The 143,142-nt window shown below is 44.4% G+C and overlaps 6 protein-coding genes and 2 non-coding genes across 15 annotated transcripts in view; 6 read left to right on the top strand and 2 right to left on the bottom strand.

Annotated features, from left to right (window-relative positions):
• LOC114774699 (zona pellucida sperm-binding protein 3-like) overlaps window positions 1-10,487 on the top strand; it is a 19,406-nt gene extending 8,919 nt beyond the window's left edge. Inside the window, exons 4-6 of the mRNA XM_028966418.1 lie at window positions 9,944-10,118; window positions 10,196-10,313; window positions 10,398-10,487. Of these exons, the coding sequence (XP_028822251.1) occupies window positions 9,944-10,118; window positions 10,196-10,313; window positions 10,398-10,487 (383 nt within the window). The remainder of the gene's footprint in view (window positions 1-9,943; window positions 10,119-10,195; window positions 10,314-10,397) is intronic.
• Window positions 10,488-14,261: 3,774 nt separating this feature from the next.
• On the bottom strand, window positions 14,262-17,404 carry idi1 (isopentenyl-diphosphate delta isomerase 1). 2 transcript variants are annotated; one of them, XM_028969567.1, is made up of 5 exons: window positions 17,018-17,398; window positions 16,789-16,949; window positions 16,618-16,710; window positions 15,533-15,663; window positions 14,262-14,762 (listed from the first exon to the last, which is right to left on the bottom strand). In XM_028969567.1, exons 1-5 carry the CDS (start codon window positions 17,155-17,157, stop codon window positions 14,445-14,447), a joined length of 843 nt encoding a protein of 280 aa, XP_028825400.1. In that variant the 5' UTR covers window positions 17,158-17,398; the 3' UTR covers window positions 14,262-14,444. The 2 variants fall into 2 exon arrangements, with proteins under 2 accessions (XP_028825400.1, XP_028825398.1); XM_028969565.1 differs by having other exon boundaries at window positions 16,618-16,949; window positions 17,018-17,404.
• Window positions 17,405-18,835: 1,431 nt separating this feature from the next.
• Window positions 18,836-27,991, top strand: prpf4bb (pre-mRNA processing factor 4Bb). Its single transcript, XM_028969564.1, has 15 exons — window positions 18,836-18,971; window positions 20,629-21,918; window positions 22,037-22,195; window positions 22,702-22,860; window positions 22,940-23,021; window positions 23,475-23,685; window positions 23,772-23,845; window positions 23,939-24,029; window positions 24,575-24,722; window positions 24,822-24,959; window positions 25,146-25,299; window positions 25,387-25,501; window positions 26,270-26,421; window positions 26,515-26,601; window positions 26,700-27,991. Exons 1-15 carry the CDS (start codon window positions 18,925-18,927, stop codon window positions 26,901-26,903), a joined length of 3,111 nt encoding a protein of 1,036 aa, XP_028825397.1. The 5' UTR covers window positions 18,836-18,924; the 3' UTR covers window positions 26,904-27,991.
• A 5,267-nt stretch (window positions 27,992-33,258) lies between these two features.
• Window positions 33,259-40,281, top strand: pxdc1b (PX domain containing 1b). 2 transcript variants are annotated; one of them, XR_003747866.1, is made up of 7 exons: window positions 33,259-33,308; window positions 33,766-34,082; window positions 37,604-37,695; window positions 37,775-37,880; window positions 37,986-38,097; window positions 39,060-39,395; window positions 39,625-40,281. XR_003747866.1 is itself a non-coding variant. In XM_028968240.1 (6 exons), the coding sequence occupies exons 2-6, from the start codon at window positions 33,827-33,829 to the stop codon at window positions 39,181-39,183; spliced, it is 690 nt and encodes a 229-aa protein (XP_028824073.1). In that variant the 5' UTR covers window positions 33,259-33,308; window positions 33,766-33,826; the 3' UTR covers window positions 39,184-40,281. The 2 variants fall into 2 exon arrangements, 1 of the variants encoding a protein (XP_028824073.1); XM_028968240.1 differs by having other exon boundaries at window positions 39,060-40,281.
• Window positions 40,282-41,005: 724 nt separating this feature from the next.
• Window positions 41,006-41,077, bottom strand: trnaa-ugc (transfer RNA alanine (anticodon UGC)). The gene has a single exon. It is a non-coding gene; the product is annotated as a tRNA-Ala (tRNA).
• Window positions 41,078-41,275: 198 nt separating this feature from the next.
• trnaa-ugc (transfer RNA alanine (anticodon UGC)) lies at window positions 41,276-41,347 on the top strand. The gene has a single exon. It is a non-coding gene; the product is annotated as a tRNA-Ala (tRNA).
• Window positions 41,348-41,617: 270 nt separating this feature from the next.
• tmx3b (thioredoxin related transmembrane protein 3b) lies at window positions 41,618-72,260 on the top strand. Its single transcript, XM_028970508.1, has 16 exons — window positions 41,618-41,708; window positions 41,792-41,843; window positions 42,435-42,474; window positions 44,635-44,758; window positions 45,143-45,188; window positions 47,466-47,546; window positions 48,413-48,512; window positions 50,064-50,141; window positions 50,752-50,818; window positions 56,643-56,741; window positions 57,087-57,144; window positions 57,290-57,343; window positions 60,064-60,120; window positions 65,840-65,969; window positions 66,199-66,267; window positions 70,952-72,260. The coding sequence occupies exons 1-16, from the start codon at window positions 41,672-41,674 to the stop codon at window positions 71,225-71,227; spliced, it is 1,368 nt and encodes a 455-aa protein (XP_028826341.1). The 5' UTR covers window positions 41,618-41,671; the 3' UTR covers window positions 71,228-72,260.
• Window positions 72,261-91,532: 19,272 nt separating this feature from the next.
• Window positions 91,533-113,877, top strand: LOC114784848 (fibrillin-2-like). Of its 6 annotated transcripts, XM_028970604.1 has the most exons (41): window positions 91,533-91,616; window positions 92,239-92,312; window positions 92,559-92,613; window positions 92,757-92,903; window positions 93,003-93,161; window positions 93,724-93,873; window positions 93,987-94,133; window positions 94,417-94,563; window positions 94,842-94,988; window positions 95,265-95,414; window positions 95,692-95,841; window positions 96,130-96,276; window positions 96,557-96,706; window positions 96,987-97,136; window positions 97,616-97,762; window positions 98,040-98,189; window positions 98,475-98,621; window positions 98,902-99,051; window positions 99,534-99,680; window positions 99,960-100,109; window positions 100,396-100,542; window positions 100,823-100,972; window positions 101,453-101,599; window positions 101,879-102,028; window positions 102,314-102,463; window positions 104,007-104,153; window positions 104,419-104,568; window positions 105,524-105,681; window positions 106,801-106,865; window positions 107,743-107,876; window positions 108,068-108,250; window positions 108,394-108,585; window positions 109,370-109,528; window positions 109,597-109,775; window positions 110,255-110,425; window positions 110,582-111,931; window positions 112,016-112,057; window positions 112,156-112,215; window positions 112,514-112,580; window positions 112,665-112,729; window positions 113,079-113,877. In XM_028970604.1, the coding sequence occupies exons 2-40, from the start codon at window positions 92,241-92,243 to the stop codon at window positions 112,721-112,723; spliced, it is 6,522 nt and encodes a 2,173-aa protein (XP_028826437.1). In that variant the 5' UTR covers window positions 91,533-91,616; window positions 92,239-92,240; the 3' UTR covers window positions 112,724-112,729; window positions 113,079-113,877. The 6 variants fall into 6 exon arrangements, with proteins under 6 accessions (XP_028826437.1, XP_028826436.1, XP_028826439.1 ...); XM_028970603.1 differs by having other exon boundaries at window positions 91,534-91,616; window positions 112,665-113,877; XM_028970606.1 differs by lacking the exon at window positions 98,475-98,621 and having other exon boundaries at window positions 91,534-91,616; window positions 112,665-113,877.
• Window positions 113,878-143,142: the final 29,265 nt, after the last annotated feature.

Here is a 143,142-nt window from a genome sequence, read left to right on the forward strand (position 1 = left end):
TTAACCTACCACAGGCATCTGAAAATGTACAGACATCGCCCACAGAAGCAGCGACCGCTGATGACGACGCTACGGTTAAAGAGGTTTTACAAAATGTACCGCAGAGAAGTAAAAGGAATGTCCGGTATATATTAGAAAAAATGATGAAATCACAGGGGGTTGCTGCATGGGGTAGAGAGGGCGAATTTGTTTTCAACGGTACGATCATTCCAGGATCTCACATTTTCGATTTGGTTAAGAACGTTACCACCCCTCAAACTATGAATCCTCATAGGAGACCCAAGGGGTGGCGTAAATTCCTGAGTGCTATAGCAATGTTGAACATACCTCTTTCTACGGTTCCAAACAGACGTGTTAAAGATGAGGTCAATTCATTTAAAAACATTAACAAGACTTTTACCACCCGTGATGATGATGGTGATTCAGAACCACCCGTGTTTTCATCGCCACGTCTAGATACAAGCGCATGGTTACATTTTTAAAAAGTGTATACAGTCTTGTTTTAAAACGTGTTTGAACATGTGATGACAATAAACAAACTTGATGATACATATATTTGTTTTTCGACTCATTTATTTAGAATAAGATTTTTTCATAAACACCTCACCAGATTGTATACATTGAGAGTTTTTAAACATATCACAATTATAGACATGCGGGTGTAGTTTTTTCACAAATAGCGAGACCTTTTTATCATTTTTAGTCAAGTCGTTGGAATATTTAGATAAAACATCTTCATAGCTCAAACCCTTTGACATGTGGTAGAGAAAGAATACACAGTGTTCGCCGCACGTAACCGATGATAAATCCTGAACCTGTTTATTTGAAAATTGTACATTGTAACATGTAGTTTTTAGAAATTTATAAACGGTTGACGGAAACATCTTGCTGTCTGGCCTGTTTCCAAAACTGTCAAAAAAACAACCGACACGGTCTTCAGTTATGTACACAGCTAACCAGTGTTCACCCGGTTGGTCCGAACTGTGTGTGTTAATTATCACAGATGCTGGTAATTATCACAGATGCTGGTAATGTTGCCACAGGTCTTTTGGGTAATTGGTCGGACGGCAGTACGCCTAAAAAACACGTGTTTGTGGAGATTTTGTCCATAATATTTAATAGTTGTACGGTGTTCATTAATTCAGTAGTGGTCCACAAGAATCTGCCTGCGATTGGACACTTCAATTATGCTATCAAATATAGCGTAAACTATTAAATTGATAGTGTTTCGAAGCGGTTGTCTAAAACGCATTTCCAATCTGATGTTCCCTGATCTAATTAACGACATGTGTTGGCTGCATTCTTCGTCCGGCGTGAGGTTAAAAGCGTAGAGTGTGTAACCGTTCAAGAAATCCTCTCTGTCGATAGACAATGCCCGATTTTTTAGATGTCTGCCGGTTGATAACGCCAACTGATAAAACTCTCTTATAGCAGAACCTTCTATGTACTGTGGTTGAAACGGCTTGTAGGGAATTGCTGTCCGTCCACATACACTGCTAGGAATTCTAAATCATAATGTTTGAATGCAAAAGGGTTTTTAGCATAAGATCCTGAAAATGAGTCATTATCAACCATCCCAATCACAATGGCTTTTGGTAGTGTCCCCAAAAACAGGTTTTCCTGATTAGCGACGCGTGTTCCGGTGGGCACGGAGAAATTTTTTAAGTATACCCTGTCGATAGGATATTTAGCTGCTGCTGTGAGTAATGCCTGCGCGTGTCCCAACCTGACAGCTGGTGACACTGAAACCTTTTTAACAAACATGGACGCTGCCAGTATGTTTATTTTATAACCCAAATTGTCACTGCGCATTAAGCAAAATTCATCTTTAGCACGTGTTAATCGAATTTTTATATCAACGCCGTTCAACAAGAGTTTTTCTTGAAAAAAGATATCACTGTGTATGGGAGATAATAATTCAACAACGCTACTAGCATTAGTGAATGCGGCCCTCTTGTTCAACCCCCGGTTTGCTCCAGCCGGATCCGCAGTATCCATATGACCCGCAGTATCCTTGTAAAATAGGCCCGCTGAGAAAAGTGTTTCGAGCGCATGACGATCATAATTTATCAAACACTCAATAAGACTTCTGTACGGGTATGTATTTGAACTCTGTGAGATCAGCCGATCCCCCAGGGATACGTCGACCTGTGAAAATATTGTAGCTCCGGGGTAATTAACCAAGCCGACTGGTGCACCCTCATCTATATCGGTGCCATCCGGTTTAGTGATCTTGAGTCTTGTGTATAAAAGTGTATTGTTTAAATCAACATAGTCTTCACCGTTACCAGCTATGAAAAACTCCAGGGGTGCAGAGTCAGTCAGTGCCGAGATAGGCGGTACTTCGATGTATGTACTTTTTTCTATAGACAACTGCGTCATGGGGACTGTAAACAAATCCAACTCTGACTTTACGCATTCATCGGACATCCCGTGTATTAACGCCATGACTAAAAGATGTTTTTTAAATTTCTTTTAGTCCGATACTCATGCATGCGTTGTTTACCCCTCGAGTTTCTTTTAGACACTGTGTTTTGTTTCTTCTTTACTTTGCTTTTCTTGCCATGTGTGATTCGTTTTACACCCGGTGGTTTGTGTTCATATCGCCTGTTCATTACCATCATACCTGAACCATCTTGTCCAACATCATTTTGTCTAGGTCTCATAACATTCGTTACTACATCGGTAACAATGTTCTTTGCCACCGATTTTAGATGGGGTTTTGCTATAGCGAAACCTTTTTTCAATAGCGGTAGTGCCATTCGGAAAAGACCTCGGAAAATACCGCCAAGCCCTGCGCCGTACATGGAAGGGGCGCCATAAAAACCTGGAATCCCACCCCCCGCTTGGTTTTGATAATACGTCACATAACGATGAGGGTCTATCGTGTACGGATTAAAAGCCTTCATAGTTTCTCAAATTCTTTGAGATTGTTTCGTGGGTCTGAAGTGTAGTTTTGTAACCACCTTGCCGTACTTAAATGGTATGACACAATTCTGATCTGATTTCACTTCTACAGCTATATCGCTGATGTGTGATTTCGAAACACGTACGTAGTGCGCTCTGTCATACTTGACTGTGACAAACTCTTTGTTTTTCCCGGTTATATGTACACATCGTAGAAGGGGTACAAAATAGTCACCCACCGCCTGATATTCTATAAAGTCTGTATAGACAAAAAGGCTATATTCGCCACCATACAGGTCGGCCGGATATGATGCATATGATCGACTCAACGGATCCACAGTAATGCTTGCGTCAAAAAATTCGTTATTCTTAAATCCTAAAATAATCCTAAACTTGCCTGATATCGCTATGGTGACAGGTTTGTTCGAATAGACATAAACCTTATTAATAAGGTCATCATAACCAAATGTAACGCCGTGTACCCTGGTATAGCCGCTTATCTCTTTGACTATGTCTGAAATGCTTGTGTAATAACCTACGCGTATTGTAACATCCAATCTCTCCCCTGTTATATTATTGGTCAAAAAGATGATTTTGTCATCCTCTCCAAAAGTCGGCCATGATCGCGGGTACTGGAATTCAATCAGCGCTACTTCCCAATCGCCCTTTAAAATAATAGGTTTCGCGAGTTTGGTCCTATACTTTGATATGGTATTATCAGGATATACGCTCTGTGAGGCATTACACAGCAGGGTTACATAAAAGCCTTCGTCCCCCATGGTGTTGTTTTATCGTGAATGAAAGACTGATTCTGGAACAAACTATTTAAACATCTACTACGTCTTTTTCATCAACCCAAGAGTTAAATTTTTCAGGCCACCCCAACCACTTCACAAAGACCATACGTCTTTTCCCCATGTTCTTCCTTTCCAAAATTTTCTCAACTTTAAACGGTTTATTACTGATTAGTTTGATCTTTTGCAATTCTTCTTCATAAAAGGTACCGTCTATTATATCGCCGTCATAATCTACCAATTGGTAGACCGGTGGATTACGCGGGATACATGCTGATATAGTAAAGAATTCATCTGTGAAGTTTTGTTCATAGCCTTTTGTGAATGCACCTCTTGCTTTAGAAATTCTTACAATGTCACCTGTTTTGTAATTGAACGTAACATTTTTCTGCTTCGCATCGTTCACACCGTACAATGACTGAAACACTCGTGCTTCATTTGTAGAGCAGACCTGTGCAGGTTTCATTTTAATGCTACGATGGTAGCTGGCATTGTATGATTTTATTAAATCAGGAAGTACGTCTATATACCTTTTAGAATTGACCGATGTCAGATATCGCCACATTCTACCCTTAATAGTCCTGTTAAAACGTTCGATAACGCTTGCCTTTAATTCGCTACCTGTGGCAAAATGGGTGATGCTGTGTTTTCTCATTAGGTTTTGAAATCCTTTGTTGAAAAACTCCTTTCCTCGATCGGTCTGTAATTTTTGAGGTACTCGTCCTTCCTTTAGAATAGTTTCAAATGCTCTAGTCACCTCAGCTCCGGTCTTGTTTTTTAAAATACGAGCCCACGCATGTTTACTAAAAACATCTATACACGTTAACATGAATTTATAACCATCGTTTTCCTTTGAATACATAGACATGTCAACAAGATCTGCTTGGAATTGTTTGTCTATACCATACACCACGACTCTATTCCGCTTGTATTTTAAACGCGCTGGTTTGTGTAACGTGTATGCATCCTCCCCTGATAACCAGTCAGAAACCGTCTTATTAGACAACCTGACCCCTGTATTTTTAAACACGGCATCTTTTAACCTTGTTTTACCACCGAAGGAGCCCTCGCTGTCTGGCGTATAGTAGTATTTTTTTAAAAGGTCAGTCATGATGGGTTGCTTCGTGAAATAATGACACATTCTATTTTGGTTACACATTATTTATTTTCAAATTATGCGTTGTCGAGGTATTGTAAAAATTTCACACATATATCTAAATCTCTCTCAATAAGGTATGAAACCAGCGTCTCGACGATGGTATAAACATTCATCATGACTTTTTCACGCAGTTTAACAATACAAACATCGGTTACGTAAGCACACAACGTTATGATGTGGCCTATTTTAAAACTATGATTACACAACATGCTTTCTATGATCCTACATATAGATGCATGACAACATCCGTCACCATTTACACACATGTGTACATGATTACACCATACTATAGAATTTCTTCTGGCTAACGTCATGTGTTTTTTGAGATTGTCCAAACGTATGCTAGATGTCACATAAATACTGTTAATTCATCCGCAATAACATTACACAACAATGATGTTAGTTCAGATTTAACAAAATCTTTTGACAGACTGAAACCCATGTTTACAGAACAGCCTTCTCACCCCAGCTCTTTAGCGCTTCATAAATTACATCAGCACTTTGTGAGTCAGCAAGCCTCTCAGTCATCTGATCCAGCCTCTGGAAAAAGAAAGGTTCATCTTCTAATTCGTAGGCCAGCGCCCCCACAGCACCGTTGATTTTCTGAGGATGTACATAGAGGCCGCACGCTGTTAGAACGTTTGTGATGAGGTGGTGTGTCTCAGGCTGGAAAAGTCTCTGCTTTATCTTGTCCATGTTGGTAATGTAGAAATATCCCTCCGGCTCATAGAGACACGGGTGTTGGGTCTGACTCGGATGGTCCACCATGCAGCCGTAACAGGTCTCCCGTAGCAGTCGTCCGACGATGTTTTGGAGGATTCTGCACACGCAAAACTTTATGGTTTTAAAAGCTTTTAGTGTGGAACAAGTCAATTCGTCGCCATCCCACGGGTTTGAGACATCGCCCACATGTGTCGCCGCCGGTGGTGGCTCCTCATCAGAGGTTTGCAACGACGGGATGTCTACCAATGGTCCAGGCATGTATGTCAAATTCTGCAACCCCAGACTGTCACCCAGTTTGTCGATCCAACAACAGTCTTCAACAGCATCAGCTGCACCATTCAGTCTAACAGCCATGACTTAACAGAACCTGTGATCACCCAGATTGTGTTAGGGGTCTGAGGTCCTGTTCTGCTTTTTAATGGTTAGCCGGTGTGGGGGGGGTGGTTCAGGGTGTGACGTGGCATTGTCATGTAAAAAAGACCACACATGAAGACCATGTGGTGTAGGAGAAGAGAATAGAGTGTGTAGAAAAAACTCTTTCTCCCTCCACACAAAGCACTGTATTCAACCACTCCAATTTGATGTTACCTGGCAGAAAGAGGCATGGCACAACAGAGGTTAGAAATGAACAGTTTCTAATTTATTAACACCGGTAAATAATTATTGTAGTTACATGTGAATATTGAATGTAAAAAGGTACCAAGGTTACAGAGAAAGTAAACATGAGAAGAAAGAGTAAAGAGGGAGAAGAGAAAGAGAAGGGAAAGAGAGGGAAACCCCCCTGAGCAAGATAGCTCAGAGGTCCATTTTCCACATGTGCGCAGGCTTTTATACCCCTGGCCTACAGGAAGTTGTCACTGGCCTACAGGAAGTTGTCACTGACCAATCAGAACCTGTTGTTTCTGATGTCACGCCCCCGGTGCCTCCCATTTGGTGAAGACAAAGAGGGTGGGCGGTCCTGACGGCTGATACTTCGCACGTTGATGTCGGACAAAAGACATGTAAAAACCGGGGTGTCGAATCTTCACCCTCAACCATCGACACAGGAATGTCACACTTCCCCCTGCAGACATCTGTTATGCAATGCAAAAACAGGCTCCTGCGATGTCCATTCTTACAGACGGCCGGTTGATCCCCTGGGGCACTCGAGTATTCAGGGTCCATGGGGATCACAATTGGGTCATGATTGTGTATCTGCTTGCTTCCTGGTCAGTCGGGAATTCAAATGTAGCCGATAGTTGTGGTTCTGTGTCCTTTGTGATCCTCAGGCGTCTGAGGTCACCCTTGTAGGGAAACCTGTCTTCTTGGCATAGATCAAACACAGCAGCATACATAGAATATTCAACTTGATCCAGGGCTTTTCACACTTGGTTGGGTTCTTTGTCTGGAGTGTGATGAGGTTTGCATACAGATTGTGCATGTAGAAAAACAGTGTTCATCGTACATCAAAACCAAACCAGAAAAACAAATGGCAACAATGATCAGATAATGTAATGCAAAAAACATGTAAATATAGTGGGAGGCTTAAAATGATATCAGGGAATTCATAACTCCGCAGATTTGCACTGACTAACTGAGTCTAATCAACAACAGTGGCCGGAAAAATAAATACAAATAAATAAATAAAAAAGTCCCGCTTGTTGCCATGTGATTGGAGAATTACACCTTTATTAGGGAATTCATAACTCTGCGAATTTGCATCGGCTTAACGAAGTTCAATCAACAACAGTGGCCGGAAAAATAAACACAAATAAAATAAATAAAAAAAGTCCCGCTTGTTGCCATGTGATTGGAGAATTACACCTTTATTAGGGAATTCATAACTCTGCGAATTTGCATCGGCTTAACGAAGTTCAATCAACAACAGTGGCCGGAAAAATAAACACAAATAAAATCCCGCTTGTTGCCATGTGATTAGAGAATTACACCTTTATCACTAAAAGCTATTATTTGAGATTATGGCATTGTTGAGGTGTTCAGAGAGAGAAACAGTTTCACATAAATTTAAATTCTGATCCTAAACATGTTGATCATACTGAACATGAATTTAAAATAAAAACAATTAAGTTTAACAGTGCAATTTCCAATCCCTGATCAGTTATTATCAAATTGTTCACCGTGGGACATGGTTTATGATGTTCAATGTAATACCAGTAATCTAAAATGTCACAAATCCTGGTTATTACTGGTTACAGTTTGGTTTGTGGGTTCATCTATTGTGCCAGCCATATCTACATGCCACATTGTAAGTGATACAGTAATTAGTCAATGTTCATTTTATACCTTGTCGGACTGGATCTGGATTTAGAAATGCCTCGGTTTCTACGGTCCCGGGCTTTTAGGATATGTAGATCCTTTTTATTTAAATTAAAGCACATAGATTCTATTCTTCCCTATGCAGTAAAATTCAGATAAAAGAGACTTACGGTCACAGATCCACATCCGAGCAAAGGTATCACGTCGGGATCACCATTTGTAAAAAAGACCACACATGAAGACCATGTGGTGTAGGAGAAGAGAATAGAGTGTGTAGAAAAAACTCTTTCTCCCTCCACACAAAGCACTGTATTCAACCACTCCAATTTGATGTTACCTGGCAGAAAGAGGCATGGCACAACAGAGGTTAGAAATGAACAGTTTCTAATTTATTAACACCGGTAAATAATTATTGTAGTTACATGTGAATATTGAATGTAAAAAGGTACCAAGGTTACAGAGAAAGTAAACATGAGAAGAAAGAGTAAAGAGGGAGAAGAGAAAGAGAAGGGAAAGAGAGGGAAACCCCCCTGAGCAAGATAGCTCAGAGGTCCATTTTCCACATGTGCGCAGGCTTTTATACCCCTGGCCTACAGGAAGTTGTCACTGGCCTACAGGAAGTTGTCACTGGCCTACAGGAAGTTGTCACTGACCAATCAGAACCTGTTGTTTCTGATGTCACGCCCCCGGTGCCTCCCATTTGGTGAAGACAAAGAGGGTGGGCGGTCCTGACGGCTGATACTTCGCACGTTGATGTCGGACAAAAGACATGTAAAAACCGGGGTGTCGAATCTTCACCCTCAACCATCGACACAGGAATGTCACACTTCCCCCTGCAGACATCTGTTATGCAATGCAAAAACAGGCTCCTGCGATGTCCATTCTTACAGTCACACTCCACCTCCCCATGAAAAAGACACACCCTGATTTCGTTGTATCCGGCCAAAATATCGCTCCATTTAAACAATCTGTCAATCTTCTTGAAGACGTTGTGGAGTATGGCCACATCACACCACGGGTACATCACTTTCACATCCTTTGGCGATCCATACACACGGCGTTCACCGTCTGGCACCACACGACTGACATTCTTACCACTACACACGTAAATGTAAGACTCTGATTTCCGCTCTTGACATCCACCACACATGTAGTAGTGATTTTGATCCGTAGCACCGGTCCACGATATGTAGAAAGGCCCCGTATTTACATCTTCAATCTTTTTCCACCCGTTATTCTTGAACAAACACCAGTCTTCAGCATAAAACGACACACACAATTGGTCGTCCGGTGTAAACTCCTGGTCCGTGTCCACCGAGTACAGTCTCACATGACGCTCCTTCTTGTCAAAAATATAACCGCCGACACGTCCATCGGATAACATCCATTCGTATTCTTCACAGCCACCAGGGTTCTGAAGAAAATTCACCAAGGATCGTGGCCTTCTCCTTTTTGGCGCAAATGGTGTATCACAAACTATCCTGTTTGTAACAGGCGTAGGCGTAATACGTCTCTTCATAGCTGCACCAAGCGGGCTGCCCATTGTAACAGAATCTGTTGTACTCTGTTCAGAGACATCCTACGCCTCTTTTATTACCCTATGCCATCATGGTAAACACACACACACACACACACACACACACACCTTAGCCATAGGCATGGGTTGGGTTAGAGAAGGGTCAGGGAGAAGGGGAGGAGGTCATAAATTACGCGCTGGTGTCCGGTGGAGAAGGGGAGAAGGGGAGAAGGGAAGGAGGTCATAAATTACGCGCTGGGTGTCCGGTGGAGAGGGGAGAAGGGGAGAAGGGAAGGAGGTCATAAATTACGCGTACAGTGTCCGGTGGAGAAGGCTTGAATGTAGAAGGGTAGATGGTCATAAATCACGCGCTTTTTCCTCATGCAGATATGTCATCAATCATTTTTGACATAAAGTATATTTTAATTACTACTAGCAATGCCCTGCAGCCTGCCTGGATCCCATATGCTGCTACTAAAACTGCAGAGGAGCTGCTGGTCTTCTCTCTCAAGCTCATGACTGGTAGGTACAGTTGTGGTCCACTGTTCCACTGTGTTGGCTGTTCCTAACATTTGCTTTTGTCTTCAGATGATTGGAAGTTTGAGAGGCCTTCCAACGTCTATTACATGGGAGATCTGATCCATTTTGAGGCTTCTGTCAAGCAGTACAACCATGTCCCCCTCCGGGTGTTTGTTGTCTGTGTGGTCACCGCTGTCCCTGATGCAGCTGCTGCTCCCAGTTATCTCTTCATTCAGAACCATGGGTGAGGAGCAGCTTCATTTCTTTATGACTTTGTTTACGATGTGCTGTTGTCTCATTTTGCTCTCCTTTTTATTATAGGTGTCTGGTTGATTCCAAGCTCACTGGCTCATCTTCTCGCTTCCTGCCCCGTACACAGGATTTCAAGCTCCAGTTCCAGCTGGAGGCTTTCAGGTTTCAGCAGGGGGACACTGGCTCTGTACGTGTCTCAAGCTGGCCCTTCGCTCTCATGGTTCCACCACCTTGGTATGGTGGCTGACCGTCCGTATCTCTCTTGTTCCAGCTGTTCATCACTTGCTTGCTGAAGGCAACAGCGGCTGCTTCCCCGACTGATGCTGAGCACAAAGCCTGTTCTTTTGTAGGACACAAGTAGGTCTGGACTAGACTGCTGCATTACAAACATCCACATGCACTTTTTATTCAGGCCCTGATCTTTCTATGAAGGTGGGCTGGTGCGGGTGGAGAGGACCAACTGTGTAGCTGCTGTGATGGTTCTTGTGGGTCCAGGAAGGCAAGAGATCTGACTTCTGTCTCAGGTATGTGGACATGGCATCCATTTTTGTCTTTCTGTTTGTGCTGATTATACATTTTAATCCCGTTCCTCTTCCTTGCTTTCAGATTCTGGATGGGAGAAAGAAATATCTTTGGGACCGTTGTTCATCAGAGGTTGACCAGCCTGTCTCTTTATGATCGTTCTCTTTTAATAGCCAAATAAATGCTGAAATGGACTGTCGTGTATCAAGTAGTCCTGTCTCTTTTTAAGCATGCACCATTTACAACTACAGGTCCTCTTTACTAAATACACTTCAGATGAGGGTCTGAGGAATCGGCCATCTGTAAAGTGATATTTTGTCAAATTAATTTCTTGTCCAACAGCCAAAACATCACTAGGCCTTTTATATTTTACATACTGTTATCTTGTCATGAGGAAATTTAACAGTAGCGCTTTAGTTTCCATGAGATTGTATTTTGGATGGCACTAAACCAAGAATGTGGAAACGACCACAGATTAGTGGTGAATTGATAAGTGTGTACCAACTGGAAAGAAAGGGAATGGAGGTTTGTGATTTGTTTCTAAGACCATGAAAACTAATTGCAGTGTCTGGGTTTTAGTTTCACAAGTAAAGATTCTGTGTTTAGTTGAGACTGGGTCCCAAATTACCAGGTTTTCTGAGTGTCTGTGTTAGGAGCTGTTCCATTTGCAACAATTACAAGGTGCTGAAACCCATGGCTGACCTTGAGGGCTGTTAATGGGGTCGACATTGAGATTTGAACAAGCAGCCTTCCAATTAATTTCCTTACCCCTTTTATGCCACTACTGCCCCAGTGGGCAGCCATGACACATGTTTTGCTGAGTGGCACCTCGGCAGATCGGGATTCGAACTGGCAAGGGTCGCGTCCTTAACCTCTAGGTCACTACTGCCCTGTTTACTTGTTGGCTAAGTATTACAGTCTGTTTTCATTGCATGCAGGCTCTTAACGTCTAAAGGACTTAAGATATAATCGGTGTGGTGGAGCATTTTTTTTTTATCAGTATTATCCTGAACAATAAGATATGGACCACTACTACTTCATACACCTAGATGGCACTCTAGACCTTACAATTATAAGAGTACAAGATAATAACAGCAAAAAATAAATAGCAGTCTGCCAAATGCCATGAAGGTAAATGTAAAAAAACGAGTAATCTGACAGTATAATATAATGTTCGCTCTACAAATGAATAATCTGGATATAACTGTGGATGTGTATTAAAAATAAATATTTACATTTACCAGACGCCCTTATCCAGAGCGACTTACAACAAGTAGATACAGGGACAGTCCCCCCCCTGGAGACACTCAGGGTTAAGTGTCTTGCTCAGGGACACGATGGTAGTAAGCGGGGTTTGAACCTGGGTCTTCTGGTTCACAGGCGAGTGTGTTACCCACTAGGCTACTACCACCCTGAAATATGAATATAAATAAATATATATAATAGAGGTGTTACAAAATATCGATACGGCAATATATCGCAGTATTTTACGTGGTGATGTTGTATCAATACAGGAACGTCATATACCTCATCAATGATCAAAGTACCGTTGCCACACACTGCTCCCCGGCCTGTGCTGTGCTTCACAATGACAAGCACTTCACTTTCAAATATCAATATTTTTGAGTTTTCTTTAGTGAGGTCAGCGGAGATGAGAATCAGCGTGCGACCTACAACCTCCACTCCTGTAGATGGCGCTGTCCAGCCGGGTATTTTAAATTCGTAAAACGTAACAGACCGAGCGACTGCCATTGCAGCAACTCGTTCAACGTGTAAAACCAAACCAGGCAGTACGGATTTGGATAAAGGAAATGCAGTTCGCAAGATGTCACACTTCTGTGAAATATTCCGGCACCACAGCTCATTTACGAGTTCATTTCAGCAGGAACCCTCCAGATACAGCACAGCAACAACAGCGAAGTCTATAGACATGAAACGACAAAGAACTCTGGATACCGCCAACAAACTCCGATCCACCTTGCCTCCGTTCAGTCTCATGCATTTTATATTAACGTTTTGGTGTCCACTACGTCAGTGTGTAAAAATGCAAACAACCTGGCCGCTCTACAATTAGGTCTCTTGCTTTTAACTCATCAGGTATCCAACTGGATACCCCAACAGCATCGATATTGATGTGTGGATGCATAGAACCTTGCAGCTCCTCCTCGCTCGGCCCTGGTAGGAGCCTCCATGACTCCTCCATCTGGGAGGTAGTGGCCTAACACACTTGCCTATGAAGCAGAAGACCCGGGTTCGAATCCCACTTACTACCATTGTGTCCCTGAGCAAGACACTTAACCATAAGTTGCTCCAGGGGGACTGTCCCTGTAACTACTGATTGTAAGTCGCTCTGGATAAGGGCGTCTGATAAATTCCGTAAATGTAAATGTAAATCTGAGCGCAGACATGAGCATCCAGTCCAGGCTGTGGCCAAGGAAGGCTGGAAGGTCTGAGGTCACCACACAACCACCAGTGGTTGCTCTTCTAGCATATGGCCAACAAACCCATCAGAATTTTCTGCAATATCTATAAATATGAGTCAGGTTATTTACCTATTTCCCTGTTAATCCAACGCTGTATTTACATTTACATTGGTAGATTCTCACTGAAGTCTGTGAAGATTCAGGGGAATTTACCTGAAAGTTGAGTCATGGCAAATGGCTAAAGAAAGAAAGTCCAGTTGCCATGACTCAACTTTCAGACATTCTCACTGAAGGCATCAAAACTATGAATGAACACATGTGGAGTTATGTATTTAACAAAAAGTGGAGATCTGGCCTCCACAGTCACCGGACCTGAACCCAATCCAGATGGTTTGGGGTGAGCTGGACCAACAAGTGCTAAACACCTCTGGGAACTCCTTCAAGACTGTTGGAGAAGCATTTCAGGTGACGACCTCTTGAAGCTCATCGAGAGAATGCCAAGAGTGTGCAAAGCAGTAATCAGAGCAAAGAAACTAGAATATAAAACATGTTTTCACTTATTTCACCTTTTTTTGTTAAGTACAGAACTCCACATGTGTTCATTCATAGTTTTGATGCCTTCAGTGAGAATCTACTAATGTAAATTGTCAGAAAGAAGAAAGGTGTGTCCAAACTTACTGCTAACGGGAGCAGTAACAGAAAATAATTGACCACACCCCGGACTGTCCCTCCTGTGGAGACTCCGGTCAATGGCATAGACTAATTTTTTTTTTTTTATGAGATTTAATCGATGGCGCAATCTACTACCGAGGGGTGAGACCCATGGACGTTGACATCAGGGTCACAGTATACAAACTAAAGACATGGTCAGCTGTCATGAATGTCAGTCATTCAAATTCTTTTTTTTTTTTTTTATATAAATATATGCGGTAAATCTGGCACAGACATGCAGCAGCGGCCTGACAGCGTCAATATTATTTTACTGAAGAGCGACGTGGATGCATTTTTCTGAACAAACACTCTGCGTCCAGAGCTGAAACCAGGATTTTGGACATTTTTAGATGTTGCCATTTCAGAATCCCCAGTTACCGTGTGTTTAGGCGAATGACCGGATGAAAAGGCTGAACATGGCAGATGTTTTCATTCATTCTCCACTTAAATGGAACCCATTATGAGACATGGAACCCAACACCATGTAGAAACTTTTATTAGGCAAGTAAAACAGAAGCTAATTTAGCCGGTTATTAACGTTACGCCACTGTGCACTATACATCTGATCAGCATCGGCCGACTCAGTCCTCCAGTGGATAACTGGCACTTCAGCGTACATTGGTGTCCTAGCTGGAACGTCTCTAGAATTCCTCGGCAGGCGCTCACATGCGGTGGACCTGGTCGTGGTCCATGAACTGCTTGAGGTTGTGTAGGTTGTCCCACCACTTGAAGAGGAACGTGTCCGCGATGAGGCGGAACCAGGGCGTGAGCTCCAGCCCCGTCCTCTTGGCGTCCTCCAGCATGTCCTTCAGCTCCTCCTTGGAGACGTAGCGGTGGCTCTTTATCTCGTTGGGGTCGGGGTGCAGCTCCACGTCCTTCTGCATGAACAGGATGTAGTCGATCTCGTGCTCGCCCCACACCCCGTCTGACTGGGCCTTGTAGTGGATGCGGGTGAGGTAGGTCATCTCCTCCGGCGGAACCTTACAAATCAGAAGGAGAGCAAACATTTACGGCATTTGGCAGGCCACGGTTGAGGCGGATTGGTCACAGATATTGGTCACAGATATTGTAGGGCAGCGATCGTCTGACTTTGTGAACGTGATTTCTTATCGCCCTCACAGAAACCTATAAACCACAGTGCTCGTCCTTTCCAAGCCGGAGAATCCTTACATCTACCAAAGTCTGAGACACAGGCCCAAGCCAGGGAATTCTGACATCTGGAGCTACTGAATATTCCATGTTGGTGCGTGATTTTGTGGGATTATAATTTTTGTTCTCCTGCCTGGAAGATTGTTACTAGGGCTGCAACAATCGAATATTTTTGGAATCGAGTATTCTGTGGATTTTTTCATCGATTAATCGAGTATTTGGATAAATCAACTCTATCAATAGTGTGTTATGCAACATGAAAATTCTCTTAAAATGAGCAAGCAATTGGCTGTTATTCCTCACAAAGATAACGTGAATAAACATTCATGATGCGTAACTCCGCGGGAACGATACGATAATAGATGGACTTTGGTGACCAATTAAACTAAGCCTCGAGGCAAAGAATTTTCCTCGAATAATTATTCGAATAACCGTTTCAGCCCTAATTGTCGCCTATCACTATTCCAGAGAAAAGCACACACAGTAGTGATCTAGTTCTAACATCAGCCAATCATAATCGTCTTAATAATATAACATTGCCAGTAATGACCAAATAAATAAATAAAAAAAGTTTCGTGTCTTCCTCGCTGATTTTACGTACCTGGTCCATGGGGATGCCCAGTTCGGCCTGCAGCCGCCTCTGTGCGGCTCGCCGCACCCCGATGGCGTCCGGCTCCTCCAGCTCTGTAGGTGTGTGCAGGGGGTGGCTGCAACAGGTGTTCGTGAAACAGCCTTTTTCCACCAGAAAAGCCAAACGTTAGCAGACGTCGCAGCGAGCAGCACGACTTGCATTTCAACATCAAGGTGGAGTTTTTCATTGAAATAATGATTTAATTTTGGATTTATCACATGTTGGCCTCACATGATGCATAAATACATTTTTAAAGATAGTAGCCTAGTGTGTAACACACTCGCCTGTGAACCAGAAGACCCAGGTTCAAACCCCACTTACTACCATAGTGTCCCTGAGCAAGACTCCCTGAGTGTGTCCAGGTGGGCACTGTCCCTGTAACTGCTGATCGTAAGGCGCTCTGGATAAGGCCGTTTGAGAATTAGTGAGATTAAATCCCACGACTGGATTACTGTGACTCCCTTCTAGCAGGTCTACCTCTGAGTGCCATCCGGCCTCTACGATTAATACAGAATGCAGCAGCACCTTCCCAAAACCGCCCCACTGCTACACTCCATCCACTGGAGCTGATTACTTCATCGATAATGAAGTAATAAAGGCCTCTGCCAAATGCCGTAAATGTAAAAAGATGTAAATAACAATTGGAAGTGTGGTAGTAGCCTAGTGGGTAACACACTCGCCTATGAACCTGAAGAGCCAGGTTCATTTACAGCATTAATCAGACGCCCTTATCCAGAGCGACTTACAATGAGTAGTTATAGGGACGGTCCCCCCCCCCCTGGAGACACTCAGGGTTAAGTGTCTTGCTCAGGAACACAATGGTAGTAAGTGGGACTTGAACCTGGGACTTCTGGTTCATAGGCTAGGCTACTACCACCCTCTGTAGGTCGCTCTGAATAAGGGCGTCTGAAATGCTGTTAATGTAAATAAGTGTAAATATAAAACACCTGGATTGTAAATAACTGTAAATAAGAGTATAAATAAAACGGCCGGAGTTGTAAATAAGTGTGTATAGAAAAGTGACCGGCCCCGGACCATCCTGCAGACCCACCGACCTGGGAAGGTGATCTTGGCGTCTGAGCGCTGCTGCAGCAGCAGCTTCTCCTCGCTGTCGAACAGGAAGACGCTGAACGCGCGGTGCAGCATCCCTGCATGTGGGGACAACAGGACACGATGGAGGGACGGAGGACCCGCGGCGGCGCCGCCCGACCCTTCACCCCCGTTACCTCGCTCGATGTTGGCGTTCAGGTGGCAGTTCTTCTTGCTGTCGGCCCCCGTCCTGCGGTCGTCGTCGTCGACCAGGATGCACATCTCCGCCAGGAGCTGGACCTGCTTCTCGTCCAGGCCGTCCGTGTTTATTTCCGGCATGATGGAGCTGGAGGACGCGCTGCGGGCGACAGGAGAAGGTCGCGCCGTGACCCGCGACGGCGTAAGCTCGGCACCGGGTTCGCTTACCTACACAGCCCCGCTCCGAGACGAGTTCGCCGCGTCTGGCCGACGCAGAGTGCGCGTCCGCGGGATTCTAATAACGGGGATCCCGCGGCGGACGCCCTCCTAAGCCCCGCCCATATCCCCGCCCACAGCCGGCGCGCCATGGCCGTGCCGAAAGCGTTCGCCAATCAGAGGCCGAGCGCGTCCGAACACGCCACCGCGCCACCGCTCGCCGCGAACTCTCCTGCCGCAGCCCGGCGTAGATCCCGACGTCCGAGCAGAAAGGTCCCGTCTACTCAACGGGCGCCGCGGTACCGAGCAGGAGGCGCTAACACGAGGGTCCGTTCCCGGTCGCGTACGCCACACGCCGCGGAACCCGCCGTCGTCGTTTTAGTTCCGCCCAACGGTGACGTTATAGCTGCTGATTGGCTTGTTGAAAGGTCATCTGACCTGGAGAGGAACGTACCATCGTGCACAACGGGGTGGCATCAAAACGATCCCGCAACTCATTCAGTGTTTGTCGATTGTGGTGACGAGATCATAGAATTCACTTAAAAATAAGTTAAGGGTATAATAGTATTTTATTAATTCTGCTATGCGACACACGAGAAAAAGCTTGTCTGAAGTGCAGTCTGAAATTCCGATTCTTATGTTGTCTTTTGATAATCAATAGTACATAGTATATGTTGTATTAATATTGTTCAGGGTAAAACACTAGAGGTGTGAACCTTCACTGGTCTCACGATTCGATTACGATTATCAATGCCTCGACATTGATGCAAGGCAAAATTTTCACACATTGTCATGACATCTCGTTCACTTGTTTGGATGCTTTGATTTGCTACAATGAGCAGAAAAACTGTCAGTCTGCGCTCACCTTGTGACAGTCTTATATACTGATAGTTCTACTTTAAATGCACACGTCACTATGCTGTGAGCGCGGTTACCGGTCCTGACGCAGATCGAGTCCACCAATCAGAGGAACCGAGCAGATTGATTTTTTCAATTTGTATTACATAAAAGCAGTAACGTTTGGTATGTATAATGTCCCTGTCTCATGTACGAGCGGTGACCGCCATTTACCCGGGCGTGGCGGAACTGAGGTGCTGTAAGCATAATAAATAGAGAGCGAGATGGAAACCCCAGCAGCGGCGTGAGATTCTCTTTCTTCTCGACTGGCCTCCTTTCTCTGAGTGAAAGTGAAGTGATTGTCACACGTGATACACAGCAGCACATCACACAGTGCACACAGTGAAATTTGTCCTCTGCATTTAACCCATCACCCTGAGTGAGCAGTGGGCAGCCATGACAGGCGCCCAGGGAGCAGTGTGTGGGGACGGTGCTTTGCTCAGTGGCACCTCAGTGGTACCTTGGCAGATCGGGATTCGAACCAGCAACCTTCTGATTACAGGCCGCTTCCTTAACCACTAGGCCACCACTGCATGCTTACCAGAGTTTTCTGCTCACTGGAGAAAATCTAAATCTGTTTTCAGACTGAACGCCACACACACCACACTCGCCACAGGACACAGCGCAAAGAAATATGCGATAATGATGTGTTGCAGATCCCTGCAGGACCAGATTTTCCTCCATGTGTGTGTGTTTCGAAGTGGCGAAAAAAAAACACTCGCCTGCGCTGATTCTATCGATTGCACAAAAATATGCGTTGCGCAGTGTGAAACCTGATCTATGTAGATCAAGTAGCCACAGTCACTACATTTTAACAAAATATATTTTTTTAGAATCGATTATGTTCTGCAATGCATCCACGCAGAATCGATTACACGAGTCATCACAACGGCCCTGCAAAACACGGTTCCACTTCATCTTCCTGCCCGCGGGGGGGCGCGCCGCGCCGTCCGAACCTCCGGCGTCCGTTCGCGCACTATGACCGTAGAAGAAGAGAGAAGAGGGCCCTCAAGCGGGACAAAATGGCCGAGGTCGAAATGGATATTCCGGGCGAGAGGCTGAACAACGGGTAAGAACTCGGGGCCCGGCCGCCGCTCGCCGGCGGTCCAGCCGCGCCTCGCCTCCGAGGCGGAGTACCGGTGCGCGGCGCGCGTTCAGGGGGCGCCAGACGGGGGAGATGGCGGCGTCCGGCGGACAAGCTACGGGGCTAGCATGCTAGCCCGCTAACCTCACCGCACGGCGGCGTTTTATCCGACGCTCTTGTTTTTATTCCAAATCCGCCCGCAACGTCCCCTCGCGTCTCACCCCTGAAACGACGGACTGGTTCCACTCCGTCGGAGGCGCCTTTCCGCGTCGATAACTGTTTCATATACGATCGCACTGTGCGCACGGCTGCAGCTCGCTAGCGGCATTCAATCCGCGACGTCAGGTGGCGGGCGGGCGACCTGGCCGGTTAAACCCGGCAGGAGCTTCCCGCTGCCCCGTCCATCGGTCCGTACATTCATATACCTGTCCGTCCATTAATCCATACATTCATATACCAGTCCGTCCGTCCGGAGTTACCTTGGAAGCTAAAAAGCGCGAATTATTACCTCACATAATTAACACAAGATAACACACATAATTAAAACAGAGATTAGAGAGTTTTTTTTATTCTGTTTTGCCTTTATCCGTGCCCTATTGTGACTTTTGTATTAAAGTAGCACTGTTTAAAAACGATGCTTTATTCCGTGATTTAATGAAATATTCGGCGCCTTGTGATCGACGACCCGAGTTGTCTGGCTCGTTTCCGCCGCGTGGTATAAAACGGGGTTCTCGGGTCGTTTTGGGGGTTTGTACGTGGTATCCATAGCAACAGGCACTCTGAGGGTAGAAGGCATGGCCAGAGGAAAAAGGTGGTCCCAAGAAGAGGAGTTTCCAGATTTCTCACGTCTGGGCTCCTACGCTCATTAAAAACCCTGAAAAGAGTTTTCCGGCCCTTGTGAAGTTTTGGAATCTAAAATAAATGTATAAAGTTCTGGAAAAGTTGTTCAAATCTGACTGACACGTGAATGTATAATGAAGTACGTAGTTCCTGTAAGACGTTTTTCTACAGCCATGGACATTTAAAATCAGTGCAGGTCTGTACCATGGGTGGGTAACACACTCGCCTATGGACCAGAAGACCCAGGTTCAAATCCCACTTGCTACCATCGTGTCCCTGAGCAAAACCTGAGTGTCTCCAGGGGGGGACTGTCCCAGTAACTACTGATGTAAGACCCTCTGGTTAATGGCGTCTGGTAAATGCTGTAAATGTAGTTTCTTTGCTGGCTTTACGCAGTGAACCACATCACGCGGAGCTGCGCACATTCCGTCCATGTTCCAGAACTTTCTTTTAAAAGTCAGTTGCAGCTGATGATCTGTGACCGAACATGATTGGGGCAATTTTACTCTGGTTTCCGCCAATTTGGGGGAACAAACACTTTATTATTTTATTTTTTCCACATTTGCATTAGTCAAGGAAATTTGCTGTAGAGTAAGTGAAAAGTCCTGGAAATTCTTTTGAAAAAAAGTGTGTCATCCCTGTTGTATGTGTTTTATTCTAATTGTGGTATTTCCACCACAGTGGAACAATAATTTAAAAAAGATAGAAGAACCTCCGCAATTAAAGTTAAATTCTCTCATATTATGTAGAAGTAACATTTTTGGGAAAAAATGTTCATGGTTTTGGAACTTTGCTTTTGCAGGAAAGAGGACTTGGAAAGTCCCGGCAAGAGTGGGAATGAGGATGAGAATGAGGAAATGTCTGAGGAGGAGGAAGAGGAGGAGGAAGAGGCTGCCGAGCTGAACGGAGAGAAACCGGCGCAGGTTCCCCGGCACCACGGCAGCAGCGGTGGCAAACACAAGAAGAAGAAACACAAGCACCGCAGCAAGCACAAAAAGCACAAGCACGCCTCCGAGGAGGAGAAGAAGCGCAAGCACCGGCACAAACACAAGAAGCACCGGCGCAAGGGCGCCCCCTCACCCGCGTCCAAGGGCCTGGACAAGGTGGAGGAGTCCCCCTCCCTGGGGAACTCAGGCCTGGACGACCGCGCCCTGCTGGAGGACCTGGAGAAGCAGCGGGCCCTGATCAAGGCGGAGCTGGACAGCCAGCTGATGGAGGGCAAGGTGCAGTCGGGAATGGGCCTGATCCTGCAGGGGTACAACTCGGGCTCCGAGGAGGACGCGGACGGCCAGGCCCGGGCGCGGAACGGGGAGCAGCGGCACAGGAGCGGCGCGGGCAGAGCCCGCTCGCCCAAGGACCAGGGCGCCCGGCCTGGCAAGGCCAGGAGGGACTCGGCCGACGCCGGCAAGTCGGGCGCGAAGCGGCGCAGTCGTAGCCGGTCCAGAGAGAGGCCGGGGCGAGAAGCCAAGTCCGATAGAACATCGACTACGGCCAAAAGCGGCGGCGGCCCTGAAGCAGTCAAAGAGCGGACGAAGGAACGCAGCAGGTCTAGAGAGAGGAAGCGTTCTAGGAGCCGAGATCGATCCAAGGACCAAACCAGGAAGTCCCCGTCTCCGGGTGGCAGGAAAAAGTCTCCGGTTGAGCGTAAAATCGAGGCGAAGGGCCGCGTGGAGAAACGCCCGTCACCTCGACCGTCTGACGAGAGACGCAACCAGACAGAAACCAGCAGACGCTCGGCATCCAGGGGCCGCAGGAGTCGCTCACGGGAGCGCCGATCCCGCTCACGAGACGGCCGATCGGGCCGCTCCGAAATGGAGCGCGACCGGGACAAGAGGCCGGGCAAGTCCCCGTCCAAAGACGCCTCTTCCGGAAAGGAGAACCGCTCTCCGCACCTCAGACGAGGCCAGAGCCCCCCGCGAGGTCGCCGCAGTTCCTCCCCTCGCCACAGGGACCGCCACTCGCACCAGCCCCCAACCAGCTCCACCGACAGGGCATCGAAGCGGAGCCAGTCGCCTCCCAGGGCGCGGTCCCCGGCCAGGAGGATCCGCAGTCGATCGCCTGATTTACGGAGGAGGGACAGCTCGCCTGTCCGGTAATTTTAATCGTTTTTATTTTAAACTCTGTGCCGGCGTATGACAGTAACGGGCTTTTTTTTATCGTTGGTATCTGGAGGTCTCACCAGTGTTCACCCGATCTCCCGCTCCACACAGGAAACGTAGCCGCGCGGACGCCGGCAGAGAGCGGTCGCGTGACACCAGCCCCGTCCGGCGGAGAGTGAGCCGCTCGCCTCTGAGGAGGAGGTCCCTGTCGCCACGGCGACAGTCTCGGTTGTCCCCCCGGAGGCGGAGCAGGTCGCCACTGAGACGCAGGTGAGACGAAGCATTAGAGGGATCGTGTTAGCACTGTGAAAGTCATTTTTGAAGAATCATCACAAATCAAAATATATATATGATGGATGCAAAGAATGGAAAAATAAATAAATACAAACTACAGGGTTCCTACCGTCATTAAGAACCTGGAAATGTCTTGGAGCTGGAAAGTTTTGGAATACAACATAAAGATATGAAGTTGTGGAAAAGTCGAGCATTGCTTCCATATTTCATAACTTTCTCAGCTTCAGTCATGTAATTTTGACTTTTTTTTTTTTTTTTTTTTCCTCCGCATTTGAACAAAAATTTGTCTTTAATTAAAAAGTCATAAGTGTAAGAACCCTGAAAATAGTTCTGAAATTAACATACTTTTCTTCAGTTTAGTCTCATGCTTTATTCATCAATAGTCCATATTAATAATTCCGTTTTCTAACTTTATTTCACTCTATATTTTTGATGCTTTCTTGTCTGTTTTACCCATTTGTGCCGATTTCCGGGTTTTCCAGATCAGGCGAGAGGGACCGCTTTGGTCGTATGCGACTTTCCCGACATTCCATGTCCAGGGAGCGCGAGAGGAGGCGGCGGAGGAGCAGGGACGAAGACAAGTTCAAGGGCAGCCTGTCTGAGGGCATGAAGGCTGACCAGGAGTCTTCCTCAGAGGAAGTGTGAGTTGTCGTGCCAACGCCACCCAATCAGGTATTTATTTGCTTTAAATAAATAAATAAATAAAATTTTTCCGTTCAGGATGGAGGACTTTGATGCTGAGGAAGAGGATGAAGAAGCACTGATTGAGCAGAGACGGCAGCAGCGTCTGGCCATTGTCCAGGTAGCCCGACTTTCTCGTTCTGCCAGACGTGAACTTCACTCATCATCTCTGCTCTTAATTACTTGTGCTTTGACCTAGTAGGACCTTTTTTCCTCTAGTTGTCAAGACCAGACTGGATCGGTTAGACGATAAAGGTGACATAAGGACAATATACGTATTAATTTGTTGACCTTGGGGAAAGTCTTGGTAGACTAATGTCAGGGCCGTTGTGTGAACAGAGCGTTCCATCAGCAGAGATGGAGCTGTAGGTCTGTATCTTGACCCCTAGATCTGCAGACTCTGAGGCTGCTGGTAAGCGTGTGTGTGAAATGGCGTCTTCCTGCTAACAGCAACAATTATTTGTTCAGTTTGAAGGCTTAATCGCTTTCTTCACCTCCACTTGTCTTTGATATGGATATGAAATATTTTGAGATATACTTATTATTATTACTTTTTGCGGCGCTGTCTTTGTAGAAATACAAAGCGGTGAATGAGGACAGCAACATGGGTTCGATGGCGTCTGAGCCCAGCAGCCCTCAGAGCAGCACTCGCAGCCGCTCCCCATCGCCCGACGACATCCTGGAGCGCGTGGCCGCCGACGTGAAGGAGTACGAGCGCGAGAACGTCAACACATTCGAGGCTAGCATCAAAGCCAAGCACAACCTCATAGCCCAGGAGAAGGAGGGTGAGTTGCAACAGAGACGGGCCTCCGTTAGCCCAACGCGGACGTTTCCTCTAACGGCCCCTTTTCTCTTGTTCTGTGCACTTCAGCGTCCAATCCAAAGAAGCCCTCGGCTCCGGATATGTTTACAGAATCGGATGACATGTTTAATGCTGACTTTGACGTGAGTGAAGAAGCGTCTACTAAATAAATATATTTCTACATTCTTAACGTCCAGAGACGACTCCGACTTCATGTGTCTCTCTACGCTCCTCAGAGTGCCAGGCTACGAGCAGCAGGCATCGGGAAGGACTTTAAAGAGAACCCCAGTCTCAGGGATAACTGGACAGACGCTGAAGGATATTATCGTAAGTGGTGGGACTATCTTATCTTACAAAAACCAGACGTTGGCAGAGGAAGGCAAGAAGAGACTAATGGAATAACAATTTGAGCAATTAAAGTCCACAAAAAAAAACATATATAATAGAGATGTGATTAGCGTAAAGGAAATGAAAATGTCAGATATCACCTCACTCCTTAAAGGAGGGGCTCCCAAATTCCCTTTCTAGACGAACTGCAGTTTTTTTTTTGTTTTTTTTTTGTCGTCCAAATGTAAAACTTTTTTTATTTCTAGTGATGGCGCTTTCTCAGACCTCCAGTATTGCGACAGCAACTTCCGACCCAGCTGAGTACAGAGGGAGATGACTTGCATCTCTGTCTGGTTGACTCTGACCGTATTGCTCCAAAAATTGCTATAAGAGGATCTACCTTAACATTTTGGATTAAAGCTTTAGGCATATCATGAAAAATCAACGCCCAAAGTGTCTGGAGTTTGTGACCGATGAAGAAGAGATGAGACGTGATTGGTTCTTTCTGAAGAGTGACATTCTTAATGTTCATCTCTGTGCTGCAGGCGTGAACATTGGCGAGATGCTGGATAAACGGTATGACGTATACGGCTACACTGGTCAGGGTGTCTTCAGCAACGTGGTCCGTGCCAGGGACATGGCACGTGCCGGCCAGGAGGTGGCAGTCAAGATCATCCGCAACAATGAGCTCATGTGAGTCGCTCGGATGAGCAGAAATCGCCACTTCTGCCGGTGTGGTGAATTACAGACGCACGGTGCAGTACTGAGAACGCAGATCTCTGCTTTTCACAGGCAGAAAACTGGACTGAAGGAGCTGGAATTTCTCAAGAAGCTGAATGACGCCGATCCTGATGATAAATTCCACTGTCTGCGACTCTTCAGACACTTCTACCACAAACAGCACTTGTGTCTGGTGTTTGAGCCTCTCAGGTAAAGCAAGACTAATATAATTTGTCAGATTAGCGCTCATGTATAGTTTAGGGGTTCCACAGGGTTCCGTTGTTGGACACCGTGTTGTTTTAAATATCACTTTACATCATGGTATAACACGGTCATTTGAAAGGTTGTTGCAAACTAAATGAATAATTTCTGTCTTTTTATTTCTCTCTCTATCAGTATGAACTTGCGTGAGGTGCTGAAGAAATATGGCAAGGATGTGGGGTTGCACATTAAAGCTGTGCGGTCCTACAGCCAGCAGCTCTTTCTGGCCCTCAAACTGCTCAAACGCTGCAACATCCTGCATGCAGACATCAAACCTGACAACATACTGGTCAGTCGGCCTTTCCAAAAGAGTTGAAGGTGTTTGGCAGTCTGATGTAAAATGTTTCTTAACCGCTCCTTTCTTGTCTCTTTGAAGGTAAACGAGTCAAAGACGATCCTCAAGCTGTGTGACTTTGGCTCAGCGTCTCACATTGCAGACGGTGACATCACGCCCTACCTGGTCAGCAGATTCTACAGGGCGCCAGAGATCAGTAAGTTTTTGTCCCGAATATTTTTCATTAGGGTACCATTTTGGTGTATTGGTGTATTTCCACATTAATTGACTAGTACTGCAAGTTAAGAATAATCAATGCTGCGTAAGAATAATTTCTATATTATTTTCAAGATTGATATCTGGAAAATCTTGACTAGGGCAGGGCAAAATATACACAATAATTGACTAATGCAGCAATTTATACATTCTAATTTACATATTTGAATGAAAAACTTCACATATTAGATGTTTATTGTTTTTTATTTATTTATTTTATTTATTACTCAATTACAAAAGAAACATAAAAGGATCACTCAGAATGCTTTCTAAGAGCAATAAAATGTGGAGGCTTAAATATAATAAGTGTGTTTAAGTGTATTTTATTATTACTACTACTATTAAAGCAGTCCAACAAACTGAATTTAATAAATCATGTAGAAATGGTTTAGAAATAAATCATGTAGAAACACTAAAACACTTTCATTTACTGCTAAAGTCACACAGGCTTGTGGTTTTTAATTTAGGCGATTTTAACACAGGTTGCCAGCATCATGAAAAGATGATTTAGACAACAAAAATAAGTCAGTTTTGGCAATATTTTAGGAAGGTCACAGTATATATTGATGTGCCAGGACAGAAACCCAACAGTAGCCTGAAGCATGTGCCGGGTTTTCACAGTTGCCCGGGATTTTTGGACGTCATACACCCCGCCCACTCACGATATCCGTTAAAATCTGACAACCCTGTGTGTTCTGTGTCCTCGCAGTCATCGGGAAGCCGTACGACTATGCGATTGACATGTGGTCAGTGGGCTGCACCCTGTACGAGCTCTACACCGGCAGGATTCTCTTCCCAGGGTCGTCCAACAACCACATGATCAAACTGGCCATGGACCTCAAAGGCAAAATGCCCAACAAGGTGCCCACCACTGGATATCAATGTTTTCATTCCTCGTCATTTCATGTGGGGCCTTTAGTCGCGAGGTCTGACGTGGGTTGTTTTTGGCTGTAGATGATTCGGAAGGGCTTGTTCAAGGACCAACACTTTGACCAGAACCTGAACTTCTTGTACATTGAGGTGGACAAAGTGACCGAAAGGGTGAGACTTTTTTTTTTTTTTTTTTTTTTTTTTCCCTTCTGTCTGTTTTAACCTGTGAACAGTGTGAAAATTAGTGGATTTGTTCCTCAAACACACAGGAGAAGGTGACCGTCATGAGCACCATCAACCCCACGAAGGACCTGCTGTCAGACCTGATTGGAGGCCAGAGGTTACCGGAGGATCAGAGGAAGAAGGTGATCCTGCTCAAAGAGCTTCTGGACGGGACGCTCATGCTGGACCCGGCCAAACGGATCAGCATCAACCAGGCCCTTCAGCACCCCTTCATCCAAGAGAAGATCTGATCCTCGACCGCTGGAACCAGCAGAACTCTGGGGAATTTTGGGATTGTCAGAAACCTGTAAAGTCCTCCAGCCCTCGTCGAAACAGGCCTGAATGAGAGTTGGGGTGTGTAGAGTTTCGCTGGTGTAAAACTTTTCATGTATTTGAATGTTGTGTTCAGATGCATTTACGTTTTTTTTTTTTTTTTTTTTTCCTCCTCCTAGTCTGCATATTTCACTCAGTGTAGAATAGCGATACCGATTTGTGAAGTGCGTCGCGCCGCACCTCTTTCAGAGCTTGGCCAACCCAGTAAATTTGCCAGATTGAAGCCACGCCCACTCTTTGTTTCCTTTTTTAAGCCCCCCCCCCCCCCCCCCCTTATGTTTTTGATTTTTATTGTAAATATGGAGGTCCAAATAGACATGAATTCATTGGTTAATTCGGGAGCAATTAAATTTTTCTTGTGTTTGAATTATTGGCCTCGAGACTGCATTGGCACTGAGGAATCCAAAGTTCGAAATGTCACCGTTGGCTTGTGTCCGTGCCGGGGCGATGCTAATGGTACCTTTTTTAAAGCACTGAAGTTCGTCCTGCGTGCCGTTATGCTCGGTGTCATGTGACCACCTTGGAAAGTTCCCCCCTCACCATAATCAGAGTTTTAAAGAAAACCTCTCCAGACGTCCTGCCAGTACTTCCTCGGAAAAAACGTTATTCCAGATCCCTGTGAAAATAACGGTGCTGTGCCAGCTCGGAAGCTGGTTGGTGACGTTCAATATTTTCTGGCCGAACGCTGACTGATTCCGGAGCCGCTCTCCCGGGCGGGCGGCCGTCCCAACCCCCAAACCGCGGGCATTGGTTTTAAAAGTGCCTCCCCCTCCAGCTTCGTGCTTCAATATTCGCCCCAGCCCCCCAGCGTCACCGGCGTTCCATGTTGTATATATTCCAGCCATCCCTCACCAGTCATGTGACACATCGATGTTCGTTTCTTATGAAAGAATGCAGCTTTTGTTTTGCTTCCATTGAAACTCAGTGATTGGGTTGTGAAGGAATTGAGAACACCTTGCGTGTACCATGACTTTTATTAATAAAATGTTTCATATCTTTGACTGCTGCTCTCTCGTTCAAGAATGGCTTCTTCTTTTTTTTTTTTTTTTTAGCTAAACTGCCTGAAAATCCGCATCAGGCCCTCACAAATTCAACATTTTACAGCATTTCCACCAGGGGGCGTCTCGGCGCTCAATTTCAGTTCCCTCAGAATAACCAAGTTATGCATAGTTTTAGGGCCATAACCTCAGCTCCGCCCCCCTCTCACACTTCCATGCGTCAGCAATAGGTGCAGCGATGATGTGGTTTTATGATGTCATGCCCGTAAATATAAAAAAAAAAAAAAAAAAAGTCTTCACTCAAACCAGTTTGTAGATGTGTCAACACTGGTTGTAGATCATGTCCAAACATTTTTGAAAGTATAGCTATAGAAAAATGGCGTGGGTATGTCTGCCGTGTTCCATTTTAAGTTTGGACTGATCATGTTAATGAGCATCTCAGGAAGTGACACTTTTGATGACGGAAAATAAGTGAACAAAGCAGCCATGAAGGTAAAAAGAAACGACCCAGAAGAACCAGATTCATCAAACATACCTCACAAAAATATTTATTTAATTAAATTGCCTAACAATCTTCATACCTTAGTCTCCATGACCATCACAGTAGAAGTGTACAGTAAATGTATATATTTTTAAACAGCTATTAAGAAAGAAATGGGTCCATATTTGTCCCTCTTGAAAGGCCAGTATTCTGTCATAAAGCCTAAATTATTAATGAGATAGGAAAACTGATGATCTTGATCCAGTTTAGGCAGTAAAACTCAGAAGTGGGCGGAGCCGGCGGCTACAGAGTGGGATTGTAAGGCACACAGCAAGGCCTGCTTAGTATGCAGAGCGCCACGGCGGCACCACGCCAACCACAGGCCCACAGGAATTCCGAGCCGCTCGGAGCATCCCGCCCGCTTCGTGGGAATTTATGCCCCTGCTCGGCACTTCCGCTTTATCCCCCGAGGTGCTGTCTCGATGGGTTCTGCGGCCATGAAAAGTGCACGTCGGTGTAGAAGTGGCACTCGTGATCTGAGACACTAAAGCCTCCAGTTAAAGGGCCAGTGTCATTTATTTTAAAAAAAAAGTCACACATGCCATTGAACTACTGACTGTAAGTGGCTCTGGAGAAGCGCGTCTGATAAACACCATGTATGTGATCAGCTAATGCGTATTTGGTATGCCGTTCGAGCTCCGTCCCTCACCTTTGACTTAGGACGCAGTGTAATTAAAAGGCATCCAGGCTGCACTGCTCTGTAAATAAAAGATAATAAGAATTGGGTAGACAGAGAGACAGGGATTGGAATATATATCCACAACAGTCTGCTGTAAGGGTCAGATATCGTGACCAGCATCATAACTCAGCGAGGCGTCCAGTTCCGTCCAGTTCGCCGCTGCTGACCATGAGCAGGACACGATGGGTTAAAGCTCAATTCCATTTGCAGTGGCCTGGCGACGCAGCATACGTCACCCCGGGTCACCCAGGCATCCCGCCGTCCCCAACTCAGCACTTGAGTACCCAGTACGTCTGACAGGACCAAGTCCTCTGTGACGGTAACCCAGCGTGAGACCCTCCAGGCCCCCCCAGGATGCCCATACAGATGTTCGCATGTCACCGCGTCTGCCGCTGGAGATGCTGGGCTTCTCAGCGGGTGGAGGAGTGAGGAAATAATCAAGTGTCCAAGAGTGTCCAAGAGTCCAGGACATGGCTAGGGGGCATCACTGGCCCATTATTGGGAAGAATTATTGAGAATTATGGCATCCCTTGTACACCCCTCACTGCCTTCTGTTTCCTGAAATCATCAAAGCAAACGTATGGATGGACGGAAGGACACGCCGATTTCAGCGGTTGCCGTGACGTAAGACGGTCTCATCCGCTATACGTTAGCAATAGTCTGTAGACCATCATGCATTGCAGCGTGACTGGTGATTATAGACGAACAACTGTCTATATTCTGATGGTGGAAAGTGATCCCCCAGGACCACGCCCTTATCCAGAGTGACTTACAATCAGTATTTACAGGGACAACCCCCCCCCTGGGGACACTCAGGGTTAAGTGCCTTGCTCAGGGACTCGATGGTAGTAAGTGGGGTTTAAACCTGTTTCTTCTGGTTCATAGCCGAGTGTGTTACCCGCTAGGCTACTACCGCCCATAAAATATCATCGGTCTGATGGGTGAACTCCCCCCATGTCCAACATCCTGAATAGCCCCTTAAAAACATCTCCTCAAAAGTTGAGACAAATTGCTCCAGTGTTGCAGACTGGGGTGACCACCGGACTCCGACCAGCGGAAGAGCATCGGAGCCGCAGCCTGATTTAAGGGCCTCTGTCTTAAACACGCGCCGGACGTCTGCTTTGATAGGGTCATAAAAGTGACCGAGCTCGAGTGATGGAAGCTTGTCCGTCTCGGCCGCCTTCGTGACGCTTGTTCCTGGCGACGTTTAAGTGCTCGCGTGAAATGGCTCCTACAGTGCGCGCTCGGAACTGGCACGTCGTTTATGGCCGTCTTCATGTTTAATGCTTCGATCCGTCCGACAAGTCTAATGGTTTCATGGGAGAGTCGATAGATTTCTGGACAAGGCCCGACTTCGGAAGCGCTCGGGATGAGAATCTGTGACACTCTGGGTTAAGTGGTAGTAAGTGGGATTAGAACCTGGGTCTCCTGGTTCATAGGCGAGTGTGTTACCCACCAGGCTACTACCACCCCCTAGACGTGGTGAATCAGGGCGAGAGCACACATGGCCGCGTCACCTGTCACCTGTCACCGGTCACCGGTCACCGGGCAGGGATTTCAAGCCGAGGAGCAGCAGGACCGATTACAGCTCCAGTGTGGAGGGTTCAGGCTCTGGATCTTCTCAGTGGTTCGAGGCACGTGATCTGGCCGCGAGCTTGTGGTCTGGAAGCCGGCTCGTTTGAAGGGGGCCCGTGGCAGGGACTGACCTGAAAGAACAGGACCCCGAGGAAATATGTCGCATACGTCCAGACGGGGAGACCTTGTGGATGTCCAGACTTATAATTTTACTGCAATTATCTTCACCGCGAGGATGCAGACAACAGCAGAACAACAGCTGCGGTTTTTAATTCTAGTAATACAGATGTACAGCGTGTCTTCTCCAAACGCGCCATTTTACATGCACTCCACGACTCCGGTCCAGGTGACATGGTAACAGCTGTCTGGCGGAGCGTCCTGTCCAGGTTTTATTTCCGTTTTTGGACATGGTTCGTGGGAAGCCGTCACCTTCCACTTGCTAGTTTCAACGTGAAACACACGCAACCCGAGTGTGAAAATGTCTTTCCTTGCACGAGCGCGTGAGTGGACGATCCTGCAGACGGTGCTCTACGTGGCACGAGTGCGGCTTTTAAAAAAAAAAATTCTACCGCGCATTCCTGCGTCTTTCCTGCACTGCAGACACTCGGCATTCCCTCCTGCGCAGGAGCGTACTGGGAGCAGGCCGCAGGCCACAGCGGATTTACAGTTTCACCCTCTAGGGGTGGTAGTAGCCTAGCGGGTAACACACTCGCCTATGAACCAGAAGACCCAGGTTCAGACCCCACTTACTACCATCGTGTCCCTGAGCAGGACACTTAACCCTGAGTGTCTCCAGGGGGGGACTGTCCCTGTAACTACTGATTGTAAGTCGCTCTGGATGAGGGCGTCTGGTAAATGCTGGAAATGTCTTTTTAATGTACATTATTCATCACATATCGGAGTAAAACCCACACACGATTTAGACTGTGCATCCCACAAGTTCGGTAGTATGACAGTAATGGAAATGAACATTACGATGCCTCAGCTTTCCGGAACTGTCTGAACAGGCTTCCGACCAGGAAACTGAATGAAATGCTTAAAGTCGGAAGTTTTAACCAGCGCTTCACATGGTGGGCGTGGTCACGTTTGTGTAAAAGGGGTATAAGGAGTGCAGAGAACGGAGGGAAATGGAGGAGAAAGGGAGGAGATGGATGCTGCGCTACACCAGCGCGAGGGTGTGTGAGGGCTGTCAATCAAGCCTACAGGCTCCGCCCCTTTTAAACTTTATTCATAAAAACATCATTAAACTTCGTTTTCTGGGTGTCTGGAATAATAATTAGACACGTCCTCTGAGGGAGGAGATACGGTTTCTCATGTCCAATAAAGTGTCTACCTCACCCTTTAATTTAAATGTTGTTTCAGATTGTGTATTACATTTGTCTCCTTTTTAGCTAGGGACCGCGCCTAATTTGGTTGTACTTGGTACGATGACAATAAAGATATTCTGATTCTGATGTTCACAGGTCAAAGTTCATTCACGGTTGGCGAGAATGAAACATTCCGAATGAACTTGAATGGACAGGATTTTGGATGGGCTTTTCTGTTTTCACTCCTTCCCATCTCTCCCCCATTCCCTTCATCCCTACATCCTGCCACTGTCTGGATGGAGCTCTCAGCGCCTCTCATTTCATGGCAGATCCATGCTTATTAAATCACGCCTCTCCGCCATGGAGGTCGACTGCACGCAGCACGGGGAAGATGTGTGGATGGGCTTTGTAGGGCTAGTGGGAAAGGCGGGGCCAAATTCTGTCGAGAAGTACTGATACTGGGATGGTGAACATATTCAGTGACGTGTTGGACATTTGAAAGGGGAGGAGATTATGTTTTCTGCCCTGCAGATGCAGATGGCAACAAGGTCCAGCTGCTATTTAGAGGCCGGTGAGAGTCTGGTGCCTCAGGTCCGTATTCAAGTTCAATTTCCCGAAACTGCACTCATCCACTGTCGTTCCCTGTTTGTGACACCCACCAGGGGCAACTATTCCATCTGTAACAGATAGGTCTGTGGTTTAAATATTTTCTAATCGAAATACTGCCCCCTGTTGGTTACTCTCTTCTACTGCCACCACCCTACATGTTGTGCCTTTAAAGGTCAGTGTAAATAAGACTGTCCTACCATTCACATTTACATTTAAGGCATTTGGCAGACGCCCTTATCCAGAGCGACTTACAACGTGCTTCCATGTTACCATGGATGAAGTGATCAGCTCTGGTTCACTAGGACCCCCAACTATGAATACAATCTTTTTATTCACTCTGTTGTAGCTTCTATACAGAAGTCAAACAATAAGAAGTTTACAAGTTCATCTAAATATTCTTTAAAGAGGAAGGTCTTGAGCTGTCGTTTGAAGATACTCAGTGACTGAGCTGTTCTGACCTCCAGGGGAAGTTCATTCCACCACCGAGGGGCCAAGACGGAGAAGAGTCTAGATGAGCGTCTTCCTTTTACCTTCAGAGATGGAGGGACCAGGCGAGCAGTACTGGAGGCTCGGAGTATACGAGGTGCAGTGCGAGGTGTAATAAGGGCTGTGAGGTAGGATGGTGCTGCTCCATGTTTGGCTTTGTAGGCCAGCATCAGTATTTTGAACCTGATGCGTGGTAGTAGAGGGGTGGTGTGGGAGAACTTGGGAAGGTTGAAGGTCAGTCGTGCTGCTGCGTTCTGTATGAGTTGTAGAGTTTAGGGAATAAGCGAATCGTTTAGCAGAGACGCATTAAACCGTCTTGCTCGCCGGTTATTAGATCACGAAACCTGCGGTTCGGTCTGACGCAGCTTCTATATCTGGAGGACGGCGCGTCACAGCGAACTTCCCTCCCCGCCGGAGAGCCGCATTCCGCGCATAGTCCCAGCAGCGGGACGGGGGACGGGGGCCGGGACAGGGGGACAGATTCCAGTAATGGCGTGGAACCCGCGGAACACAGAAGTGGTTTCCAGTCTCTGGGACACGATTTTATAGAAAGTTCTGGTTGTTTTTTTTTTTTTTTTTTGGAAGTCTGGAAGTTTCCGGAAAGTTTGGACGGCGCGACTCGTTCTCGACCCCTCCAGGATGCGGGATGGCGTCGGCCGTGTTCGAGGGCACGTCGCTGGTCAACATGTTCGTGAAGGGCTGCTGGGTGAACGGGGTGCGCCGCCTCATCATCAGCCGGCGCGGCGAGGAAGAGGAGTTCTACGAGGTCCGCGCCGAGTGGTCGGACCGCAACGTCCTCTACCTGCACCGGAGCTGCTCGGACCTGGGCAGGCTGCTCCAGCGGCTGCTGGACTGCTTCCCCGAGGACAGGCGGGACCTGTCCACGTCTCCTCTGATCGAGGGTCAGTAAACGTGGTGTTGCTCAACAATGTCATCTTTTTTTAAATAAAACCAGATAAAGGCGAGGCACGTTTCTTACGCAATTCCACAAATACTTGTTTTTTTTTCCAGTCTGAAATGTAATAACTCCACAAAAAGCAGCAGTAGAGACGACTGTGGCACGACAGAAAACGTCTGTAATTTCTGTCATAAATCTTTTAGAGCGATGAAACGCGCCCCCTGTCGGACGACGAGGGCATCGCGGCGCCGCAACGTTGCGCTGCGAAGTTCGTGTGAAGGAACTTAGTCGAATGTCCCATTATGTCACTTCGCAATTACGTTAGAACGGTGCTTCTCAAGCTTTTCATGATGGAAAAAACTGGGTAATAATCTAAATGCTAATAATATTGCTGCTGACCGGCACCGCCGGAGAAAGCCGGAATACTACAGTTCGAGAACCAAGTCCTTAGATACTTTCCTGGCTGAATGGTCAAAAGGTGTTGGTTTTTAAAGCTGATTTACATGACCAGTGAACACACAGCAAGAACGCAATGCTTTTTTTTTTACTATTTATATTCATAGTACAGTGTTCAATGACATCCACACAGACGGGTTCCTTTTTCTAAAGTTGTACGTAGACGCTGCTCAGGTATAAGTTTGACTACGTCCGTATGCTGGAGTACATACTGAATTCCGTGTAAAGATATACCAGGGATCGGTCCGGGTGAATCAATATATTCCAGATATGGTGCTCCGGAAAACGGAACCCGACAAACCCAGCCCCTCGCTTCCCTTTAACCTGGTGCAGACACGGACCCAGACACGTGATTCACTGACTCACTTTCTTCTCCTTCTCCTTCCTGAAAGTCTCTCTCTTCGTTTGTCATGTGACGAGTGTGTGTGCCTGCAGATGAACCTCTCCCCACCCCGGCTCCCGTGTTAAACATTAACTCTCGGTCACCCTCGTCAGATCGATGGGTCATCTGCGTCCCTTCAGCTGTCACCGACGTGAGATTTTCCGGCCGAGGAGCTGCTGGACAGCCGGGTGGGGTGCCATTCTTTGCTCCGCGGCTCTTCTTGTCCTGCTACGCAACCGGGGTCAGGCGCTCAGCAACTTTTCCAGCCTGATGGCAGTGCTGGAGATTGACACAGGGAGAGTCGGCCCTCGCGTGGCCTGACCTGGGACCAGAAGATGAAGAAGGAAGTGATGTTTTAGAGGAAGCCTGTGTGCAATCCCAAAATAACTCGTTTTGGTGCTGGTTGCTAGGAGATATCAAACAAAGATGTAAAGATCTGTCTGTGGTGTTCATAGACTCACTATGCACTAGAACAATCCAATCAGCACCTTGCTAGTTCACTTCATCCCCTCTGGCATCAGGTGTTTCAGCATCGTCTTGGTCTGAATGTTATTGCTGGAGAGCATGGACCTTCTCACTCACCTGACCTGTTCTTCAGAGATGAGGAGCACGGTGCATAATGAGGAGGCGGTGGAGGAGGTGAAACGTTACGTATTTGAGACTTTGCTTTTCTTCCGTGGACCACCTTAGGTAAGACAGTGAGGATGGTTTTCCAGTCCTGAACGGGTTCCTGTGCTGAGAACTTCACTTGCGATAATGGCCAACTCACGAAGATGCGTATTCATGGCAAGGAGGTTAAGATGAGCAAAACAGACTTTATTTTTTATCATTAAATGTCTCCCGTGTCAGATTCTTCAAGATGTTTCCTCCTGGCCGAAACGTGCTTCTTCATCTGTAGCGGATTATAATGGTGCATGCATGCATTCAGAAGAATGTCTCTTTTTCGTGTTCCAGACGAGACGATCAACCTGTTTTTAAAGGCCACTGACGGATCGGATAACATCTTCACTTTACGTACAAAAAAAACGCTGAATGTTTTCCTTCCCCTGGCTCAGAGGAAGTCCACACAGGAAGTTGCCTCTTCCACAGGAAGTCCAGCCCGCAGATGAATTGCTGCGTTTCTGTGTTTGGGTTCCTTTGTTCGATTTTTCGAGAAGATCCCGTAACTGAGGACAGTGCGTCCAGCCCCCCGATCCTGTTTTGGAATTCCTGAGTGCCTGCTGCTCACGGCGGGTTATCAGAGGAGACATCTTGTGCCTTTCCAGAGACATTCTGATAACAGTGCCGGTGAGGATCTGCCCTCGTGATATTTAACTAGTTCCAGGTGCTGGATTTATGGTCAGCCATGGTCATGAACATTTGACTCGGTCACCTTTCCAGATGAAACTGTTTGTATAAGTGTGGCTGTGGTCAGCTGACAACAGTAAATAACAGAAGTGGGACGTCTGGCTTTCGGGGAACAGAGGCCTTTTGAGGAGAAGATTTAATGACCTAATGTCGACCCCACTGCTCTCCATGTGATGTCATCGGTGTGGGACATAGTTGAGGCGCGCCACTGTCATTAGAGCTGTGTGCTCTCCTTATGTGTGTGTGTGTGTGTGTGAAACGTGATTCAGAACAGCGTGAACATCGTCATCGTCCTCTTCAGCATGACCACAACGTTCTGGGTTCGGCCTGGTGACCTGCGTGGGGAGCAGCAGCGATCCCATCTTCCTTACATGGCATTCCTCAGAAACCAACTTAAATAACTTTATAAAAGTGGCCACTTGTATTTTGATCTGTCAGCGCTTCTTCTGACCTCATAAAGGTCACAGTGGCCACCAGCTCTGGGTGGCGCCTGGAAAACATTATTCTCCCGTCTGGGTCTCGGCGTCTTGACATTTAGTCTCCACCAGCAGCCTCCATTCAGCGAACGGCGGGGATACGGCTCCATGCTCCGAATGGGGAATTTTCCCGGCATAATTTACATAATAGCTCACTTAATGAAATATGTATCAACAATGCACGTTAAAATTTTACAGGCACATTGGGCAATTTGTCAGTGGCTGATTGAGCAACGTGTCCTGTTTCCATGGAAACGTACATGCTCAGGTCACGAATTTTGAAACGAGGTTGGATCTTGCGGACGGATGTGTTGGATGTGTGTTTTCTCTAATATTGATAAATGAGTATGGATGGATTTTTCTTGCCAGTGGATTAATAAAACGACCTTTGCTGATGCAATGTCATGTAAATTCAGAGAACATCCAGAATTAAAAACGGCTCTCTCTCTCTCTCTCTCTGTATATATATATATATATATATATATATATGTGTGAGCGCTATTTTGAAGAATCTCATAAGGAAAAACAATATATATATATAACAATATTTCTCTATGTATTTTTAACAGTTTCATGAAATGATGGTGGACATGAGGGAAGTTCTCAACATTTCAACTGCAGTGGTTCCTAAAATCTGAAAAACACAATTTTACAGTTTTGAGGGTTTTTTTTTTTGTTGAAAATATGATGTTGATATCACAGGGAAGAAAAAGACTCGTAACCGAAGGGTTGTGGGTTCGAATCACCTTGTCTTGACTGCCCGCTGCTCACCAAGGGCGGTGGCTTAATACAGAGGACACGTTTCACTGCGCTGCAGTGTTTCACAATGACAATAAAGTTTCACTTTTTTTTTTTTGCTCGAAGGTCTTGTGAAGATTAAGGAGGCCAGCGACGTTGAGATGAAGCTGAACGAGGTTGAGCGGTTGCTGAAGAACGTCATCAGCATGCCCTGGAAGGTACGCTCCTCACCTCTGTCCGCGTCTGCAGGTCCACATTTTCCCGCAATGCTGACCGCTGGTTTGTCTCCTCTTCCAGTTCTCCAGGTCAGAGGTCGTACTGACGTTCTTTGAACGCTCGCCTCTCGACCAGGCGCTGAGAAACGATAACGTCCACAAGATCCAGCCTTGTTTCAAGATTTCCGGTGAGTCGTGACCTCAGCATGGAAACGGGACACGTTGCTCAGTCAGCCACTGACTTGGGGTCTGTGGGACAAAATTGATGTGAGATGATCCGTATATTTTTACAGAGATTATGAGATCGAATGGATTCTGCTTGGCCAACACTGAGACGATCGTGTTTGATGAGAGAATCCCTCAGGAGAAAGAGAGACCCTCGTCCACCGACTCCGCCGAACTCTCGTGAGTGCGGACGTCCTTACGTCACGTAGGATGGGGAAACGAATTCCTTGAGATCCAGCGTGTTCGTCCTGCACAGGAAATAGCTGAAATCTACTTCCTTCCCGGGGTTGTGTGAGTAGGAAGCAGAGGGTGTCGTCCAGATCCCTCCAGCCTCGAGCTTCGAGCCTTCAGAGGCGTCGGTGTCCCTCGAGACAGCTTGTCTAGTTGGGTGGGTAGTAGTAGCCTAGTGGGTAAAACACTCGCCTATGAACCAGAAGACCCAGGTTCAAATCCCACTTAATACCATCGTGTCCCTGAGCAGGACACTTAACCCTGAGTGTCTCCAGGGGGACTGTCCCTGTAACTACTGACTGTAAGTCGCTCTGGATAAGAGCATCGGGTAAATGCTGCAAAGTTTCTGGGTTACTGACCCTGAAAACACTGAAGTCATTGTAATGTCACCTCACCAGGAGTGACATTAGGACAAAGGTCCAGGAATAGTTGTTTTTTAGTTTCAGTTCAGCTGTCATTTTACTCTTTATTAGTCTTAGTCCTGTCGAGACTCATTTTAGTTTTATGAAAATGTCACGCTGGAGCCTGTTGACAGCGGAACATGTAAGTCGCTCTGATTTGTTCCATGTTTTTCGACACACATTTCTTCTCCTGAAAGTATCTAGAAATGGAAGTGACGTCACCTGAGCGAGCAGATACAGGAAACAGAAACCGAGAGGAAATAACGTCTCGTCTGACAATGAAGAGACATTTTAGTAAAGTGTATTTCGTCTTGTTTTTATTCATCAATGTTACATGATGTATTACATTATTGTCATGGTCACATGACCAGCATTTACGTCTCGTCTCAACTTCATCACGTTAAAACGGCTCATTGATATTTCGTCGTAAATTTCGTTGACAAAAGTAAAACGAATCAGAAGATGCCAGGTGAATTCTGGGATTCCGTCCACCTTGCGTTTTTTTTGCAGGTATGATGATGGTGGCGAGGTGTTGTCCCTGGACCCCGAAGCGAGCGATGAAGACTCCGACGCATACGTGACCAACCTGTCTTACTACCACCTGGTCCCCTTCGAGACGGACATCCTGGAGTGATGAGCAGCATGGACGGTGTTCAACCGGGTCCTCTTCCTTCGCCCGTGGCATGACCAGTTCTCCGTTGAACGTTTTTAGCGTGCTGGTGTCCTCCAGATGTGGAGATGCAGTCACCGTAGGCTCAACGAGTGAGGCGCTTCTTCAGCCATTCAGACTGAGGACCAGGCAGAAGAGCTGCTTGAGGAACCCGGTCTTCAGGGTAACGACCTGAGGTGCTTTTCATGCGGAACCCAGTGGAATTTTACCACATTCTGATGACACGTGGATTAAAGTACAGTTTTGTTGAATAAAACGATAGGAACTGCTTAATAGAACTCCCTCTCATGCATTAAAGCTCAATCATACGACATTTTTTATTTCCTACGATGGAGTCTGCTGGGACGAGATGCATCGTAGGAAATGTAACTGTGTTGAATCCCTTCTTCTTCTGTTTTAACAAAGTCAGGAGCATCCGGCGCAACGCCACCATCAGCTTCCCACTGCAGGAGACGTAATAAACGTGGCCGAGACAGGAGGACGTGGGTTTACATGAGATGATGGGACGTCAGGGCCCTGTTCATTCATTTCCACGCCCATACGTTCCATACAGCAGCACTTTTCCTTTCTCTTCTCTCGCCTTTAAAGGCGGAAACACGTCTCCGAACAATCGGAGCCTTGTGCCGCTGTGGATTTGGTGAATAGTCATGTGCATTGTGCTTTTTCCGCTGCCCTGAAAGTGCCGAAATGAAGGGACGCCGGCCGTGTGGAACGGGGCTCATCTGAGATGGCTTTGTGGGAGCAGCACCTTTCCATCCAGACCGTCATGCTTGCTTAGCAGAACTGCAGAAGGCCTCGTGACTCCACTTTTTTCACGTTTCTGGACGCAGCGTTCAGATGAAGTTTTCGCTCTCATCTTCAAGCCAAATTAACATTTTGCCAGAGGTATGCGTTCATGTCACTAAGTGTCATTTTTATGTTTAAATCATAGGATCGCGCTTTTAAGTATCATTTTATTAAAATGTATGTAAATGCTTATGTTCTGTGATCATTATGAATGATTGGCATGAACTGTAATAATTATGTGCAAGCATCTTCTAATAAACACTTTTATATTTTTTATCAGAGCGTTTTGTGTTTATGAAATTTGAACAAATCTGCAGATTTGCTTTTTAATGAGAATACGCCACCTAATGGCCGCAGCAGGTAACGCATCATGAACTATTCTGAAACAAGAATATATTTTTGTGGCATTATATTTATAGACAAGTAATACTAGAACTAGAACAGTGTCGTTTAGCAAACTAGAAGATGAGAAAATCTACAGAAATGAACAGGCAGCTTTAACAAATATTATGGTTTGGAATAGAAGCAGAAATAATTTTGTCATACACACACACACACACACATATATATATATATTTTTTTGAAGAAATGTGCTAGTTTTATGAGCCACTACTGCGGAATACGTGAACTGCGATCTCAACTGTTCATATTTATTTTCATATTTAGTTCATATATTAATTTTTTGGAATGACAAATATGAACAGTTGAGATCGCAGTTCACGTATTCCGTAGTAGTGGCTCATAAAATTAGCACATTTCTTGAAATTTAGATTCAAAACAAAATTCTTATTTGTTACATACACCACCATGTCTAGTACGAAGTTATATGAATTGGAAAAAAAATAAAAAATTTAAAGGGAAGAAGAAAGTAAAGTAGAATTAAATAATTACACGCTGAAGATGTGAGCTTGTAATTTATTTAGATTTTTTAACTGTATAAATGACGTTTATATAATAGTTTACACATGAGGTTTGTATTATAGTATATATAAAAAGGTTGTGGAGATGCCGGGGATTGAACCCGGGGCCTCATACATGCAAAGCATGCGCTCTACCACTGAGCTACATCCCCGCCATGCCTCGAGGAGCATCACATGGCACAGATTCGACACGATACAATACGTGTATGTAGTTTTTAAATATTACATGGCACAGATTCGACACGATACAATGCGTGTATGTAGTTTTTAAATATATTTTTAAAAAAAAACTACATACACGTATTGTATCGTGTCGAATCTGTACCATGTGATGCTTTACGAGGCATGGCGGGGATGTAGCTCAGTGGTAGAGCGCATGCTTTGCATGTATGAGGCCCCGGGTTCAATCCCCGGCATCTCCACAACTTTTTTTTAAACAAACAGCTTTCCCCCAAATGTCCACAACGTACAACAGAATAGGTTTTAAAAAGCTGAAAAGTATAACAGTGTCGTCAATTAACAATAAAAAAACACAATAATAGCTGTTAAGCTAACACGTATTTATCTATGTAGTTGTCGTTAGATCTATTTTTCATGGCGAACGTTGGAAAAAGTCCCGGGCTCCGGCTCCGGATTCCGGGCTCCGGCTCCGCGTTTTCCGAGCCGCCCTCGGCGGGAGCCGCGCATGCGCCGTGGCCGCGGCGCCGCTTCCTCTGGTTCCTGCTCGGCGATCCGCGCTCGGAAAGATGGCAGCGGGGGCGAGAGGCGGCCTGATTCGTGCAGGTAAGCCGTCGCTGTGTCGCCGCCGGCTGTCCGGGGAGAGTCGCGACGTCTCACCGCCTGCGCTTCTCCTTTCCCCCCCGCAGTGTTCCTGCTGAGCTCCGGGGTGCTGGCCCACGTCGAGGACCTGGACGACACGTAAGTGGTGCGCGGGCCGGATGGATGCGTGAGACGCCACTTTCCCCCGAGATTGTGAGATGTGCCGGGCCGGCCGTGGGCAGCCCGTGGGCTCTGGCCCCGTGGCGTGGCCTTGGTAGACCATGGAAGCTAGATGAGATGCAGACGAGGCGAAACCTGGCACACTCTTCACATTCTCTTCAGATGAAAGTGAAGTGATTGTCACACGTGATACACAGCAGCACAGCACACAGTGCACACAGTGAAATTTGTCCTCTGCATGTGAGCAGCCATGACAGGCGCCCAGGGAGCAGTGTGTGGGGACGGTGCTTTTGCTCAGTGGCACCTCAGTGGTACCTTGGCAGATCGGATTCGAACCAGCAACCTTCTGATTACGGGGCCGCTTCCTTAACCACTAGGCCACCACTGCATATACCCTTTATGAAATAAAGGGAATATGCACCGCCTCTCGAGCCCATTGAGACATACTGTATGTGATTATGGGCTGTATAAGAAATAAATGTTTGCCAGCTTGTTATTTACTGGTTGTAAAGTAACGTCCAGCCCCTGAAGCTGTTTTTCTAATAATATCTCCCTTTTTTGCTCCTGCAGGTTTAAAGATAGCCGAATGGATGATGTGTGGCTAGTGGACGTGAGTGTGCTCTCTCTCTTTCACACACACACACGCACACACGCACACACACAACAGAGTTCATCCCTTGCGGAAGCCCGGATTTGTTGCTGTGTGTGGGCTTTTCATGCAGAAGAAAGGTGGGTGGGGTCAGGATGTCGGGGTTCGTTCGGTGCACTGGGAAAAATAATTCAGTTCCACGTGATTAACTTGGGCCGCCCCAATTCCTTTTCATTACTTCAAACCATGCATATTACATTTACAGCATTTACCAGACACCCTTATCCAGAGCGATTTACAATCAGTAGTTACAGGGACAGTCCCCCCTTGGAGCAACTCAGGGTTAAGTGTCTTGCTCAGGGACACAATGGTAGTAAGTGGGATTTGAACCTGGGTCTTCTGGTTCATAGGCGAGTGTCTTACCCACTAGGCTACTACCATACAAAATAACGTTTTAATTACGATTAGGGCTGCATGATTTGGGGAAAAATACCTATTGCGATTATTGAGATCAATATTGCGATATGCGATTGCGATATGATAAAGGACACTTGCTTGTATATCATACATATATGAAAAGTCGCATACTAATAGTGAAATGTTTAATTTCAAAGTGATACATACAAACTACTTATAAAACCTGAAATGCCCTGTGCTTTCAAAATATAATATTCTACAAAATTAAATAAATCACAAAAAACTCTTTTACATTACTGTCGAACGACAAACCCTGGTAAGGCTAAACAACTGTTTTGATTATATTTGGCCATTATAAAATCCCGTATTATAGTTCTTACCTTTAACAAAAACGTTGTTTGGAATTGAACACAGGGATGCATAGCTTTTCTAGCTTAGCTAAGGTTAATATTTGTAAACTGAGGTGAATTTATTTAGGAAACCTTCAAAGTTTGAGAAAAGTTAACAGCTAAGTTAACAGTCTAAATAGTTAATGCCTAAGTTTAGCCAAAACGTTGTTTGGAGGCTGACTTGAACACAGGAATGCATAGCTTCGCTAGCTTAGCCTAGCTTAGCTAAGGTTAAGACTTATAAAACGGGATTTTTACAATGGCCAAATATATTCAAAACAATGGTCCAGCCTTACCTATGAAATGTAATCCCCCGGGATCTGGTTTGGAGCGTACAGCGGTTTGTACAGCCCCAAGCAGCACAAGAGTGAGGCATTTTTATGCACTTCTCTCCATAGACATGTATATGCTTCACGCCACAGCAGAGCCTATCGCAATATGGCGGCGACGTTGACGTACGATGCAGCGCGTCATGCGGCGTCTATCCATATGTCTCCGAATCGAAAGTCATGTGACCAAATAAGTCACATCCGACTGAAGTGAGACTTCAGTCAGCGCGCAAACTTTGAGAGAATGGATCGGATATGTTGCCGATCCAATCCATGTACTAGTCATTTAAATCGCAGCTTTTCGCGTTCATGTAATCGCACAGACTGACATCGCGATTACGATTGCGATTAGATTAATCGTGCAGCACTAATTACGATGAATTAATTTATTGTGTTGTTGGAAATTACGCAGAGGAATTAGGGCAGCCTAAATCAAACGAATCACATGGAACTGAATGTTTTCCCCCAGAGTGCAGAGGTCATGTGTGGGTCTCCTACCATTATTTCACACTTTAGGTCAGTTCTTTGAATGCCGTTATTTGCGCTTTTATTTGTTATGAGCACCTAATCTGACGTTGTGAAAGAGCGGAACGGTGCAGTCTGATCTCCGCGTTGCGTATTAAATAGATTATAATCCGAGAAAACGATTAAGCTTTTTAACGCATCAGGTTCAGGAACCTTTGTCAACACTATTAATGTGTAACCCCGCCCCCAGCTCTCAGCCTTAACCCCTCCCACTGACTGTGAGGGGGGCGTGGCTGCGTGCGGGAAGAGTCGCAATGTCACGATGCGTTACGACAGTTCATTAGCATCAGCCTGAATACTTGCTACAAAAAAGTTACCCGCAACAAAGAAGTGTTTTACACTGTAAATATAATAACATGCATGTAACGCATTTAAAGAATTATTACGAATTTTGTCAGGTTTTTAATGCATTGATGTGTGTATTTGTGTCCTTTTTTTATTCTACGTTTTTGTAATTGCGTCTGTTATAACCCTAATTGGTTGGATGTTCCCTCACTCCTCACTGACGTGCCTTGTTGCAGTTTTACGCGCCGTGGTGCGGCTACTGCAAAAAGCTGGAGCCAATTTGGCACGAAGTCGGCGCCGAGCTGAAGAGCTCGGGCTCTCCGGTCCGCGTGGGCAAGATGGACGCCACGGCGTACTCCGGTGAGGATCTCGCTCGTGTTCTGGTAATTACGGCGGCTTGAGGTCAGGCGTGGAGGGATCCTCGCGACGGGCCCTAAAGTTGCCAGTCGCCGCACGAGTACCGTACGGCCTTGGTGAGGCTACGGGATTGCCGGCGCCTCAATCCGGCGAAAGAAACGCTCAGGCGTGAGAATCCTTGCACCGTAAAACAAAGGATTATGGGTAACGTAGTCCACCCCATAGGAGGTAATGCGCCAGGCATTTGCAGGCATGTGTGTCTGTTGCGCTGAAATGTTCGGAGAATTTACCCACCAACAGAGCTGATCGATTTTTTCCTCGTTCTGGCGTTCCGAGGCAACGCTGCTTGGACTGCCGCCGCTAAATGAATCCGTCGTTTGTTTGCAGGCATCGCTTCGGAGTATGGAGTGCGGGGATACCCCACCATTAAACTGTGAGTACTCGTTTTCTTGCAGACAGTCAGAAAATGTGTGGGGATGCTTTTATGCTCATATACGTATCTGGATTATTGATGCGATAGATGTTGCAACGGATTCAGTGGAGTAGTATGTTGATGTTGTCATACGGGACATTTTTACAGACTGGGAATGATGCAGTTAAGGTTCCTCCTGAGGAACAAGGATTTACTTCCCATCTGCACGATATGGCTTAAAAATTCTATAGCGATACTCAATATGTCACAATTTAATGATTTTAACCAAATTTTTACATGCTTTTAATTTACAAAACCAAAGTATAGACAGGGTGACAGGTTCTGCTGGACCACAGATCTTCAGTTTGTGGAGAAGTGACTCACAATATAACTGTTCTGCCTCTGAATGAAAAATTAATGGCTTTTTTTTTTTTGCGGTATAAAAACTCTGTTTGCCTGGGGTAGTGGTGGCCTAGCGGTTAAGGAAGCACCCCGTAATCAGAAGGTTGCCGGTTCGAATCCTGAGCTGAATCCCACTGAGGTGCCACTGAGCAAAGCACCGTCCCCACACACTGCTCCCCCATCGCCTGTCATGGCCGCCCACTGTTCACTCAGGGTGGTGGTTAAAAGTGCTGTGCTGCAGTGTTTCACAATGACAATCGCTTCACTTCCACTTTCACTTTGGGCAGAGAAACGAGTCTCGAAGGCAAAGTACATGCTGTCTGTCATTTACGTGGAACATAAACCCTCTAATAGCTACCTACACTCCCGCACGCCCTCTCAGTTCTGCAAATGAAATGAGACTAAAAATTCCCTCTTCACAGGGTCTTCGACCCCAATCGACTCTGTTCTCCTTCGTTGTCCCTGGCTGGTGGAACAACTTGCCCGGCTCCACCTTTGAGAAACACTTGAAAACTCACTTGTTTAAAAAGTAATTCAGACGAGTCTAACACTAACACACACACACTTAACTCCCTAGCATGTTCTTAGGCCTGATCAGGGCTCTGAGTTTATGGAAACTCAGAGTGATGCATAATATGGACATCCAAACCAAATCTTTCCAATAAATACACATTATTAATTAGTAAAATATTTAAATAAACGTGCCACAATCTCACCTATTTACAATATGTGCATGTATTTATTCTTTTGCAGATTCATATATATATATATATATATATATGCGCCACAGTCTGTATTTGTCTGTTAGCGGCCTTACAATTTCTTTGTATGTGTGGCATCCTGCTTCAACGATAAGAAACCGTAACTAACCAAAATTCAACTTGCCCCTGCTGAACAACACTAAAAACAACCAGCGGTAAAAGGCACCCGCTGCAATGACACACGAGTAAACGGCGAAGCGGCCCGTATGCACGGAGGTGATGAAAGTCGTTCAGTGCTTGGTCCCTGAAGGTGACGCCTGAGGACGTTCGGAACCCTCAGCCAGGTCACCGTCGGGGATTATGTGTTGTTCTGATTTACCCACTGGGTCACACGAAACATCGTCTTGTTTGCAAGGCGAAGAATAATCTGGGGGTTTGGGGAGTAATATTCCCTGTTTGTGCATTTTTTATTAGCTTTATGAAAGCACCAAATTGACAGTCTGGTGTTGTGTGTGAGAGAGAGAGAGATCCAGCTCTGCAGAACTATCTGATTCCATCAGATAACACAATATCACCAAATTAAAAAGCCCAATTAGACTCCTGAGGTGTGGATATTGGTGTGATATTAGAATAACTGGCCCTGGGGACGCGGCGTAAGTAATTTGGTAATGAAACGGTTACGGCGCTAATGATGTTTTTGATTTTGTGGTTCTCCTTGGTTTGTGTAGTTTTGTGTGCGTTTGTCGCCCGGGGGCCGTTTAATAAACCCCGGGGGCAGAGCAGACCCCGTTCAGCAGCTCATTAGCTGCTGGTGCGGATTGGAGGATGCGTTTGCGGTTGTGTGTAACCCTGACAGTCCGCCCTCGGTGACTATGCGCCGCGATGGTTAAGCCCGCCCCTTTTCTCATGATTGGTCAAACAGGCTGATCCCAGATCAGTCAGGTGTCCCTCTGTGCTGCCAGTCCCCGGGGGTGCGGGTTAAGTGACGTGTGCCCAGATTTTACTTGCTTTTAGATTGTTTTTAAACGTACTTCCCGTGAGAAGTACATGCTCCGTAACGTGCGATTCAGATTCAGAAAGCGTCCAGAAAGTGTTTATTTTTAATATAAAAATTCTCAGGAAAGAGTTGCATGTAGTCAGCCGCCAGTAAAAATAAAAAAAGAACTTCCTTCATCTCGCTTTCTGTCTGTTGCAGGTTAAAAGGAGACCTGGCCTATAATTACAAAGGACAGAGGACCAAAGATGACATCATTGAGTTCGCTAACAGGGTTGCAGGGTAAGGGTGACACACACACACACATATATATACAAATATACACACACCGTTTTTTTTTCTATTAAATGTGCACACAGCACCTCATATTGACAGAAAAAAACATTTACTGACATTTTTGCAGATTTATTAACAAAGAAAAACCGAAAATATCACATGGTCCTAAGTACTCAGACCCTTTGCTCAGTATTTAGTAGAAGTTCCCTTTTGATCTGAAACAGTCTTTTTGGGAAAGATGCTACAAGTTTTTCCCACACCTGGATTTGGGGATCCTCTGACATTCCTCCTTGCGGACCCTCTCCGGTTCTGGCAGGCTTGGAGGTTTAACTTTGATGACCAGCCATTTTTAGGTCCCTACAGAGATGCTCAATGGGGTTTAAGCCGGGGCTCAGTCTGGGCCATTCAACTACAGTCATGGAGTTGTTGTGGAGCCACGCCTTCATTATTTTAGCTGGGTTGTTAGGGTCATTGTCTTGTTGGAAGGTAAACCTTCATCCCAGTCTGAGGTCCTGAGCACTCTGGAGAAGGAGATCTGTACAGTATTTAAGTTTTGTTATGTTTAGTATAGTTTAGTGTGTGTGTGTGTGTGTGTGTGTGTTTATTTTTTCTTTTATGATTGCCCTATGGGGGGTCTGTGTGAAACATTATTTGAATACACGGTGTACTATGTATGCTGTTGTACTGACATTAAACCAACCTTGAATCTTGCACAAATGAACTAAATCTGCATTACAAGAGATGTCCACTAGAGGGGGCTGGAGGCCTACAGTTGCCCATGTCTGCGGGTAATAAATGGTCCTGCAAGAGATCTATACAGCGTAAACGGTAATAAAATCATGTGAAATCTGCTTTTTTTTTTCCCTTTTTAGGCCAGCTGTGCGCTCCTTGCCGAGCAGGCAGATGTTCGACCACGTGCTGAAGAGACACGACGTTCTGTTTGTCTACGTCGGAGGGGAGTCGCCTCTGAAAGTAAGTGCAGTTCTAAGCCTTCTGGGGGGTTTGGTGCAGGGTCATCACCTTTATTTCACACCCAGATTTGGCTGCTACCCTCCGATTCCATGGCTTTGAGGGCCGTGCTGCTTGGAGTGACAATTTCTAAAAGCAGCACGATGACCCTGAAATCTCAGGCACGATTTGCGTTGTGATGTACACAACGGCGTCGGCCGCTCGCCCCGGACGCGGAACCTGTTCGTGATTCGGCATCCTGCAGATCCTCCGGTTTGGCGACCCTTTTCTCACTTTTAAACCCGGCTGCCTGCAGACTTCTCTTCTTTTTACTCCTTTTCCAAACTTTTTAAAAGTAAAAACACGAGCATATGAAAAGTGATGGGTGATGTAGTGGGCTTTTAAATAATTTTTTTGTTATAAATGCTCTTTGGGAGATGGCGCGCATCAAACGTTCTGGGTTGCGGTTTTGCCGAGTTCCAGCGCGGCACTTCTGTGTGAGTGGGAAGCCGGCGGGCTCGGCTGGAAGATGCTGACAGGTTCTAAACTTCAGAACAAAACGTCGAGCGGAGTGCGTGAGCACACGGGACAGGGAGAACATTCTGCCACGAGATCATATAAAATCTGACGATCGTGTGACAGCCTCGCCGAACATCCCAACGCCTGTCTGCAGGTTTGAGGTCCTGAGTACACATAGAGCCGATACGGAAGCGGCACCCTGGCCTGACAATCAAATGAAGTTTAAACGTCATACGTAATTCAAATTCAATCAAATTCAAATTTTATTAGTCACATAAACACGGTATGATATGCAGTGAAATGCTTTTTGCGACCGCTACAGACCACAGAACACTTTTATATTTTTAACATAGAATATATAGGATATAAAGTTGATTTGTTTGAGCACGTTGCTCCCATGTGATGAGCGAGTTGTGATATGATTGGTTGGATGAAATTGTCGTCATATTTGGGGATTTATTGGTGTTTTATATTTTTAAAAAAAAATTTTTTTATGGCCTTTCTTCGGCCCTCGTGCGAGGAAGATTTCATCTTCTGAATGAATGAATTATTTTCTCCCCTGAATGAAGCGCCGGTAATTACGTTGATCTGCTGGTATTTATGGCGTCTGTGGGAGGGCACTGACTCCCACGAGAGGCCGCGTTTATTTCGTTGCACACGATGGTCCGATTTTGAGAAATATTATTTCCGTAAAGTCTGGGAATGTGCCCACGTGGTTTGGAAGGAATGCGGCGTGTAAAGCATACCGATGCAATGAGGCTGATCTGTGTGATGGGTGTGTGCGCCTTGCTTGTACAGTCCCATCAATGTCACCGGGACGGGCGTCGGCTGTAAAGAATGTTTATTGATGGCATCGGCATCTTCCAGATGAAGCGCGCCGCCGTTTCCGTAAATCCGCGTCGGTGAGAAATTGCCCGTAAAATGATGCTGATGCCGACGCGGCGGCGGCAATAACGGCGACGTTGCTGCAGGGCGGGAAACGGTCCTAAATCTCCAGGGACAGGGCGGGGCACGGAGCTCCTCCTCATCATCCTCCCTCTTCTCTCGTGATTCCAGGAGAAGTACATCGACGTTGCGTCGGAGCTGATCGTCTACACCTACTTCTTCTCCGCCTCTGAAGACGTCCTGCCCGAGGTGAGTCGCCCCCCCTCTGGCCGCTTTGTAAGGAACGCCCAGCTCGGCTGGTAACACCTTGGGTCCGTTTCTGACCGCGTGACGCCCCACACGGTCGGAAGTGGAGCGTTTTATTCCGTCAGACAGCACTGTGGACCCATGAAAACCCATAAAACCCCACAAATGGTCAATTATATGTGTGCATCTTCAATCATTTCACACTTTATTGGATTTTGAGGGTGACCGCAATCACAATGCATTAAAAATATAAAATAAATAAACAGAATACAATAAAAATTTCATCTTATACCCCCCCCCCTCTCTGTTAATGTGACACTGAATGTAAAGACCATCACAGAGCAATTTTACTGATTGTCCAATAAGCGGCAAAAGAAGCCTCCTGTAAAGCTGCAAGATAGTTGGGGGGCGGTTCATAATGCAGCGTTTTCTTTTAAAAACATAAATTACTAATAAAGTACTAATCAAGTCCTCTGTATTATTATAGGTGATTTATTATGTCCCTGTGTAATAATACAGGATGTTTTATGTACAACTCCTGCTTGTATTTACTTGTAAAATGTACTTTTACTTGTATTTTACTGTAGTAAATCTCTGTTGATGTGTTCGGCAGTCTGTGACGTTACCGGAGTTGCCCGCCGTGGTCGTGTTCAAGGACGGCAGCTTCTTCACCTACGACCGTGAGTCCTTCGCTCCATCTCACAACCACACACACCCCCTCCTGTCAGTCAGCGGGTCCGAGTGCTCAACGCCGCGCGCCCCGGCTTTCCCGAGACGTTTCCGACTTTCCCGACGCGCTCCATTCGAGCTCTGCACTCAGGCCACCTTTGCGGTCTGAACGCGTTTCTTTTCTGGTGATCAGCTGGGAGACTGAGAACGGAAAAGTGAAGGTGAAGTGATTGTCATTGTGATACACTGCCACACAGCACACGGTGCACACAGTGAAACGTGTCCTCTGCATTTAACCATCACCCTTGGTGAGCAGTGGGCAGCCATGACAGGCGCCCGGGGAGCAGTGTGTGGGGACGGTGCTTTGCTCAGTGGCACCTTGGCGGATCGGGATTCGATCCGGCAACCTTCTGATTACAGGGCCGCTTCCTTAACTACTAGGCCACCTCTGCCCCTGTTTACTACTTATCGAGAGTTTCCACGAGCCTACATGTTTATGACCCTTTTTTAAAAGCCGCGTGTTTGAGGGTGGGCGTGTCACAATATAACGAATGTATATTCTGCACTCACAACGTACTGACAATAAGCAGACTGTTACTGAATTAACGCTGCTCGCCTCTGCTTCGCTTTCAGCCATTTCGCTTTCGCTGCTAGCCTTACGCAGTAAACCGCGTCTCAAGCCGAATTTTACCGCAGTCGAGGTCGTACAATCGCTCGATCCCTTCGATCCCGCTACAACCGGAGTCTCTAGTTTTAAGCAAGCTTTAGTCGTGACTAATTTTTTGAAAAATGTGCGACTAGATTAACGAATGTTAGTTGAAATGGTGGAAGTCCAGCACCCCCTGCTGGACTGGTGACGTTAAGCAGTTTTAACATCTGTGCCGTCTGGTAAATATCACTATCGATTCCCTCCATTTCTGTTTCTCGATAACATATGGCCACACCTTGCCGTAAAGATCATTTATTGCGGTGTTTTTACTTGCGTGAACATTTCTCTTGGACTTCTTCTGCAACTGTCTGTTTCTGGGGTGAAGTTTTACCGATTTCTGGGGTTCAATGTGAAATAGTCTCCCGTTTTTATCCCTGTGTCCACCCGCCTTGTATAAAGATGCTTTAATAAAGGTGTCTGGTTTGTTGACTATATGTTTAGAGGTTTTGATAGGTCCATTTTTGACGCTTTACGGTGCATTATAACTGTGGCTGGTGGCATCAGAGACTTGTTTGCATCTGGGGTGAAGTAAGACGCGTCTCGGCTTTACCGATTTCAGGGATTGAACATGGAATGGTCTCCCGTTTTTATTCCCAATATGTTTAGAGGTTTTGATCGGTCCGTTTTTGACTCTTTACGCCGCATTATAATCGTGTGGCTGGTGGCTTGCAGCTCCCCCTGGGGAAGAAGTTGTTATCACAGCACCGAAGTTTGTGTTGTCAGACAGTAATTAAACACTCATTATTGAGCAGCTCCGGATTTGTGACCAGCGTTAGCATAATTGATAATTGTGCTGCTTGCTTGCGAATAAATTTTTAAAAATTTTTTTTTTTCAGCTCATAAGCTACTTCCACCATTAGGACTTGATAAAAAGACACTCTTGTCTTTAGCTTTTGTTTCCATGTGGTTTAAAATAAAAAAAATTCCCCTCTGAATTCATCTGGGTTTCTTTTTAAACCTTTCCAGTTCATCCTGAACGGTTTTGAAAAGTGAAATGAATTATGGCCAATATAGTTTTCCTTGTTTTAGCCTCTTTGCTCCCATGAAATGTACCTACGATGCCAACATTGATGTTAAACATTAAAATGTATGAACACACGCGTACGATCGACTTGATCGCAATGGGTTACAAGATGTTTATTTTAAGAACAAGAATAGAGCTCAATTCCATCCAAAAATTAGCATTCTAGAAAGTGCTGCTGTCATGTCCAGATAGACACGTGATGATGTGGACCTGGACTCACGCATCACTTCCTGCGGAAGAAGAGGAAAAGCAGAGTGTCCAGACATGGCCTCGTTACAAACGGACCCCGGTGATGTGCGGCAGGCAGACCGGAACCCCGGTTCCCGGGACCCAGCGGGAGGTCGGTCCGATTCGTCTCCTAATTCCAGAGGTAGCCCCATGGTTAGCTCAGTTGGTTAGAGCATGGTGCTAATAACGCCAAGGTCGTGTGCACCGTGTGCTGTGCTGCTGTGTATCACATGTGACAATCACTTCAATTTAACTTTAACATGCCTCCACCACACGGATACGGACCCATGTAACTGCCCATGAATCCCCCCTACCCTCTTCTTGGGCCTGAATAATCACAATTTAAGATTTGTACTTTTGTACATGGAGTTTACGGTCAAAAGTAACTGTCGTCAAGATGACTCTCAATAACGTCATAACGCTCGGTTAATTATAGTTACTTAATGTACTAAAAGCAATTAAATGTTAATTCTGTCCTTGGTTTGATTTGGTTTACGGTGAACGGCAGTGTTGGTGTTAAAGCGTTGACCAGGACTTTCGGCCAGTAGCTCGTGGATTTATTATTTTTAGCGGCGTTTTCTGTCCTCATCAGCGATGCGCATATTAAAGGTGTTTTAATATACGTCTTGGCATCCTTACCGGTTGCATTATCTCTACGTATTAACACACACACACACACTTCACACTCAGTTTTTTTTCAACCAGGAGGAAGCCGGCTGCATGGCATTAGCTGCGTTTTCACAATTGCTGTGGAAATGCGAGGATGCGGTAATTAAATTGGGGGGTTTTTACCGTCTCCCCGTCTCCTTTTTGCATTCGAGCGATCCAATTTCTCGCATTTCGCTACGTCCCGCGGTAATGAACGGGAGCGTGGTGATTTCACGCAGCTTTCGGGCCGATACTGAACCGTTTCATGCGGTTACATGCGCCTTTATGTTTACCGTGGGGAATTGACGGGGGCGGGGGTTCCGTCCCTTTACCTGTGCAGAGGGGACGTCCCCTTGATCGCGACGTCTCACCGCGGTCGCCTGTTGTTGCGCCACGATGCCATGTATTATTCAGTAATGGTGTACGTTTGCATCAGCAGTTTAAGATAACGCCTTCCATGTGGGCCTCTGCGCTCATAAATGCGGCATAAACGCCGAGACGCGTCACCTCACGGACCGAACAGCGCGTGTTTGGCGTCACCTGTTCCAGTCTTGATGGCTGTCCTGCGGCTTCATGTCAGCAATAATAACGTTTATACCCATTTTTTTATACAGAAATTCATGATTGGACATGATTGTCCAGGCCACACAGTAAATTTTTATTTCGTGGATTCTCTGCGGAGGCAGAAAGCGCCGAGAGGTGGGCTTCTACCGGTGCATGGACCCAGTGGTGCATGGACCCGGTGTAGTCCTCTTCTCCAAAAAGCTCTCGTTTCAATAACCAACAGTAACCCGTTTCACGAATGGAAACCTGACGCGTCGGAACTTGATCCCTGGAACATGTAAACCAGCCTGTTATTCATTTTGTCACACGTCCAGCTTATGTTCTTCAGAAATTCCCATCGTAGCTGGAACACGAGACTTGTTTGCATCTGGGGTGAAGTAAGACGCGTTTCAATTTTACCGATTTCAGGGGTTCAACGTGAAACAGTCTCCCGTTTTTATGCCCTTGTATGAAGACGCTTTAATAAAAGTGTCTGGTTAGTTGACTATATGTTTAGAGGTTTTGATCGGTCCGTTTTTGACACTCTACTCCGCATTTTAACCGTGTGGCTGGTGCCTTACAGGTGGTTCTTCAGAAATTCCCATCATAGCTGGAACATGAGACTTGCTTGCATATTTATTTATACATTTTTTTTTACACAATAGATTCAGTTTTTACGAACTAATACAATATTATCATGTCAAACCAAGTTGTTTTTCTGGCCATGTCTAATACGGAGATACATTACCTATGACTGGAATTCTTGTGTGACAAAAATGAACTGATGTGTAATAAATGTGTATAAGCAGGTCAGTGTCTACGTGGATAATTAGCCCTTTCGTACCTTTTTTTTTTTTTAATGTATTTATAGGATTCAGGGCTCTGAGTTGTCACAAATATGAGATGCTGGACAGTTTTTTTTTTTTTTGTAATAGTCATTTTTCAACAAGTGTCTGGAATAATGATACATTTAGCAGAGAGCCGAGTCGGGTTGTCACAGAATTTGTGCAGTTTCATGCAAAATATCTCAATTTCTCCATCGTGGATGGTGCTGAGTTTTGGACCTGGTGAGCACTTCACTGTGTGTGTGTGTGTGTGTGTGTGTGTGTTAATGAAGTCGACTCCAGGGTCACGCCCTTTTCTGCAGCAGGTTCGGTGCCGTGGGCCGCGTGTATAGACCCGAGGGAGGAGTGGGTGTGTGTGTGTGTGTGGGTGTGTAAGCAGCAGCACCAATTTGCTTCAAGGTGAAAGAGTTTCGGTCTCGTAGCTCTTAGTCTCTCAGCCCGAGGCGGAGGCGGCTGTGGTCCAGTTAACCCTCCGCCTGCCATGAACACTGCCACCGAGCTCCCTCAGCTCCCGTCCTGAGGTACGAATGTTAGAAACGGAGTTGAGCCAATGAGCTGCGAATTGAGAGTAAGTAAGTAGAGACTCGAGCGACCAGGATGGGCAGCGAGTGAAGATCAACAAAGACGGAGCAAAATTGTGCATCCAGCCCACTCACAGACAAAACATGCTGCATCTCCTGAGGAAACCTTCACACCGAATTCTAAAACCTTGTACTGCTCCAGAACATCCACCGGAATTAAAGATGAAACCCGGGTTTTGGTTTTGTTCACCTTGCTTCCTCCACAAAAACTGACGCTTCGGCCGCCTGGAGAATTTCCGTAGCATAATAGAATAATAATCTTTTTTTTTTTATCAATTTACCAATTTATTGAAGTCTCGCTGAGAGGATCTTTCTGTTGGCGCGTTAGAAGAACTTTTTTTAAAAGGGGGAGGAGCCTGTAGGCATGATTGACAGCTGCCACACACCCTGCTTCCTCTGTCTGGCCGATTTAAACCCCTCCTGTCAGCACGTGACTCCCTCTACGTTCTCTACACTCCTAGTACGTGAACGTGACCTCCACTGTAGATGTTTTTTCTTGTTTCATGATGATGATGATGAGTGTTGGGTTGACGCTCACGTCCCGAGTATGAAGTTGTCATGGGAATATTTCACTGATCGGTATAAATTTCCATGGAACTGTTGACTTGTGGGGTGGTGATTTTGTATGATTATTATGTTCTTGGGCATGAGCAAGAAAAATCCTGCTAATTAAACCGAAGCCGATTGCAGTTCTTCCTCTTCTGCTGTAAAAACCACGCGCTTAATAAAACGCATTAATTGAAAGTTTGAATATTAATTTTTTTTTCCCTGCCAAAGCCGGTCCCAGCGAGCTGCGTTTATAAGCTTGGCAGCCGCACGGCCTTCTCATTAAAAAGATTAAGCGATTCTTCCCTCCCCATCGACAAATCACCCCTGAGCACATGCTGCCGCTTGACTTTCCGACGCGTGGGCCGCGCGTCCTTGTCGAGGCCGTCCTTCATTATTCCTGCTTTTTTTTTTTATTTCCTCCCGGATTTATTAAAAGCACCATTAACACCGCCCATTCCGTGGGGATTTTATTTCGTTCTTATTATTTTCGTTATTTGTTCATTAATATTTGGAGGCTGTTAACTTTTAGGAGTTTTCGGTCTCTTGGAATCGCCACTGCAAATCTTAACAAGCCAGGAAATCACGCGAAAAGCTGCACAACTGACTTGTATGCGCAGGAAAAACGGATTATTCTCCGTAAAGTTTCTCTCCGCCTCTTTTAAATGAAGTTTGTGGCTCCTAATCGCGCGACGCTGTCTCTCCCTGCAGAGTATGAAGACGGCAGCCTCTCGTCGTGGGTGAACAGGGAGCGTTTCCAGGGCTACCTCCAGATTGACGGCTTCACCCTCTACGAACTCGGAGAGACAGGTGCCGCAGATCGCCATGGCAACACCTCCCTCCTCCGACAGGAATTAACAAGCCGCTACTTAGCGGCTCCATATAGACGGACGGGTGTCTAGACGGGTGGGTCGGGAAAATCGGGGTCACTTCTCCACTTGGGGGCAGAGTAGGACTCGGAATCCGGAGCTTCATGGTTTCTCCTCATTTTTATTTATTTTTTAATTAATACATTGAGATTCATTTATTTTTAAAAGAAGGTTCTTCTTTCCCGGAATCTTTTCCGCTGTTCATGACTGCGTTTTAGAAAGTCATTTATCTCCATTGCTGTCTGTCTGAGGGGACAATTTCTGTGATCTTTTCGCCCCGCGACAGGTAAATTGGTGGCAATTGCAGTCATCAACGAGAAGGAGCAGAACGAGGAGAGCACCAGGTACGAAGCCTCGCCGCCCGCCAACAAATGACAAACATCGCTGCTGTCATGGAAACCGGCGGGCTGCCGTTCAGACGTCTTGTCCCCCTGTCACTTGGGTGACTATTTTTTTAATTTTTTTTTCTCTTTCTCTGCCTCCCCCCAGATTGAAGGACCTGATCCAGAGGGTGGCCACCGAGTACAGAGGACATTTCAACAGGTGAGGGAATCGCAACGTCAGGCTGTAAACGCTGATATACTGCTGCATTTCTGAATGGGAGCAGTATAATTAATACAATTTCAAGTCAACGTTATGCAAGATAAAACACTACAAACCCACATATATAGACCAGTAATCAATAAAAAAAGAGAAATATGCATTATGATTGATCCACATCCATTTGCATACACATGTGATGTCATTATTTCTTAACTGGAATTCTGATTGGCTGAGGGGACTCCTGGGAGTGACATCACTCAGATACTGTATTACATTGTTAATGGATACAAGGTCACATGACCAGCCGCTGCTTAAAGACCTTGCTGGGTAACAGCTGGACCAGAGGATGAATAAATGAATGTTTCATCGGCCAGGGGGGGGGGCGTTCCCAGGTCCTCCAGCGGCGCGCTGTACTCTCGGTTGCTCTCGGATGGAGAGAAGCTGAGCTAATGGCCCGGCTCAGCCTACCATGACTAAGGGCGAATCTCCTCCAGCCGGGGTTTTTCTTCTCACTTTCTGTAGAAGCAGCTATGGCTGCATAAAAAAAACAGTAAATCCTGTCCAGCAGAAACTGGGAATTTGCACAAACTTTCGTTTTAGTCTCAGCTCCCATTATAGTTGTCCAATATTCTGCATTTTTAGGATGTACGTTTTCTTGTCCATATCTATTTGGTAAACAGTCATTTCCTACTAAAGACGTGGAGTGACTCATCTCTACCTTCTCTGTAGTCCTCCCCTCCTGACTCAACCATTAACTCCTCCTGCCCTGGACACTCCGCAGCCTTCCTGATCAAAGCCTGGCCGCAGGCCGCTCCCATTAGGTCCCGTATCGGCCCGATCTTGTGTGGCAGCTGGTTTTACCTCCTGCTTTCTGATACAGAGAGCTTGTTGTCGTCGTAATTGGGTTGGACCGCTGTATGTGTGTGTGTGTGTGTGTGTGTGTGTGTGTGTGTGTGTGTGTGTGTGTGTGTGTGTGATCTAGCCAGAGAGACTGTTAAATGTCATGTGACGTGTGTGTGTGTGTGTGTGTGTGAATGTCCTCTTGTGCTCAAGAGGATTAGTAATTTTAGGCTCTGAAAAAAGTTACATAACCCACTCGCTCTACTCCACTTTGTTGCTCTTTCCTTTGAAATCAAGATTATACCTGTTGATCTGATCGATTGGAGCTACGGTCTGCTTTCATCTATTTAATTACACAACAAAGGTCACATAACACAGCATATATTTCACTATTAAGTTCTTGATCTTTAAAATATATTTTTATATCAAATCTCCAATAGGTCTTCAATAGGCATGGAATCTATGCCTTTTTATGAATCAGTATTTATTTTACTACATTATTACAGATGGAGCTGCAGGATTACAGGTATCAATATCCAATCATCAAAATCTGTTATTAGAGAGTATGTTAGAACAACAAAGTTAATATGAGTATCACAATTATCATTTTCATCATTTTCAAACAGTGGTACACAAAACATGCAGCAAAATGACCCGAAATGATCTTATTGCTGAAGGAAGACTGTAAGAGCAGGTTGATTTTACATTTATCGTTTGCTTTGGTAGAAATGACACGATTTCTTGTTGAAAAAGCTGAGATGAATGCAGATTTTTTTTTTTTTTTGGCAAATTGCACAGTGCATGTTTGTTTTTGCATCCATGTTGCGGAAACGGAGCCGCATGCTTCGTCTAACCTGCCAGGAAACCCCAACTGGGTCCACTGTGCACGATCGTACTGATTCACGGTGCCTATTTGTAGTCCTGCTGCTGCATCGTTCAGCTCGGTCATACGTGTTACTCACGGAACGTGACTCACCCAGGTAACATCCACCTACGTCAAGGCCGCGACCAGCTACCGCATTCAGCTGATTGCGCCGGTTAACAAGCTTCAGCACATTAGGGCAGGGAAGATGATTGCAATTCATTTGCAATTCCGATTGTAATTAATTTAGTAGTTTATGCAGCCGGCTTAAGCGCCTCCGGTTGAACGCGAATGGATCTCTGCCTTTACCGTTGTGTGCTAAAACATGCGCAACAAGTACAATTGCGTGATAATGCAGTCCAGCATTGTCATGCAGGAGCCTGAAATCCTTTTATTATGCAAAGAATAGTGCAGCCCAAACGTGCACACAATGGCACAAAGAGCGTCTAACCTAATGACTTGCTTGGTGTGTTATTTCACCACACACACTCTCTGGAGGCAGTTTGATTCATGAGTGCGTCCCCCTCATAATAACGCATTGATTCCAGCCACCTTTGTGGATCCCTCCGTCTTCATATCGCTCCCATGGAAAATGCATGAACGTCCCAGAAGCACTAACCCGATGGATTTTGATATAAGCAGATTTGATGGCAATATATATATAATCCTCAAGCAGCGCGGGAGCAGCGTACACACACATCCTGCCTTCCCCATGGGCCTCTATTGTCTCCGCCTGCTATTGTCCCACAATGCACCGTGCTGCAACCCAGGGAAACACAATGAGATACAAATTGAATTCTTCCAAGCTTTATCGTATGGATAAATCAGCACATCGAGGCCGGTGGGCAGCGCTGGGCCAAAACGGCTGCAAGCTGCTGAGGGAACGTTACAGCAGTGTTTTTGCAACGTTTGAGTGCTGCGTAGTCTGCTTTTGTACAAGGATACTTGGTTTGGACTTGGTTTTACTGTAGCATGGTGTATAATTATGCGTGTTTGTGGTTTTTTTTTTTTTCCCCAGGGATTTCCAGTTTGGCCATATGGATGGAAACGATTATATCAATTCGCTCATCATGAGGTGAGTGTCCATCATGACTTTCTCCTCCAATAAACCTGTTGTGTTGAGACAAGCCCAAGATACATGTATTGAGCATGCAGTGAGATGCAGTGGCTGTAGAGCATTGTACGGTCGGGTCATTTCAGTGTTCATGTCGGCAAAGGTCCTGCACACCTCCAAAATCAGAGAATTAACCCGACTGATTGGCCAACATGTCACATGACGTCACCCAGTTTAGTTTTAATTACAGTGCTCAGCATAAATGAGTACACCCCCATTTAAAAAGTACAAATTTAATCAGTAGCTCAATGAACAAAAGAACAATTTCCAGAAGGAAAGGCTGCATTTTATCGAACACTTATTTAACTCCATAACATCAAATTAGGATTAGTAATATAACTTAGATCACAAAAATGAACACACATGACACATTGCAACATCTATATTTTTATTCTTCAAGAGCCTGGATGCTGGATGAAGTGATGCTCAACTTGCCGCTTCAGAATTCCGGACACACGCATTCGATTGGGTTCAGATCAGGAGACATAGTTGGCCATTCAGTCACCATCACCCTGTTCTTCTTCAGAAATGCACACGGTAGCTTTAGATGCGTGTTTTGAATCATTGTCGTGTTTGAAAAGTGCACAACGACCAAGTGCACTTGTTGATGGCAGCATCTTCTCCTTCAGTATGGAGCAGTACATTGTTGAGTTCATGACACCGTCAATGAAATGCAGCTCCCCAACACCAGCAGCACTCATGCAGCCCCACACAAGGACACCACCATGTTTCACTGTAGGCACCATGCATTTCTCTTTGAAATTTGAATTGAAGTTTTGAAACCATTAGTTCCAATAACAGTGATCTTTGTCTCATCACTCTAGAGTATAGAGTCCCAGGTATCTTCATTTCTTTCATAATGCGCCCTAGCAAATCCTAGCCGTGCTTTTTTGTGCATTGGCTTCCTTCGTAGACTGTGCATGCATGGACAATGCATGCACTTTCATCTTTCTTAACTTTTTGGATCACTATTGCTACAGTATTTTCTGATATTGACTGATATGTAAAGCTTTGCTGATCTTCTTGCAGCTCTCACCTTTTTTGTATAAAGAAATGATTTCCTTTTAAAATTTTTTTTTACATTTCTCTTCCATGTGGAGCCATTGCTGGCAGCATGAAATGGGAAGGGCTTTTCTTTGTTACGTAATGCCCTTTTATAGTCACCTGTCTGCTGGACGCCTCTTAAATGAATCGTTAGACTCTCCTGTGGTTGAATACCTGTTAATTCGAATTTTGTAGTCTTAAGTGTGGCTTTTTTTCCTAATACTATAATTGGGTTGTACTCATTTCAGCAATATGGGCTTGAATGGATTTGTTAGGAAAATCCTTTTTTTGTGTGTGCAAATGAACAAATCTTATTTGCAATCAATGGCCCACATTTGGGGGAGTATTTTGTAGGAATCTCATAGGAAATGTTGATTCTGAAAGGAAACTAAAGGTTTTCTAATAAATGTAGTGGGGTGTACTCATTTATGCTGAGCACTGTATTATAGCAAGCTTTGGTCGTACAAATTAAGTGCGATTAATTGTGGTTACCGATTAATCACGATTAATTTGTGGCTTTTCTTTTGATGTATTCTTGGTCTGGTGTGACCGTGGTGCAGGACTGGGCTGTGGACTCTGCTAATGATGCTGCAGCCTCAGCTGGACATGCAGGAGGGGGAGGAGATGGTGGACAGAGATGAGGTGGAGGTTAAGGCTGCTGCTGGGATTGTTTGGGTGGATTGTGGGAGGAAGGCTGCTTTTGGCTAGATGACTCTTCCCTTCACTTTCCACGCTGTCGCTTCTCCCCCCACCTCTCGCTTTTAATAAGCTTCTCCCTTCAGTGCCAGAGATGTGCCTGGGCACCGTCTAGCACCGACTCCCTCGGTGGCAGCGTGCCCATTAAAGTCCGTCACCGCGTGAGGGGAAAGGGAGAGAGATTTAGACCTTTTAAAAGGTCTTTATTTCAGCCGCTGAAACTAATAGGGGCTTTAGAAAGCGGGGAGCAATGCGGCCGCCAGATTTCATCGCCGTGCTTTCCTGTTTGTGACGTTTAAATGCTGAGCCGAGGCTTTCAGGCCCCTTACCTGCAGGCTGGAGGCACATTTGCTGCCCACTGGGGGGAACGGAAGTGGATGCTCATATTTATGCACCGTGCATTAACACGGCATGCATTATGCAGTGCTTATGTAGCACTAGTTTTATCTTTAAACCAAAACCGTTGAAATAACAGAGAAAAGGAGGCTTTTATGCAATAAAATGTGAACAGAGACCATACGGTATAATAGAGGTAACTTTTTTCTTTGCTAAGACGGGATTTCTGTTCTTGCATTAAAATTACTTCCACTTTTTAGTGCATTTCACAGCAGAATTTGAGTGGCCCAGATTTGGATACGGATTGCGACAATGTACACTCACAAGCTTTGAATTAACACCTGGAGCAACAAGGAGAATTAAGGGGGCAAATCTGTCCAGCGGGTAAGGACGCAGCCCCGTAATCTGAAGGTTGGCGGTTCGAGTCCCAAACCGCCAAGGTGCCACTGAGCAAAGCACCGTCCCCACACACTGCTCCCCGTTTGGGTGATGGTTGAAAGCAGAGGACTCATTTCACCATGTCACTGTGTGCTGTGCTGTACTATGCCTGTCGTTTATGACAATCACTTCACTTTCACTTTAACTTAATTCAGAATTTTTTTTTTTTTTTAAACCCTTCAAGCAGAACAGCGTCACCAAGACACAGAAAAGCCAGTGAGGTCTGTGTTCGAGTCTTCATGACTGTGGGTAAATGAAGGGAGCCTCTAATTAATGGTTAAAACCAACATAAGAAAGATCTGTAACGTTTATGATGTAAATTGTTTTTAAAAAAATGTATGTAATTTATCATGTTTCGTTTCTGAACCTGAATTATACACTACTTAACCTCTTGATGCAACATTTGAGCCTACAAGGTTGGTTAAAGATTTCAGGTGAGGGTTTTTACTTTTCAGACCTGGATTTCCCACCAAAGGGCCATCATTGTTTGCGTGTGTAACCGCATTGTGCTTAAGGAGTTCAGGAACTGTTGTGGGTTCAGGAACAGTCATCATACAACTGTACAGCAAACAGCTGTATGACGATGGGTGTGCGAACACAAAAAAAGCTCTAGGGAAGGTCATGTCCTTGGTTTGAAATTGTAGTAGATTATGTGAGCAAGATTTGAGGAGTCTCCTTTCCTCGTCTTACAGGAGATGCTAAAGCAAAATGGCGGCCAAACAATGGTTCTCTTTAGTGCCAAGCACATTTTTCAGATTTTATACATATTTTTAGGTTAATTCTCCTAGTTTGTATTGCACATCAGTATTTGGAGTTGTATAAGGAAGCAGCATTATATTAATCTGCCTAATTATGCATGTGGAAATAAGTGGTCAGATTATATACCGCCCCCCTTGTGGTCTCCAGGATCTCTATGCATCCCTGTGTCAGCCTCCAAACAACGTTTTGGTTAAACGTAAGGACTATAATACAGGATTTTATAATGACCAAATATAATCAAAACAGTTGTTTAACCTGACCTGGGTTTGTTGTTCAACAGTAATGTAAAGAGTTTTTTGTGATTTATTTAATTTTGTAGAATATTTGTATTTTGAAAGCACAGGGCATTTCAGGTTGTTATAAGTAATTTGTATGTTTCACTATGAAATTAAACATTTCACTATTAGTATGCGACTTTTCATTGATATACAAGCAAGTGTCGCATATCGCAATATTGATCTCAATAATCGCAATATGTCTTTTATCCCCAAATCGTGCAGCCCTAATTCCATGACTTTCTTTTTTCTGTCCTGGGGGCGGTTAATGTTTGTTTATTTAGAACCCGCTCCCTGGTGTGAGTTGTTCTGGGTTTAAGGATTAATTGTCTTCCTTTGAGGAATAAAATCCCAGGGTCTGTCTGGCCGCTCATCTGTTGCGTTCTGGGGGAACGGCCAGAATTTACATGCATTTGACTAAACGGTGTACAAATGTACACACACACATGAACGCCCCCCAAATGACACACTGCTGGCACACACGCCGGCCCTGGCAGTGCGTGGGCGAGAGCGGCTCGATCCACGCAGGCGTATGTGCTCGCCATGTCGTATTTAGCTGCGCGGCCGCCGGTGCTCACCTGCTGGAGGGAACGTTTAGGCGGAGCCGCGGGACTTCCGGCGGGCCTGGACGTATTAGTGCCCCGGCTGCATTATGCAGGCCGCCCGTGTGCTACATGCGCAGGCCCGAGTGTTTCACAGGACATCTGTCAGTCAACATGATTTATTCAGTAACTTTTTTTTTTTTTTCTTCCGTTTTATTGGACGACACTGGGGAAGCTCTTAGCATGTTGTACCTTCTCTCAGAGAAAGCGGCAGTGAGCAGGACGTCCGGCGAGAGGAGAGGACGTGTGCAATCCATTATTTAAATATTTCCCAGCGTCTTGCGGGAGCAGAGAGGGCAGGAAACTCCTCGCCGCGGGATCACAATGTGCCCCTTTGTGGCCTAGCGGTTAAGGAAGCGGCTGTAAAACTGTGGAGAATAGAATAAAAACTCTCTCTCTACACACAAAAGCACTGTATTAAAACCACTTCAACGTCATGTTACCTGGCAGAAAGAGGCGTGGCCTAATAGGGGTTAAAAGGATGAACAGTTTCTAATTTATTAACACCAGTAAACTATTATTGCAGTTGGGTATAAATAGGTAAATAGAAAAGACTCAGGGACTGATGGGAAGATTCCCCTCAGCTCCCGATGGAAAAGAAAATGGAAGCCCAGAGACCACAAAAAGAAATTCCTTTTATACATTTGACACCCAGGAAGTTGCCAAAGACCAATCAGGATTTGTTGTTTGTCCTGTCGCCCCCGGTGTCTCCCATCTGGGGCCGACAAAGAGAGCAGGCGATCCCGAAAGAAATGGCTGACTCTTCGCACCTTTTGTTCGGGGGAAGGCTGCTAAATGCTGTCATGGCTGCCCACTGCTCACCAAGGGTGATGGTTAAATACAGAGGACACATTTCACCATGTCACCGTGTGCTGTGCTGCAGTGTTTCACAATGACTTTCACTTTCACTTTGTCTTTTAAGCTGTACTGTCCCCCTAAAAAATAAAACATCAAGTTCGGGTCCTCCCAGGACAAAAACAGCATATTTTTTAAATCAGGTAGAAGAAATAGTGAATGTGTGTTTGTGTGTGTGTTGTCTCTGCACTTGTCAGATCTCGTTACCCACTCCGCCGCCATGAATTCTGTGTTCAGAGTTAAGTCCTCCAGAGCGGCTTTTCATCTGGTTCAAAATCTGCAAATCCCACAATTCCTCAACTGGTTTTTATTTATTTATCATTCTTTCTCAGTTTATTGACTAATTTACATGTTTGACCACGTGCCAGCAGCCTTACGCAACCACGACCGACTCGCTTCTTCTCCTGGTCCTTCAGTTTCCTTCTGTCCTGCAGCTCTGGTCCTCAGCACATCCACCCACACCGAAGGCTTTTTAATTAGAGCCGAGTGCGAGGCGTCTCCGGGGCGGATGGAGCGAGGTGGAGCTCCCCGCACCTCCCCAGGTGTTCGGACATCAAATATACATGAAAGCTACCTCCTCACGGATCTTCTGTTTCCATGGTTTTAAATGCTCGGCGGTGAATTTGGTGCCAGAGAGTCACATGGTGTTTTTTTTTTTTTTTTTTTTTTTTGCAGCGAGGTTCAGGTCCCATCCGTCATCGTCCTCAACACGTCTAACGAGCAGTACTTCCTGCCCCAGGAACCTGTGAACACCCTGGAACAGCTGGTGGGCTTCATAAACAGCGTGCTGGATGGGAGTGCGCAGGTAACACACACACACACACACACACACACACACACACACCCTTTTTAAAATATGGGAACCTGACGGAACAGTGGCGTGGTTTAGTTTCGTTTCCACGGAACGTTCCCTCGTTCCGGACTTTTCCCCGGCGGTCTTTACATATACGGGCCGCCGGCTGAGCCGACCACCGACCGTGTTTCTATGACTACACCTAACCTGAATGAACGTGTCCGTGGTCTCCCTCTCGCAGGCGCACGGGGGTGATGGGATCTTCCAGAGGATGAAGAGGGTCGCCTACGACGCCCGCTCCACTGTGATGGTACGTTTTAGCTCCACCCTTCACACCTCAAGGTCACGGCCCGGCGACTGGAGACTGCACGAGGTCCACGACCAAAATAAACTGGAATTTTATTAATTAAAAATAAATTCCCTTCCAGTGTGGACAGGGTAGTTGTACGAGATGTTAAATAAAACCAGTCTGTAATAACATAACAGCCCCAATTAACACAATCGCAGTCGTCATCTAATGGGTCTTCAATGTTTGCTGGTTTTATTCTGAGTCATTTTTTTAACAATGAGCTCAACAAATCTGCACAACCTTCATATTTAGTTCAGATTTACATAATTACAGTAATTAAATCACAATTAGCACATTTTAATTAGTAAACAGAGGGACCGGTTATTATTAACCAGCTCTATATTTGCCCCTGTATGAATATTTTTAAATAATTTATTATCGTTTTTAAAGAATTCAGTTGATTGCATAGGTCAAGTACATCTTGGCCAGTCAGATTTATGAAACCGTGATTAATTTATACAAATTTTCAGAAGGCTTTATAGGAAATGCAACATATTTACGATTGAAAAAATGCCACAAAGAGCTGCAGGCTGCATTGAGAAATGATAATAATTTACAGACGTGACTGTAGACGTTACCGTAATTGAAGTGAAAGAAGAAAGGTGCTGGACTGCAGGTAATCATATCTTCGGATTATTAAAGCAATTCATAAATGTCACACGGTTTTATGGCCGCTGACCTCGTTCATGGCTGAACTTCGGAGCAGCGAGAGACGAGCTTGTTTACCTCGCGGTGGAAGAAAGGCCACGCGAGGCTCCGCTTATTTTCACCGTAATGCTGTTTTCTGGGGAAACAATGAGACGGCGAGGGAAGCCGAAATGAGGCGAGGAAATGGGAAGCATGTCTCTCCTGCCGGATGGAACATTTGATGGTTATTTTTGGTCATTTAAAGGGGAAAAAACCCACCTTCAGATAATAGGGGCTTCTAAAGAACTAGCACAACCAAGTGTGATGCATCAAAGCGATAAAATAAATTAATGCTTAATAGCATTCATATGTAAACAACACAAGCTTATGACTGTAAATATACAGCCTCTAAGTACTGTTTGCAGCAGCAATTCTGTGGGGCAGTGGTGGGCTAGCGGCTAAGGAAGCACGCTTTAGACATTTCACCGTGTCACCATGTGCTGTGATTCACAATGACAGGAAAAAAAACTTTTTTTTTTTTTTTAAAAAGGCTGTAACATAAAGTGATGCACTGTGAACACTTTCCGGATGGACCGTTTATATCATTTAAATTCAGGACACTAATAACAATATCAACTTATAAGAAATAAGTGCAACCCTGAAACAGCTAATTCATGTTTGTTTTTTTTTATTGCCTTGTATTTATTATTAAAGTGCGCGAATGAGGTCGAAAAGGAAAATAAAATAATAATCTGAAGGTGCCCTCAGCCTGAGAGGGCGAAGTGATGGCTTAATTTTTGAGGATGAGGGAAAAGCTGACCCAACACAAAAGTGCTGATTCAGAACGGTCCCGCAGCACCTCGGCAGGGAAAATAAAACCGTTTTTACTCTTTTTCTTTCTCCACCCACCGCCCCTCCGGCCGCCTTTTTCATCTCGGCCGTGCTCCTGCGCTTCCTCCTGCTGCCGGTTATGTTTTATATTCGGTGTAGTATTTTTCTCTCTCTCATTGTTTTTACAGCTGCCATTTTCTCCCAGCATGCTTAGCTCCTCTCGCTCGGGCGTGACAGCAGGTGCCTCTGGTCTCCACGGCGACCGAGTCGTAGCGCATACCGAGCGTGGCGGCCGCCATTAACGTTTAGGTCCCGGTGACTCATGTTGCCGCGTTTCGCCCGCTGGCCGCCTCAACCCGGACACAGCGGGGACAGGCAATCACCATCCGTCTTCGCCCCGCGCCAACCCCAGCGCCGCGGAGTCAATTTCCCGTTTCCTGCATGCGCCGCTACACACCTGCCGGAGATGGGCCACCGCCGCTGATGGATACGGCCGCTACATCACACCCCGGCCCTCTGTTTCGCCACCGAAGCGACATAAAGCTACATAATTCTGCAAAGTGCGTCACACGACCGGCACAAATGGCGCCTTCCCGCAGCTAACGGCTGATTTAAAGCGGCGCGGCTGGGCTTTGGGATGGGGGCCTTGGCCAAATCAATATGCTCTCTCAGGTCCGAGGCCTGTTCTATTGTGTACGTGTCAGGAGGGATCCATCTTCGACCTCGTTTCCGTCCCTCTTCGCTCTTCTACAGAAGACCTATAGCTACACCTCAGGCCTTCTAGTCCTATATGACCGAATTAATAACAGTGTGAACGCCTTAGGGTTGGTCTGATGGGGAAAAAAAACTCAGACATATTAATCATGATGTATCGTGCTGCAGAATGTACAAGAACACGGCAAATGCTGGTTACTTCCATGATTTTGGAATAGTTTCTGCAGATATAAACAATGTGGAATTTTTCATAAAGTCTGATTATTAGAGTGCATTATATATCAACATTTTCCACTGTTTAAGTAGGGAAGACTGCCTGTTATATAAAGCAGCATCACTAGTTGGAAATATCTGATTATTAACATGCAAGCACAATGTCAAGTGATCAAGTCAATTAAAGTGACATGAAAATGTGACTTTGTGAGATTGAACATTAATACGATTTCCCCGAACTTGTCTATGGTCCTGCAGTGGCTAGAAATGGCGATAGGTGTAAAGAGTGCTTTGGTCATTCTGCTTCACCGTTCAGAGAGCGGCAGCTCAGACGGTCAGATCTAGAGTCTGTCCCCTCATGACGTCATAAGGGGAAAGGTTACCTCCTATTTCTCATGCTTTTTCCTTCCATAGAAATTCCCAACCCTCCCCGAAAAAATTATCTCCACCGACACAGTCCACCGTCATGGCTTCCAAAAGGGCAAATAATTGCAGTTGCTCTGTGATTTGGATGTAAAAATGAACACAAATGTATTTTGTTTAGTCACGCATGACTCTGAAGAACCAGTAGGTTCAATACATTTTTGGGGGGGGGAAATGCAGAAACGACTTCCTGTCTCCGCCAAACATTGTGGTTTGTGAATGGTGTTGATTAGGGCTGCAACTATCGAATATTTTTGGAATCAAGTATTCTGTTGATTTTTTCATCGGTTAATCGAGTATTCGGATAAATCATACTTTTGTGCTTTTAGCCAACTCTATCAATAGTGTGTTATGCAACATGAAAATCCTCTTAAAATGAGCAAGCAATTGGCTGTTATTCCTCACAAAAAAGTTTTTTAATCAAACTCAACACTTTTATTAGATCAAAGCTTAAAACCTTAAAACTAAGCCCATTTAATCAATCTTTCTGTGAAACATTCATGATGTACATGAATAAAAACTATGCACTTTACAAACATAGGTTAGCCTATTTGTCCTTAGTTTTGCCCATCTGAGAATAACAAAAAAAAAAAATGTATAAAGGTACAAAACAGTAAAAAGAAAATATAAATAAACAATACAACTATTGCTAATAATCCAATTTAAAGAATACAGTTCAGTTTCCAGTTGTATCCAGATGATGTAGGTAGGTAATTTTTTTGTCTTTGTGCAAAATAGAGAGAGAATTTGTCTTAGTGCATGTGTGTGCAATGCATGTGCAAACCTGCACCGCAGTGATGTACTGTGAGGAAGAAAAAAAACATTGATTTGTGCAACAAATGCTATAAACTCACCCAAAAGTAAATCTATATGCTAATGAATGTAGATTTGTCCATCTGTTGCATTTATTATTACTACCCTATGTATGGGAAAGGCGTGTTTTGATATGTAACCTATCAGTGTGCGCGTGTGTGCAAGCGGCGCGCGGGAGGGGATGATGAGGAGGGTTGAATTACATGAGTGAGATCTTGGTGTATTTGCTCTCTTGCTACTCATCACGCCTCGTCACTATCGACTCATAACACAAATAATTACGAATAGTGTACGTTCTTAGAAGCGCTAATGTTCATATCAGTTAGCAATCATTAAAATACGATACCTTGTAGAAGCTCCGATTCCGCTTGGAGAACTGCAGTTCACGTGAGGATGATTTCGGTTCAGGTACTTTTATGGTAAGCCAGGTCCATTTTACAGTGTATACACCGCACTACGTTGTCCACACAGCGCAAAATGGTCCCAAACAGTCCATGTAGAACAGATACGATAATAGATGGACTTTGGTGACTAATTAAGCGAAACCTCGAGCCAAAGAATTTTCCTCGAACATTTTTTTTTTGTAATCGAATCATTCGAGTTACTCGAATAATCGTTTCAGCCCGAGTGTTGATGACGTCATTTCCGCGAATGCCCGCTCAACGTCTATTGGCCGCTCTCCTCCTCATTAGCATTTAAAGCTACAGACGGTGAAACGGCGCGCCGTGGGAAATCCCATTGTGGGACTGGGTCAAAGTGGCTGTAATTGTGCACCAAGACCCCCCACTCTCCGTAAACCCCCTTTTTTTACGTTTTCATCGTTGGCCCTGATCTGTCGTGGCATCTGCGACGGTCGTCATTCTAACGTGTCTGCTAGGTCTGATGAGTTTAGTTATGGGGGAAATTACAGTCTTTTCTACTTTGGAGCAGTCATTTCTGCCAGTTCCATGAAGACTAGTGCTGTGTTATGAAAGATTATTATGATTATTTTTTGAATATGATTCGTTTCCTTTTCCTCCTGCAGTCAGTGTTCCGCAGTTCGCCCCTGTTGGGCTGCTTCCTCTTCGGCCTCCCTCTGGGCGTCATCAGCCTCATGTGCTACGGCATGTGCACAGCCGAGTCGGACGACGGCGCCGACGACATGGAGCTGATGAAGAGGGACGGCCTCGCCGAGGAGGACGAGGAAGAGGAGGAGGAGGAGGAGGAGGAGAGGCGCAGGTTGGCGGAAGAGATGGAGGAAGACGAGGAGGAGGAGGAGGACGAGGAGGAGAAGAGCCCGCAGGAGAAGAAAGTGGATTAATGCAGGACGGGAGGAAGAGGAATGTAAAGAGGAGACCTGGAACACCTGGAGACCTGGAACACGGGACGGACTCTGACTACGCGCATCCTCTTTCTTTCTTTCTTTTTTTTATTTAGTTTTATTTTATGCCTCCATTTGGTCTGATGTGTTTCTACTGAGCCAGCCTTTACCCACAATGCCCTGCTCTGCCCTCCCCACCCGCAGCAGCTCTGCGGTGGTTTTTCTCCATCCTGTTAAGTCTTATTTATATAGTCATCCACTCATATTAGCTTTTATTGATGGAGCCAATTACCGGGAGGTTTGGGAACGAGGTGAGAACCGATTTGGGGTTCATTTAGTCGCAGGCCGTGGGGAAGTAATGAAACAAGGAGAAAACACGCACCATCTCGACACCTTCATGCTCCGGAAAACGTCTCCGTGCCACTTTCAACGTCTGGACGTTCTCCGCCCTTCCCTCGATTAATGTTCTGCTTCTATACGAAAAACAAGAAATTCTAACAACAGTAACTCTGAATTGTCCTCTTTTATTTAATATGCAGCCGTGAAAAGTGCCGAGTCGATTATGGATCTGCGTGATATCAGGAAGCCGTCTTCCACACGTCTGGAGAAGAACGCTTCAGAGAGATCCTTTTACTACTATCATTTTTTTTTAAAAAATATTTTTGCTTTGCTGAAATAAAACTCTTGCTTTATTGCTTTTAACCGCTAGGGCCAGCAGGTTGTTGGCCAGGATGTAGAGCTTCTCCGCAACGCGAAGAAGACCTGCAGGCCACGTTCTTCGTCATTTTAAGAACCAGAACCACTTTAGTCAACCTGCTGATGAATGTTAGAGTTAGTTCCTGAAGCATTTTTTTTTTTTTTTTTTTTTTTTGTATTATTATGTTTTTTTGGCTCAGATCTCGGGGTGAACTTGTTTTTATAAGCCATGATGAAGATGAAATGTACGCCATTCTGCCAAATGCCTGTGGGTTGGGCCTGAGGTTGTCACACTTTGTTACAGGTTTCAAATAAACGTTGTCCTCCTTTTTTTTCCCCCCACCCGTTCGTGACTGATTACCGTTTGTCCTTCAAACATCTTTTTCCACGCAGCCCCCCCTCCCTCCCCGTTCCTCCTCCGCCCGGGCATCATTGATCTGTTTGTCTCCATCTTCCTCTCTCTCTGTCTCCATTCCTTCCCAAGGTTAGGGATGGCCGGCGACTCAATTACTGCCAAAATAATCAGGTTGCCCAGATCGGGTTTGGGGGGCCTGATTGCGTTACCTGGATGGGATCCTCCTTTATTTATTCTCCTGCGGGGACGATTACGGACGCGAGACTGTCTACCGGAAAACCACCCCGAGTCTGAATGCTAACCATCTAAAGCCAATTAAATTCAATATGCGAAAGATTTCATTCATGTAAAGCCTGGCTGGGCTTCTTTTTCCTGCTGTGGGCTCTGTTCCGCCGCAGTAGACAACTTTCTCCTCTTAACCCTTCGCTTGTTACCAGAGGTCTGTCAGGTCCGCATCATTAAGAGCCCAGAAATGCAAGCCTGAGACCTTGAAACTGATCCCCACTACGTATGCGAATACAGACACAGATCGAAGATCCCCCGCGTTTCTTATACGCACTAAAACGGTTAACTACTTAATCTTGGGGACATTACTTACTATGTTCCAGAATTCAGCTGGATTCATCATAAACTTGATCTTATTGGTCCCGTTGGCTTGCCGTAGTGGAGGGGGAATGAGTAAAGTTACATATCATTATTATTATTATTATTATTATTATTATTATTACTAGTACTACTCAGGTAAAATAATGTGGGCTTGTTCTTTTTATGAGACACATAAATACTAACTAGTTTTAAAAATCTATTTTTTAAGAAACATTTTTTTTTTTTTTGGCGCTCTTGGCATTTGCCTATATTGCCTATGCCTCGGTTCAGCCCTGGTAACTATTTTCTTTAGGTGGTACAGAGATGAAACATACCCGACCCGGAACAGCGAACATTGCCAGAACCTGTCGGACTCTGGTCGTGCCTCACATGTCTGGAGTAGCGGGAGCTCATCTTTGATGGGCTCTTCCTATTGAATCTAGTCAGAAAGCAATTTGGCCCAGGATTAGTCTGATCCTCGTCCATGGAATCTTTTCCCGAGCTTTTATTATGAGTGCGGACATGCTGGAGGTCCACATGATTAAAACCGACAGGCCTACAGCTTCATTAAGACATCGCCATGGTGACGCTGGCCTGCTCTAGACCTTTTTATTTTTATTGTTTCGGATCTAGTGGATCAATCGGCCTGTTCCAAGCTGATATTGGGTCGTCCATCTGTTACCCATTAACCTTGTAGGCGTGTAGGCTGCTGCACGACTGCGGAGCGAGGGCCTGCGCCGTCAGCCGCCGGGCTTTTTACCGACTGCGTGAGCCGTGCTGCGATCTTACTGCCTTTCCCCCCTCTCCGCAGCTCCCATCCTCACGTCAGCTTGTCAGAAACTCAGAAGTTCGCTGGTGTTCAATAACCGGCTGTCAGTGGAAATGGCAGCCACCCCCCCAACCCATCCTCCCGACGTCTCCGAATACTTGGTATCTGTCAGAGAAACGGATGTGAGAGAAGCTTTTCCTTTCTGAACCAGAAACAGAACCAGCCAGACGTGTCAAAGGGAGCCGCAGACCACACTGGCATCAGAGTCGGGGAAAAGTCCGTCTGTAGCCGGGAATGAAAATATTGGATTGATGTAACTGTTTGTTTTTGTTTTTTTCAGTGAGACCGAACCCATTACGGCTGTCAAGTACGGCATCGCACTTTTCCCTCTTTTTTCCTGACGTAACTTGTCATTACATGTGAATGCAACAACGGCCATGATCCCACCCTCCAACCATCAAACGTCGAGTAGTGAGCGCCGGGAACACGCGCAACATTCGTGTTTCACGCTTTTTGCTCGAGACGGGTAATTACACCCCCTGTCATTTAAACTTGAACTGTGACGCCAAAGATGAAAACTAAACTAAATGCAAAGTGGCAGTATCTGAAGGACCATGTTTGGCGCAATAATGACTTTATAAATATGTAGCGGCCCTTTGCCTTGGTGGTGGGCAAGCCTATTCAAATTACACTTCAATGTGTTTTCTTCATTTTCATGACCATTTACGTTGGTAGATTCTCACTGAAGGCATCAAAACTATGAATGAACACACGTGGAGTTATGTACTTAACAAAAATGTGAAATAGCCCACAACCTTGGAGTAACAATAGACAACCAACTTTCCTTCTCGACTCACATCAGCAATCTTTCCCGCTCCTGTAGATTCCTTCTCTACAATATCAGACAAATCCGCCCTAATCTGTCAACCCAGGCCAAGTTCTAGAAAAGAAGGACTTGCCTTTGTGCCTGTCTCAGCCTCATACGATTTCATTTTACAAGAATTCAGCGTCTAATCTATGGAAACACGTACGATTTAATTCTGATTGCTAGTTTCTCAACAAATTTAGCTACAGAGGTCGGGAAAACCCCCATAATGCGAGTAACAGGCTACAGATATTTTAGCGATTTAACACAATGCTGTGTTAGTAATTTCGGTGCATATGGTATATTTTCCGTGTCTATGGATCCTAAATGTTGAAGTATGGTAAAAAATTATGAATTAAAATGATTGTATTTTGAGTAATAGGATCATACACCATTCAATATCACATATTATCATAGACTGTGCATATTATAGTGTATAATGTGACTTTTACCTACAGAATGGAGAGCGGAGAGGCAACTGAAGCACAGCATCATGGGATCTGTAGTTGCTGTGTTAATAATAATGATAATAATAGATCTGTAGCCTTTTGTGCTAATAAAATGCTAATGATTGGGTTCAATTATCGTACATTATGGGAATTGATCATACAGAGGGTAAAAGTATACAAATATGATAATTATCGTATGTCTGGCAACACTGTATCTTTTTCAACAATAAACTTGATAAAAGTGCAAACAATTAAAGTGCTAAAAGGCGATGATGCATGTGTTGAACGTGATTCTAACTTTTCAAGCTGGAAAATTGGAATTGCGATTGGAGTGCAGTTTTGTTTGTTAACCTGTGTGGACGCGGGAGAAAACGTGCATTTTCACCACCAAACCAAACATGCAGACAGATTATCAGGTAGCTTTGACAGATTCTAGAGTTTCAGGAAGGCGTGTATTTTACTTATGCTCCATTAACATGTCAAAATAGATTTAGGTGATTTGAATTTACACTCTTTTCAAATATGTAGCCCATATGTGTAATAAATTTAGCTTCATATGATTCAAGCCATTATACAATATACTCATCACTGAATACAGATGAAAAACAAAATGTCCATTAGTCCATCCGCTAGTGGTCCGTAACTCACACTCACAGAATTTGTGACTTTTTTGCAGGCTTATTAACAAAGAAAAACTGAAATATCACATGGTCCTAAGTATTCAGACCATTTGCTCAGTATTTAGGTGAAGCTCCCTTTTGATCTAATACAGCGCATGTCTTTTTGGGAAAGAGGCAACAAGTTTTTCACACCTGGATTTGGGGATCCTCTGCCATTCCTTTTTGCAGGTCCTCTCCAGTTCTGGCAGGTTGGACCGTAAATGTTTGTGGACATTTTTAGGTCGTTCTAGAGATGCTCAATTGGGTTTAAGTCGGGCTCTGGCTGGGCCATTCCACAGCAGTCACGGAGTTGTTGTGAAGCCACTCCCTTGTTAATTTAGCTGTGTGTTCAGGGTCATTGTCTTGTTGGAAGGTAAACCTTCATCCCAGTCTGAGGTCCTGAGTACTGAGTACTTCGTCCAGGATATCCCTGTAATTGGTCGCATTCATCTTTCCCTTAATTGCAACTAGTCGTCCTGTCCCTGCAGCTGCCAAACAGTGGTTAGTGGTGGCCTTGCAGTTAAGGAGGCCCCGTAATCAGACGGTTCGAATCCCGATCTGCCAAGGTGCCACTGAGGTGCCACTGAGCAAAGCACCGTCCCCACACACTGCTCCCCGGGCTCCTGTCATGGCTGCCCACTGGTCACTCAGGGTGATGGGTTAAGTGCAGAGGACAAATTTCACTGTGTGCACCGTGTGCTGTGCTGCTGTGTATCACGTGTGACAATCACTTTCACATTCACTTTAATGGAGTTTTCCTTTGGTAACTCTACTTTAACTCAAGTACATGTTTAGTGTACGTCGTCCACCACTGTTGGGAACGCGTTCATGGTGACTTACATCCCAAATCCAGCTGGAACCGTCGTTCCGTCGCTTTCCTCGATCGTTCCGGCAAAATGAATCGCTGATTACCCCTGATGCAGCCCCAGCTTGCACTTCAGCGGGGTGGGTCCTGTTTGTAATTGGGTTTCCTCGCCTACGGGGGCTGTCGGGGTGACCTCTTATAACTTGACTCTCCGGCTCGCTGGAGGACTGGAAGTGACACGCGAGCAAGTCGGAGCGGCCCGGGCGATTTCTGCCCCTCAACCTGATTATTCAAAAATCCCACAAATCAGCTTTCCGAGATTGGGAGAGGTGAGGTCCATTCCATTACGCCACAGATGTTCTCTCGGGTTTTAATTCTCACACACACACACACACACTCACTCTCTCTCCAGCGGGAGTGCCAGGCTTGGCAGGGTAGATTAAACAGCCGGCGCTCTGGGGGACAGGCCCGTCACCGCGGCCTGGAATATTGGCGGGGGCCTCTGCTGCAGGACGCCTCTTTAAAAAGCCCCGGAGCCTTCTGGAAGGTTCTTACTCTCCGGCAAGGATTACCGCAGCCTGTCTCGCGGTGATAGAGGAGGAAAAGGGCAGTCCCCTTTTTTTTTGCCATCAGCCGCCGGGCATGCATCACGTTGGCAAAAATATACGGTGGGTAGCTGATTACCGGGGGGCTGATAAATAGGTGCAATGTTTGACTCTTGTTCGTATTAAATGCATCCAACACTCATAATAAACACATTTCCCCATCACTGCTGGACAATATTAATTTTAAATAAGCATTTAATAATCTGTATTTGATGGCAACTTTTCTTTACTCGAGATGAGGGTGTTCCACTGGTGAAGGGAAGACATCAGAAAATTGTGTTGACCTTGTTAATCTGACTCCATGAATTATTAGCACCGTATTAGAACTCATCTGATTTTACCTGGACATACAGAGGCATAACACATGAGAAGAAGAATGAACGGTTTCTAATTGATTAACACCAGTAGATGACTATTGCAGTTACGTGTAAATATTGTATGTAAAAATCTTACCAATTTTACAGAAAAACCCAAATGAAAAGAAAAGCGAAAGTGGAAACCAGGAGGGGGGGGGGCATCTTTTATACTCTGCATTGGACTCCCAAAAAGGTTGCCGCAGATCAATCAGATTGTGATTGATGTTTCTGCCTTGTCCAAGCAGAACTCTTGAATCAGGATACAGTGGGGATCCAGCCCCACACAAGACTTTGTCGTTGTGTCACCTCAGGCCATTTGTTGGCCTTTTTGCACCATGGAGGCACGGAATGCCACAGCTTGGAGATTACTAAATCATTAAAGTCATGGACCTGGAATTTCTCATCTTTCAGTATGTTGCTTCAGAATGTGGATTTGGAATCCAGGTCTAAAAACCTTGTGTTAGAAACCCATATGGCTTTAGAACGTGGAACCTTCTATTTGGTCCAAATGGCCATTTTTGTGATCTTCTTATCATATTGCGATTTTTAAGACAACTTTGTATGGCTTCCAGAACTGAACCGTCTCTGGTGACAGATTGGATTCTTTTAATGCACTGTAGAAACTCGAAACTTTCTCAGCTCACATACAATTTGAAAGTGGTTTTTGGGCCCCGCTGCCTCTCTGTTAAAACAGCCCCGGGACCTGCCTTTTAGCGGCGTTCTGAGAAAATTCTGTAATTATGCTAACATTTGGCATTTTACAATGCTGGAAACTGCACCTGCATCTGTTTGTAGCTCTTGCCTGGCAGCGACGCTGGTGCCAGCTCTTTGATTTGATGTGATACGAAATTTTACAATAAAGGCGAAATGTAGAGCCTTGGGGCTACGGTAATTTCTTTCTGCAGGAAGTGACCGGCTGGTTGGAATGAGAATATGTAACACCGCCAGACCCAGAGAACCGTGACTCGTCACACATTAGGCGCAGTCTTGTAGGCAATTAGAGCTTCTCAAAGCTTTTAGGTTGAGCTCATTCAACAGAACTTTTTCTTTTATTAACTGGTTAGATGGCAGGCTGTCATATTCAACATTATTTTCTTCAGTGACTTTATGAAGAGCGCCACAATTAAACATTTACCCTCCAGTAAACTCAGATGGAAGAAAGACCTCCTTAATGCAGTGTCATTTCACTTTAAAACAAGAAATTCTAGTAATTAAGTCCTCCTGGAAACTACTAAGGCCATTTGATCATATCAAATTCACCCATGGGAAGCCTACATTTGCCATTCACTTTAGTCTTACTAAACTAGTCGAACTTCTACTTTTGGTACAATTAACCATTGCACGCTTCTCTACTACCTTGAGATATATACAGGGCTGTTGTACTGGCCTTGTCTACAATGGTGTCCTGCAAGGGTCCTTTGGTCATATGATTCAAGACCCTTTAAAACACAGACATTTTCTCTTTTATGTCATGCTATATGGCAAGATGGTTTTCACTCATGTGACTTACCACACACTTAATTTGGTCATTAAGAAAGCCCTGGCCTAATTATGGGGCGGCTGGATTTGAAAACATTCTGGCACGGGATCCTTTAGGAGCAGGGCTCCAACTTGAACTATATGGACCTGTTCTTTGCCTACTGTTCCACATTAATTATGTTAAAATTGCTTCTGTTATTCCATCACCATTAGGCTGTTATATCGTATGACTCGCCTTCTTCAGAAATGTAATATTTAGTTTTTATCATGAGCAGAGTTGCGGCCTGAGGGCAGAGATTGGAATGCGACGCCACGGAACATCTTAAAATGCCTACGTGATGACCAATGCACCACTGCCCAGGCGTAGACCACCCAGAGGGTCCTACATCCATCCTGACTGCATTTAAGAGGGGCAGCCAGAAGAAAATTTAACTCAGTCACACTCTTTTCACATCTGTCTTTTTTTTTATTCCCCCTTCAGTAGTAAATCCAGCACCCCTGTCTTTCTATCTCAGCCTTTCTCATCTTAACCAACCTGCTCTCGGCCACACACACACACACCCTGACACTCCCCCGTCACGTGGGACAGTGTCTAGAGGACGAGAGGGGCCGTGTGGTCGAAGCTAATCTCAGACTCTGGCTCCCATATCTAAAGCTGAAGGGTCCTGCAGGATCAGAGCCTGTCACTGACACTTAGAATTTACATTCATCAGCGGCAGCTAAGCGGCGTGGAGGGCCCCGACCAATCGTCTCCTCCCCCTCCCTCGCCGTTTCCATCAATCAGGGAACCGGCGCGCCGGAGGCTGAGGGAGTGAAGCAAAAAAAAAAAAAAAGAGAAAGGCTCCCCTATCAGGGTCAACCAGTGAGATAAGGAGGTCCTTTCAGGCCGGGAAAATCAGCCTTACTTCTCGTTAGGGCCCTGATAGGTGTGCTGATTATGGAGCGCCGTGCGGAAAAGAGCTGGCGGATAGAAACTCGCCTGATTCTAGCACCAGAAATGTTTTTTACCACCTTCGATAGCAAAGACTGTAATGCTGATAATAATAAAAAAAAAAAACATTAAAAGTTTTCTACAGAGTTGAACTCACCCTGCAAGGTGAAGTTGACTTTATTAACTTCACTGGCAGCACCAAGGTGATGGTTAAAAGCCAAGGACACATTTTGCTGTGTTACCGTGTGCTGCGCTGCAGCGTTTCACAATCACTGAGCCCAGTCTGGAACGGCTTTCACTGGTCTGCTCCGATTTCACTTTGTCTTCACACGTTAATGTCGAGTCTGAGCACAATACTGTGTGCGCAGTCGATTCAGATCTATCTGGCATGCGGTCAGTTCTCGGGTGGAAAATGAATTTAATGAAGGAAAGATCTGAAGTTCTGTTTTTCTTCTTCGCCACCGTGACCACCAGCATTTCTTCATGCAATTAGACCCAGCCTCCACCCCGATGCCCACCATTCCCCATCGCAGCGGCTCGCCAGGGGTCCACGCCAGCAGCGTATCGCCCTGATTCATTACTCACCGGCCGCTGCAGCTAATCAGTCCCAGAGGGGCAAAAGCCCCCGCTGGAAATTGGAATCCATTAAGGCGACATTAGCATAACTAATGTTGTGTAAACGCGGCTTGTTCCTCGCCGGCCACACGCCTGGTGGTCAAACATCTCAGAGGGAGATGCTGAGGCATGCTGAGGAACAACGAGGGCTTTCAGGTCCCTCGAGCCGGGCTGCCATCATAACTCAAACTGCTCTCCTCCAGTGTGATGTACATAGGTGCTTTGTAGTCCATATCTGATCCTATTAAACCTTACATTTCTAAACCAAAAGTACAGTCAGGAGAATAAATTATTAGTATAGGTGTTTTTTATTTTGTCGAGAAAAAGCACCAAAGTAAGATATTAGGATATTTATGAGTGTATGCACACGTAGTACAGTTTTTTTTTTTTTTTTTTTGCAAGCAGCTAGATTACAACTACTGTGGGAACAAATTTAGGACAGTTATTTAATATTTCTAAAGGTTCTATAAAATAGCCCCAATAACTCTTGGGTCACTGCTTGTTTTGTAGGAATTCAGTCAAATGATTTTTATGAGAAGCCATCGATACATCCATTAATACACACTGCAAGCGGTTTTAACTTGTCATATGAATCAATGTGACTATAGGGGCCTATAATTAGGTCCCTTTGAAAAGAACCATTTCCTGTGAAATTTTCCCCGGACATTGTAATTGTTCCTGGATGAAGTCAATAACACGACCAAAGTCTGTCCCCTGACAAGGACCTTTAGGTGTGGGGCAGTGTTGGCCTAGCGATTATGGAAGTGGCCTCGTAATCAGAAGGTTGCCGGTTCGTCCCCTCCATCATGAGTTGTGTATGTTTTTTTTAGAGATGTAAATGAATTTAGAATAAATGACTTTAAATAACTTGTGCTCTGTACACCACCCTTTAAGTCTGTAGGTCTTTAGGTCTTGTGAACCAGCACTGTCTTGTTGTCACGGCACGATGCTGCTGGGCTCGCAGCCCGCACCGATCAGCCTGACAACAGGGCTCTGATCACGGGCCGCTTTCTTCCTTTTCAGCCATCGTTCCAGGTTTGAGTTTCCTTTGTGGTTACAGTAAATCCTTGTTATCCCTGATGTCCTGGTACTGCGTCCCTCACTGGGCCTGAGACGTGACACTTGCTAATGTTTATTTTACAAATTCGCTAGAAGAAGTGTCAGTGAACATTTGAGAGCCAAATGTCCATCGTCTTCAATTCAATGCAAGGGATCATTACATAGCCATATTCATAGCTTACCTGAGGCCTCTGTCCCTGGTATAAGAGACTTAATATGAACATCTGTCCCTGGTACATCCCATCTTTTTCCCCTGACAAGGGCTGATAAAATGGTTATAGGAGAGGAATGCTGAGAATATTATTTTCCATCAGGCCTCGTAAAATCTTGGAGATTTTAAATGAGAGACATATGGACAATATAATTGAATAGTGAAGTGAATGTGAAACACTGCAGCACAGCACACGGTGACACAACAAAACGTGTCCCCTGCATTTAACCATCACCCTTAATGAGCAGTGGGCGGCCATGACAGGCGCCCGGGGAGCAGTGTATGGGGACGGTGCTTTGCACTTCAGTGCCATCTTGGCGGACCGGGATTCGAACCGCAGCCTTAACCGTTAGGCCACCACCATGAATTCGATTTAACAAGTAATGAAACTTTACAGCAACATCTTTTTTCTCTAAAGCCGATCTGTGTTATGTGATGTTGATTCTAGCCCTAGTCTGTGTAAGGATGGACATCACGGAAGCATGCCTTTTGTGTTGCAAAACAGCTGTCTGCAGGGGGAGGTGTGTCATTCCTGTGTGGATGGTTGTGCGTGAAGATTCGGCACCTCTGTTTTACATGCCTTTTGTCTGACGGCAACGTGTGAAGTGTCAGCTGTCAGGACCGCAAACCCTCTTTGTCTTCCCCAAATGGGAGGCACCGGGGGCGTGACATCAGAAACAACAGGTACAGTGCTTTTGTGTGGAGGGAGAAAGAGTTTTTCTACACACTCTATTCTCTTCTCCAAATCCACATGGTCTTCATTGTTTTTACATCTGTTTCCGGTCTTGGTCTCATACTAGTGTGTCTCTGCAGTGTCTTGGTCTTGATACCCTCCGGTGTCCACAATGTCTTGGTCTCTTTTTAGTTGGTCTTGTCTACAACACTGATAAGTACTGAAACTTATTGAGCCCCCCAAAAAAACATATTATGTCTTGAGACGTCCAGAAGGCAATGGCATGTTTTTAAGGATTTAGTTATTTGCAGCATTTGGCCCCAGTATTCAATGGAGCAGAGTGAGAACCAACCACGCCCACTTATGAACTAGAAGACCACAAACTCACAGCTTCAATCTACACTTACTACCATCATGTCCCTGAGTACGACACTTAACCCTGAGTGTCTCCAGGGGGACTGTCCCTGTAACTACTGACTGTAATATGCTCTGGATAAGGGCGTCTGGTAAATGTCTTAGATGTAAATGAAATAATTTAACAAGTAAGTATGGAACTCCGAATCCATACCTAAAAAATATTTTCTTCTTGTAGCTGTGAAACAGTCCGAAGTAATTTTACGTTTCTGGAGTTTACAAGTACCTTAGGTGTAAATCACTGCTTTTCTCAAACCTCTCATCATGCTAAACATGAGTTATGGATCCACAAACCGCACGAGACACAAAACAAAATATTCTGTACAATTCCAGGGTAATATCCATCGCTTGGCCCTCGGAGAAAAACAAATTGTACGGTGAATCATTTCTCCGTCCAGTTTTGCTGAGTGACACCTCCAATCAGCATCACAGTGAGCGATGACGAGAACCTCAGCCCCCCCACGTTCTTCTCCATGGTGTTCTCCTGCCTGCCTGTGTACCAGGTCCTGGCATTTCTAATATAGCATGCCACTCACGCGCGCACACACACACACACACACACACACACACACACACAGAATAACATGCGGCTTTTCAAATGCCAGAAGCACAATGTGCCGAGACAACCTTATCTCCCTGGAGTCATCTCTAACTTTCAGAAGTGCTTATCAAAAAATGGATTCAAATTAAACTACCCAGACTGCACCGCTGCACACAGATTCTGACGCGGAATTAGATGCACGTATGCCTGTTTAGCTCCGTCGGTGCCAAACGCTGCGATTTCCGAGTGTTGAGACGTGGCGCCGAGTTGACTGTGGCTCGACGGGTCTCTTTGTGTTGTATTTCGGCATATTATTTCCTTGCAGGGGAGGAAGGCAGAGTTACTCTCGCTGCAATTAATACACGTAAAGGTCAGTGCCGGAAACCAGCGCCGCTGCACGATTCCAGGCAAACTGGTTTATCTGAATCGTTCATTCATTAATTCAGGATTAATCCCACGCCCTTATCCAGAGCGCCTTACAATCGGTCGTTACAGGGACAGTCCCTCCTGGAGACACTCTGGGTTAAGTGTCTTTTAAGTGGGGTTTTAATCTTCTGGATGTTAGGCTACTTCCCTTTCACTAGAACGGTTAATAACATTGCGCATACATGTATTTTTCAGAAATGGAAACCGATATCTGGAAACAGCTTAGTTTGTGCAACCTGATGTACATAAACTATCAAACATGCCTGGCAGAAGTACAAACAGTTCACGTCTACCGAATGTCTCAGTCTGAAATAAAGTCAGAGTCCACAGCCATTTTAAATTCTTGTGATGTTATAGAGCGTGAAGTTAACTGGTTGAAGGTTAAATATAATCCTTGTACAGCACATGCAAGGAATTGATTTGAATTTCATCACAGGGTCAATGTGGCATTTCTAGAAGATTCTAATTCTATCTAATTCTAGCAAAACTCACTTTCCACAAGTGCTTAAATCAGGGTCACAGCCACGGAGCCCCTTCCTGGGACACCGGGACTCACCCAGGGTGGGGTGCCATCCTACGGACAATTTAGATTCGCCAATCCAGCTAGCATACATGCCTCTGGACGGCAGGAGGAAACCGGAGAACCTGAAGAAAACTCTGGTAGAACATGGGGAGAACATGGGCAGCGCCGCACAACATCCAGTAGAAGAAACAGGGAATCCAGATGAAATTGCACGTTGCCCATGTATCAGTTCAACCTCCGACCTCTCCCGGTACCCTGAACATGCCCTACTTACAAGTAGAGCGGGGAGTTACAGCGCCACTTACAGGTGTGGAGGGGTAAAGTATCGTTTGGGCCGTTCATCTCAGATTAGCTGTGTGGATGCAGGTTTTTTAGTAAAGAAATGGCGTCACGAAGGCGATGCAGACAGAAAACTAACCAATGTATCTTGACCAATACCAGGGTCTTCATATTCAAATGTATACGCCATTAGACAAAATCCTGGAGATCAAGTGAACTGTGATTTCAGTCTATTGAGGGAGCAGCAAACAGAGAACGGGCCTGAGGACCTGGACAATGAGGTCCCCGGAGGAGATGCTGTGTTGACCCACTGATGAGGCTGTTTCCTGTGTAAACACGTGCCTTCACCACCGCAAGAAATACGCATTTATTCAGATGCTTGCCGGAACACCTGGGGGTCATGTGACTGGTTCCGAGCCGGGATCACTCCAGCCGAGGGACGGCGTATTTGATTGGGCTTCGTGACGCTGCAGCGGTGGGCCGGTTTGTGCCTTTGGCTCGAGTTTCACGGCTGTGAAAGCCAGCTCAGAGGAAGCACCACTTCATTTTAGCCAGACACCGCCACCTCAGGTCCAGCCTTTAAAAAAATTAATAAATAATGAGAAATCAGCGCCTAGCAACCGACACAATGTCTTTAATTGTCCTCCATTTACAGCGCGCCCAGACCCCGAGGTCACATCAAAATCCAATTTCCATCTTCATCCAACCCGCACCCAGTGCCCATCAGGCCTACCAGGCCTCTCTGCCGTCCTGCCCCCTGTCCCCGGCGTCCCCCGGTCTGCGCCATAGCCACTTGACGCCTGTCGCAGCACAGGCACATGGGCGATCCCACCGGTCGGCTTCCTCGGGACGACCTGTCAGCTACGGTCAGCCGCCACCCCGGGAATACTGATCTGGAAGTTCGCAGGGCTGTGCGTGTCATGTCTGCTCAGCTCCATTCGCAGAGCTTACGCTTGATTCCACACTCAATTCCCAAATCCGGCCGTGTTATTATGTGACAGTCAACAGTGTGTTCCAAGCACAGCCTGCCACGAGGTAGGAAGATGGCTACCTCCTCCTTTTATGGTCTAGTTTGTATGCGCCCAGTCCCCGACATGGAGGGAATTTTGACCACTGCAGCGCGGCCAGGCCCACCACCATGTCTTGCTGTCATAGGTCCTGTAGGCTCAGGTCCAACGAATCTCGGCACAACAAGAACCTGACCATCCATGATGGGAGAAATAACACGATTCGGAAATAAAATGGCGCCGATAAACTAGCATTGTTTCATTTGCAGTCATACAGCTGACATAAACACACACACACACACACACACACACACACACACACACACACACACACACACACTGGCACATCTGAAAATGCTGAGCAAGTATTAGACTCTGAGAATATTGGCTTGGAGCGAATCAGATTATGGCTCCGGGCTGATACTTGAGAGTGAATAAATGTGCATTGATTTGGACGTGAACTGATGAGTTCTTGTGGTTCCTTCTGATTGACTCAGCCGAAGGAAGCAGGCCGTTTTCTGTGTTTAATGGTGGCGCCGGCCGAAACCTACAATTTCACTCTGTCAACGTACGTCACTGATAAAAAGGAGAAATTCATGCATAATTCGGCCGAGTGCAAACACGCGAAATGAGCAGCAGAATTGGAGAGAAAGGGTCGTGACCACAGAAGGGCTACAACGCCGTCGTCCCGGCCACTGAGAGTCAGGCAGAGCGAAGCCGTGGTGAAGAGTGTCGGGCGTGGGAGGCTGAGGTAACCGAAGCGCAACAGCATCATGAGAGCAAAAAAAAAAAAAAACGCCCGAGGTGACGGTTGCGTCATGTGGCTATGACACGCCGCACCACGCAGACAGAGCCCAGGATGGGCAGACTAAACGCCATCTGGACGTCTGCTTCCTTAACGAAGCCATAATTGGTCATTTGCATCCCTTGATCAAGAGTGGGAGAACCTGAGGGATACCCCAGCAGTGGAGGTGTGATATGAAAACAGATTGGAGATGAAAAAAAAAATTGAAGATGCAGGCCGATAGAGCCTCTGGAAAATTGAGGAGTGTGTGTGTGTGTGTGTGTGTTTCTCAAACAGGGAAAGAGTGTGTATGTTGAGGGTGGTGCTGCGAAAACTCATGTGAAACAAGATGAAAACTGAGTCTTTGTTTTGCGAGAAGACTGTGTGAATTTTTCACCTTCCCCCCCATTTCACATTTCACATGCCCTACAGGAGATTTCTATGGGATCTTTAGGAGGCCGTCATATGTTGATGCTCTAAACAACATAAACAAAATGCAAAACCTTTTGGGGTGAACATGGTAGGATGCCCAGTACAAATAATAGCTGCAGGCCAGAACCGCGTTTAAACAGACAGTATACCTCCCAATACACTCCCATACAAATTTTACATAAGCTCCAGCCAATTGAACCCTCTGGCTAGTCAGTTGTGTTTATGCAAATTTCCATTTATGCACAAATGCCAGCCAATCGGTCTGGTTTATGCCAAGTTAAGCGTGCTCTGTTGTCATGAACTAGATCCAACAATTGGCTGCAATAAATTCACTCCCTGTGCATCAGACATGCCAACCGGTGAACATCGTCTTCATACGACATGAACAATATTGACATCTCCAACATAAACTGTACAAGCCAAAGGTCTGGACACACCTTCTCATTCAATGTGTTTTCTTTAATATCATGACCATTTACATTGGTAGATTCTCACTGAAGGCATCAAAACTATGAATGAACACGTTTTTTTTTTTTTTATTGAAGTGATTGTCACTTGTGACACACAGCAGCACAGCACACGGTGCACACAGTGAAATTTGCTCTCTGCATTTAACCCATCATCCTGAGTGAGCAGTGGGCAGCCTTGACAGGCGCCCGGGGAGCAGTGTGTGGGGACGGTGCTTTGCTCAGTGGCACCTCAGTGGAACCTCAGTGGCACCTTGGCGGATTGGGATTCGAACCGGCAACTGATTACGGGGCCGCTTCCTTAACCACTAGGCCATCACTGCCTTATGTGGAGTTCTGTACTTAACAAAAAGGTGAAATAAGTGAAAACATGTTTTATATTCTAGTTTCTCTGATTACTGCTTTACACACTCTTGGCATTCTCTCGATGAGCTTCAAGAGGTCGTCACCTGAAATGCTTCTCCAACAGTCTTGAAGGAGTTCCCAGAGGTGTTTAGCACTTGTTGGTCCAGCTCACCCCAAACCATCTGGATTGGGTACAGGTCCGGTGACTGTGGAGGTCAGGTCTCCACTTTTTGTTAAGTACATAACTCCACGTGTGTTCATTTATAGTTTTGATGCCTTCAGTGAGAATCTACCAACGTAAATGGTCATGAAGATAAAGAAAACACATAGAATGAGAAGGTGTGTCCAGACTTTTGGCCTGTACTGTATGTGTAATTGAAGCAGTGAAAATTAACATTGGCCTAGCGAGTACAGAAACAGACCCGTAATCAGAAGGATGCCGGTTCGAAGCCACTGAGCGCCCACACACTGCTCCCCAGGCCCACTGCTCACTAAGGGTGGTGGGTTAAATGCCGAGAACACGTTTTGTTGTGTGTGTACCATGTGCTATGCAGCAGTGTTTCACAATCACTTCACTTTATGTGCCCCACACAACCTACTAACCATTGCTAACCTCTCGACCATCCGGATATAATATTTAAGAAAAGGTGTTGCCATAGAATTCTTCACAGCTCCAAAACTCACGAATCAATCAACCAACATGCATAAAGAGCCAGAGGCAGCATGTATTTTTGGTTTTGCAAAGTGAACAGCCCATGGCTGAATCATGTTCGCCAAGCCACACATACGGCTGCAGAGTGATCGTCCTCGCTGCAAGCGCTCCATTTTCATTTGTGACTGGCAGGCTGCTGTGTAAGCATCCCAGTCGGAGCAGTTCGAGACCCGCTGGCATCCTGGGCAGGTGGCTTTGAACGGGGCTGCGTGTTCGATAATGCTGACGCGCGCTCGCGCCATTAAGCCCCAGCTGCCGTTGGAGGTGTAGTATGAAAAATGAGCGCGTATGTAAAGCGGTCTGTCAGGAATTCCTATTTTCATCGATCTGGGTAAACAGCGGGCATCAATCATGGCCTTTTTGCAGACGCAGCCCGGAGTGTACGGTTGCAGCCCTTTTACCGACGGAAACGCTGCTGGAAAGATGACGGAAAAGGCCTGACCTTGATGTTATTCTGAAAAAAGGAAAAATCCATTCACCCTGTTCCCACCTACAAAGCATCCAAAAAAATAAAGAGCATTAAATCATGAACAAAAAAGTGTGTCATATTGATCCAAACAAGGAATTCTGGGTCACAATTGATTGCTTGTATTTTTTTTGGGGGGGGGGCAGCTGTCATTGTCAGGTCTCTGGTTTTTATTTTTAGGGCCGGCGCTGGTCGATGGGAGCCCTCGCTTCATCCTCCTCGCACTATTGTGTCTCCCTGTGGAACTCCATGTAGGTCAGAGCACCGCAACTTGGAAAAGGTTGCAGAATTGATGGGAATCAATGGGTGGGAAATGTCAGACCCAAGTACTGTTTGGCACACAGTTGCTCTCTGAGCATGAGTGAGCAGCGCTTCACGATTGACTGTCTCAACCCCATTTACTGTTTCCCTAACTCCAGGGCTTCTGTCGGCAAGACAGCCACGAGTGTGAACTGTACATTCTGTCTATTTTCTGTGACGTTGCACTTGTTGATATACAGGGATATTCCAGGAAAAGAAGATTCAATGCAATAGAAATTCTGCCTCTAAAATCTAATGGGCTTTGCAACAATAAAAAGTCACAATATAATACACTTTCATCGTCCCATAATCAGTTGGTGCTAGATGATGAATTTGTATAAAAGTGAACAATATAAAAACCCTATGCGGAGTATTGAGGACATTTGGGGACGTAATTGCAGGATGTTCAGGTAAAGTTGTCCCTTTATACAGCACATATACAGGATTTATCAAACGCCCTTATTCAGAGCGACTTACAATCAGTAGTTACAGGGACAGTCCCTCCCTGGAGACACTCAGGGTTAAGTGTCTTGCTCAGGGACACGATGGTAGTAAGTGGGATTTGAACCTGGGCCTTCTGGTTCATAGGTGAGTGTGTTACCCACTAGGCTACTACCACGAACAGTAAAAACAATGGTGGTATTACGTGGAGCCAGTTCCCTGCCACTCCACATTAACGCCCCCAACACCAATAACAAAACCAGCCAGCTAGGTTGGCATGGCTAGATATTTCAGCAAATTAATTTACTAGCACTCTAAATTTTTCACATTTGTGCTCTTTTATGAATTGTAACTGGAAAATTACATCATTTTATTAATAAATCAATTGAAACCCAATTTGCAAAAATGTTTTGAAGGATACCAAGCAGATTTTGTGAATTTTCTTTCCCCAAAGTAGCATTTACGAGACATGAAGTATTTTAGTTTGTACTGACATGCCATTCGATTTGTTAAAGAGACTTTATGTCATTTCATTGACTTGCTTTTGTACTCATTTATCTGGAGATACGAGTTGCATCTCACCCGTTAGCCATGCCGGTTCAAGTCAGGCCAACATGAACACATCAAAGACCCCATGAAGGCTGACTCTGATACTCATTTCTATCGGTTTTATTCCCACACCTTTGCTCAGAAACCTATAAAATGTGTGTTGCATCATGTATTTTTATGTGTGTGAGCAAGTTTGCCCGGGTGAACCATTCGAGTGTATGAAGTCTCTTTATCAAGTAAAGGTCATGCCGTCGTGGGGCCACGTGTCACCTGAACAAGGCCGGATTATTTTCACGCCAGTCACCTTGATTCTTGGTTTTCAATCGCTAGCTGTTCCCATCATTTCTAAAGTGGACAACCTAAAGCCTGTTTGATTATTCAGGGTGCCTTGTGTGCTTTCATCTCCCTCTCATCATCTCCTGCTTTATCTGTTCCACAACGGTGCCACGTGTGAAATCCAGCATGTTGGTGTAAAAGATGAGAGAGAGACAGGCACGACCTCAGCGGCACTTCTTACCATGTGGCGAAAGACGTATTCTCAAATTTCATCATAGAATTCACAGAATGAATAAATTAATACAAATGACACATTATTGTGGATCAACTGAACTAATGTTGCATCGGCACAGCCGATCGGCTTGTATTCCAATAATGGAACACCATGGTGAAAAATGATGATTAGTGAGTCCTGACGCTCCTCACAGTACCGTTTCCGCTCACTTCCCAGCCTTGTCCACTCGTCACGCCACCAGGAGATAATTACGTGTAATCAAACCCGCCTGCTCCATCTGATCACATGACCAGTTAACCACCAAAGAGACCGGCGTGGTTTTCTAGTCACATGGTTTTCCCCGAGCGCCTGTGTCGCTTTAACAACTCGTCAACCAGCACGGCAACGGGCATCTACCTTCTCCTGGATCTCGGTTTAATACAGTTCAGGTAGTGATGTTCACAGCGGCCCAACAAAGGTAACAAGTTCTCAACAGAGATGAAATCTCATTTAATTCAGTTCTCTGCCTGCACAACAAATAAATGTATCGTTTCAATTTGTTCAATTAAATTCTGAACTGACTACAACATGTTGTTCTTCACCAGGATCTGAGATAAATGTTTTCTCATGGGATTTCAGACAGAAAAAATTCCAATTTCAGGCTCAGGATCATAGGATGGTTGTCCTGCGAAGAGCAAAACCAACCCAAAACGTTGCCAGACACAGCATTACTTGACGTAGAAATGACGTAGAAATCATAAAAATCCTACCATGAGGTCATATGTTCACGATTTCACGGACTACTACACATGCCATGTTCTTCTGGAGAGGTTTCGTATACATATTATTAGATATTATTATTATATATATTATTATATATAAGCATAAAAAGATGTAGGGGCATTATCCCTAACCCTTCATGTAAAGGCAGAGCTGGCTGGCTTATCCCATGATCCTGGGGTGTGATGAGATGTAGCAATGCAGTTTAGCAGGTCTCAGGCATCAAAAGCACCACTCAACACGAGAACAAGGAAATTTGCTTCTAGAGAAACCCTGGCTGGCCGAAAGCTGCTCTACTATTCAGAGTTCGCTGCTGAGAAGGTAATTGTTATGCTCCTGTCTTCTGTGTGGCATTAAACTATGCTGTGATGTTGTCTCGTTAGCGGCAGTTTTCATTGGAAAATTGCATTGTTCATTTACTATGTGAAGCTACTGACTGGATGCCAGTGTAGTGTAACGTTTTAGCCTTTCAGGGACACACGTTGTCCAAGAAGCATAACTCATCCAATTCTATCTAGTAAACTGATTACTTTATCTTCTGTTCAAAGATTGTTCAATTGAATTTTTCCTTTGAAAATCTTTCTTGACACATGCAACAGATTTGGGGTCAAAAAAGAGAAAATAACAAAATAAAATAATGTATTAAATTAAAAATCATTAGTGTAAGTCATCAGTACAATTACTCAAATGTTATACTTTGATGTGTCCAGAGAATTATTTATGCGGATGAAGCGTCAGAAACGCGTCAGAATGGACTATGCTGCTGGGATGATATTGATCCAGTGATTGGATATTGCTCTGCATTCTTTGTAGTGTGGTTGCATCTGAAATATCCATGACTTGCTTTAAGGGTTAAGACACAGACAACAATGAAGGCATATTGTGGAACTGCTTTCTGTAAAAGAGGACAGACGCTGAAACAATGCATTTCTTTGTTTGTCAGGCATGGCATTTTCTATGGTGTGGGCGATGACTGGCTTCCTCATGGTTCTGTGTGTCAAAGAACTGAACTCTCTGGTGAGTTTCATTCTGTTTATTAGAAAACAACAGCCTCTGCTTCGTACAGATCACGAACTCACAAGAAACCAACATATGCCACACTTCGCTCTACACTATCTGCTCAGTAATAGGTTTCATGTGATAGATCTTATATGAGAAGGAGCCAACCCAGGTTCCAGACTCAGATACCTTGCCAGACAACCTTATTCTTTAGGAATTGTAGCAACAAGCAATTACATTTCAGTGGTGAATTTCAATTTTCAGCTTTCCCACATATCCATGGACACAAGTATGAAACATCTGCTACACAAACGAGGAGGTATGAAACATGTAGCCTGGTCTGAAGAGTGCAGACCTTCATATAAATCGATATTCAAAATACATGTTTAACATTAACCCTAAAAGTGTGTCTTTCTATATAATTATATTATAATAATGTAACATCTAATATTTTTTATGCAGTTAGCTCTGCACTGTTGCAGTTTGTCATTGAGGTGGAAATAATCGCTCCAGACAACGTAACAGAAGAACAGGTCAAGTCGTCTGTGAATGCGTCCAGCTTCCCCCTGAGAAACTCAAGCGAGATTTTAAGCGTGGACATTACCACATGTGAGCAGCTTGCACCAACATATTCATTGCAATGAATTGCATTTGCCCGTTTATGTATTTGTTGACCGACGTCACTAACCCCCTCGTGCATGTCCTCAGTCTGCGCGTCCAACGGCTCTGTATTGCAGTGCCGGTGTCAACAGCAGTTCTTCTGGGGAGCAGACGTCTGCTCCAGATACGGGGTGTGTGATCAGATTTCTGGTGGAGCGTGCACATGCATCAATGGCATCTCTGCTGATGGGCACTTTTGTCAAAGTGGTGAGCAAGTTATGCAGGTTTTTTATTAAAATGTGCTTTCTACTTCCTCCTTTCAGTGGAAAATATTTAAAGTCTAATAGGAAAAAACATTCTTCCAACAAATAATATTTCCTGCAGTTATCTGAGAGTCATTTGCATAAGAATCTGGTCTGGTATCTTCTGATTGCTGTGACTGTTTTTACCCCTAAATATTTTTAAGCAGGTTTACATAATGATGAAAAAGCACTGATGGCATTTATAGAGTTGACATTTTTTTTAAAGATTAGAAACTGAAAGATACTGACACTCATAAAAATGGATCTCGATTATAATCTTGAGAACTCGAGATTTAAAAATGATTCAGTTGGTAGTCAACATCTGTCATCCCCTGTGTACAAGGGGTATTGGTAGTTAGTAGTTGGTATTGGTAGCAAACAAAAGGAAACGATGAGAAGGGCGTGTGCTAGGAGGGAGTTTAAATTGTTCAGAATGAGGAAGTAGGGTGTATGAGAGCTGTCAATCGTGACATACAATCAGGGAAAAGTTCATGCTATTTTGTCTTCATGCCTCTTCTGTCTTCTAGATGTTGATGAATGTGCTGTACAGCCATCCATATGTGGTCCAAACTCCAACTGCACCAACACAATTCTAAGCTACAACTGCTCATGTTTGAATGGATTCAATGTCAAGATACCAGGCTTTTCCATAAATAATGTCAATAACACGTGTCAAGGTAAGAAGTACATGTACAGTAGGCTAATCTTAATAAAGAAATAGAACTTTATATTACATTATTTTAAACAAAATTGCCTATAACTATATTAAATGTTTCTCTGTCGCTACTAGACATTGATGAATGTGCAGTAATACCATCAGTCTGTGGTCCGAACTCCAACTGCACCAACACTATTGGCAGCTACAACTGCTCATGTTTGAATGGATTCAGTGTCACATCGCCAGGCTTTTCCATAAATGTCAGTAACACGTGTCAAGGTAAGAAGTTCATTTATAGTAAACTAATCTCAATGTAGAAATACAACTTTACATCACATTATTTTAAACAAAATTCCCTAAAATCTATATTAAACCTACCTCTGTGTCTACTAGACATTGATGAATGTGCAGTAATACAATTACTCTGTGATCTGAACTTCAACTGCACCAAGTGTTTTAGAATATAATTTAAGTTAAATTAATGTATTTTTTTTCAAATAAAGCCATAGAGTTGTGAGAATCGTACTTTAATTTTTGAATATCATTTTTTTTGTTAAATTAGATGTGAATGAATGTGCAGTAATACCATCAGTCTGTGGTCCAAACTCCAACTGCACAAACACTATTGGCAGCTACACCTGCTCATGTTTGAATGGATTCAGTGTCACATCGCCAGACTTTTCCATAAATGTCAATAACATGTGTCAAGGTAAGAAGTAAATGCATAGTAAGCCAATATAGAAGAACAACATATATAATATGATAAAAAAAGTCCCTAAAAACTGTATTACACTTTCTTCTGTCACTACTAGACATTGATGAATGTGCAGTAATACATCAGTTTTTCGTCTGAACTCCAACTGCACCAATGTTTTTTAGAATATATTTTTTACTTAAATTGAGATTTTATTTTCTGTCAAATAATGCCAATGAGTTGTGATAATTGTACTTGATTTTTTTATTAGCAATATTTTTCTGTTGCATTAGATTTGAATGAATGTGCAGTAATACCATCAGTCTGTGGTCCAAACTCCTACTGCACCAACACTATTGGCAGCTACAACTGCTCATGTTTGAATGGATTCAGTGTCACATCGCCAGACTTTTCCCTAAATGTCAATAACACATGTCAAGGTACGAAGTACATGCAAAGGAAGCCAATAAAGAAGTACCACTTATAATAACTTTTAAAAAAGTCCCTAAAAACTGTATTACATTATCTTCTGTCACTACTAGACATTGATGAATGTGTAGTAATACCATCAGTCTCTGGTCTGAACTCCAAGTGCAGCATTTTTTTAAGAATATATATATTTTTTAATTGAGATTTTATTTTCTGTCAGATAATGCAAATGAGTGGTAAAAATTTTACTCTTAGTTTTTGATTATCAATTTATTTTGTTGCATGAGATGTGAATGAATGTGCAGTAATACCATCAGTCTGTGGTCCAAACTCCAACTGCACCAACACTATTGGCAGCTACAACTGCTCATGTTTGAATGGATTCAGTGTGACATCGCCAGACTTTTCCATAAATAATATCAATAACACATGTCAAGGTAAGAAGTACATGCATAGTAAGCCAATATAGAAGAACCACTTATATTACATTATAAAAAAGTCCCTAAAAACGGTATTACACATTCTTCTGTCACTACTAGACATTGATGAATGTGCAGTAATACCATCAGTCTCTGGTCTGAACTCCAACTGCACCATTTTTTTTTAGAATATATATATTTTTTAATTGAGATTTTATTTTCTATCAAATAATGCAAATGAGTGGTAAAAATGTTACTCTTAGTTTTTGATTATCAATTTATTTTGTTGCATTAGATGTGAATGAATGTGCAGTAATACCATCAGTCTGTGGTCCAAACTCCAACTGCACCAACACTATTGGCAGCTACAACTGCTCATGTTTGAATGGATTCAGTGTCACATCGCCAGACTTTTCCATAAATAATGTCAATAACACATGTCAAGGTAAGACATACATGTACAGTAAGCTAATCTTAATATAGAAAGAGAACTTTATATTACATTATTTAAAAAAAAAAATCCCTATAACTATATTAAATGTTTCTCCGTCGCTACTAGAAATTGATGAATGTGAAGTAATACCATCGGTCTCTGGTCTGAACTCTAACTTCACCAATTTGTTTAGAATATATTTTTTACTTAAATTGATATTTTATTTTCTGTCAAATAATTCCAAAGAGTTGTGATAATTGTACTTTAAGTTTTTATTTTCAATTTATTTTGTTGCCTTAGATGTGAATGAATGTGCAGTAATACCATCAGTCTGTGGTCCAAACTCCAACTGCACCAACACTATTGGCAGCTACACCTGCTCATGTTTGAATGGATTCAGTGTCACATCGCCAGACTTTTCCATAAATGTCAATAACATGTGTCAAGGTAAGAAGTACATGCAAAGGACGCCAATATAGAAGAACAACATATATTATTTTATAAAAAAAAGTCCCTAAAAACTGTATTACACTTTCTTCTGTCACTACTAGACATTGATGAATGTGTAGTAATACATCAGTTGTTCATCTGAACTGTAACTGCACCATTTTTTTTTAGAATATGTTTTTTTATTTAAATTGTGATTTTATTTTCTGTCAAAAAATGCAAATGAGTGGTAAAAATTTTACTCTTAGTTTTTGATTATTAATTTATTTTGTTGCATTAGATGTGAATGAATGTGCAGTAATACCATCAGTCTGTGGTCCAAACTCCAACTGCACCAACACTATTGGCAGCTACAACTGCTCATGTTTGAATGGATTCAGTGTGACATCGCCAGACTTTTCCATTAATAATATTAATAACACATGTCAAGGTAAGACATACATGCATAGTAAGCCAATATAGTAGAACCACTTATATTACATTATAAAAAAAGTCCCTAAAAACTGTATTACACTTTCTTCTGTCACTACTAAACATTGATGAATGTGCAGTAATACCATCAGTCTCTGGTCTGAACTCCAACTGCAACATTTGTTTTTTAGAATATATTATTTATTTAAATTGAGATTTTACTTTCTGTCAAATAATGCAAATGAGTGGTAAAAATCTTACTCTTAGTTTTTAATTATCAATTTATTTTGTTGCATTAGATGTGAATGAATGTGCAGTAATACCATCAGTCTGTGGTCCAAACTCCAACTGCACCAACACTATTGGCAGCTACAACTGCTCATGTTTGAATGGATTCAGTGTGACATCGCCAGACTTTTCCATTAATAATATTAATAACACATGTCAAGGTAAGACATACATGCATAGTAAGCCAATATAGTAGAACCACTTATATTACATTATAAAAAAAAGTCCCTAAAAACTGTATTACACTTTCTTCTGTCACTACTAAACATTGATGAATGTGTAGTAATACCATCAGTCTCTGGTCTGAACTCCATCTGCAATTTTTTTTTTTTATATATATATTTTTTATTTGAGATTTTGTTTTCTGTCAAATAATGCAAATGAGTAGTAAAAATTGTACTCTTAGTTTTTGAAGAAAAAAAAAGTCCCTAAAAACTGCATTACACTTTCTTCTGTCACTACTAAACATTGATGAATGTGTAGTAATACCATCAGTCTCTGGTCTGAACTCCAACTGCAAATTTGTTTTTTAGAATATATATATTTTTTAATTGAGATTTTATTTTCTGTCAAATAATACAAATGAGTAGTAAAAATTGTACTCTTAGTTTTTGATTATACATTTATTTTATTCTATTAGATGTGAATGAATGTGCAGTAATACCATCAGTCTGTGGTCCAAACTCCAACTGCACCAACACTATTGGCAGCTACAACTGCTCATGTTTGAATGGATTCAGTGTCACATCGCCAGGCTTTTCCATAAATGTCAATAACACATGTCAAGGTACGAAGTACATGCAAAGGAAGCCAATAAAAAAGAACCACTTATAATACATATTTAAAAAGTCCCTAAAATCTGTATTACATTATCTTCTGTCACTACTAGACATTGATGAATGTGCAGTAATACCATCAGTCTCTGGTCTGAACTCCAACTGCAACATTTGTTTTTTAGAATATATTATTTATTTAAATTGAGATTTTATTTTCTGTCAAATAATGCCAATGAGTTGTGATAATTGTACTGGTTTTTCTTTTTCAATGTTTTTTTGTTGCATTAGATGTGAATGAATGTGCAGTAATACCATCAGTCTGTGGTCCAAACTCCAGCTGCACCAACACTATTGGCAGCTACAACTGCTCATGTTTGAATGGATTCAGTGTCACATGGCCAGACTTTTCTATAAATAATGTCAATAACATGTGTCAAGGTAAGACGTATATGTACAGTAAGCTAATCTTAATATAGAAAGAGAACTTTAAATTACATTATTTAAAAAAAATCCCTATAACTATATTAAATGGTTCTCCGTCGCTACTAGAAATTGATGAATGTGCAGTAATACCATCGGTCTCTGGTCTGAGCTCCAACTTCACAAATTTTTTTAGAATATATTTTTTACTTAAATTGATATTTTATTTTCTGTCAAATAATTCCAAAGAGTTGTGATAATTGTACTTTAAGTTTTTATTTTCAATTTATTTTGTTGCCTTAGATGTGAATGAATGTGCAGTAATATCATCAGTCTGTGGTCCAAACTCCAACTGCACCAACACTATTGGCAGCTACAACTGCTCATGTTTGAATGGATTCAGTGTCACATCGCCAGACTTTTCCATAAATGTCAATAACATGTGTCAAGGTAAGAAGTACATGCAAAGGACGCCAATATAGAAGAACAACATATATTATTTTATAAAAAAAAGTCCCTAAAAACTGTATTACACTTTCTTCTGTCACTACTAGACATTGATGAATGTGCAGTAATACATCAGTCTCTGGTCTGAACTCCAACTGCAACATTTGTTTTTTAGAATATATTATTTATTTAAATTGAGATTTTACTTTCTGTCAAATAATGCAAATGAGTGGTAAAAATCTTACTCTTAGTTTTTAATTATCAATTTATTTTGTTGCATTAGATGTGAATGAATGTGCAGTAATACCATCAGTCTGTGGTCCAAACTCCAACTGCACCAACACTATTGGCAGCTACAACTGCTCATGTTTGAATGGATTTAGTGTGACATCGCCAGACTTTTCCATTAATAATATTAATAACACATGTCAAGGTAAGACATACATGCATAGTAAGCCAATATAGTAGAACCACTTATATTACATTATAAAAAAAAGTCCCTAAAAACTGTATTACACTTTCTTCTGTCACTACTAAACATTGATGAATGTGTAGTAATACCATCAGTCTCTGGTCTGAACTCCAACTGCACCATTTTTTTTTAGAATATGTTTTTTATTTAAATTGTGATTTTATTTTCTGTCAAAAAATGCAAATGAGTGGTAAAAATTGTACTCTTAGTTTTTGAAGAAAAAAAAAGTCCCTAAAAACTGCATTACACTTTCTTCTGTCACTACTAAACATTGATGAATGTGTAGTAATACCATCAGTCTCTGGTCTGAACTCCAACTGCAAATTTTTTTTTTAGAATATATATATTTTTTAATTGAGATTTTATTTTCTGTCAAATAATGCAAATGAGTAGTAAAAATTGTACTCTTAGTTTTTGATTATAAATTTATTTTATTCTATTAGATGTGAATGAATGTGCAGTAATACCATCAGTCTGTGGTCCAAACTCCAACTGCACCAACACTATTGGCAGCTACAACTGCTCATGTTTGAATGGATTCAGTGTCACATCGCCAGACTTTTCCATAAATGTCAATAACACGTGTCAAGGTACGAAGTACATGCAAAGGAAGCCAATAAAAAAGAGCCACTTATAATACATATTTAAAAAGTCCCTAAAATCTGTATTACATTATCTTCTGTCACTACTAGACATTGATGAATGTGCAGTAATACCATCAGTCTCTGGTCTGAACTCCAACTGCAACATTTGTTTTTTAGAATATATTTTTTATTTAAATTGAGATTTTATTTTCTGTCAAATAATGCCAATGAGTTGTGATAATTGTACTGGTTTTTCTTTTTTTCAATGTTTTTTTGTTGCATTAGATGTGAATGAATGTGCAGTAATACCATCAGTCTGTGGTCCAAACTCCAACTGCACCAACACTATTGGCAGCTACAACTGCTCATGTTTGAATGGATTCAGTGTCACATGGCCAGACTTTTCTATAAATAATGTCAATAACATGTGTCAAGGTAAGAAGTACATGTACAGTAAGCTAATCTTAATATAGAAAGAGAACTTTATATTACATTATTTATAAAAAAATCCCTATAACTATATTAAATGGTTCTCCGTCGCTACTAGAAATTGATGAATGTGCAGTAATACCATCGGTCTCTGGTCTGAGCTCCAACTTCACAAATTTTTTTAGAATATATTTTTTACTTAAATTGATATTTTATTTTCTGTCAAATAATTCCAAAGAGTTGTGATAATTGTACTTTAAGTTTTTATTTTCAATTTATTTTGTTGCCTTAGATGTGAATGAATGTGCAGTAATACCATCAGTCTGTGGTCCAAACTCCAACTGCACCAACACTATTGGCAGCTACAACTGCTCATGTTTGAATGGATTCAGTGTCACATCGCCAGACTTTTCCATAAATGTCAATAACATGTGTCAAGGTAAGAAGTACATGCAAAGGACGCCAATATAGAAGAACAACATATATTATTTTATAAAAAAAAGTCCCTAAAAACTGTATTACACTTTCTTCTGTCACTACTAGACATTGATGAATGTGCAGTAATACATCAGTCTCTGGTCTGAACTCCAACTGCAACATTTGTTTTTTAGAATATATTATTTATTTAAATTGAGATTTTACTTTCTGTCAAATAATGCAAATGAGTGGTAAAAATCTTACTCTTAGTTTTTAATTATCAATTTATTTTGTGGCATTAGATGTGAATGAATGTGCAGTAATACCATCAGTCTGTGGTCCAAACTCCAACTGCACCAACACTATTGGCAGCTACAACTGCTCATGTTTGAATGGATTCAGTGTGACATTGCCAGACTTTTCCATAAATAATATCAATAACACATGTCAAGGTAAGAAGTACATGCATAGTAAGCCAATATAGAAGAACCACTTATATTACATTATAAAAAAGTCCCCAAAAACGGTATTACACATTCTTCTGTCACTACTAGACATTGATGAACGTGCAGTAATACCATCAGTCTCTGGTCTGAACTCCAACTGCACCATTTTTTTTTAGAATATGTTTTTTATTTAAATTGTGATTTTATTTTCTGTCAAAAAATGCAAATGAGTGGTAAAAATTGTACTCTTAGTTTTTGAAGAAAAAAAAAGTCCCTAAAAACTGCATTACACTTTCTTCTGTCACTACTAAACATTGATGAATGTGTAGTAATACCATCAGTCTCTGGTCTGAACTCCAACTGCAAATTTTTTTTTTAGAATATATATATTTTTTAATTGAGATTTTATTTTCTGTCAAATAATGCAAATGAGTAGTAAAAATTGTACTCTTAGTTTTTGATTATAAATTTATTTTATTCTATTAGATGTGAATGAATGTGCAGTAATACCATCAGTCTGTGGTCCAAACTCCAACTGCACCAACACTATTGGCAGCTACAACTGCTCATGTTTGAATGGATTCAGTGTCACATCGCCAGACTTTTCCATAAATGTCAATAACACGTGTCAAGGTACGAAGTACATGCAAAGGAAGCCAATAAAAAAGAACCACTTATAATACATATTTAAAAAGTCCCTAAAATCTGTATTACATTATCTTCTGTCACTACTAGACATTGATGAATGTGCAGTAATACCATCAGTCTCTGGTCTGAACTCCAACTGCAACATTTGTTTTTTAGAATATATTTTTTATTTAAATTGAGATTTTATTTTCTGTCAAATAATGCCAATGAGTTGTGATAATTGTACTGGTTTTTCTTTTTTTCAATGTTTTTTTGTTGCATTAGATGTGAATGAATGTGCAGTAATACCATCAGTCTGTGGTCCAAACTCCAACTGCACCAACACTATTGGCAGCTACAACTGCTCATGTTTGAATGGATTCAGTGTCACATGGCCAGACTTTTCTATAAATAATGTCAATAACATGTGTCAAGGTAAGAAGTACATGTACAGTAAGCTAATCTTAATATAGAAAGAGAACTTTATATTACATTATTTAAAAAAAATCCCTATAACTATATTAAATGGTTCTCCGTCGCTACTAGAAATTGATGAATGTGCAGTAATACCATCGGTCTCTGGTCTGAACTCCAACTTCACAAATTTTTTTAGAATATATTTTTTACTTAAATTGATATTTTATTTTCTGTCAAATAATTCCAAAGAGTTGTGATAATTGTACTTTAAGTTTTTATTTTCAATTTATTTTTTTGCATTAGATGTGAATGAATGTGCAGTAATACCATCAGTCTGTGGTCCAAACTCGAACTGCACCAACACTATTGGCAGCTACAACTGCTCATGTTTGAATGGATTCAGTGTGACATTGCCAGACTTTTCTATAAATAATGTCAATAACACATGTCAAGGTAAGAAGTACATGCATAGTAAGCAAATATAAAAGCATTTTTTAAAATTATGTTATTTCAATACCAAATTCCCTAAAACCTATAATACAGGGAGTGCAGAATTATTAGGCAAATTAGTATTTTGTCCACATCATCCTCTTCATGCATGTTGTCTTAATCCAAGCTGTATAGGCTCGAAAGCCTACTACCAATTAAGCATATTAGGTGATGTGCATCTCTGTAATGAGAAGGGGTGTGGTCTAATGACATCAACACCTTATATCCGGTGTGCATAATTATTAGGCAACTTCCTTTCCTTTGGCAAAATGGGTCAAAAGAAGGACTTGACAGGCTCAGAAAAGTCAAAAATAGTGAGATATCTTGCAGAGGGATGCAGCACTCTTAAAATTGCAAAGTTTCTGAAGCGTGATCATCGAACAATCAAGCGTTTCATTCAAAATAGTCAACAGGGTCGCAAGAAGCTTGTGGAAAAACCAAGGCGCAAAATAACTGCCCATGAACTGAGAAAAGTCAAGCGTGCAGCTGCCAAGATGCCACTTGCCACCAGTTTGGCCATATTTCAGAGCTGCAACATCATTGGAGTGCCCAAAAGCACAAGGTGTGCAATACTCAGAGACATGGACAAGGAAAGAAAGGCTGAAAGACGACCACCACTGAACAAGACACACAAGCTGAAACGTCAAGACTGGGCCAAGAAATATCTCAAGACTGATTTTTCTAAGGTTTTATGGACTGATGAAATGAGAGTGAGTCTTGATGGGCCAGATGGATGGGCCCATGGCTGGATTGGTAAAGGGCAGAGAGCTCCAGTCCGACTCAGACGCCAGCAAGGTGGAGGTGGAGTACTGGTTTGGGCTGGTATCATCAAAGATGAGCTTGTGGGGCCTTTTCGGGTTGAGGATGGAGTCAAGCTCAACTCCCAGTCCTACTGCCAGTTTCTGGAAGACACTTTCTTCAAGCAGTGGTACAGGAAGAAGTCTGCATCCTTCAAGAAAAACATGATTTTCATGCAGGACAATGCTCCATCACACGCGTTTTGTTTTTGAATGTCAGAAATGTATATTTGTGAATGTGGAGATGTTATATTTGTTTCACTGGTAAAAATAAATTATTGAAATGGGTCTATATTTGTTTTTTTGTTGCCTAATAATTATGCACAGTAATAGTCACCTGCACACACAGATATCCCCCTAAAATAGCTAAAAATAAAAACAAACTAAAAACTACTTAAAAAAAACATTCAGCTTTGATATTAATGAGTTTTTTGGGTTCATTGAGAACATGGTTGTTGTTCAATAATAAAATTATTGCTCAAAAATACAACTTGCCTAATAATTCTGCACTCCCTGTAAATGTTTCACTGTCTCTACTAGACATTGATGAATTGTCAATAATACCATCAGTCTGTGGTCCGAAATTCAACTGCACCAATTTTTTTTAGAATATATTTTTACTTAAATTGAGATTTAAAAAAAAAAAAAGCCAATGAGTTGTAACAATTTTACTCTTAATTTTTGATTTTCAATTTATTTTGGTTGATTAGATGTGAATGAATGTGCAGTAATACCATCAGTCTGTGGTCCAAACTCCCACTGCACCAACACTATTGGCAGCTACACCTGCTCATGTTTGAATGGATTCAGTGTGACATCGCCAGACTTTTCCATAAATGTCAATAACATGTGTCAAGGTAAGAAGTACATGCAAAGGAAGCCAATATAGAAGAACCATTTATATTACATGATAAAAATCCCTAAAAACTATATAAAACCTACATCTGTCTTTTCTAGACAGTGATGAATGTGCAGTAATAAAATTAGTCTGTGATCTGAACTCCAACTGCACCAAGTGTTTTAGAATATAATTTAAGTTAAATTTTTTTTTTTTCAAATAAAACCAATGAGTTGTGATAATTTTACTTTAAATTTTTGATTATCACATATTTTGTTGCATAGATGTAAATGAATGTGCAGTGATACCATCAGTCTGTGGTCCTAACTCCAACTGCACCAACACTATTGGCAGCTACACCTGCTCATGTTTGAATGGATTCAGTGTCACATCACCAGGCTTTTCCATAAATAATGTTAATAACATGTGTCAAGGTAAGAAATACATGTATAGTAACCTAATCTCAAATGCAAGTGTCACAGCACGAAACAGATGGTACAGGAGCAGGGTCATGCAGTTGGGGTGTCAAAAAGCCATTGGTAGACAACAACCAAGGCAGATTACACAAGGGAGAGAGCTGGCGGGGAATCCAGGGTCAGGCGCTCGGTTGGCAATGTCGAGGGCAAACAAGAGCAGGAACTGATAATCCAAAAGAGAAGTCAAGAACGTTGGGGTCTATGGGAAGCTTGGTCCATCCGAAAATACTTACAGCACTGGGAGTCGATGCGGAGTTGGTGGAGTGGAGTGGCGGCTGTTACAACAAGACACCTTTAAATGACATTTGGCATCGCACAAGTTCGGGGACGCACTCGCAGACATGCTTGGAGCGGGGGGCATTGGAAGAGCTGGGGAGGATGACCGGAGGCGCTTGACCTGAGGGAGGGAGGCACAATGTGAGTGGGAACGAGAGTGGGGCAGATGACTCTGGCTCCGCGAGGGGGTCTGCGAGGGGGTGAGGCTGGCAGGACCGGGGCAGAGGAGAACAGGAAGACGGCTGTCTTGAGGATGGTCCGGGATCGTGGGTCGGATGGGGGGGTGTCTTGGGTGGCACAGGCGGACGCTGTTGCGTGGCTATGTGCGGCAGGAAGGTGGGGCAGGAAGCAGAAGCGGAAGTGGAAGCCCGGAAGCGTGACAACATAATTCTTTTATAGATCCTTAGAAATTGATAAAATTTTGAACTACGGTGAAGTACACGTATGGTGAAGTATGGTAATTGAATCTCATTACATAAGTGCGCTTGCTAGATCTGTAATTTGTGATCTTAAAGCAATCCGACCAATAACTTGCATATCTTCATATGCACAAGAAGAGATGCATTCTGGAGTGAGGTCAATGTACTTACATATATTAGTGTTGCAATGTATTCAACTAATAATTTTCATTCTCTAGCTAATCCTACACAAGCTCCCACTACATCGATCACATCAACTACTCCAAGTTACATAAGTATCAATATGCAGCTGACAATTAGCGAAGACTTTGATATGGACTTGAATGATGTCGGCACTTCAAAGTATAAGACCTATGCGAATGACATAATTAAAGCTGTAAGTATCATCATGCATACGCAATACAAGTAATGGTCTCATGCTTTTTGAATCTTCTATCACACGGGTCGGCAACCTTTAACACTCAAAGCACCGAGAGCCGCAAATTCTTTGTAAAATGAAGATAACACTTTGTATGTTGTTTTTACTTTAATGATAGGCTAGTGTGTTGCTTGTGAAATATAGAAAATATAGCAAATATTTTGAAAATGTAGAAAACTACATCTGAGTTGAGGGGGGTTTACTAACCAGAATATTGTAGAAATCAATGATGTGACGAATGTTTAATCACCCAGACGAGTCTAAAACCTGGCCGCACATGTTTGCAGGAAACCGAGGAGTTCTGGTCAGCCTAACTTCACTTCTCAAATTAGAGTTAAGATATGGAAATCATTAAACACTAAATACTTCAAATGACTGTTTACTCAGCCCAATAGGCTTCAGATATAGAAACACTTCTCTAATTGAGTAGGTGTGGTTGTGGCGGACGTATACGTATATACAGCATTTATGACTCATATTTTAAGTGACAAAAATTAAACACATTGCATTTGCAATGTAACAAGATCACAATCTTCAATTTCAAATCACCAAAAAAAAAACCAAAATGATTATTTTCCAGAGCCACAGTGTAAGGATGAAAAAGCTGTGGGTTTGCCGACTCGTTTTAGCAGCATGCCTATTTACATTTTTTTTTACATTTACAGCATTTATCAGACGCTCTTATCCAGAGCGAATTACGATCAGTAGTTGCAGGGACAGTCCCCCCTGGAGACACTCAGGGTTAAGTGTCTTGCTCAGGGACACGATGGTAGCAAGTGGGATTTGAACCTGGGTCTTCTGGTTCTACTACCGGCTACTACTAGGCTACTACCGCCCTATATGTGAACAAGTGTTTAAACACTGACTAGAATATACTGTTGCTTTTGTAATATAACAGGTACCTCCTCTGGAAGTAAATTGGCCATACTGATTATATAATTATGTAATATTCATGTCCCCCCCCCCCCCTGTTGTATTTCTGTCCAATTTATAATGTATTCAAACCAAGCTGTTATTCTGCTGCATAGAACTGATGCCTTTTGACCTTCCAGAGAATGTATAACACTCTTCACACAGGTTGAAGAAAGCTACAAAAACCACGCAGGCTACAGTCCGGGCACGGCGAAAGTCATAGGGTTCAGGTACATGCAGCTACATTTCCCAGTGTACCTCGAGGGTATGGATGTCTACTGTTAACTGCGACCATTAATATTTACATTTCCTGGAGGTTAACCACTGAGACCGAAGTGAACTAGGGCATCATACGGTAGAATGCTGTGCGGCCATTTTATTCCAGGGCATCCTTTAAGACAAAACGGGCACGATTGCTTCGAAGAGATCGCCTTTGGGTCCGGTGGGTGGAAGCGCTGCGCCCCTCCAAAAAGAGAGCCATCACATTCACATCCATCACCTGGAGGGATGATTCATTAATATTTAGGAGACATGCCTCAGCTCCGCTTAATTGGGGTTCAACAAACACAAAAATTACATGGCACCATGTCATCATTCTCAGACCCCAGGATTTGCTTCTAGAACTTTCAGACGTCTCATGAAACATTGCCTGCCTTCTACAATCCCAAGGAGCACTATTTCCTTCCAGATAATGTCCTGACTGCTATTAATGTACTAAGTACTAATGAGCAACCCTGTGAATTAAGTCTAAATATATTTCCATAACTCACCCATTAGGCAGAGGTAGGAAATGAACATGTCCCATTAAGCTGGTGAAAAATACATTCCCAGGAAATGAATGCTGTTCAAGAGATATCTATTTCCATTCTGTTTGTATCCTGCTGCATGACTGAACAAATGTCTATCATCTGGGCGACGTAAAAATGATATGATGCAAACTCCCAATCCAGGCATACCTTCAATCAATACATTGATTTGTCTGTTCAAGTGAAATTCATGTAATGGATTCCATGTGGCCTACAAGTAATATTATGGCCCTTTCTAATAAGAATAATATATCGATGCCAGTGTGCACAAGAAGAATGTCTTCTGTTCTGTTTACATCAGGGCCGGGAGTGTGGTGGCAGATATCTCAGTAAAGACCAGTAGCACAACTTATTTAATGAGTGCGAACGAAGGCGTGGCACAGAACCTTATAAAGGATGGTTACAATTTACCAGACAATCCACTAGCAGTGTCAGGTGAGAGGAAAATTCCATCCAGTCTATACAACATGCAGTTCACCTTCAATTGAAATCATTTACATTTACGGCACTTGGCAGACACCTTAATCCAATTTACAATCAGTTCTGCTTTGCTAGAACTAGAAATCGGGACATTTTAGCACACTCGAGGCTGTAATTGTGCAATAAACGCTTCTGTCATTTCATAGAACAAATCAATTTAAGAACAACGAATGGCTCAATATATCCTGAGCAGATTTTGACATTACGCTGTCCAACGGCGATGCCATCTAACTGGACCGTGAATGGGAAACCCATTCAAGCCACTCCCGATAAGTACGAAATAAATGGTGACGTCCTTACAGTGAAGGCGGTGGGCATAACTGATAATGGTAAGTTATGTCATTTTAAATACTAGCATTTCTTTAACTTATCTTTACTGCTTGTTGGACCATTGGACAGTTCAGTCTGGAATTCCGATATTGTTTGAAGGCGTTGTATCCGTAACGCATGCAATCTTTTCCTCTCCTCACAGCTCGCTATGCCTGCCAATCAGCAATGGATTCTGTACCTTTATTCCAGTGGCAGGCTGTTGGCGACATAAAACCTTTACCCAATATCCAAATCTATGCCACAACTCAATTATCATGCGATATTCGGACGATTGAGTTGCAGTGCTGCGCGGAATCTGGCTATGAAGTTGAATGGAGATCTTTTAACACAAGCGGTAATTTGTGTCCATTTTAAGAGATGAGAACCAGGGGGACATTTCACCAGCTTCACATGACTTGATTTAATTTTATGTATTGACTCCCTAACTAGCATCACCAAGCATCACTTGTAATTTTTTTTAAATTTTATTTTAAGTCTGTCGTTTCTATACCTGAAGCCTCTTGGGCTTAAGTAAGCAGTTATTTGCATCCATAACCTTGCCCCTCCTTGTCTATGTGACCTGCTTCATATCACCACTTCTTCCTGCTCTCTCAGGCCATCTTCTTCCTCTCATCTTACTGTTCCTTTGGCCCATCTTATCACCGCTCTGCTCCTCGGCTCTGGAACTCACTTCTCTCCTGACATTTAGATTATCTTCCTTTATTCAAGTCACGGCTCAAAGCTCAACTGACTTATCATGCTGTTTTATTTAATTCTGTAGGGTGACCTTGGGTTATAGAAAGACACTCTGAAATAAAATATATTTTTATTGTTATTGTACCCAATAGGGTACAATAACCTCTAGGCAATAAGCTCTAGTGGTTAAGGAAGCGGTTAAAGGAAGCGGCTCCGTAATCGGTTCGAATCCCGATCCGCCACTGTGCAAAGCACCGTCCCCACACACTGCTCCCCGGGTGATGGGTTAAATGCAGAGGGCAAATTTCACTGTGTGCACCATGTGCTGTGCTGCTGTGTATCACATGTGACAACCACTTCACTTCACCCTTCAGTAGTTGCACATGTATTGTTACTGGAACCGATGGTGGTGCTGATCGGCGGTATTTTTTTTATCATTACAGCAGGCCAGTGTGTCACCTATGGCTACCCGATTTCTGTGGATAAGTGTAGCAATGACACTTACTCTGAGAGCTTTGTCTGCCAGCTTAAGGACGGCTCCTTGAAGGACTTTGCTTACAGCTCCAGCCCGGTGACCTTGAAAATATTCAGCCGTGATGAAAGTGAGTTTTTTCCACCGCTTGGCACACTTTCTCTCTGCAACATTAAAGATGCTACCTGTGTGCTGCAGAATTCACTTGTAACGATGATGCTTACGGTGTCGGGGAGAAGGGCGACACCATCAACGCGCCCTGTCAGCCGAATACGACCGGTAGCCGAACGGCAGTCTGCACTTCCGGGAACGGATGGAAGGTCATTGAGGACAACTGTGTGTTAAATGTGATCTTCAATTTGCTGACACAGTCACAGGTCAGACACATGTTCTAACCAAAAGCTCAAGTAAAAACATTAAGGAATACTTTACATTTATGGCATTTATCAGACGCCCTTATCCAGAGCGACTTACAATCAGTAGTTACAGGGACAGTCCCCCCCTGGAGACACTCAGGGTTAAGTGTCTTGCTCAGGGACACGATGGTAGTAAGTGGGATTTGAACCTGGGTCTTCAGGTTCATAGGCGAGTGTGTTACCCGCTAGGCTACTACCACATGTTATAACACTTGCGTCAAATGTTATAATCTCACTTCATTCAGTTCGACTGCTACCGTTAACGGTGGCCACAGCAGATCTGGACCTGAAAAAAATGCCGTCCTCACACCAGATGTCTTAAATCATGAATCATCTCCCCATTATTATTCAGTTCTTGGATCGAAGGCCCATAAATACCTGATGTGTGGGCTCTGTACACCTCATCTAACCACCATACCGCGGTTTCTTTTACCTTGCAGACAATAAATGCCAACAGCCTTCCCGATTTCATCGCGCAGCTCACTACAGCGGCAACGGAGAACAGCCCGGCAATCGCACAGTCAGCCGCCACGGTTCAAAGTATCGTCACCATCCTGAACAATATTGCAGAAGTTTCCAAAGGCATCAAAATAAACAGACTGGTGATGGAGGTGGGAGTTCGTCCAAATTTAAACTATGCATTCTTCAAATAAAACAATGTACGTTTTGAAAAATCAGAAATAATATCAGACGAAACGTCATAATTTTTTGACATGGGCAATGTTCATAATTGGTATGTAGTCAGTTTCCTCCATTTGCTCCTCCAGAACTTTCTGAAGGTTATGGATGTCATCGTGTCTCCAAATGCCACTGGCGTCTGGAGCAACATCAACTCCAACAGTATGAAGAATTCCAGCTCCTTGCTCCTGAACGCAGTGGAGCAGGTGACCGAGGCTCTCGCCGACGACCCTCTGGTGATAACGACGGGCTTCCTCCAGCTCAGCAGGTCCGTGCTGAGCTCAGCGGCAGCCGCTCTGGCCGTGAACTCGACTGCGGAGATCTTCATCCCCGACACGCAGATACCCGGCAACAACACAGTCCTCACCACCGTGGCCTTTTCCAACCAGAGCAACTTCCTCCCGGTCAGGAGCAAGGCGAGCTTCAACGACACAAGCAGCAAGATCAATGCAATCGTTCTTCTCATCAAGGTGAAGAACGCCACATTCAATAACATCTCGCTGACCTTTGACCTTATTAATGACAACTTTACAAGTCCTCAGTGTGTATTTTGGAACTTCAATCTTTTTGGTGTCGGAGGGTGGGATACATCAGGCTGCCGGCCGAAGTACAAGTCCAACGGCACCGTCACCTGCGAGTGTAACCATCTGACGTCCTTCTCCATCCTCATGTCTCCATACGTCCCCGAGGATGAGGCCAAGGTGTTGGATTTCATAACCTACATCGGCGTTGGTATCTCAATGGGCAGCCTGGTTGCGTGTCTCATTATTGAGATCTTGGTTTGGAAGAGCATGACCAGGACTCCCACCTCCTACATACATCACGTGTCTGTGGTGAACATCGCCGTGTGTCTCCTGATTGCCGACGTGTGGTTTATCGTTGGAGCTGCGGAAACGGCGCGAAAGCACGAAAACCCCGACGCATGCAACGCTGCCGTGTTCTTCATGCACCTTTTCTACCTCGCCCTTTTCTTCTGGATGCTCGTCTCTGCCGCCTTCTTCTGCCGGGCGGTCTTCGCCATGACAAAGGTGTCTAAATCCACCATGAGGGCGATTTCCTTTTCTGTGGGCTATGTGCCCCCCATCCTTATTGCCGTGGTCACCATAGCAGTCACTGCCCCTGCAGACAATTATCTAAGCGAAAACGCCTGCTGGCTCAGGTGGGACAGAAGCAAGACCCTCTTGGCGTTTGTAGTCCCTGCCCTGACCATCGTGGCTGCAAATTTAACCATCCTGCTCGCGGTCATCATCAAAATGTTGACGAGGATGGGTGGGAAGACCAGCCAGGTCTCGGAAAAGCACTCCCTGGTGCTCATAGGCAGATGTGTGGCTGTTTTAACACCGATTTTTGGCCTGACCTGGGCACTTGGAATTGGGATTGTGACTGACCCAGGAAACTATGGCCTCCATGTTTCATTTGCCTTCTTCAATTCGTTGCAGGTAGGACCTTCTCCAATTTTTTTAGCATTTGCAAACAATCAAATGATCTAAGAATTCTGAATTAGGTGTTTCTCTCCTGTAAAGGGTTTCTTTATATTGCTGTTTGGAACGCTTTTAGACAAGAAGGTACCACTTCACTGTATCTTGGATCTTGTATTACATATTACATTATAAATGGGACTTTATGAAGTCCTAGTGTCTCTTGTTTTGTTTTGCATTTGTAGATTCGGGCAGCTGTATCGGGAAAGTTCAGCCTTGCGTCTTGGACCTCAAACCAAAGCAAGGTAATTCCAGTCCATTCCATCCTATTTGTTGCAATGAAGGCCGAATTAACATCGTTGGGAGAGCGTTAGTTATGGGTTTAGGGTGATAGTAGTCTAGTCTAGAACACACTAACCTATGAACCAGACAAATACAAAGTCCCAGGTTCAAACCCCACTTCCGTTGTGTCCCTGAACAAGACACTTAACCCTGAGTGTCTTCAGGGGGACTGTCCCTGTAACTACTGATTGTAAGGTGCTCTGGGTAAGAGCGTTAGTTAAAGGCCATGATAAATCAACTGATTTTTATTTTTCTCGTCAGACCACAAGTGCTGGAAGGTCATTAACAAGCCGACTGGACCTCTTCAGATTGAGATTGAAAAGAACGTGTAAGTCCACGTCCATGAATAACTTTTATTACTATTAAGAAAACGTGAATAAAGCGCACGCATTTTCCTATTCATTTTTTTCAGATGCTTACAACACCTCTGGTGGGACCAGAAGCTTTCCATGTTCTTCGGGCTCTCAGTAGCCGAAGGTTTTTTCTTGCTCTTTCCACACTTTTAACATGAATGCACTTTAAATGTTCTTTTAATCATGCTTATTATCAGAAATTATAAAGGAGAATGTTAACTTGCTGACAAATGGAGGAACTCTTTACATAAATGTGTACAAACCGCATGCTTTGATAATAACTCATTAGTAATGAAATGTTGTCAGATGCAAGACCAAACTGTATTTTTGTTCTGCTTTATCCTTTGAAGTTTTGGTCATGATGTAGTGATTTGTCATTAGATCTCGTCTGAAGACAGAGATAAATCACACGATTAGCAGTACACGTGTAGACACGCACAGGGCCGTTAAACAAAAGCAAATCCTCTACCCAGAAAGCAATTTCCCAGCTGCACAAGTCAGCAAGGCCTGGAATCCACCACCCAGATCCGGCCAGCCGCCATCGATCTGCTCTGCGGTAATTAGCTCTGCTACCCGTGTTGCCGCTGGCGCCGTAGAAAAAAAAAATCCAAACAAGATATGATAAGAAATGTGGCCTTCCCAGGACTGACACCCAATCGATGCGTCACTGTGACTGCGAGAAGAAAACAGCGGCATTCCGAATTCTTCTTCTACCTCTCTGATGAAGAGCACGGACTGGCGTCTGTGGGATTGAAATTGTTGGACCCTTCATTTGTGAAGAGAAGAAAGCTCTGATTGGACACCTTGTGGCTCTGTGTTCAAATTCAAATTCAAATTTTATTTGTCACATACACAGTCATACACGGTATGATGTGCAGTGAAATGCTTTCTGCAACTGCTACAGACCACAGTATTGCAAATGTTGCAAGTAAACAATGAACCAATATGCAAATATTGCAAACATAACCAAGTATTACACTTTTACGTCTTTAACATAAAATATGTTTAAAGAAAAGTGTTGTGTGTTGTGTTGTGACACCCGGTGTGGCATGTCCAGCTCCATGGTGGTAAAGGGTCTTCTTTGCGTCATGGGGACGATTTCATTAACTTCCTGCTCTCTTGTCCTTTGATCTGAGCTGATCTGAGATCTGCTGGCAGACGCCGTAGGAGAATCTCCACAATTTCATTCATGGCTTCAGAAAACTCCCACTTTCGGACTCTTCCATCTCTTCCAAATCAAACACTGGTGAATAAAAGTATATTTTCATATCATTTCATGGCCTTATTTTCCCCGTCGTTTGATGTTTGATGGTTTGATGATTATAAGGACAAGAGTCAGAGGTGAGAGACGGACCCGGATATTGTTGGAAGATCAAAGCTTGACAGGCTTTTCAGGTTACTTTCATTTCTTTCTTCCACCCCACGTCAGATTATTTGATCAAGAGAAGATTTACCCATCGTGCCTGACTGACACGATCTATTTGATGGAGTCCCACCTCCATCAAAGGCGGCTCAGATGGAAAAGTGGGTTTTAAATGATTGCGTTAAGACAAATGATTGCTTTCATTAAAAGTTTAGCAAGCAGCAAGTCTGCAAACTCGAGCTCCGTCCCCCTCGTCCAAATCTCTGGTGGTTCCTTCATCAGACGCTGCTGGTGACGAGTCAAGCATCAAAGATAACGGGAGACTTTCACAAGTGTTCAAATACCAACGATTCCGAGTCTTTAGCTGCGTTCTGATAACCAGCGAGCGCACAGCAAAACGCGGGCCTGCCTTTCTAAAAATAGGAGGCGCCGTTCTCGGGCTCTTTGAAACGGAACTGTTTCTGTCAGACAATATTGCTCGTCTTTGTACTTCTGCTGGAAGAGATGTATAAAAAGAGCACAGAATGCGGACGTGGAACAGCGCAGCGACGCCGTCGGCGGTGACTGGACCAGAGTGAAGAAACTCCGCCCCCCCGTTCCGACCCGTCACGTACAGCAGATACTTCATCACTTCATCTCCTGTCAATGTCAGGATGCATCTGGGGGAAGGAAAGAATTCCAAAATGGGCCATGGACTGAGGCAAAAAGATAATGCTGATGATAAAAATAATTTCGAGTGGACAAAACGAATACGAGCACAAACAAATAAAGCCCCGAAAGCCCAGACCTACACAGACAACAGGCTTTCCATGTCCTCGCGGGTGGAGAAATTGAATAAATCTTATCGCACTTGCGCCCAAACAATGGACTCGAACAGCAGATAAAGCCTTTTTTTTCACCCACAAAGCATATAAATCTTCTCTTAACATCAGGTTAGGCCGGGCCACTCTGGATGAGAGTGAAATTATTTTTTCACAACTTCTTTTCCACCCGCTTTAATCACAGTCACCGGGAACATCAGAGAGAAATCTGTCCAATCAATTTACAAAGCAAATATTAAACATCCATCAGAAAGCTTGGATTAAAGCACTGATGCCAGTCTGAACCTTGGTGTTAATAGTGGGCGTGGTCCTGAGAAGTCTCTGAGGAGAAAGGGAGGTGATGGATGCTGCGCTGCAGGAGGGGGCTTAAATCATCCAGAATGAGGAAGTTGTGCATGCGAGAGCTGTCAGTCATGGGTGGGGTGGGTAGTTAGTTCCTCCACGGCAACATGTAGGGTCAGTTTCTCAAAGAACTAGAGATGGGCAAAACATGTCCAAAAATATCACCGAAAATCACGAGCATTCACAAAACCGTGAATTATATTCAACATCATTCATCTTCAAAACCAAGGTTTCAGACCAAAAATTCCTGGTAAAAAAAAAAAAAAACAACAACTCGATCAATCATTAGCAGAGCTGGTAATTACATTGCAAGGTCTCATTGGCAAGTCTCAGAACAGGGATCTAGCGATCGATTGTCTAGGAGCGATCGATCAGCGCTAGCTATCATATCTATCTAGCGAAGCGAGGCGAGGCAGCTAGCTATCGATCGAGCTATCTAGCTGAGCTAAGCGATCGATCTATCTATCCGATCGAGCGATCTAGCTAAGCTATCGATCAGAGCGAGCTCGCGAGCGAGCTAGCGGCGCTCGCGCTATCTCTCTCTCTCGTCTCTCTATATATATAGATAGATAGATCATATATACACACACACTCACATACACACACTCACCACACCACACACACACACACACACTGTATATACATATAACACACACATCATTCTGGCACCTGAATAATTATTAGTTGTGTGGCCAATTTCGGCCTGGCAGCACCTCCTCAGAAAGGCGACTGACACGATCTACTGTAGCCAGAGGAGGAAGTAAAATCCCCATTAGAGACCCAGCAGAGCGAACCAGCCGCGCATTCGGTGCAGGGACGGGCGGAGGAGCTGGAGATAATGGCTGGTTATCAGTTGTGCTTCTGTCATGCTGGTAGACGGAACAAGGGAAGGTAGCAAATTTGATGAAAGAAATAGAGCGAAGCGCATCACGGTGGTGAAATGTCAAATCTAATTGAGTGACAGCGGTTGCTGGATTTGTTTATTAGTGAAATGCAGTTTTCGACTCGTACGAACCTTTTGATTTGTGGGGAAAAAGTGAAGCTGACACCTGATTTCTTTTTTCACCGAGGCATAAATTCTCAGCAAGCACACATATGCTGAAACAAGGAAAATATGAATTTACTCATTTCTTGCCTAGATGCACACGATTCATTTGCGGCACGGACTCTGAATGGCCTTATTTACTTATGCAGTTTATGAATGGAAGCGTGCACGCCACGACAGAATTTATTAATCAAAAGAACGTTTATTGCTCAGCTGCAAATGAAAGAAAAGGTGCGTTGCACTTTTTCACCCGGTGCTCGGCACCGCAGGTGAGGAGTCGGCAGCAGCCGATATTCTATTGGATTCCCCCGTCAGGGGGATTAGGGCCAGATTTCTGGTAAATGTAGTCTCGGCAGCGGGGTTACCTCCAGTCCGAGCTTATTGAGCGATTTGTTCACCGCCTCGATGGTGATACACTTCCCAACGCTGGATGTCAGCTCCTGCATTTCATCCATGGATCCTGAAGTTAGGACTGAAACAGAACTACATGCTGTTCATCCGACACTTTTATTGAAAGCATCAGCATTCAAGTTTCAGGGGTACAGCGGACATAAAGATACTGGAGTTGGCCATGCAGAGTAAGGAGGTAAAAGTTGGGGTGTTGGGACCACATGGTGTGGAACTGCCTTGTGTTTAGGGTTGACAAAGCCAGGCAAGTTTCCATGAAGTCACTGTGTAAGTAGGAAATGGGTTCCTCGTGGAGGTCTTTGTGAGACGCCACATCCTGGACCATCATCTGTAAGGGAACGGAGTTGAGGAAGTCCCAGCAGATGCATCCTGAAGGTGCTAATGGCCTTCTAACCTCTTTATGTTATCTATACGGCAAAAGTGCAATATATACAATTAAATTATGCCATAGAAAGGTATCTTAACGTTACTGCACTTAGCTATGGAAATATTAATGTATATATAAATTGATGTACTACTCTGCCTATAGCAATGTGTTACCCAAATGCATAAAAGCATAAAACAGAAACGTTTCTCTGTGCTGAAAGGACAGATTTGAAACGTGCTGTACTATTCGCTGCATCACCACACTATGATGATTAAATCACTCGACCAGTAAACAGCCTTTTTTGGAGTAACTATGGTATAAAGTCGAATTCTGATGCACTTTTGATGCTGTGTTTGTAATGGATGAATCCTTACTTGATTCTGATGGATGGGTTTCAAACCCATATTGTGTATAGCATCTTTGAAGCATTGTGGATGAGCTGATATCAGACTATGTGAATCACAGGGAAAATGCACTGTTTAGACATTAATGGTCTGGTTGCAAAAAGTCAGTTGCCATGGCTACTCTGAACTCAGCCTCCATCCATTCCCTAATCCCGCTTAATTAGGCTGGAGCCTTTCCCAGCAGTCTTATGGTGCCCAGGACAGGGTACCAGTCCATCACGGCGTGAACGCACGTCTACTTTCACCCAATTGTTTCAGCCAGTGTCCTGCCACTGGATCACCTACCGTTCATTAAATATGAATCTGGAGACTCAGGAATCCATGACAACACTGGAAGAAAACCTACTAACCAGTTCTTCTGTGACAGTGTGCATTCATACAGTTCAAATAATTCTATGGAACTATGGAATCTTTTGTATTCCCCGTATCTATATTTTCCATTGGCTTTATTAAATAATTAGACACCTTTTATTTGTATAGTTTTCCGTGTTTTCTCTTGTCTTTGTCCATAAACCTAAAACTAGACCTTCAACTATGCTTCCTCCGAACTGAAAACCATGATTTATTACATTATGCGCTTTATTCACAAAACCATCTCCACCGTGATTTCCACCTCCACCAGGACCACCTCCATGGCCATTTCCACCGCACAGCATAAAGCGGCATTGTTTTAGGATTTGTATACTTGGTAACCATAGCAACAGTGACTCGCAGGAGGAGCTCATGGCTGGAGAGAAGAACGCTCTCCATATGGGGCAATAAACAGAAGAAAAATTCCGGTAACTATTACGTAAATGGAGAACAAAAAAGCCCAACCCACAGCTCACGTCCTGCAAGAAAGCTGGTGTTAGCAGGGCTGCGTCATATCAGGATGTGCTTCTAGACAGACTGGAGACATGAACAACACCAATTAATGTTAGATATTTCCCATACTTGACACATAAATCAGTAACTGTATGGCTGGTGTGAACCGAGAAGGACTCTTTTGCTCCTGCTAGTCTGTAGAAGTACAGCAGGAGATAAAAATTAGCATCCCGCGGAGCCATTAAAGACTCTAATTTGATAATTGCAGCTGTTCTTTAACGACACGGTGCCATAACTCCCGCGCTTCTGCTTCTTCTCCCGTGCCGCGTCAGAATTAGAAGGGAACGGTGTTTCCTGGAAGGACCGCTGGCTGGTGGGAGTCGGCTACGTTTGTGCTGGAGACCTGACCGGGGCAAGGGCCTCATTTTTCTCACAGGTGTCTGCATTCATTAGTGTGTGTGTGTGTGTGTGTGTGTGTGTGTGTGTGTGTGTGTGTGTGCGTGGAGTCACGAGGAGCTTGTCGCACCGATAGCCCTCACAGGGTCGCACACAGGGAAACTCATCCGCCTTTTTTATTTATTTCGCATTAATCCCACCAGTTCCTTGGGGCTCAGGCAGCCGCGTGCTTACGTGTGTGTGTGTGTGTGTGTGTTGTTGTGTCTGCACTTATTATCAGCACACAGCACCTGCTCTGTGAAGGCGGAGGCTCGTGTGGGCGTGTTCCTCTTGTGAGCAGGGCAGGTTCACGCTAACTTTACACAAAAAGTCAGGACTCTTCCCGGCTGTGGGCGAGACTGGGCTGCGGTCAGCAAGTTTTGGAAAGTTCGGAGACGTCGCTGTTTCTGAAGATGCGCCGCGGAGCTGGACGCGGAGAGCGTCGGTCACGATTTTCACCCCCATCCTCCGCCTCAGATCAGATTAAATCCACAGAATTTCCACAGAAACTAAATAAATTGAAATACGAGGTCGTGCTGCACTGTTCAAGGCTTTGGGCCCTGTTTTGATGATCGGAGACCTAGTGGGAAGTGGAAAAAATGTCTAAGTCAGCCAAAACGATGTCGATATCAGCCAAAACCAATCATATGGTGCTGAATAGCATTTGACCATCACTAACAACAGGTAACTAAACACACCGACCACATACAAAATGTAGACATCACTTGTTAACCTTGACCTTTAACCTCCAAACTTGAACATTTCAGCCAAATATGAAGAAATCCATTCAGTAATCTCAGTGGGCCGGAAAAAGGAATAATAAAGCATAATTTATAACAAGAAAGTTATTAGTAATCAACAATTTATGTTAAAAAGGAGCTTGTTGTCTTTCTTTATTACAGCACGATTATTACTACATTTCTATATTGCAGTAAAGACGTTCCCCCAGTTTCGTTGAGATACATTCTCATGAATTGATTTTAATCATTGTTTATTTCGACATTATGGGGTCTTTTTAAGTCAAATTTGAACGTTGCACTCCAAATACAGTACAGGCCAAAAGTTTGGAAACACATTCTCATTCAGTGTGTTTTCATTATTTTCATGAGCATTAATATAACTCCACATGTGTTCATTCATAGTTTCAGTGAGAATCTACCAACGTAAATGGTCATGAAAATAAAGAAGACACAAACTTTTGGCCTGTACTGTACATACAATGGTCATAATGTTGTACCACTACATGGAAATATACAATTCTGATCATCTTTTCTTCTTTGAAACGGCTAAAACACTATAAACGTGTTCGGGATGCATTTTCGGGCGTGGCACCTGCAGACTCTGTCTCTTCTCCTGTATTATGTAAAGGTCAGCGTCTCCACCGCACAACTTTTCAAACCCGTGAATCCACACTGCTGCCGCGGTGAGAAAGTAAATATTTGTGAGAGTGCCAGCAGTGAGAAGACACACACACACACACACACAGTCAGCGCTGCCTCGAGTCGCTTTTGATGACACCGCCTCGCCACAGCGGCGCCCCCCCCGGGACGCGCGTCTTCTTGGGGGACAGGCTCAGCGGGAGGGGGACATTTAATGGCAGCGCGGCTTCATGCTCTGGCGAGTTCTCGAGCCGCACCACGCCCCGGCGAGCAACAGGCAGAAGGCCGCGGCTGGAGCTCGCCATTAGTGTGGGGGGGGGGGATCTGCAGTCCGAAACTCTGCCGAGGACGTGAAACGATCCTGGAGCTCCTCACCTGCTCTCTTCCCTTTAATGTCAGAACCATGAGCTGTTCCGATCACAATGTCCCTCCAAATGTCAAGAACGTCCTTTTTTTTTATGACTCATGCAGTTTGCCAGAGCTGACAGAAATCGTCCTTCGTGGCGTCTTCAAGGCTCTGTACCCCTTGACATTCTGCCGGGCTGGTGGCTTCTAGTCTTCTTACAGCTCCGCGTGGGGATCTTCACACAAAGCTCTTTGTTTTCCTGTTAATATATTTCTATTCTGCCTGCAGCCCGTTCCTAATCACGATCATTATTGGACTCTATAAATATCAGCGGTGGTTTCTGCGAAGACGTATTTATTTTTACCAGCCGATGGAGGAGTAAGAAAGTACAGGTCTCTATTAATAACGGAAAAGTCAGAATGTTGCTAAACGGCAAATTAGCAACACGATGAGGAAGGGGACAAGAGGACACAAGTTTTTTTTACTTTTCACTTTATACTTTGACTTCACTCATTTACACACCTTCACCCTACCTGTTACACATATTTTATGTTAAAGACAAAAAAATTTAATATTTGGTTATGTTTGCAATATTTGCAATACTGTGGTCTATATCAGTCACTAAAGCATTTCACTGCATATCATACCGTGTATGACTGTGTATGTGACAAATAAAAATTGAATTTGAATTTGTTTTTGGATTCATAATTGTATAAAATGGGGAAGCGGGGCACTTATTTCTAAGCTACTTTTTATTGACAACACATCCGTAGTAACAAACGTTTCGTATCAAAAGTATTTACTAACTTTTTTGACCTGTACAATGAACTTTGGAACAATTAACAATTGAACTGCATAGCTGCAACTGTAAAGCTATAAAATAAATTGAATAAAGTTTTTAATCGCTGCTATGCTACCACATCGGACGCAATATATATTTGATATTGTATTGTTTGTGGGGAAATTGATATTTTTGATTACTTTACTCATTACCGGGGAAAGTAACAGTATTAGTAGTATTGTACAATTACTGAGTAATTTAACTGTCACCAAAAATGCTGTGATATTAAAGACCAGGAAAATATGATTGTTCCGTCGTCATTGCCTGAAGGTGGATCGAACTCGGTCCCGGGGACACGTCCGACTTGTCATCTCTTGCCGCGATTATCCCATGGTGCTGTGGTCTTGCTGGCAGGAATGAATCCAGGCCTGTCTCTTCTGCTGCTGACCATTTGCTTTAAGCTTGAATGACTTGATTTTTTTCCCCACAGGTGCCTTCAGAATGTCACCGGCATACAGAGCTGCCATCCGCTGATCTCTGATCCTTATTAAGGGATTCTTCTGTACCTGACATCTAACCTTACAAGCACACAGGAGGTCCAGGATCTCTGGGTTGCACGCCGTGTGTATGGTTCTGAGAAACGACCCGATTCTGGAATTAATCTGCTCTCTGAACACATCCTTCATTTACTGTGCAAGTCATCCACCTTTAAAATTGGAGTTCATGGGCACCGCACACCTTACAGAACTCCTCTCCTGTTACTTGGGGACGTGTGAAGCTTTAACGCAAATTACTTTTATGGCCAGAAATACTGCTGCTGCCACAAATTGCACCATATGGTGAAGCAAATGGGCTGAGCACAGCAGGGCGTGGCCACAGACGACCTGGCTCTGGAAGTTCCGCCTCTTGCCACTACTGTTTTATCATTTTCTTATTGAATCAGATGTTAAAAAAACCATTCTCACTTTAAACCAAAATCCGGACACTGAATAGGGCACTATTTTCAAACTGGCGCTAAGTTCAAAGTGCTCAGCTTGGAACTGCAGTCTGAACAGTTTTCAGCAAGCAGAGGAATAAGAGGTAAGATGTCACACTTCTGTAATATTTGAGGTAATATTACAGTCTCGTTTCCATCATTAAAAAGTACAACGTTTGAGCACCCGGTATTTTCACAGGTGTGAATGTTTTTCCTTCTTGTTCTCGCAAACCTGACCTTTATTTTGCCATCCAACCAGTGTTGGTCTTTCAAACCTCAGCTTGATCTTCACTACATTTACATTTACACCCTTTATCGAACGCTGATTTACAATCAGTAGTTATCTACAAGTCAGTCAGACACATTGACATTATTTGATCAGATTATTAATGGATGACGCATACTTAAAAAGTGGCTTGGCTCCCTGTTTTTATCTTTTTAGCGTTTTGAAGTCACTGTAGTAATGCACTTTACCGTCATAGGTTGAGAACGGGAGAGAAAACTCTCTGAGCTCATGCCTCCCACCCTCACCCAAAATATTAAACTGTCAACGTGACAAAAAAAACAAGATCAGACCAGCACCGTATCCTCCATGCTGTTAAAGGCTCCATTAAGAGCGCTCCGCCGTGTCACAAACACTCAGCATCCGAGACGCCATCATCTCTCGCGACAAGTTTGTCAGGCTGACGTCTGATGCCCCGATGCACCCTTAAACCGCACCGCCCGCCGGCGTCACTACGAGCGACTGCATTAATGGAGAAGGTAATTTTATTAGATGCGGCCATTAGCGCTCGTCTCTGTGTTGTCAAAATACGGTTAAAGGGCCTAAATTTATCCACTGCAAATGATCCAATCGTCCCATTATTCCTAAATGGTGTCATGAAACGAGGTGTGATCATCCCTTCAGGCTAAGAGATGAAATTAAGTGGAAAGATTACATTAAAAAATAAATGTATGTGCCATATGTTACACTGACACGAAATGAAAACGGCAGTTAATAGCATCTACAGTGCGGCATTTGTGGAATCAACGGCAAAACTTTTAATCGGTTTACCCATCTGTTTGTCATTTAAATGATTTTTCGATGGATTAACCATGTATGGAGCTTGATTCAATTAATCTTTTTATAACAGATGGTTCGGCCAAATCAAACAGTTGGATTCAAACAAATATGAAGACAGAGGGCAGTAGTGACCTTGATTTTTCTATCATTGGTGACCTATAGGAAGATGCTGACCTATTTTAATATTTTGTGACTCAAAGCTATGAAATAACACACGTGAGGTTCTGTAGAAAACAAAAATGGCAAATGAAGTAAAATATTTCATATATTTCAGGCTCATCAGACCAGAGAACTTTTGCTGAGATGACAGTGTTTCACACTGTTGTCAGAATCGTATTGATCAGAATCAGAATCGTATTTATTGGGCAAGTAAGTGCAAGTACATAAAAGGAAGTTGTCTTATGTCAAGTTGGATGTTCTTAGCAGTTCTTTGTTTTCACGATCACCGATTAAGCAGCCATGATGAATAATCTATTTAAAAAAAAAAAAAAAAAGTACATTCCCTGTGTTCGATTCTGCACCACACCCCCTATTGCCTGTCTTTCAAATGACACGCGTACATTTTTCCATTTTTAGGGTGCTAACTTCCTGACATTAGGCTTCTGATTAAAATCACCTAAATACTCAATTCCATCAAATTGCTGCTTTTTATACCCTCGTATGACGCCTGTGTTGCCAGGCGGTACATTTTCCTTGTAGAGAACGGTTTGGACCACAGTGGCCCCCAAGATCTGGAGACCTATGAATTGTGTTCTGGTGACCGATATCTGCGCATACATGCTGCTCAAGAAGTAAGTTTAAAAAAAAATCACTTACACAAGCAGAGCGGATTAAAGGATTAACCGTTTTTACATGGTTAAGGGTTTTAACACGGAAACTGCGCCGCGTGTAAGATCTGTACACGATCCTGAGAGCTCGGCTTCTCCATAAGTGTTGTTGGTTGTTCACCTGCAATCTGCAACCTGCAATCTTTTTTTTTACTGTCACCAACATTATCAGCTGTATTATTAGCACTTCGATTTTTCTCATGGATGGCAAAATCAAAATGCTAAATGCAAAATGTTCAACACCAAGGACGTGTCTCCAGGGCTGCATTGTGTAAAGCTTTTTTTTAAAAAACATTTTTAACATGAAAACATTCATAAGAAAACCAATATGTTCAGCTGAGGCTCGGCTGATCGCACTCCTCTGGGTTCTTCACAATCGATGAGCCTAAATCTGCTGTGTGTGGCCCATTTTATCCACAGGAAACAATACATCAGTGAACATTTTCAATTTATTTTCTCGAGCGCTCTACGCAGAATCTAATATTACCTTATAATTGGCCAATTAAGAGTCATGTATGCTAAAATATGCTAATCACGAGCTTCAGCATTTTCCCCTTAAATTATATTGTATTTTAATTAGATGTGTGTATATATATCTACATTGTAATTGGATTGTAAGTGACACAGTGGAGGTCTCTGTATATCACATGACACCACCTCCAAACCTCGCAGCAAGGAACAAATATCAGTCTCAGGAGTTAGAAAAAATTAACATGCATTAATGGAGAACCGACAGGGAACACATAAAGATCCGGGCAAATTTGCCTAAGCGTTTTTCCCCCCCGAAAAGCTCATTGATCCGCATTACTGTCAGCTCCATCGTACCATCATCCCGTGACCTCAAATAACGAGGCAGGTGGGCGGGCCTAATCTCCATTTTCATTTGAATTCCTTGTTTCCCCTATCAGGGCCAGGATCGTGGAGGGGTGCTATCTCCCGCCGCTCACACACGCAATAAAAAGCCGGAATTACTGACAGTGGTGCAAGGAGACTCAATGAATTTCCTCATTATCACCATGGCAACATGGCCTTCGAAGTATCAGCCACTGGCTTGATACGGAAGCACTGGGGTTCGGTTCAGTCAACTCCAGACCATTATGTCCTCAATAAAACGGAGGCTAAAAGGGAAAGGGATTACGTTTCTTCTTCCTCTTTCTTCTCCTTTTTTCCCCTCTCTTCTATCGCCTTTTGAGGGATGTTCTTAAAACATGGCCGAGCGCAGAATCCACTCCGCGCACATCCCGCCGCGGAGGCCGAGAACGAATGGGATTTTTTTCCGCCATTGGAATGAAAGCGGCGCCACGCCGGGCCCATTGAGCAGGAATGGACCCAATCAGAGAGCCTTGACAGGATCAGACATTGTCGTATTAAAACCAGCAGTTTTACCAATTAATCTTTAACCAGAATCCAGATTTTCTAGAATACTAAAAAAATTAACCAAGTTACCTTGTAATGGATCTAAATGATATATAAATCAGCAATATAAACCAGTCCCTCCAGAAGTGAATGTTGTACCGCGCTGGCAATCTTTAACTTTGAGCAAGACAGGCCATATAGGAAGGAACACACAGTTGACTCTGGAGACAAAAAGACAGATAGTTAATATCGTCACACCCACTAATCCAGTTTCCCACAATCCGGAAGTAAACAAAGAATTTTCACCACCGCATTTAACCGGCACCTCCTGCCAAATGCCCAGAACCGATTCTTTTCCCATCCGAACCCGTGTTCTGCATTTAGAGATTCCTTTGAAGCCTCCTGTGAAACACTTGGGGGGAAAAGTGTATTTTGCATGTTGCAGTCTTTTTTTATTCATCTGGCAGGCTGCTAAAGTCAGAGACGTCTGTCGTTTAAAAAAAGCTTGTGAAGAGTACAGATTTCCTTATTAAAAAACACACCTGTTACTCAACAATTGCAAATATAAAAAAAAAATGAAAATATGAAGAATGGCTTGCCGTTTCATTAAACATCAAATATGTTCATCCGAGAAGAAAGAAAACGCTCCACGGTCTGCTGGCTCATAATAGGACTGATGAAGACGGACTTTTCTAGCAGGTCAGCCCCACTCCTACAAACACGTTTAATTGGCGGGAGCCGCTGCCCACTCGCAGGAAGCTGGCGAAAGTTCACAGAAGGGTTACGGCTGGTTGTCATCACGACTGAAGCAGTGTTGAAGTGGGATCTGGTCTCCATGTGCAACGTGCTCCATGACTACCGCAGGTAGTCAGTGGTGACAGGGACAGTCCCCCTGGAGATACTCTGGGTTCTTATGGTTTATAGGCAGGTGTGTTACCCGCTAGGCTACTACCACCCGGCCGAGTATGTTGGGTTTTATGTTGATATGAGCAGCTTTATGGTAGGTTGCAATGTACATAACTTCCAATAGAAACCCCAATTTATCAATTACAGATAGATAAACAACCAAAGTTACAAAAGTACACTAAAACACGTAAGAAAGGGGGATTTTGAACACAATACTTCAGTTAAACCTGTAAAAGGGAATATTTGAAAATGTTTGAATATTCATCAAGCATTCTGCATACTTACTGCATCTGTAGACTGAATCTTCAGCTGATCAAGTGGTGAATGCAACTACTGCTACGGGCGGATCGTTTTCACTTTTTTTTTGGCCCACAACGATTTGTAAATTGACATTTTATCAAGTCTTATTCAACTGCTTGCAGCCAGAGATCTACGTTTAGAATAATTTTACCAGGCAGCTGCATACAGACTCGGTTGCATGTGACATTTTTTCTGATGCATGTTTGCAATTTTTGTGACAGGCAGAATTAGTAAGAGTTTTGAGTAGCCACATATAATTATAGGTCACATTTATAGGTTGCTGGGCCATGAGGCCAGAGGTTAAATGACACGTCAGTCCAGACCCAAGTTAAATCCACAATAAGGCATGTTTTTTCGTACACCCACCTTTCTCTCGCTCTGGTTGGCTTGTTTTAAAATGCCTCTCCACTACAGGCCAGCTTTGAGGTCGGTGCGGATTCCACGTCTGGCCCCTTTGAAGGCCCCTAAATTGTATGTATCGTACCCAGGGAGGTCTCCGAGTCGCCCAACTTCAAAGTGGCGGGAACAGAGGAAGAGCGGGAGACGAAAGGCGAGGCGGTTTTTGCGGGCCGCCGGGGATTCTATTTCAAGTGACAACAAAAAAACGGCGTTACCACGGCAGCACTCTGTTTCTGCGATGTCCCCACAGATCCATGCTGATGTCAAACACGAGTTTGTCCCAGAGAAATGCTTTTTTGTTGTCTTCCCAAGGATGTGGTCCGTTGTGAGTTACGTTCAGTGCTAGTTGCTAGTACTGGCCTTATTTAAATTCTGAGAGTCCCACACTACGTGATAAAGTGTCTTTTTTCCTCTTTCCCCAACCAAATTAATGTATTGAAAAAGTAGAATTCTATGGAAATGTGTGCACTTTATGTATTTCTAGCATATCTCAAACCATATCATGACAATGGTTTAGAGCTTTAGTTTATGAAAATACACTTTAGGCAAAAAATGGAAAAAAAAAACTAAGAAAACCAATTTACTCAAATCTTATGCATAATGCAGGAAAAATTATTCAACTTTTCTAGTACAGGTCAATCAAAAAACCTAGTAGAAGAATAGACATTTTTTTTGTATACTTAGTTGCGCCATGTACAGTACAGGCCAAAAATTTGGATGCACCTTCTCATTCGATGTGTTTTCTTTATTTTCATGACCATTTACGTTGGTAGATTCTCACTGAAGGCATCAAAACTATGAATGAACACATGTGAAGTTATGTACTTAACAAAAAGTGGAGACCTGGCCTCCACAGTCACCGGACCTGAACCCAATCCAGATGGTTCGGGTTGAGCTGGACCGTGGAGTGAAGGCAAAGAGGGGCAAAAAAGTGCTAAACACCTCTGGGAACTCCTATTTTGAAGAAACTAGAATATAAAACTATTTAAATACCTTCAGTGAGAATCTACCAACGTAAATGGTCATGAAAATAAAGAAAACACATTGAATGAGAAGGTTTGTCCAAACTGTTGGCCTGTCCAGTATACTTCAATGTCATTTAGATTATCTGAAATACATTGAAAGTATACTCACTTATTATGCACACATGCACACACTCACACAAACCCGGGTAAGAACGACAAGGCAAGAATACATTTACATCAGTAAAAAAAGATGAAGACAATCCAAATAATCAGGGGAGTACAAGACAAAGCATACACAAAACTGCGGGAAATGGCCGGAAATCAGTTTAAAATCCCAGTCAGAACCAGCACAGTGATCAGGTGATGAATTGTACTCAAAGAATATATCAAGCATGTTTTATCAAGCGTGCGTTACGTGATATGAGCACAAAGTTAAAGTATTTCTATGAACATGTGCTTTATGCATGAGAAAGTACACCAGCCCAAGCCTAAATGCCCAATCTACTCAAACCTGATGCATAATGCAAGAATTCTTCAGCACCCACTAAAAGCATAGGCTCAATATGTTGTTTTGTACAGGAGCTGATATTATATGCCAAGTCTACTTAAATATAAATGGGCTTCATTGATAAGTACTGAAAGCATATGCACTTATTAAGATTATCTGTTTAAACGAGCGCTCCGTTTTTAATCGTTCTCACGAGTTTGTGCCCAGGCCAGAGACCCCGTGGTGATCCAATGAATGACTTGTCACTAAAACGTATGCAGACCGGTTGGACCTGCACCAAACGCGGCCATTCAAATTTATGGGTCAATTGACGGACATTTTTTTTGTGCCGAGACACTTGACCTTGCACTTTCCCGTCTCGTTCTCCCAGGGAGCAAAGATCTCCGTAATTACTGCCCCCGGTGGGGAATTTTTTAAGCCAAATTAGTTTAGGATTAAATTCGGCAGAAAACAGGCGTAGGATGACTGTGGGTGGCGGGCGCCCGGGGCGCGGCCGAGCGGGCCGCTGATGAATTGCGCGCCGCGTTTTGTCCTCTGGAATTTATTGCCCTCTTTTTACCGTACATAATAAATGACCCCGAAAGTTCCGGCCCCGTTCCTCCGGCCTTCCACCACTAACTTGGTGCCGCGAAACGTGGATGGAGAAGAGTGAAGGTCTGCGCTGTGCTGTCAGGAGCTGATGGAGGGAGAAGGAGGGAGGAAATGTCTCGCCGCCTCTTCTTCTTCATTTTACCGTCCCCACCCGCCGGGGGACGATGAAACGCCAGCGCACCTGACTGGAACCTCCGGGACCGCCATTAACCTCTCCGCTGGCGGGGGGCGCGAGACGAGGCCGGAATAATGGACTGGCCTGGCCCATTCTGCGCCGCCACTCATTACAGCAGCTCGGCATTCTTGGCCGAGACGCGGAAGGTCGCCGGCGAAATAAAAACAAGTCGGGCCAGCCGGACGGCTGCAGGGCGCTCGGGGAGGGCGCTCGGGGACAATCTCGTCGTGCTGGGTCGACTCACAATTAGTGACAATTCCGCGGCCTTCACGGCAGCCGGACGCCGTGGTGACATTTTTTCGCACTCGGCGAAGCGGAGGAGACTCGAGTGATCATCGTCATGGACTCTGGAACGTATCCTGGGCGATTGGTGGGCGTGCATTTCAGACCTTAATCATCTAGGTCCCGCTAATAAGATGCCCCGCTCACTGCGCATGTTGTCGGCTGCAGCTGCGGTTCCGTTTTAACCAATTTCGGGCCCATCAAGTTTGAGCCTGTGAACCATCTGCAGTAAATCTGTTTTGTGCAGCTGCTGGCAAATTATGAAAGAAAATTTTACTTTACAGCATAAAAAAAACATATGCAAATGATGCCACGACGAGGCAGGTGGCAACCTTTATCAGGGGCTTTAATTAGAATATCGTCTGAATGTCCTCGTCCACACCAGACTTCAGGAAAGTCATTCACTCACTCGACAATGTACAATGGAGCTGGTCCAACATAAACATGAAAACTACTTCACTTCCTGAATTACGGGCACCTGTCAACGGGAAAAAGAGCAGCGATTTGCACGTGGATCTTTTAATGACATAATCGATTATGTCTAATCGAATCGTCCACGTCTGCATCGTGATGCATCGATTATTGAATTAATTTCAACACCCCAAATCACGGGTGGCCTGTGAGCATCAGAACTGGACCATGGAGTAATGGAGGAAGAATGCCTGGTCTTTTACATCCTGTGCATTGCTTGTCTGGAGAAGACGAACCAGAAGATGAACCTCAGGCCTTGCTTCCATGTGGATTTTACATACCACATCATACGTTCAGAGGTCCAGTGGACTCTCCGCCTCGATCTGGCCACACTCATACTTAGACCGCTATTCATTATTCAGATGGTTCTAATGTATATGTTATGAGGCAGAAGAAACTCTGTGGTGTGCTGGTGGAGTACATGTCCCTGCATGGCCTTCAGAAGGAGAATGAGAATCACGTGTGAGGACGTACGTGTCGCAATTCACAGCGCACCGTGGCCTCTTCTCAACATCTCGCCCTCCTGCCTTTCTCCTCCGGCTCCACAATGACGAGCCTTTTGAAAAGGAGGGGGGGGTGTTTGCGAGGCGGATATGCACCAAAACAGACTGTGAACATGAGCTGCAAGGTAAACATGGGCCCGGGGTGTTTACAGCACAGCCTCCAAGACCTGCCTTTGAAATGGTGGATCTCTGCCACGCATGGAGGCAGGGCTGGCTCGCGCTCCTACAGCAGATGTCCAAAAAAAAAGCGGCAAAATCGGACATGCTTTCCACTCTTCCATACAAGGGATGTAAAAGCTACGTACTCATCAGACAGGAGAAGAATCACATATCTGGCAACCAGCCTGTGCTCCCTCTGTTTACATTACATTAAAGTTCATTTTCTGGGTGTCAGAGATAAAAGGGCGGGGTGGGCAGCATACAGATCACTAGCGAACAGACACTTTCCGTAAGTCCTGTCAACCTGCCCCGATTTCTGCACGTATTACAGCTGCTACGACTTGGAACAAGTGGAAGAAACCTGCCAGGAACCTGGTCAAGTTTGTTGATCCAGAACGTCCTACTTTGACACGGGTCCTCGTCTCTGTGACGTTCGCAGCCAAATCAAGCCGTCCACATGCCGTCCCCTTGCTCTCGTGCGGCATGGTCTGAGGACAGTGCCGCTCCCGGGTTAGAAATGAACGTTTTAAGCAGCCCTACGTTTGTTATTTCACGCCATCCGAACGTGCAACCGACCGAACGCTGCCGCCGATCGACCGTGTGGGCGCTTCGATTTGCTCCAATGAGCAGAAAATGCCTGGTTGACACGTCCATGTGGACGAGGGCTTAACTCTCATCTCGTAATGACATATTTGGAGACATAACGTGACGCAATGCAGGAAAAAATTATGGAATCATCGACGATCGAGGCATTCATAATCGCAACCGAATCGAATCGTGAGTCCAGTGAAGGTTCACACCTCCACCCTCCCTTGGACCACAGCCGGCATGTCCCCACCCGCTACCTCAAAATGCTTCAGCCTGCATCACATTAACTTCACCTGCTGCCTAATAAATGCTGCCCACTGCCGGGTGCCACCGTGACCAAATAATCCGAGACGTTCACTCCACCGGCCATGACGCCTGCTGTTCCGGCTCCTGAATCTGAATCTTGACGTCCCGGAGTGTCACCATGTCTTGCGTATTCCTCTTACGTCACCGAGTCTCAGTAACACGGTGTGCCTCCTGCCTATAAAGTGCCGCGAGAAACGAAGAACATCTTCTCCTGCGGCCGACTACGTTGAAGATGGACGGCTGGGAACTTTATTCTTCCAAGTCCCAGGTGTGTGGCACAAGAGACGTGGCTACTTTAGAGTTTACGGTCTCGCTGAATTATTAATGACCGCCGCTTTCTCCTTCCTCTTAGAGGACCATCTTCCGGCTCGGAATAGCCAGGCTTCGCGCCGGGAACTATTTAAACTGCTCGCTCTACCTACGTCTAGCTACCCCACCCACCCACAGGCGTTTACCTCCAGGGCGCGTCCTGTTCTTTTAAAGTGAAGTGATTGTCACATGTGATACACAGCAGCACAGCACACACAGTGAAATTTGTCCTCTGCATTTATCCCATCACCCTGAGTGAGCAGTGGGCGTCCATGACAGGCGCCCGGGGAGCAGTGTGTGGGGACGGTGCTTTGCTCAATGACACCTCAGTGGCACCTCGGCGGATCGGGATTCGAACCGGCAACCTTCTGATTACGGGGCCGCTTCCTTAACCGCTAGGCCACCACTGTTCTTGGTTTTAACATTTTTAATGCGGCGAATTCCAGCACGCATGGCAGCCACGCCACGCCTGTGTGCCCCCGGGGATTCAGGCCAGAGAGTCCGCTGCTGCAGTGACTTCATGCGAGGGACGTTTTTTATGAGGGAACATCTCCCTCGCGCCCGGCCAATTCTGCATCAACACGACGCAGCGCCAAGCGTCCAGCGGGGCCTGGGGCCAGGGCTCGAGGGAGCCGCTCCCGCCATGGCTGTGAACGTGGGTTACGAAGCCGCCCGAATGCCCGAAAGACGGATGCGGTGGGAGCGTCTCAAGGGGGTTGAATAAATAAACGCTGGGGTGAGCGGGGGATCAATCAGTTGGCTATTAGAGCTGGAAGCCCGGAGTACGAACATGCATCTGTCTTCCGCCTCGAGACGGGGAGGACGTCCAATCACGGTGACAGGGTGGGCGCTCTTGTCGGCCGCCGTGGTGCTCTTGTCAACTCCAATCTCGCAATTCAAGATTCTTTGTGTGCATCCGATGGTGCCGCACGTCAGAGATAAACGTAATCTCAGCTGATGCGTCGCATGTCCGTCCGAGGGGCTCCACTGGCCAGCTTCGCCGAGCCGGCACCGCGCCTGTCACACTTGATGAGCAAGACCCGATTAAAACGTTTCAATTAAACCTCTCATTGAACTCTCATTTTAAGCGGTCAATACCCTCCGCGCTGTGGACACGCCGCTGACTGCTTTTGCATAGTAAATCAATTCCGGATTGATTGATGCATTTACGCTCACGATCAATCTGGAGCATTAACATGTTTTTCTTTTTTTGGAAGCAAGTTAATTATCCACGCGCATCCCAATATTCACTTTCTTGCATAATTCCATTTCAGATTCTTTCTATTTAGTTGTTATTACCGAAAGTGAAGTGAAAGTGAAGTGATTGTCACATGTGATACACAGCAGCACAGCACACAGTGCACACAGTGAAATTTGTCCTCTGCATTTAACCATCACCCTGAGTGAGCAGTGGGCAGCCATGACAGGCGCCCGGGGAGCAGTGTGTGGGGACGGTGCTTTGGCATCTCAGTGGCACCTCAGTGGCACCTTGGCGGGTCGGGATTCGAACCGGCAACCTTCTGATTACGGGGCCGCTTCCTTAACCTTTTTTTAATGCATGGAACAAAAACAGACAGATTCAAAATTTAGACTATTAATATTAATCAGGGGTGAAAACTGCGGTCAAACACTCCATAATACTCCATAATAAAATCCTTAATGCTATTTTACATGTCTTTCATGTTATCAGTGTGTCGTGCATTTTACCCCCACAGAAATGCAAGCACTTTCGAACATTAAATGGATTTTTTCACAAGTTATTGGCACAAATAATTTATATAGATCTGAATCGTACAGATCTGGATGGGCAGTCGTACGGTCAAACTGCACTAGTCCTGCTGCACGGTTACCCTGGTGCTCCTGACGTCTACCGGTCCAGGGAAAGAACTCGCTGAGACCCGTGGGTGGCGGGGAGGTCTTTACGGGGTAACACAACACTAATGTGTTTCTTTGGTTATCGATAGTGGCACAAACTGTGAAGAGTCTGTGTTGCTACGGCTGTATTCACCGCGGTCCGTTGCGAGAAGTATGCCCCTTTTTAAACATTTAGTTAAGCGACTAATGATGGCTGGAAGAAGGTTTAATATCTTGCTCAGTGGGCGGGCTCGTATTCACAGGCACGTTTCGGCTCGAAGCACTCTTTCGTGGGGCACTGGGGGCGTATAGCGGATAAGAAAACGAGAGGTTGCCGGTTCGAACCCCGAGCCGCTAAGGTGCCACACTGTGCCTGTCAAGGCTGCCCACTGCTCACCAAGGGCGATGGTTAAAAGCAGAGGACACGCTTCGTTGTGTCACCGTGTGCTGTGCGGCAGTGTGTCACAATGACGATCCCGTCACTGTTATGTTAATTTCGCCGTTGATTTTAAAATTTACTGTGGACGCCTCAGTCAGGGATGCTGATATGCAAATCTACCAAATGAGCAAATAATGATTCGTAAATGTTTTCTTGAATTGTTCTGAATACGTGTTATTGACCACGTTTTTCATGCCGTTTATTGCGCTCTGTAGGAATGTGGAATTACATATTACAAGGATTCATGAGACTTCATAAAACGAGGCTTGTGCCCTCATAAATCTAGACTGGAAAGTTCTTCACGTCTGCGTTACAGCACGATTTACCAATTAGTTTTTGGACAGACTGAATTAAAATGCGGCGGGCATTTTAAGGCCCCTTAATGTGATTCATGATGGCGGCTGTGACCTTTTCACCCGGCCTGTAAACAGGAGCGCTTATTGTCATGCCGCTCGCAGTCCCTTTGTGGTCCATTGCAAGGAAGGGCCCGTCCGTCCCGATTAGAACAAAAATGAAATTCGCTGTTGCGCCTCGACTCCACGACTGGCCAACAAGGTCGCCAGATGCGGCGCGTAATTACAATCGCTGGGAGATCTTCGGCGTGCAATTAATCAAGGTCCCCTGGACAGAAAAAAACCCTTAATGAGGGTCAGCGTGTTTTCCGATATTTTCCTAATTTCCTGGCCCACTTTTAATGGCGCCCGACAACAAGAACACATCACAGCACAAGCACTTGGGTCTTATTATCGGGCCCTGGTACCCTAACCTTCACCGGCGCGACTACATGGGCTAGAAATACCGGGGTCCACCGTAATTATCCCGCCGCTGACAGACGTCAGCTGAGGCCCATTCACGCGCTTGTTTACGAGAAAGGCGCCGCAGCCGACGCCCGCATGGAAGGGCTGAGATAAGAACACTTTGCTGGCTCAATCGCTCCACCGACCAAAAAAAAAACCAGAGGAGAGGGCGTCCTGGCGTTTGATCTTCGGAGCGGACGACACACTCCGGAACCCGGCATGACAAAAAGCAACTCCCGGCGTCCTGAGAAGCGCCAATCCCCCCGCCGTGGGTTTAGCATTTTTCCTCTGCGCTCTCCGGCGGAGTGGGCCTGGATGGCGGCGCAGCGGGCCTTTCTCCGCGGCGGAGCAGGTCGGGGGGCCTTATCTGCAACCTACACCTGACAGGAGCTGATAAGAGCCGGGAAATAACATTTTCGCATGAATTGATTTACATTTCGCGACTCCTCTTGCCGGAGTCGTACGGCGGCGCTCTCGTTTGCATACGGCACGTTGCTCCTTCCTCAGTATTCATGACGGCCGATTTGCAATATTTTGAATTTTGCGGAATAATTTTGAATGCATCTGCAAAATAAATTGGCGGCCGGCTCTTTGTTTCCCCGCCTGAACGTCGGCGGAGAGCGACACGGAATAATCCGGAATCACCCCGGCCCTCGCTCCGCTTCTCTCGCTCACTCGCTCACTCCCCCAGCGAGAAGCCTCGTATGAATATTTAATCTCCAACAAACGGCCGCACCGCGCTCTTCATTAACAGAGCCTGGGAATGGACGTACCCCAAAATTAAACGGAATATCTTCTCAAAGGGACACGATTTTGGGGGTCTCTCAGGGGTGCGGTGTTTAGACTGGGTGTTGGGCTGACAGTTCGTCTTAAATGTGTTCAGTGTAGGACATGTGCGTGGCGATGGAATGGGGTACATGTTGGGGATGAAATGCGTACATGTTCATGGGTGTTAATAGTGTGCACACTGTGCTGCCCCCGGTGGCGGGGGGTCTTGGCTTGGAACAGGATACTACCTCGCCGCCATTCCCAAATGACTCAAGACCGGAAATCGGATGGATTCATCCAACCCGTCCCCCAAGGAAAACAGAAGCAGGGACTTGTGGGTAACCTGTTCCCTGCCTTCAGGGTTGGAAGTGGCTGCAATTAACTACAGGAGCTAAATGGCCGCTTAAGAGTCTCTTCGAATCACGATATGGGTTTTTATCGGGAATCATGATGGCGTGATGCAGACAGAGGGGGGGGGGGGGGGGGGCGGCCTGCCATCTTCTCGCAGCTACTGGCAGCCACGCCGCAGTTTATGCTCCGGCCTGATTCTCATGCTGGAAAGTGAACTCCACCCTATGGGCAGGAGCAGAGTTCAAGTCCACAAGCGCGTGACAGAAATGGGCGCCGAGCTTGGCCTCCTCAGTCTTCCCCGCCAACACCCTTCCAAAGGCACGTATGCATGGCTGCTGATGGAGTGAGACAGGCTGAAACCTGGCTGGGTTCAGATGAAATGCTCACCGATGAAGACATTTTGCCATTAATTTCGTTGAAACGAACACTACTGGTAACTCACACAGAATGTCATTTCAATTAATAAGATGTAGTTGATTCGTTAAGTCATACGTTTGTCACGATTGAACATTTAGAATATATCACCAATACACTGGTTTTATCTGTATGGGGCAGTGGTGGCCTAGTGGTTAAGGAAGCGGCCCCATAATCAGAAGGTTGCCGGTTCGAATCCCGATCCGCCAAGGTACCACTGAGGTGCCACTGAGCAAAGCACCGTCCCCACACACTGCTCCCCGGGCGCCTGTCATGGTGCCCACTGCTCACCAAAGGTGATGGTTAAATGCAGAGGACAAATTTCCCTGTGTGCACTGTGTGCTGTGCTGCTGTGTATCACGTGTGACAATCACTTCACTTTCACTTTCACTGTTCAAAAAGAGATGTACACGGAGCCATTAAGTGGCTCATTTAGACAAACGAGACCAGACAGTGAACACAGACTAGCTGAGAATGTACATGATTCTGGGGAGCAGAGCCATCACTGTAATTATTATTGTTGCACCCGCCTGACGAGTCAAAAAAGCGATTCTGATCTTTAATAGAGGCAGTGCAAACAAAAGAGTCGAGAAAACAAGCAAACACATACGGTCCTTTTCAAGTAATGTAACGTAGAGGCATGCTTATTACAAAATGGAATTATACATGTGATTATATAACAAGCATTACTCTTTATAATTAGCGCATTTAATGTTTATTATCTGCTATCTATTATCTATGATTTGTGTCTATAAGCAGTTAAACATTCCAGCAGGATATAGTGTACCAAGAATAATTTATTTTGCAGTTTTGCTTGTTTTCCACTTCTAGACGTATATATATATATGTATTCTGAATGGAACACTGATGTTCAGCACATATACGTCCCTGTGATCTTTTAGAACCAACGTGTGGTCTAAAAACACACACAACGATGCTGAATATTTCACTTTGTTTTAATGACCGCTTTGAAGACCATCACTATGATCCCGTACCAGCGCGTATAATTAAAGTGGTTCACCAGCGCAAGCACGGGTTACAGAAGGTCGTCCGGCGAGGCTGTAGGTGCTTCGTTATCGAAATCCGGCCTCAGACCGGTTATTACCGGCCGTTATTACCGGCCTTTTTAACATTTCTCGCGTCTGCCAGATGCCTCGGTGCCCGAGAGGAATATTCTCGCCGTTTCCAGTTTCTGATGCGCCATTGTTGGCAAAATCAATAACGCATATGCCCACTCAGAATGCTACAGCTGTGTGCACATCCATAAAAGATCGGCCTTTGTGGATTAGCGTGTGTGATCGGCATTTCAAGGTTTGAAGATCATCCGGAATTTATGCCACCCCAAAAAAAAGTAACCGACATCCCGTAATCCTCTCCACCTGGCCTGATGATCACAGGACGGAATAATGTGGTCCTGGGTATGTATAAAGATGGTCCTGCACAGATGGTCCTCCTCGCCCACGCCGTGGAAACAACGTGCAAGTTCTCCACCCGGCATCGCCCCGCTTCCACTCTCCAGATGTCGATATCAAGCTAATGTTCATCTGGGTTTGCGCGTTTAATGCCGAAAGTTGGCCTTGAGCACTAATAAAGTGAAGCGATTTCCCAGTCTGGGACCCCATCCAGACCATCCTGCAAGGTTCTACGTGAGCATGCGGGTTCGCGCAGCATTCCAAACTCCAAAGAAGGACTTCTTTTCTGCAGCTACAAAAATCACAGACCTTCCTGAACGTCAGGATGAAGAGAGGGACTTCAGGGGATGGTCTGAGATGTACTGTACCTGTCAGACGAGGAACCTGGAGAGTGTCCCGAGCTGCCTGGGAAATGGATTTTGGGAATCCTTCCAAAAGAGAGAAGAAGGGAGCGCCAGCGATGGTCTTCCAGACCCATCTGATCCAGAGATTAAAGTCTGGACTGCACTAATGAACAAATTAGAGGCAAAGAAGAATAAATGTGGGATGAAAACAAGATGAAATGCAGAATTTGGCAGCTTTTTGTCTGCATGCAGAGCAGGTATGGATGATCTACCCTGATATCAGAGAAAAAAAAAAACCAACAAAATAATACTTTGAATGTGTTCAATTAGCTGTAACACTGCGGTTATTGATTAATCCATTAATCCTGAAACAAAACTTTAATGACAATCATAATATATGCCTTCATAAAACGAACGTAGACGCTCTAATAAAATGCATTTGGGTTATAATTGCATAAAGTTGATTGCACAATTAGACAAAAATGTATTACAAAAGGTCTAGCGGATGCATGACAGATGAGAGTTTTATCTCTTTACGCCAGGTTCCTCGATCAATATAAACAGTGAAAAGGGTCGATCTGACTGCTCTCCAGATGTCAACAATGCTTATGTCCTTACTTGCGTGCGGCCAGTATAACCGGTAAAGTGACAAATCTGCCCTGATTATCAATCGATGGAGTTTATTCCTGGTGGAGTCATAGATCACTGCCGGATCCGACTGGCAGCTGAGCGTTTCCACCTCGTTCCCTTTCTTACGCACTAATCGTCCTCCATCCATCCATCCATCCATCCATCCATCCATCCATCCATCCATCCATCCATCCATCCATCACAATAACTATCACATGTGTCTATCCAGCAGACAGCTTTCTTCAAACTCATCGACAAGGACTGAATGCACACCGTGAGCACAGAACTGAAAGATGTTCACCTTCTAATTATCCAATAGAAATGCTTCCTGGGCCACGTGTCACGATTGGGAAGCCAATCCCAACGGAACCCCACTGATCGTTCCCAGTTTTAAAAAGCAGCGTTGCATCAACGTTTCTATGAAAACTCTATTTAGATGATGCGAGTTCGTTAAAATAGGGTTGCATCCGTAATCACCATATTATTGTTTATTGCAGATAATTATTTTAATAGTAGTCCATGTAGTTGTGCTGCTCTCAGAAAAATGATAATCACCATTCTGAATGAAAGCATTAGCCAATCAGCATTCTAATCTGCATACGTTCTAGAAGAGAGGCGTCTGGCTGCAGAACAGACCGGTTCTAATCTAACCAGGGAAAAATGGGAAATAAACACTCTGATGTTATTGCTATTCATATTTCTGGTCTTGCTTTCACATAGCGCATTAAATCTGCCCGTCTTCATTAAGAAATAGCTGATTAAATCCGATTCATAGAGTTTACAGCCATGATAACCGTACACCGGGGCCAGTACGATGCTTACACTACTCTTCCTCATATGTTGCTAGGCAACTGTAACATGTTAGTGATTTAATTGAATAACACTGATAATTGTTTACTATAGCAAATCCACGTCACGATTTAAATATTAGTGTGTGTGGCTGTCCTTTTTTGGCACATTCTTTGTACTCATAGTCTTGGAGGAAATTCAGGAGTCCAGGTGTTTTTATTAAAACAGCGCTGCCGCCGCTTCTTCGCCTTGCGCTCAGGCGTGCTCATCAAACTGGGTTTAGTCTGAAACCAAGGCAAGAGCACGTTTACAGACTCTGAGGCAGAGGACTGTGGGAAAGCAGGAATGAGGAATGCTGGGTTATGTAAGAAATTAGGGATTGTTCAAGTGAATTTTTCAATCAACATTCACAGTGTTTTCAGCCATTGTTTGATTGTGCATTCAGTCATAATCAGCGTTGAAAATCTCAGCTCCTTACATTTATTTATGAAAACGTCTGATTTTTGTTGTACACAGACATGTTACATAAGAACCACACAGTGCCTGAGCACTAGATTACTGTTTGTGAATATTGCCCATGTTTACTGTTCATAATATACCTTCACATGTGGGAATTTATATATATTGTAACTGCAGAATAGGGTTTTGAAGTCACACTCTTCCCTTTTACGTAAGTTATTATAAGTATTTGAATTGGGGGTCAGATCTGGCTGGCAGCTGTGTCAATGCTTCATGTTGCATTAAATGTCCCCAGACATTCATTTATTTATTTTTGCTATTATTTCGGTCTTGTTGAACCCTAATACTGTATCTGACATCTCTTTCCGAAACTCAGCCTTGGTGCAGAATTACATCCACTTTGATCCAGTCCCACAATGAGATTTCCCAGGACGCACCGTTTCGGTGTCTGTAGCTTTAAATGCTAATTTAAAGGCCTCTAAATGCCTTTTTTCTCAGAGTCTCATGTAACGCAAAACAAAAAAAATAGGTTTGTGCTCATTTTCACATTCAACTACAATGCCTCATACGTTTGGAAGCCACAACGGTCGGTGGAGATAATATTTTAGGGGAGGGTTGGGAAATTCTCTGTGCGGAAAAAGCATGAGAAACAGGAGGTGACCTTTCCCCTTATGACATCATAAGGGGACAAATTCCAGATCCGACCGTTGGAGCAGCCGCTCCTTGAACGGTGAAGCAGAATGACCAAAACTCTCTTTACACCTATTGAGGCAGTGGTGGCCGTGTGGTTAAGGAAGCATCCCTGTAGTCAAGGTACCACTGAGGTGCCACTGAGCAAATCCCCGTCCCCACAAGCTGCTCCCCGGGCGCCTGTCATGGCTGCCCACTGCTCACCAAGGGTGATGGTTAAATACAGACGACACATTTCACCGTGTCACCGTATGCTGTGTTTCACAATGAAAATCAAATCGTCTTTGAAGGCCGTAAGAAGATGTACACGCTTGCTAATGACCAGGCATGATCCGAAAACAAGCAGATGGAGAGATGGAGACACAGCAGCGTTATCTCACAATTTGTCTGTGATTCATGGACACGTTGCGGGATGACAAGCAATGCATCTCCTCACGGGCAAATTAAACCATAACTCAGAGCGCACCGGATTTTTCACTCGGGCAAACAGAAATTATACATTCCTGCGACACCGGATTGATGAGCGGGGACGGGCGCGGCTTAGGCTGTGACAAATGCTTATTGACAGGCCTCAGAGATGGACCGCGCGCTGGCGCGCCGGGGAAAAGGCCGCCGATGCCGCCACTAATCATCCGGCAGTGCAAGGCTACCACGCCACGGACCCAATTTATGAGCTGCCCACTTTCCAGCAGCGATGCAGAGCGGCATGCAAAATTCCCACCAGGAGAAGGTTCCGGGTCTTTCTGCAAATATCGTTAGCGATAACGCTGCACGCGCGCGGGTGTAAAAGCCGGAGGTGGGTGGTCTCTCATGTGTCCCTCAAGGTCAGTTCGTCGAGGCATCCACCCTTGAATAGTGCGTCCAGTCGATACGTCAATGGGAGTCAATCGCCGTCAACCGGCCTTTTCTCCGCAGGGTTGGCGAGCCAGACTGACCCCTCCACCTGCCGTTGACCTCTGAAGAGCAGACTGTAATTGGCCCTGAGCAGCCGCGTCGAGGTTCTGTCCGTAACCGGAGCCTCTTCATGCTCAGGCCTGACATTCAGACCCCCTGCGGGACACGGAAACCGCGAAGGTGTTTGAATGAAGCTGGAGATAAAGGTTACGGACGTCATCAGGGATCTCGGAGAGCCTTCGGACGAGCTTCTCGAGGCAGGTTCCGCGCTCACGTTGGTACGGCGCGGCGCCAATCTAATCTGGCGAGTCCATCAGACCACGTTAGCCTCGGATAATGAGGGAAATGAGTGACACCTGACTCCGGACCCCAGCCGCCAAAAACAATCCACGACTTGGGAAAAGAACACGGCGCAGGTAGCAGAATGGGAACGCGGAGCGTAATCGTTCCTCCTTTGAGCGAGACCCCTTTCATTTCCTGAGCCCTCTATTGAATTCCCTCGTTCTTATTAATTCCGTTTTTTTAAAAGCCCACGTGTAATGGCGAAAGTTAAAAGGCTGTTACGTATCCATGTGTGGAGCAGCCAAGCTGCGCCCATCTCCCGCAAGATCACCCACTGTCCTAAAAGAATGAATACGGCAGGAACAGCTCTCAGCACCAGAGATGCTTCAATTGCTTACAGTGGGTACGTCAGGAACGTATATGGGCTCCGCATTTACATGACAATAGCTCAAGAGTGCCAGCAGTTTGGATTCACTCGATGCTTGTAAAAGCGCTCTGCCGTACATTTGTTTTACGGAACGTTCATTCGTTTTGTGAACTGTTCGTTTGTCTCAGTAAATGCTCATCTGTTTTCGTTTTGTCTCGCTCTCGTTGGCCACCGTAAACTAGAACTGTAATACTTGGCTCCCTCTGGGTCACTCAGTAAACTGATCTGGACGCTTGAGTCACTTGAGCCCATATTTCCGGCCAGAGGAACCGCCGGATGCACTGACTCGGGTTAATAGCGCTGTACGTCATGCAACTTTTATGGTAGTAATTGATGTTTTAGTCATTATAAGATGTATTTATGTGACGGAGTTTACAATTTAGACACGATGTAGTTAGGACTCAAAGGATTCGGTTCAATGGAGAGCTCAGATTTGTGACTCATGAGTTATTTAAAGGATCCGGGTGAGTCATGAATCACACAGAACCTCTGTAAACATCCTCATCCCATGATGAATATATGTTCCGGTCACCGGCGGCCTGGATTCCTCCTGGCACCAGGGGCTCAGTCCTCTTCCCCATGCAGCCCACAGCTCTGAAGCCACCGCTGTCTTAAACCTGCCACTTCAACACAGCAACAACAACAAAAAGATAAATCTAAAATCCAGCTGGTGCGTGGAACGTCCCAAGTAAAACAAACATGTATAATATCCAGAGATGGCACAGACAGTGAAATATCACTGCACTGTGAGCGGAAGACTGCACACATGCATGCTGAGGATAAGCACCCAAATCAGAAAATGTGATTC

Source organism: Denticeps clupeoides, chromosome 2 (assembly GCF_900700375.1).
Source record: "Denticeps clupeoides chromosome 2, fDenClu1.1, whole genome shotgun sequence".
NCBI lineage: Eukaryota > Metazoa > Chordata > Actinopteri > Clupeiformes > Denticipitidae > Denticeps > Denticeps clupeoides.

What these genes read in the sequence shown, in the direction of transcription:
- idi1 (XM_028969565.1), bottom strand. Translation starts at nt 17,157, where the DNA reads ATGGCGCGCCGGCTGTGGGCGGGGATATGGGCGGGGCTTAGGAGGGCG. An exon ending in CGCCAAGATCACCTTCCCAG is followed by an intron (nt 15,664 to 16,617) that starts GTCGGTGGGTCT and finishes TGGTGGAAAAAG; the next exon opens with GCTGTTTCACGAACACCTGT. An exon ending in TGGGCATCCCCATGGACCAG is followed by an intron (nt 14,763 to 15,532) that starts GTACGTAAAATC and finishes CTGATTTGTAAG; the next exon opens with GTTCCGCCGGAGGAGATGAC.
- prpf4bb (XM_028969564.1), top strand. Translation starts at nt 18,925, where the DNA reads ATGGCCGAGGTCGAAATGGATATTCCGGGCGAGAGGCTGAACAACGG. An exon ending in GGCGAGAGGCTGAACAACGG is followed by an intron (nt 18,972 to 20,628) that starts GTAAGAACTCGG and finishes TTGCTTTTGCAG; the next exon opens with GAAAGAGGACTTGGAAAGTC. An exon ending in AGGGACAGCTCGCCTGTCCG is followed by an intron (nt 21,919 to 22,036) that starts GTAATTTTAATC and finishes CGCTCCACACAG; the next exon opens with GAAACGTAGCCGCGCGGACG.
- pxdc1b (XM_028968240.1), top strand. Translation starts at nt 33,827, where the DNA reads ATGGCGTCGGCCGTGTTCGAGGGCACGTCGCTGGTCAACATGTTCGTG. An exon ending in CACGTCTCCTCTGATCGAGG is followed by an intron (nt 34,083 to 37,603) that starts GTCAGTAAACGT and finishes TTTTGCTCGAAG; the next exon opens with GTCTTGTGAAGATTAAGGAG. An exon ending in TCATCAGCATGCCCTGGAAG is followed by an intron (nt 37,696 to 37,774) that starts GTACGCTCCTCA and finishes CTCCTCTTCCAG; the next exon opens with TTCTCCAGGTCAGAGGTCGT.
- tmx3b (XM_028970508.1), top strand. Translation starts at nt 41,672, where the DNA reads ATGGCAGCGGGGGCGAGAGGCGGCCTGATTCGTGCAG. An exon ending in GTCGAGGACCTGGACGACAC is followed by an intron (nt 41,844 to 42,434) that starts GTAAGTGGTGCG and finishes TTGCTCCTGCAG; the next exon opens with GTTTAAAGATAGCCGAATGG. An exon ending in ACGCCCGCTCCACTGTGATG is followed by an intron (nt 66,268 to 70,951) that starts GTACGTTTTAGC and finishes TTCCTCCTGCAG; the next exon opens with TCAGTGTTCCGCAGTTCGCC.
- LOC114784848 (XM_028970604.1), top strand. Translation starts at nt 92,241, where the DNA reads ATGGCATTTTCTATGGTGTGGGCGATGACTGGCTTCCTCATGGTTCTG. An exon ending in AAGCGTGGACATTACCACAT is followed by an intron (nt 92,904 to 93,002) that starts GTGAGCAGCTTG and finishes GCATGTCCTCAG; the next exon opens with TCTGCGCGTCCAACGGCTCT. An exon ending in TGTCAATAACATGTGTCAAG is followed by an intron (nt 100,110 to 100,395) that starts GTAAGAAGTACA and finishes TTGTTGCCTTAG; the next exon opens with ATGTGAATGAATGTGCAGTA.